At 36.1% G+C, this 144,179-nt stretch overlaps 1 protein-coding gene and 1 long non-coding RNA gene across 3 annotated transcripts; one reads left to right on the top strand and one right to left on the bottom strand.

Annotated features, from left to right (window-relative positions):
* Positions 1-12,468: 12,468 nt before the first annotated feature.
* Positions 12,469-15,253, bottom strand: LOC101976788 (uncharacterized protein C12orf71 homolog). The gene is made up of 3 exons (XM_040281948.2): positions 15,140-15,253; positions 13,272-13,947; positions 12,469-12,831 (listed from the first exon to the last, which is right to left on the bottom strand). The coding sequence occupies exons 2-3, from the start codon at positions 13,698-13,700 to the stop codon at positions 12,829-12,831; spliced, it is 432 nt and encodes a 143-aa protein (XP_040137882.1). The 5' UTR covers positions 13,701-13,947; positions 15,140-15,253; the 3' UTR covers positions 12,469-12,828.
* A 17,088-nt stretch (positions 15,254-32,341) lies between these two features.
* LOC120888331 (uncharacterized) lies at positions 32,342-110,667 on the top strand. Of its 2 annotated transcripts, XR_013423002.1 has the most exons (6): positions 32,342-34,477; positions 35,207-35,271; positions 38,995-39,089; positions 51,059-51,187; positions 66,628-66,710; positions 108,981-110,667. It is a non-coding gene; the product is annotated as an uncharacterized LOC120888331 (long non-coding RNA). The 2 variants fall into 2 exon arrangements; XR_013423003.1 differs by lacking the exon at positions 66,628-66,710.
* The last annotated feature ends 33,512 nt before the right edge of the window (positions 110,668-144,179 follow it).

The following is a 144,179-nucleotide window of genomic DNA, read 5'->3' as shown; positions in this document are numbered from 1 at the left end:
TTCTTGCTTGATAGGCTTTTGATGGAGTCTTCTATTTCATTGCTCGAAATAGATTTGTTTAAATTGTGTATGTCTTCCTGATTCATCAGGTGTTATTTTTTGAGATATAATGTTGAGTATGATGATATAACTTTCTTTCTTTATTAAAATAATTAGCCTTTTGCTTCAATATCATTTATTGAATGCTCTATTCCGATTTTAAATTTTCTTGTAATTTAACTTTTATATATATATTCTTTTATTCCAATAAATACTCCTGCAAAATCACAGACTTATATTAATTTGGGTAGCTTTAAAATATATTTTCATCTCTTGAGGGGCAGTGTTTCCCCCTCTTAGTCTTTTCAGCATTATATTAGCTATTTTATGGTTTCTTTTGAATTCTCAATTTTACCTTAGTATTTTATCATATAATATTTTAGAATTTTGATTGGGATTATGTAAATTTATAGATTAATCTTCTTTATATCTATAACATTTTATCTGAAATGTAGTAGAGTTCTGCTATGTCTTTAGTAAGGTTTTAATTTTATCTTAATCTTTTGTCAGTTTTTGTCAATTTCAGGTTAGTACTGGTCAAGGTAAGTTATGCTAGCTACTGTAACAGCTACAATGTGTTTTCTCACATCATAGAACAGTGTGGGTTAGGTTGAGTGCTGTTCTGCTTTGCTCAGTCATTCTGGGAACTTTGACAGATTTTCTGATATCAATAGGAGGCTCTGGGTCTTGTCATCCACAAACTAGTAGAAAAGACAGAGCATAAGAATAATTCAGGAGATTTTGTGACCAGGCTTGGACGTGAAATATGTGACTGTTATCCACTTTCAGAACTTGCCTCGTGTTGCTGGAAGTGAAGCAAGGAAGATAGTTTTCATAGTAGTCTAGGAGGAAAATAGAATTATTTTGGTGAGCTCATAAAATTGTCTTCCCTACCTAATATAATTTCCAAGAGAATCAGCTGAAAGAGTATTCAAACTCATAAGAGTTTGGTAAAGTAATTAGAATTCAGATTATCTTACCCAAAGAAATCATCTTCTTACATATTTTTAATGACCAATAAGAAAATATAACAGCTTATATGACAGATAATTTTTTGTTTATATTGTAATCTTTTATGTATATTGTCTCCGAATAGTGAAAGTTTTATCTTTGCCTTTTGAGTTTTCTTTATTATTTGTTCTATTTTAAATACTAGACTGGCTTCATGATATTGAATTGAATGGGATACTTTTGTTTGGAAAAAAATAAAATTACAGCTGGTAAAGAAAACAATTTCCAGGAATGCTGCTGGCTGGATTTCTGAAATGTTTGTCTTGATGGAACCTATTTCTTCATAATGAAAGACATGGTTTTGAGATCATTCTCTTGATAATGAGACTCTACTTGTGTGGCTCCAAGCTTTCTTTATCCAAGAGACAATTTTCTTATTGTTGAAATGAATTCAATGAGTGTTTATGCCTAAAGGTTTCAAGAAGTTTTCTTTTTATGTTAGGTTTTTAAAATAGCAGTTGAATGAAAGTGTTAGTGATAGTTGAAATACAGACTGCTTAATTTAACAGTTCCATTGGAATTGTTTCTGCATTTTAATTGCTCACATGACCTCTAGGCTACCAATCTATGTTGTAGACGTTATTAATGTTGAAATCATTTGGTATTGTTGGTAGAAACAATGGAATATGTAGGCAGGGGACTCAGGGTTCAATCATTTCTTTCACTGTTTATTATTTATTGTGCCAGCCCCTTACCTTTTCATGCTTTGACTTGCTTTTCAAAGAACAAAACCCAGCATTCTTGACTGATTGATATAAACTGGCAACAATATCTTTCTGTACATTTTTTATGGTAAACTCAATTAATCCTGTATTTTTCATTACCATCTTTAATAGTGATGATTTCCCATACTATTCTTCTTGTACCAATCTCACTACAAAGTTGCAATTCAGATTTTCAAATCTCCATTGGAATCACCATTTAAGTGAAAGACATTCCACCTCTTCAACCACTTCACCATCAGGTGATGTCAGATGCCTCACTTCTCACTGGATCTGCTGCCAAAGCTCTTACTTGACGTCCCTGAGTTACCCCTTACATTTATCTTTACAGCTGCTAGCATCCTCATGCTATCTAACTAAGTCTATAGAACTAATCAGGCCATCTGCATAAAGCTTTTGGGTTGCTCCATTATTTCCATATTAAAGGCATTTGTACCTTTATTCAGCAATATTGAGCACCTAGTGTATAACTGGTATCATATCATGGGCTCCCGCTTTCCTCTCCTTTGCATGTAAAACTTCCGATAATCTGATCCGTTTCTGAGGGATCTCTTGCCATTGCTCTCTGCCTTTTTCCCCACATCCTCATCAACAATTATTGTTACTTCTATTCTTTATATTTGCCATTCTGACTGGAGTGAGATGGAATCTCAGTGTAGTTTTAATTTGTATTTCTTTATTTGCTAGAGATGTTGAACATTTTTTTCATGTATTTTTTGACTATTCTTATTTCTTCTTCTGTCAAGTGGCCTGTTCAGTTCATTTGCCCATTTAATTGGTTGGGTTATTTTTATGTTAAGTTTCTTGAATTCTCTGTATACTCTGGAGATTAATACTCTATCTGAGGTGCAGGTGGTAAAGATTTTTTCCCATTCTGTAGATTCTTTGTTCATGTTCTTGATTGTTTCTTTTGCTGTGAAGAAGCTTCTTAGTTTGATTCCATCCCATTTATTGATTTTTGATTTTATTCCTTGAGCTTTAGGAATCTCATTGAGGAAGTTGGTTCCTAAGTAGAATGGTAGAGAGCTGGGCCTACTTTTTCTTTTAGTAGGTGCAATGTCTCTGGCTTAATGCTTAGGTCCTTGATCCACTTTGAGTTGAGTTTTGTGCAAGGTGAGAGATAGGTGTCCAATTTCATTCTACTTTTCTTGGATTTCTAGTTTTCCCAGCACCATTTGTTAAAGAGGCTATCTTTTCACCAATGTATGTTTGTGGCTTCTTTGTCTAGTATGAGATAACTATTTATGTGGGTATGTCTCTTATGTCTTCTATTCTGTTCCATTGGTCTTCATGTCTGTTTTTGTGCCAACACCATGCTATTTTTGTTACTATAGCTCTGTAGCGTAATTTAAAGTCTGGAATTGTGCTGTCATGTGCGTCACTTTTCTCTCTAATATTGCTTTGGATATTCTGGGCCTCTTAATTTTTTCAAATGAATTTCATGTCTTATTTTTCAATTTTTGAGCAAATTTGAGCAATTTTAACAAAAACAATTTTCAGAAGGTGCAGAATTTCCGTTTACACTCTTATCTCTCTCACATTTCTCCTACTATCTTGCACTAATGTAATATATTAATTACAGTTGATGAACCAATGTTGATAAGTTATTATTGATTGAAGAGTCCACATTAGGGTTCACCTAATAAGGGGTTTTGATAAGTGGATAGTGATATATGTCCACCATTATAATAGCATATAAAGTTGTTTCATTACCTTAAAATTCACTGTACTATTCCTCTTCTCTTTCTCTCTCTAAATCTCTGTTAGTCCCTGATCTTTTTACTCTCTATATTTTTAGATTTTTGGAATGTCATATAAAAAATTATACAGTTTGTAATCTTCTCTGATTGGTCTCTTTTACTTAATATTATACATTTAGATCCTCCATGTCTTTTCATGGTTTGAAAACACATTTCCTTTTTACTGAATAATGTCCAACTTTATGGATAAACCAGACTTTGTTTATTCATTCATATGTTGGAGGATATTTAGTTTGCTTCCAAGTTTAGGCAACTATGTAGAAAGCTTTTCTAAGATTCACATGTAGACCTTTTGGTGGAACTTTTGTGTTTTCCATGCCTTTGTGCTTTGAATCTTCCTTCTGCCTGAAATGTCTTCCCAACTCTTATCTGCTTGGTTATTTCATTTTCATAAATTAATTTTCATGAATTCAATATAGCAAACATTTATAGAATAAATTGTACATGTTAGGTTGTCTATTATATCCTTAGGAAACAGTTGGGAACTCAATGGGAACTCAACATTTGGGAACTCTATTTGCAGATGTGGGCAATTAGAATGTGGTTATGATGAAGTGCTACTAGTATGATGCAATTAGAACTTAAAAGGTATCCCTAACCCAGTCTGAAGATGGAGGGAGAGTTTTCAAAAGAAATCTCACTCATCCTTCAGGGCCCGAATGTCTGTTTCTGAATGAAATATCAGACTTGCCCTTGCCCTCTGCTTCCATGCAGAGGGTATTCTTCTTTGTGTTCCAATTGCATGTAGTTTGTAACTCTTTTAAGATACTTATTACAATACACACCTTTTTCTTTTCTGTTCAGGGATATATGGAATTTCCTTACCCTACTGGCAATTTGCTAGATACATAGATACTTATTCTTTCTTGCATTTCTAGACTTAGACAGTGTAAGCATAAAAGGCAGTAATATTTTTTAAATTTAAATTGAGTGTAATTGAGCTTATTTAATTTTCTCCCCTCTGAGACACATGATAGTTGTCATGAGCATAAGGGTTTTGTTCTCTCAAGACGCCTGTGGAGTCCTAGCTCTCCCAGTCCTCTGGTGTAAAACCTCAACATATGAAGCCTTGCATGTAAAACAGTGAAGGTAGCTGTGAAGATGAAATGAGATGGTGCCTGTCAGAGTCTGTTGCTGCCTGTCAGTCTGTTGAAATGAGCTATTCCAATCTTTTTATGAGTCCTGTATGTCCTAACGTAAGACCCCACTCTAGATTCTTGACTTCTGATAAATAAATGATACTGTGGGTTTGAAATATATTTTTATCTCTCAAGTAAGTAGTTCTACTCTATGTCAAAGCTGTTTTTAAACCTTTTCTTAATATTATTTGTGTGAGTTTTCTCCTGAAACTGACTCTCAATCTTCTTGACTTATAAGTTGTGAAAGTAAGCCCTTCTGTCTTTGAATCAGTGGGCCAGAAATACGATCCATTAATTCTGAACTAGAAAAAATTTTGATCATCTTAGTCCAAAATTTCTGTTTAACAGTTTTATCTCCTATAAAATGACTTTTGTCCTAGATACAACACTCATCTATCTACCTCACATAATTTTTCTCTTCCCATTCTATTTTCTCTTCATAGGTGATACTTTCTATTCCTAAAATTCAATTACCAAGTATTTTACAAAGTGTCCCAAATTAATTCTCCAGTCTGGATTGCTCTCTGACCTGTAGACCAGCATGACCAAATGTTCACTGGACACTCTTGGATGTTTGACAGGTATACAAAGCAGGAGTCATTATTCCTCCTTCTCTATTTGCTCAGATGTTAAAGCCAAGAGCTTTCTTGGCAATCTTGACCCTTTTGATAATCAATTCCCTGTTTAAATCAAGTTCTAGTGATCTTTGTTTTTACTACCTCTTGAATCTGGCCCTTCTCTCTGTCCCTACTAGTATCACATTGATTTAGGCCATTTTCTTCTCTTTCCCACATTGTGGCAATAGTCCATTTGCTTTCCTTGCCTTTGGTAGGATTCACCTAAGTCCTGTCTCCAACCATGTCTTCAACCAGAATAATCTTTCTAAAGCCCACATCTGATCAGGTAATTTCCATGTTCAAAATCTCCAATCTGTACCATGGCTTATAAGAGACTTCCTGTTGTATCATTGGCTTATCTCCAAGGCCACATCTTCCATCACTCATCTTCTACATTTTACTAGGAATCATTTCATGTCTCAAGATATTGTGCCCTTTTTCATTTCTGGACCTTTGCAAGGCTGCTTCCTCTGCCTAGGACAGCTTTCCTAACCTCTCTCCTGTCATCACTTACATTTTAAAAATTTCTTTTCAATTTCAGTTCCACTGACCAGTTCTTTTTTACTCTCAATTCCAAGATTTGATATGTTTTCCCACTCATTGTTCTAAACAATCTTACTTAATCTGTATCTCAGTATGTATCTCACTATAATGTCACAAACTATGAAGACAGTGCTGTAGTTTGTAGTTGAATATCCCCAAAGACTCATGATCCCCTACTTGGTGCTATAGGAAAGTAGTGGAAACTTTAGGAGGTGTGGCCAGTCTACTGAAATTCTTTATGTCACTGAGGGTATGACCCTCAGGGAATTATGGGACCCTAATCCTTCCCTGCCTCTTCTCTTTCACTTCCTGTCCAGGAGGTGAGTAGTTTTATTCGGTCACATGCTCCTACTTTGATGTGTGCCTCACTGCAGGTCAAAAAAGCAATAGAGCCAAGCAGTCATAGACTAAAACATCTAAAACTGTGAGCCTCAAGAAAATCTTTTTTCTTTATAAGTTAATTGTCTTAGGTACTTGCTATAGTGATGGAAAGTTAACACATTGTAAAATTGTCTGTCTCCTTTTATTGTGCTATAAGGGTCCTGAGAACAAGGAAGAATTTTATTTTTCTCATTTTATGTCCCAAGTCTGGGACTTAGCCTGGGACATAGTGTTTGTTAACTATTTACAAATTTAAAAAAATTAATAAAAATCACCAAAAACATTTGGAAAATACCAAATAGTATTTGAAAATATTTCTAGCAGTGGAAATAAAGAATACTTTTTTTGTTAAAAAAACATAAAATTTTTCTTTATTATATATGCTACTCCTGCCTGAGTTTAAAATAAAACTGGGAAAGAACTTTTCTTTTAGAGTTTTTTTTACAAACACTGAATTTCATGAATTGTTCTCTTAAAGGAAATTTATATGCCTTGAATTCCAACCAAATATAAGAGTTAGAGAGAGGTTCAAAGTAAAAAGGAGTCCAGCATCTGTGCCTGTCAGGTACCTGTGTTTGTCACAATTTTGTCCACAAAAAGATCTTTGAGAGCTAGCAGTTAAGGCTTCACTTCTACCTACAAAATCTTGTCCAAGTTGTTCTTTTTGCCAACCTGGAACTATAGAGAAAAAATGAATTCTGGGAAACAGTTCACAGATTAACCAAGTTAAAATAAAGCAATCCAACATAGGTATAACCAAGTTAATAATAGAACATCCAATATACAAGTTAAAAAAGCAGATAAAGAAAAAATATCCTAGATAACTGTTTTAGTCAGCTTTTCATTGCTGTGACCAAAATATTTGACTAGAACAACTTAAAGTTTATTTGGGGCTCACAGTTTCAAGGTCTCAGTCTATAGTTAGCCATTGCTCTGGCCCAAGGTGAGGCAGTACAACATGGGAGAAGGGCCCAGTAAGGGAGGTTGCTCAGCTAATGGCAGGGTCAGGAAGAAAAAAGGGTTGGGGGCAGGAGCCACAAGGAAGATGTACCCTTCCAGGTCACATCCTCCAACCATGCCCTACCTGTCTACACTTATAATCCAGTCAACCATGCATCATCCTCTCAGCAATAGCCCATGGGGTCTGACTCTGCTAAACTTTTCTTGACCTCTCAGGCTTTTCTTTGACATATTGGTGGAAGCCTCCATGATCATTTAACCCAAGCATCCTTCTTTCTTACAGAACCAGGACCATGTGGATGACACCAAGATCTGCTGCCAGGTTGTGCAATAACTCGTCATGTAGAACACAATTGCAGTGGCTTCTCAATGCCTATGTGGCTCAGCATGGTGAAGTAACTTCTTAGGCTCCCCAGTGCAAGCAGGGCACCACCAAGATCTCTTCTCAAAAGAATGTCCTCTTCTGGAATATCCTTGGAGCCTGTGGTGGTGTGGTCTTGCACATCACGAGGAAAGGGCCCAGCAGAGAGTGACTCAGCTGATGATGGGGTCCAGAAGCAGAGAGAGGAAGGGGACACTGGAGGAAGAACCCATTCAGTGTATACTTCCAGGGACCTACCTCCTCTAGCCTCATTCTACCTTCCTGCAGTTATCACTGTCAGTCCGTTCAAACTAGGATGGACTGATTAGATTACAGGTCTCATAATCTATTCCTTTAAATTCTAAATATCCTTACATTAACAGAATTTGGGGGAGGAGGTATGTAAACTAGTCCTTGACTATTTTCTTCTCCCCACATTTTTACATATCTCATTCTGTTTAGTATGGTATCTTTTTTTGGGAGACACTTTATAATCAAACTTTATCACCCTTCCTTCCAGAGTATTAGATATACATATCATTGAGGCCTGGAGAGTATAATCATAGTGGAGGGAAGGATTTATACCATGATGGATTACTTCCCTCTGGTCACGTGTGTGTCTAAGATAGTTCCTGTTCTTAGAGAATTGAGAGCCTATTTGGTAAATGGAAAGCAAGCACCTATTATAGGACAGGGTGGTATATTCCACAAAAGAACTTAAAAAGTAATTTCATGGGAGCACACAGAAGGGCACTTCACAAAGCCATTCTTAGAATGTGGGTGGCTATACTAGGAAAATCCTCCAAAGACAGATGGTTTCTGACATGACAAGTTCTGGAGGAGTGGAAATTACTAAGGTAAAAAAGAGTTATGGATGTGGAAAGAGTGCACAGGGTAAGCAAGGGTGAGCAGATAAGAAATAGCCTGTTTGGGGAAACCATGTACAATGAGAAATATGGGTGTCAGTGCAGACATGAAGGCTTTCCACCTCTGCTAAGCGGGTGACTCAGCTGATGATGGGGTCCAGCTGAGTCACCTGGACTTTATCCACTCAGTAGGGATGGTGATATTCATTTGTCATGTATCCTTCTATTGTATTAAAAATATATTGAAATATTTGACATGCTTTAAAACAATACTTCAGTTGAGTTGATTGCATGAATGTTAATGGTTGGTTTAATGAAAATGGAATCAGAGGATTTGTAGGACAGATTTATGGCTTAAATATTAGGTGTTTCCCAAAAGCTCATGTGTGAGAAATGCAAGAAAGCTTTGAAGTGAAATTATTGAGTTTTGAGAACCTTAACTTAATCAGTGCATTAATTGTCTGATAGGGATTAAGTGGGTGGTAATTATAGGCAGGTGGGGTGTAGCTAGAGGAGGGGTGGGTTCATGGGGGTGTGCATTTGGGGTAATTTTTTGTTTTTGTTGAGCAGAACTTTCTCTGTCTGCTTCCTTGAGCCATGTCCAGAGCTGCTTTCCTCCAATATAACTTTTCCAATATGATTTGCTACTTACCTAGGGCAAAGCAATGGAGCTGGCTGTCTGTGGACTGAGACCTCTGAGTACCAAATAAACTTTTCCTCTTCTAAAAATCATTCTTCTCAGGAATGTTGTGCATAGAAATGACAAAGCTGAATGAAATAGACAGGAAGTAGACTTACCAGGGTTGAAGAACCAATGGAGAAAAGCAAGTGGTAACAGTCCATGAGCTGTTGAGGAATGTCAAGGTCAGAAAGAGGGGAGGAAGAGGCTGTGGAGTATGAGTGTCCCTACCTCCTCCTCCAAATGAAGGAGAGCTTTGGAAATAGTAGTGGGGGAAGAAGTTTAAAATGGGATTTTGAGTATGGCCTGTGGAAGGGGTTAATGTAAGGGTGGGACCCATGGCAAACGTGGGAAGGTGTGTCGTAATAAAAGAAGCGTGTCATCCCTTGATGTCAGAAGGAACAAAGTGGCATTGGGTGTGAAATATTTGGAGGAGTGTGCTGTACAAGACCTCTTGCTCTGTCTGTGTGTTTTCTAGCTAAGCTTCTGCCTTAGTTTTGAGGTTGTAGCCATGTTTTTTAGACTGTTTGTGTTCACCCGGTCTCTGCCCTTATTGTCCTTGTTGCATTGTGCCCATGGGTTGCCTGTCTTGAGAGTGGCATAAGTCCTTTGAGGTGTGCAGATCCTTGTGTAAGCAGAGCTTTGCTTTTGCTTGGGTGCACCAGGGCTGTCTGCCCACTTCCTTGGTTCTACATCAGGGGCTACTGATTATTTGACTATTGTCCTGCTCACTTCCCTTGTTGATGGCATTACAGAATGATATGATATATGACCGACTGACTCATGGCTCCCCAGTGTCCCATTCTGGCCCCTTTGCCAACCCTTTGCCATCTGGCCCCTTGACACTGTTTGAATCATTCAACACAATTGAGATAATTAAAACATCTACCACCTTGCATGGTTACATTTTATCTGTGAATCCTGTGTGCATAGTGTGAACATGTGACATTGAGAAGGATAGTCACTGTACTCTATGCCAGCTCTCCCGAACATAGTACCCAAGGGTACCATTTGGAAGATTTCAGAGAACTGAGCCGGAGCTCCCCTCGGGAGTGGAACTATCCATACACACTACTCACATCTCTTTGTGAGTACCACTTTGTCAATAAAAACTCATCCGTACCAGGTATTATGCTAAATTATGTCACTTTGGTGTTCCTGGTAGATGAACATACTGTTGTTGATTTTATTTTCTTATTATGTGAGATTTTGATTGATCCTTCATGTGCTGCTTACTACACCAGGGTAAGGGTTCAAAACAATTATCAATCCTATCTCACAACTAATCACAGTGAAGTCCTTTTAAAAACTGTCTCTGAATAGATTTTCCCCAGCATTCAGACTTTAAAGCAACTATTTCTTCTAGGCATTGCTGGTATCAACCTCATTTTAGCTTTGTTGAATTCCCCAAGTTCTGTGGCCAAGCTAGTGCAGGATGGAGGCAGTTCCTCCATTATTTCTTTGATGAGAATTAAATGCCAATCATTTAAATAGTTGCCAAACATGTACAATATGTAGCCTTTCTTATTTGAGTTCAGGCTCAACAAGAATACCACTTGTCATAGTAACTCTCATAATACCAAATCCAGGCAACCTTTCGTACTCTTCCATTTCATGTATTTTCTGCATCTTTCAAAACCAGTTGAAGAAAAATTGCATGGAGTGAGCGCCTGTTAAGTTCCAGGCCCCATAATCATGCTACTTCTAGCAACAGTAAATACATTTCTAACCCGAGTTTGCTTCGTGTGTGCAATAGAGATAATGGAGTCTTCCTTGCAGAGTGTTTGGGACTCCAGATGTTGGTGAAGTCATGAAGCAAACAGATGGGGAGGAGGGTGGTCTAGTGAACCTGTGAAATGGGATGGCATTCTTAGAAAGTTGGAGAAGTCAAAGGCCCCTGTTCTTTTATTTCTTTTAAACTTTGAAAATCAATCTTCCTTGTGCTGTGTTATTCTTTTCTACCGCAGGGTACTCAGACTCACAATGTTTTATAGTCACACATTTACATGCTTTTAAGTCTTAAACAAACAAAAATAAAACCCCCCAAAGACCCAGACATCTTGTTTTTTTATATATTTTTAAATTGTCAATGGACTTTTATTATATTTATTTATATGTGGTGCTGAGAATTGAACCAGGGCCTCATACATGCTAGGCAAGTGTTCTACCACTGAACCAAATCCCAGCCCCAGACTTCTTGTTTTGGTATGTTAAGCTCGTGAGGTATCTGGCATTCTAGTGTGCCCAGGGTTTGTGGAAGTAAGGAAGGAAGGAAGGGACGAAGGAGCTAAGGAAGTTGTAATTGAGGGAAGGCAGGCCTTTGAGAGTGAACACTTTTGTGCTTTTCATATGAAGGGTCATGCAGAGTGGTAGCAGAAGCTGGAGGAGGAGGACCTTTGAGGAAACCTGTGGTAAGCGAGGCAGATGACAGGGGCCACAGGAGGTGAATTAGTAACACAGGGAGAGTGAACAAGAAGAGCAATATTCATGACACATGCAAAGGGATTTTAGAGAGAATCTTGCAGTGGGTTGAGAGAGGACTTGGTTTAAATCAAGTTCTGCTGAAAGAAACCTAACCTTTGGTAAAATGGCTTCAGTGAGAAAAATAGCTCAAGGAGAGTGGACTCCAATCTCTCCCTTCGATACTCTCTGTGCCAGAAGGAAGCAGAACACCTGTCGAGACTCCCACTCTCCTTTTGATACTCTGTGAATCAAATCTTCTGAAGAGATCTTCAGGTACGTGACCACCACTACCAACAAGAGTATATCTGGAGTGCTTGCTTTATCTTATTCATTGTCCCAAGAACCCTATAAAGTCTGTGGTACCATCTCCCTCATCTCATGAATGAAGAAAGCCAAGCTTTAAGGTGGTTAAGCAGCATTCCCAGCCCTCACCTTTGTCTTCCATGGGTCACACATGCTGGCCATGTTGCTAGAACCAGCCAACATGCCAGAATGTGTCAAAACCACTTGCCAGAACCAGTCTGGTTGACCAGGATCATCAGAAGTACTTTCTGTGTGTCCAAAACACTGTGAATTGGACTGAGCATTCCCTGTGCCTCACTGTCTGCTGCCATTTTCTCAGGATCCAGAAGTTCCTCCCAAACCATCCTGGCACGTGGGAGTCTTGACAGGTGTCCTGCTTCCTTTTGGCAGTGGAGAGATTTGTTAATGATAAAAGAGGACAAAACACATGCAATAAGAAACTACATAACATGGGCGGGGGCAGGGGGGGATATTGTAAGAAGGGATGGAGTGGGAGAGAAACACAGTGCCTTTGGTGTAGGAAGCATACTACTGCCTAAGATATTCTGAGAATGCCTAGAACTCTTCTGGACAAGATGAATGTATAATTTCAACCTGGGCTCACATTATAGGGTGGAAGAGGAGGAAGACGTAACAACATTTTTTATTGGGGAAAAAACAAAACCATGAGTACTATTGAGTAGAGGTTGTGAAAAAATTTAAAATTGGGGATATATAGGGTTTCCTAACTTGTGGGATTACGAGTTTGGGTTCTCTTGCCTCTAAGCAAACCTTGTTTCTTTGATTCCAGAAGACTGGGGTCCTTGTGGGCCGTGTCAGGGCGCTTTCTTCGTGGCAGGGAGAAAACCACTCGCTTCCTGAGCCAGTGGATGATGAACCTGATGTTCAGACAGGATGTGGTTCCCGAATGGGAAGGGGAGTCTTCCTCCTTTGGCTGCCCTGCTGAGACTGAGAGGCTGTCTGCAGTGCCAGTCTCCTGGCTTATCACTGGCAAGAGAAAGAGAATGAGTAAGATACATATAATAGCAGCAGCAGCAATGAAGTCAATATTTGTTCATTTATGGTAATTTAATTTCTTTTCTTACCAAAAAGAGCCCAACTGTGTGCTCATTAAACATTAAACACACCCATAGAGAGACACACAGAAACAACATTCACCCCCGCTGCTGCCCTTTTTTTTTGAATGATCATTAGTCCTTCTCTTTGTTCTCCACCTTTCTTGGGTCTCTGAGTGTTCCTTGGCACTTTCCTTATACCTCTTCTCCAGCTCCTTTCATGCTGTCATTGTTCTCTCATTGCTCATCTCAATGTCTACCTGGGGTCTACCCCTGTTTCATAGCAGGGAGAATGAGTGACTCCATGCTGTGTAACCTGCCTCCCCCATTGGGCCTGTGGCTTGCTCTGAAATCAAGCAGCTGCATGCTCACCTCAACAAGTTCATCTTCTTCCAGGCTGGGTGAAATTTCTGGAAATAAGCTGATGTCTTCATTTTCTGATGGATTGCACTTGAGCAGGGCCTGACAAGCTTCACATTCTTGACAACAGACCTGATACATGTCGGGAGAGGTGCTACTGGACTGCTGGAGATCCTCGTCCTGAGGAGAACCAGAGAACACAAGATCATCGTCTTTGTCATCTTTCTGATCGTCTAGAAGTTCCTTAAGGTTTTTCACTAGATCGTGAAGTTTCCCGAGATTCTGGTTTATCCTCTCTGTTCTCTGGTAGTCTCTATTTAGATCCAGAGTAGCTCTTGAGTCTTCATAGTGGGAGCCCGGATCAATATCCACTGCCTGGATGATGGGTTTACAAAGCTGCTCTGGGTCGTCCTGAATTTGTTCTTGTCTCCCAGTGGGCATCCTTCCACTTTGAGTCACCCATGACTCTTGGTCAGGAGGAAGGAAGTGGCAGGAAGAACACTCAGAAGTTGAGTCTTCAGAAGATGTAATGTCCTTCCTGTCAATGGTGTTCTCATAGGGGAAATAGCCTATAGAGAGGCTCAGGTTTGATTGAGATTTGGAAATGCAGTCCTCTTTGTCAGTAAGTGCTGCTGTGGACTGACTCTTTCATGGTGCTCCAATCCCAGTTTGTCCTCAAGTGAGGAATCTTCAAAAGAAAAGAACCTTGATGTAAGGTATTGGCACGAGAGTTGTGCACTTTAGCCATAATTCCCATCCCTTTTCCCTTTCAGAACTCCTGCTCTCTGTCAGAAGCACACTGTCTTCCCCCAGTTTGCATCCCCCAGTCAAAGGCAGAATAGGCAGACCTTTCTCTATTATAGTGCCTAATAACTCTGTGACTGAATATCTCCACATGGTACCTCTCATGCTATGTCTTATTTTGGCGAAAGAATGACCTGTTGTTCAAGAGAGTGGAAGCAAATTTGAAAAGTGCAGGAGAAGGTGAAGTTGACATTGAATGCTGCCCTGATGCCACGATCCAGAGGAAATGAGTACCATTCCAGAAAGGATTTGGTTGATTTCCTCATTACCTTTCCGTTTTAGTCATACATACAGAAATAGTTGTATGAATGTATAATGTACATATATACACACACCCATGTAAGTGTATTAGGAGTTAAAGGTTGTCATATCAAATAGAGAGACCATGATATAGGATAGGAGAGCCAGCAAGAAACATATGTGTGACTATTCTGTAATTCTTAACCCTATTCTTAAAGGATACTTCAGGTATCACTTCTTAATGACCACAAGGGTAAGTACTCATGACCCTGAGTTTCCTACGACTGGTATTATTGTTTTAAACATATTTTTTTCAGTTATAGATGGACACAATTTCTTTATTTCATTTATTTATTTGCTTTTCTGTGGTGCTGAGGAACCAGTGCCTCAAAGGTGCTTTGCAAATGCTCTGCTGCTGAGCTACAGCCCTAGCCCCTAACGGTTGTCTTATTAGTATCAGTCAATACCTCTTTATTTTTCTCTGTCTTGCCCTTCATGTTCCTATTTGCTGGATCATTGGACCAAAGGTCACCCATATGTTAAAGCCTGAGGATAGTTGCTACTCAAATTCTTTATAGATAAAGTGTAGCTTTGAGATGACGCCCATTCTCCCATCATCTGACGGCATTTTTATTCCAGTGTTTTCCATTATACCCTTGCAAGTGAATGGGGAAAAGCATAGGCACACTATCTCCCTCTTCCTCCTTCCCTCTCTCCCTGTCTGTCTCTTGCTCTCGCTCTCTCTCACATACATGTGCACACCCACACAGAAACACAAGGAAGCACACAGGCACACATACAGAAATAGAGAGCAGTGCACAGAAACAGACACTCACACTTTGAGGATTAGTCATGCTGAGCTCTGACTGCTGTCCATACGAAGAGATGCTGTTAAAGCCAGTGGCATAAGCGGTATATGCGAAGTCCTTCAGCTCCTCCATCGCAGTGGCTAAAACATGCAACTGTTAGAAGTCTGTGTTCTGAGACTGTTGGCTACCATGGCAACAGAGGAACATATAGGCCTAAGTGTATTAGGAGTTAAAGGTATAGAAACCCAAGGTCCCTACACCTTTATTTTCAGTCAATTTTTGCTTTGCTGTGAATTAAGCGCATGATGAGAACAAGTTAGACATGGGACAGTTTATTTGGTACTCATGTATTCAGAGGTCTCAGTGTATGCCAACTTCTTTGCTCTACATTCATATTGAAGCAGCACATCATGGGGATAGGACCTTGAGTGGGAGAGGTATTCTACCAATGGTGGAGTTAGGAAGCTGATGGAGAGGAAGGGGCCACCGAAAGAATAGCACTTTTAGGACACACCTTCAGTGACCCACCACCTTCAGCTACGTTGCACCTTGCCTAGAGTAACCACTCAGTTGGGATGAGGTTATAGCTCTCATATTCTTCTCCTTTTCCTGTGAATAGTATTGCCTTAGCTTGAGCTTCCAGGGAACACTTCATATTCAAACCCTAACATCCTGCTCCTGGTCCCTAATAGCTACTGTCCATCTCACAGTATAAGATTTATTTATTTATTTTCTTCTCAAGAGTCCCAAAGTCTTAGCAGATCCAGCACTGTCCCCAAATCCTGTTCAAATCCAGAGTCTCCTCTGAGACTCCAGGCAAGGTCTTGATAGTGAGCACCTATAAAATCAAAAGCAGTTTTCCTATATGCAATAGTGAATGGCAGAAAATAAATATTCCCTTTCAAATAGGGAGGAATATGGTTGTGGCAAAATGAATACCCAAACCTGGTGTTTAAAACTTGTCCCCTGTTTCTGAGACAATCATCTTGGACACATGGTTGTGAGATGTTATTTCCAAAGGGCTTTGTCAGCCCTGCCCCTTTAACCTGGCTGGGTGCATGCACCTGGGCTCTAGTTATACTGTATCTCTCTGCAACCTCCAGGTTTTCTCAGCAGACAGTCATGTGATTGGCATCTCTTACTTCCTGGAGTCTCCTTCCTAGCATGAGCCTCACCCTTTCAGCTTCATACCTGGGCTGCTTGGATGCAATCTTCAGGGCCTTGGTTCTGCTATGCTTTGTCTACCCTCCCAGACCTTTCATTTGAAATCCTGATAGAATGTCCATCGCCTCCTAACTCCAGCATTCTGCCTTGCAGTAGAACCTTCTCCTCTTAGATGATGCCACGTTCTGCTACCTCAGGTACCTGGGATAAGGGCCATTGCATGCTCTGAAGTCTTGGTCAGCTAAACATGGTGAAAACAACTTCAGATTCCCCCCACCCCAATTTGAGGCAGGTCCCTCATGTAGGCTGGACTCTAAGGAATTTGCTGTCCTATACTGTGGATCTGTGGTAGGAGTGGTCTTGCACATTCCTGCAATGGCCTGCAAGCTTCCTTCCCATTGTTCCTCTATATAGTATTTAGCATCTCTTCAAGACCTATTTTCTCTTCAGTAAACATGTCTCCTTATCCTCAGTGTTATACACAAGGGTTTGGCCAAATGTCAGTTTTAAAGTATGTGCTTTCTGCTCCTGACTCTCACAGTATACCAGGCTGGAAACTGCCTGCACTGTCCATGCCACCAACTGAATGTCATGCTGTCTTGAAATTCTCTTTGACAGATTAGTCCATTTCTAGTGAAATCAGCCTCCCAGAGTTCTTAGGACACGGGCGAAATAACTAAGCTTTCTGACAGAATGTACCACAGGTGGCCTGTATTTCAATTCCCAAGCAAGCCCTCATTTCTTTCTGAAACCTCGTGAGCACAGTACCTGTTCCTATTGGCATTCTGGTCTTCTGAGCTCACTAGAATCACTCATGAAGCTTCATGTACAGTGTTCTGAAGCTCTTTCAGGTTTCCTCTCTCAGCTTTTCAAACTTGCTCCCGCAAACCACTTCCACAGGCTTCTGAAGCACATGGTCAAGTCAGTCATAGAAGTAATCTTACGTGTTGTCACTAATTTCAGTTTCAGTCACCTTTTGTGTGCCATGACCAAAATACCTGGAAAACACCTTTGAGGGAGAGGAGTAATTTCTGGTTCAGGGTTTGGGAGGTCATAGTATGTAGATGGCTGAATTTGACCCTCTGTCCCCAAAGCGAGGCAGTACAGCATGGGGTTGGGCCAGTGGAGGAGAGCTGCGCAAGTGATGGTGGGATCAGGAAGCACAGAGAGAGGAAAGATCAGTAGGAAGAAAAAAATCTTCCAGGCCACCCCCCTTACCCACTGTGATCTTCTATGTTTAGCCTTGTTTCAGTTTTATGCAGTTATCCCAATCACTCCCTGCTGATTATGTTGGAGTCCTCAAAGTCTACAGCTTTCACCTGTGAACATTCTTGTGTTAATAGGAGTTTTGGGGAGACCTCTCCTGTTCAAACATACCATTTTGCTCCATTAATATGCTGTAATCATACCATGGAGGCAGAAGACACCGCCTCCCTTAAGGAGAGAAGAAGAAATGTCATGATGTAGTACTTCTGTCTTGTCCTGCCTGTGTCTAAGATGGTTCCTGTCCTTAGGGAAGTGGGAGCCTGTTTGGTAAGAGCAAGAGCACCACTTAGTATTGGACAGGTGACCTGCTTAAGAAAAGAACTTTAATGTACTGCCACGGAAGGTCAAAGAATGGCCTCTCATGTTATCATGCTGGGAGTATGGTGGGGCATCAGGAAAGGTGACAAGGTTAGATGGTTTCCAACCTGAGAATTTCTATAAGTTTTAAGTTACTGAGGTAGGGATGTGGGGAGAATGCACAGGGTAGCAAAGATGAGGAGATGAGAAATGACCTCCTGTTTGGGAAGACCATATGCAGTGTGGTATGTGGATGGGCATCATTGAGGACATGAAGGCCTTCTTCCACAACCAAGCACCCTTGATTTGTTCTTTCAGTCTGTAAGGAGGTGGAATTCAGTTATCATGTATCCTCCCAAGGTATTGAAAATATATTGGAGTTTCCAGTTGGACATGCTTTAAAAGATGACTTCAATTATTTGTATGAATGTTCATGGTTGTTTTAATGCAAATAGAAATAAAGGAGCCAGGCTGCAGGGGGTTGTAGAACCAATGGAGGAAAGCAACTAGCAGCAGTCAGTGTGCTGCTGAGGAATGAGTTTCCCTACCTCCTCTTTGAAATGAAGGAATTTTTTAATTAGTAGAGGGGGAAGAAGTTCAAAATGGGATGGTGAGTGTGGCCTGTTGAGGGGGTTGAATATGAGGATGGGACCCATGGCAAAAGTGGGAAAGTGTGTTGTAGTAAAAGAAGCATATCATTCCTTCATTTCAGAGGGAACAAAGTGGTGTTGGGTATGAAATGTTTGGAGGGGTGTGCTGTTCAAGACCTTTTACTCCTTCTGCGTGTTTCCTGGGTGGGCTTCTCTTGTAATTTTGAGTTTGCATCCATGTTTTTTAGACCATTTGTGTTTACCTAGTATCTTCCCTTGTTGTCCTTATTCCCTTGTGCCTATATGTGGCCTCTTGACAGAGGTTTCAGTTTCTTGTGGTGTCCAGGTCCTTGTGGAATCAGTTTTGCCTTTGCATACTTTTTTGGAAATCTGTTCAGTTCCTTTGTCTTATATTATAGGCTATTGGTCCTAACCACTCACTTGCCAGTTTCCCTTTCTGATTGCATCACAGGATGATATTGAGATTGACTGACTCATAGGTCTCCAGTACCCTGGTGTGGCCTGTTGCCTTCCCCGCTCCAGTACACTCATCGTGTTCTTCCTTCGTGTAGTTAGTAAATCTGTTATCTGTTTGAAATGTTAAATTTAGAGTACAGATTAGATCTTATTAAATTTGTACTTTCATTTTTTCCAGGCATAAACCAGAAAAAATGGAAAAATATAACAAAAACAATGATCTTTTCCAAGGAACTAATCATTTTCTTTGGCAAATGTACTTATAGGGTTGGCTTTTGCCTTGGTGTTAGAATTATTGCCTATCACATGTGTTTGATCCTGAGCATCATATAAAAATAAATAAAATAATGGCATTGTGGCTATCCACAACTAAAAAAAATATTTCAAAATATAGTTATAGAACTCTGGTCCAATTTATACTATTGCATGGAATATTGTTTCTAGGTCCAGTCAGCTTTTCTCAGGATTGAAGTTCAGGGAATCACTTCAGATCTAGTTTGGCTTAAGTGTAGTTTGAGAATGCATTATTCCAAACTTACATTGTTTAAATAGCTTTTAAAAGTTTAGCTTATTAATTTATCTATTTATTCATTCATTTATCTGTGTGTGTGTGTGTGTGTGTGTGTGTGTGTGTGTGTGTGTGTTGCCTTGGTTTTAACCCAGGGCTTTGAGCATGGTATGTAGTCATTGCCCCACTGAGCTACACCCTAGCCCTTAGTTTGGTGCTTTTTCCTACTTGTTTATATTTTGAATTTCAGGTAGCTCTAAAAGAATACAATTCTTATATTATCAAAAAGAGGCATGGGTTTATACATATCTTAGCAAATGTACACGTGCATACACACACCCACATATACACACACACATAGAACAAAGCCATGAAATAATAATCTCACCTACAAGAATCTCAGTTCATTGCAATCTGTCAGTTTCTTAAAATCTCCAAATATTTTTTTTGGAATTAAAATTCTATAACACTATACTTAAATATTTACGTTACACTCTCAGATTTTTCCCAGTTGACCTGGCTTTAATTTCTAGCTTCTGTTCAATAAGATTGTTGTAGATAAAGTAAATCTATTCCAGAGTTTTGGTGGCATGATACAAGGAATGATCGGAGTTTGAGTTGGGGAAAATTGCTTTCTATTATCTAAGAGATCTGCTTAGCAAGTGCCCGCAGGCTGCTCTAGCTGCCATGAGTGATCACCTATCTCCTGTAGTATATGCAGGGTCTTGTGCTCATTTCCACATGCCCACTTTCCACATGTTAGTTTCTTTCTGCTTGCCCCATTTAACAGAAGAACATATGATGTGAGCAGATAGGTAACTGGCTCATATTCCCAGAGGATTATATGATTAATATTTGTCCCAGAAGCCCAATAAAGCAATTGCCTTCCTTAGTGTGGGTGGGCCTCATCCATATTCATTGGAAGTCTGAATATAACAGAATACTGCTCTTCCCAACTGTCTTGGAGCTGGGATATCAGGCTTCTACTCTTGGACTTGGACTTGAACTTGTCCATCAGCTCTCCTGCTTCTTGAGCCTTAAGACTCAAACTGGAACATAGCATTGGCTCTCTTGGGTCTTCAGTTGGCATTGACTGGTTTCAGGACTTTTCAACTTCCATAACTGAATGAGCTGATTTTTCATAATACCTCTTTATTTTTATTTATAAATTCTCCTATTGATTTTATTTCTGTAGAGATTCAAGATTACTTACTTTAATCTAACTGCCTCCTTTATTTTTCACTTCCTTCCCTCCCCCCCCTGCCTATCTTTCTTTACAGTGCTGTGGATCAAATATAGGGCCTTGTACATGCTAAGTAAATGCTTTACCACAGAGATGCATCCCTAGCCCTTTTAACATTTCATTTGATACAGTTCTCATAAGTTGTCCAAGCTAGCCTTGAAGTTGTTATCCTCTTGCCTTTAACCTCACGAATTAGTTGTGATTACAGGACATGGATCATAGGACATGGCTTGCTCTTTTGAAATTGTGAAATATTTTAAAAGTATAAAAAAGATATCCTGAATCTGTAATATGATGCATGAAGGAAGAACAAAGCTTCTGGACATTCTTGCCAATGTGCATCGTCTTACTTCAATTATGGGATAATGTCAGACAACTTCAAATGTAGGACATTTGACAAAAATAAGTGATAATTGTCAGGTCACAAAAAGTAAGGGAAAACTGAGGACCTATCCCAGACTGCTGGTGAGTAAGGAGAAAGTAAAATTAAGTGCACCTTGTGTTTCTGATGAGACTGTAGAGTAGGAAAAGGACCTTAGTGGAAGAACTGGGGCAGATCCAGTACTGCCTTTGTGTTAGATAATGGTATTGCACCAAAGTGCACATCCTTGTCTGCTCATTGGCTTTGGAGCAGTGGACTTAGAGATATATGGATGTCTGTCAGTATGCTTTCAACTCCTCTGGAAGTGTAAACTGAGGTCAAGATAAAAAGGTAAAAGAAAAATACATCAAAGTATGGAAAAATGATATAACAAACACTTATGTATTAAAACTCAGTTTGTCAGGTCTTAACATTTTTCCATATTTGATTCATTATTTTTTTAAAAAGGAAAATATTGCAGATGAAACTTAGCTTCCCTTTGCCATTTTGCCCCTTTGCCGGTCCCCACATTTCCCACTTCCCCCATGAGTACTATTCTCAATTTGATATTTCCTTTATATAGGTTTTAAGACTATTGCATGTTTTTTTGTGGGGGGAGTAGCAGGGATTGAACTCAGGGGCACTTGACCACTGAACCACATCCCCAGCCCTATTTTGTATTTTATTTAGAAACAGGGTCTCATTGAGTTGCTAAACGCTAAACTCCTTGCCATTTCTGAGGCTGGCTTTGAACTCACTATCTTCCTTTCTCAGCCTCTTGAGCCACTGGGATTACAGGCATGCACCACCATGCTTGGCAAGGCTGTTTCATTTTAATGTAGTGCTTTACCTATAGGGACATAACCAATGTAAATATAGATTTCCTTAATAGTTCTGATTTGTGCCCTTAAAAATGGGGAATGTGTTTGATTTTTGTATATTTCACCAAGATAAAAAATGCAGGAAAAAATAATATATGTAAATGGACTATACATGATGCTTTTTAGAAAAAGCAAAGTCTCCTTATTCCCAATGTTTATTTTGTTGTTTAAGGATTATTGTGCCAATGACCTTCCAAACCAAATTCTTTGATGCAATATTTGTAGTGTTTATTTTGGGGATGGGGTGGGAAAAGAAATGTGCATTTTCCTAGGCTCTATTTATGTGTTCACTCCCAAACAGACAGGAGGGGGGCTTAAATAAAGCCTTTTGGTATAGGCACAGTTGAATGTTACCAAGCCTGTACTAAATGCTACACACTCTGCTACATGATTTTCCATGTTTGTTCATTTAACTTCATGAAAAAATTAAGTTGTAAAACTAGAAGAACCCAGAACCTGGAGGCTCTCTAAGGTCATTTGCTGCTACTCAAGAGAGCTGGCCTCAGCTGACCTCTTTATGTATCGTTGGTCACTGTCTGTTGCCACTTGCTCAAGGCCCAGAAGTTCCACCAAAACCATCCTACTGGAGTCTTGACAGTTGTCCTGCTGCCTTCTGGCAGCAGGGAGATAAGCTAATGATAAAAGAGGAAATAATAAAATGGGATAAAATACAGTAAGCTGATCTAAGGGGAGAGAAAAAATACCTTCTATTTAGGAAGTGAAATACTACCTAAAATTTTCTGAGAATGAATTTCTGCCTTCTAGACAACATACATAATTTTTGTCTGAGCCCAGGTGTTAGAGTGGAAGAGGAGGAAGATGTGAATGACAAGAACATTTGTGTTTTTTTTTAAATTGGGAAATTTTAAAACCATGGGACTCTACAATTGGACTTATCAAAAAGTTTAAAAATCTGGATACATAGGGTGTTCTGACTCAAGAGATTCCTCAGGTTGGATTCTCTCACCTCCAAGAAAATGGCTTTTCTGATATTCCTGCTCATCGGGGCTTTTATTGACCTTCTCAGGGTGCTTTCTCCCTTGTAGGGAGGAGAAGAACCACTTCCTGAACAGTGGAAGATGAACCCTATGTTCAGACAGGATGTGGTTTCTGAGTGGGAATGTGTGTCCCCCTCCTTTGGCTGCCTTGCTGAGACTGAGGAGGTCTCTGCTGTGCCAGTCATCTGGCTTATCATCTGCCAAGAAAACGAGGATGAGTTAGATATGTGTAATGTCAGCAGCAATGAAATCAATATTTGCTCATTTATGGAAATCTAATTTTTTTATTACCATAAATAGACCAACTCTAAATGTAAATTTTTAAGACTCATTAACATTTAAACACACACACACACACACTGTTTTTTGTTTGTTGGTTTTTGTCTTTTTAATCATTAGTCCTTCTCTTTGCTCTTCCCTCTTGTCTCTGTCATTGCTCCTTGGCATTTTCCTTATAACCCCTCCCCAACCCCAAATCCTTTCCTTTCTGTGGTCCTTCTCCCAATAATCATCTCCTCTGACACAGGGTCCACCCCTGCTTCACAGCAGGTAGTTAGGATCCATGCTGTCCAACCTAGGCCTATCCCTTGCTCTGTACTGAGGCACCTCTTTGCTCACCTCAGCAAGTTCATCTTCTTCTAGCCATGGTGACATTTCTAGAAACTGGCTGATGTCTTCAATTTCTGGTGGTTCACAGTTGGGCAAGGCCTGACAAGTTTCATGTTTTTGATTGTTGACCTGATACATGTGGGGAGAGATGGTGCTGGACAGCTGAAGATCCTCATCCAGAGGAGAATCAGAGAACACAGAGTCATTGTCATCTTTCTGATGGTTTAGAAATGCCTTAAGATTTTTCATTAGATCATCCAGTTCCCAGAGAGTCTGATTTGTCCTTTCCAGTGGGAACTTATCCATTCACTGGTTGTCTCCTGTTAGATCCAAAGTAGCTAGTGAGTCTTCATTTTAAGAGCCTAGATAGGCATCCAAGACCCGGGTGATGGGTAATTCACAAAGCTTCTCTGGGTCATCCTGAATTTGTTTCTGTTTCCTCATGGGCATCCTTCCACTTTCAGTCGCCCATGACTCTTTGACAGGAAGGAGGAAGTGGCAGGAAGAACCCTCAGAAGTCTTCTCTTCAGAGTTGTTAGTGTCCTTCCAGGCAATGCTGTTCTCACAGGAGAAGTAGCCTATAGAGAGGCTCAGGTTGGACTGAAATTCGGAAACGCAGTCTTCTTTGTCAGTGCAGTTGCTGCTGCTGGAGAATGAGTCTTCCATGGTGTCAAAGTTCTCAAATACCAGTTCTCCCTCAACTTAGGAAACTTCAAAAGAAAAACATGATATGAGATATTGGAAATAGAGTCATGTATTTTGGCAATAATTTCCATTTCTAATATTTCATTTGGTTAAAAGCACATCCTGCGTTTGCACTCTGTAGTCAAAGGCAGAAGAGGCAGTACTTTCTCTTTCTAAACTTAATTTATTATATAATAAACCTCTATACTGAGCATCTGCACCTGATATCTCTTATACTTTGTCTTATGACAGTTGAAAGAACTGTTATTACAAAAATATAGTTGAATAAAATTTACAAAAATATATGTAGGTATAAAGTTGAGAATAATTTTTTATAATGCTACCATCTAGAAATAATAACCATCATTAAAAATTTTGGTGAATTTCCTTTTAATCTTTTTTCTTTACATATACACATATGTATGAATATGTATTGTTCATATGCTTACATTCATATATATGTGGAGTCACATCTACAGAAATTGATATTAAATTTTATAGCACAGCCTTCAAGAAACACATATAAGGCTATTCTGTAATTATTAACCACTTTCTTGTTAATGACTCTTTGGTTATCACCTATTATTGAACCTTAGTTTAGTTTAATGACCCTGAGATTATCAAAACTGTGAACATGATCTTATTAATGACAGTAAATTCCCTTTGTGAATCAGTCTCTGGCTGTCTTGTTCTTCATAGTTGTATAGTTTAGATCATTTGACCAAAAATTACAAATACATTAAGGTCTCATAAAAATTGATACTAGGGTTTGTGGCTCAGTGGAAGAGCGCTCACCTAGCACATGCTATGTCCTGGGTTCCATTCTCGGCACAACATAAAAATAAATAAAATAAGGTATTGTGGCTAGCTACAACTAAAAAATATATAAATATTAAAAAAAATACTTTCTGGAAGAAGCATAGCTCCTTAAATGCCTACCTTCCCATCATCTGATGGCATCTTTAGTCCAGCTTTTTCCATTATGTCCTGGCAAATAACAAATAAGTGGGGAAAATACATGCACTCAATATCTCTCTCTGTCTAACACACACATGCATATGGGTACACACACACTGCATACTCTGTTATGCCGAGCTCTGATAGCTGCCCACATAAAAGAAATGCTGCCAGCTCCTGCAGGATAAAGGGGGCATCTGAAGTCTTTCAGATCCTTTGTCCCAGAGGCTGAAAACTCCAACTGTCAGAAGTCTGTGTTCTGAGACTCTTGGGTACCATGGCAACAGAGGAACCAAATTATAGCCATAAGTTTGGAAGGAGTAAAAGGGGATAGAAAACCAAAGGACCCATCTCGTTTGTTTTAGTCATTTTTGTGTCACTCTGACCAAAATACACAAGAACAACTTAGAAGAGGGAAAGTTTATTTAGGATTCATGTTTTCATGGATGTGAGTGCATAGAAGGCCAACTTTCTTATTCTGGGACCAAAATGAGGCAGCATATCATAGAGGAAGGGCACAGTATAGGAAAACTGCTCAGCTGTGACAGGTGAGAAAGGAGAAAAGGAGAAAGGGACCACAGGATAACCTTTCCTTTAGCCATGTCCCATCTGCCTATAGGCAATCCATTCAGACTAGAATGGACTGAGGTTACAGTTCTCATAATCTAATAATGTTGCCTCTGAGTATTCTTGAATTAACAGGAGCTTTTCGGGGGATACCTTACATCCAAACCATAACAATTACTATTAACATCAGGAGAGGAAACGTTTTTTTAGTTGAGCATGGACATAATACATTTGTTTTACTAATTTATTTATTTTATGTGGTACTGAGGATCGAACCCAGTGCCTCACGTGTGCAAGGCAAGAGCTCTACTATTGAGCCACAACCCTAGCCCCCAGCCTCAGAGAAAACTATTATAGAAGAAAAAAGATATAATCATAGGATTTCACAAAGCTCATCACTGAATAATAGTTATATAATCACCATAAAATATCTGACATATAAATGCAACCACAGAGCAAGGAAACAGCTTAAAAATTTGAGGTGGTTTTTTTGGAGTGATGAGAGATAGATACAAGGTTAATTTTCGTTTGTTCTCATAAGGCTTACAGAATCATTTGACTATATGTACGTAACACTGTAATAAGTAAATTGAACATTTCATTAAAATAAGAACATATTTGGACACATTGACAACTTTGAATTTTTGTTTGAGAACTTTGAAGATTATATGTTATAAAGATGTGAACTCTTAAATTCCACCTTTAATTAAAGATAAAATAGTGAGTTAATGTGTATGTAAGGGATCAGAGGAAGATAGCAAGACACAGGAAGAGGAAGAAAATAAATGTAAATTTGGAGAGAACTAGATAATTCAAAGTTAGAGAAAGAAAAAAATAGGCAGTTGACTCTAAAAGGTTTCTAGTTTCTTGTCATAATTTAAGAAACTAGTTCTTATTTTTTGCCCTTGAATTCTATAGATAATTTAAATATCTTTCCAATTATAACCTACCTCAGGAACACCCCAGTGATTGATGATCTCTCCTTGTCTGTAACTGTTTAGTTTTAGCACTAAAACTTTTGCATTCTGTGAATCCCTTCAGTCCCAGACAAATTGTGAGTGTATTTTTCTAATCCATGTGTATTTTTCTCGTAAGCTAATGTGAGATGTTGGGTATAGGAACTGCTAACCAGGAAAACTTAGATTAAGGCAGACATTTTTAAGTCACATGCAACTGAAGAATGTTATTGCATCCAAAGCCTCTGTTAATACATCTTACCTTCTTCCTGGTTCTAATATTTGTAACTCAATACATTATGAGACTGTGGACAGTAGAGTTGTCATAAGCAGAGATGGGGTAATTCTAAGTAAATAGAGCAGTTACTTCAGACTAGGATGATTCATGTTGAAAGGAATTATTCTCAAAGGTATAATACTTATAATATGCTGCAATTTTTAGTCTACTTATGTATATCATTTGGTCACAGAGTTGTTTTGAATGCACATTTGATCAAGCAATTCATTGTACTGAGATAACATTCTTTCCTTTCACATGCTCATAATAATTTAAATGTTTTGCCCTCAGTGTGTATACCTGCCTAATTAGGGAAAGTACCGCTTGGTAAATAGTTTTTCTGTCTTTACCATTATTTGACTATCGTAATTGCAGCTAATATATTTTAGTTTAATAATTGTATGATCTATAAGAGGTCAAGCACAAAGGAAGTTAATATCCTAGAAAAGACAGGAGATAATTACTTAAGACATGATAGGAGCAATAGTCTGAAGAGCAGCACACAGACCACCCAATGGACACCCCTGCCCATACCCAATGGAGAAGAGAAATGCTGACAGTCTAGTTAAGAAGCACACTAAAATAGCTGTCAGCAGCTTGGCAGTTTGGCTTAGAAAAACCCCTTAACCTAGAAAACATCTATCTTACCACAAAGAGCCCTAGTGTCTACATCTTTATTAGGGCCATCAGTAAATGAGGAGCAGTGGGAGTCTGAAAAAAATGATTGAAGTGGGTATCATATATCCTTGAGGCCAGGGTGCAAAAGGACACTCAGTGTAGGAATGAATGATTGGGTCAGGAAGATGGGGCCAATTCAAAAGGAGGTAAAATGCTAATACAGAGTACTCCCCTTGCCCAACCTGTTTCTAAGGTTACCTGCCTCTGGTAAAATTCTGGGGATTTTTTCCACCTTGCAAGAAGTTTTTAATGAATACCCCTTGGGATGCTTCCTTCCTGCTTGTACCCCTGGCAGGTTCCTTCCCACATTTTGGCTACACAGGCAAGATAAGGGGAGGAGGGGCATGAGAACAAAGGAAATCTGAAATCTATGGAAGAGGCTCTACACTCTCACTCCCTTGGACCCCCTCTGTGGAGGAGTTTCTCTCTCTCACTCTTTCTCTCTCTCTCTCTCTCTCTCTCTCTCTCTCTCTCTCTCTCTCTCTCTGTGTGTGTGTGTGTGTGTGTGTGTGTGTGCGTGCGCGTGTGTTCCATCCTTTAAATAAAACTTTTTGTGCTTACCTCAGTGTTTCTTGGGTGTTGTACCTTCAACACCAGGGGAATAGGACTGGAACCTGATCTCAACACTAATATAATCTCTGGAGGTTCCACCAAGATTGTCAGGAAGGTAATATAAGCTCTTTTGCATGTACCCCACATCTTTTTGAAGTACATCTTTCTCTTTCTTTCTGGAGGACAATAATGGGCATCTGTAGGCTAATGCAGTTAGTGCAAGCCACCATTTTATAATACTTGGGTGACAGGATTCATGGCATAGGTGGCTCCTAATCACCTGTCCTGTGTGTCAGACATATTGGATTCTGCCAAAGTCATTTCTCACTATTCTTTCCAGGCTCAGAGTGCATTTGGCATGAGTATGCAGTGTCTATAATCCCAGTTTGCCTTTGAATGTGTGGAGACAGACAAAGGGTTAGAACAATTTCAAGGTTCTGGCTGGAGCCACACCCCAGTGAACCTTAAAGGTTTCTCTTTTGACTCTTTTTCCAACTGAAAAATCAGTATCCTGGGGCAACTGATTGATCAAGCAGTACTGGAAAAGCCCCGAGAACACATGTACCTCCAAATGAACCATACTGCACTTTACCACACTCACTTCACCCAAGCACTCCCCTCCCTTTGGCAATCTGACTCTAGCTTTTCAGACTCTAGGGTTGAGATGGGGACAAGAAGTGGTTCCTATGGAAATGTCTGGGTTCCCTCTATTCACATAGTAAGCCTTTACCAGCCATACAATGGATTCCCATTGTTGTTTCTGTGTTCCTGTGTGCTCTGCTTTCTTCTTTGACTACAAAAAGGGAGATTTATACCCACAGCCCTCTGAAGATTCCTTTGGCCCACACCAACTGTAAATTCTTTACCTCTAGTGTTCTTCTGCTGCCAAATATGGTCTCAATACCAACTATTTCATAGAGAATGATGGCCATCAGAGAGAGGTATAAATTTTAATACCATTCTACAGCTCAGCTTGTTTTGTAAAAAGGAATGAAATAGTCCAAGGTTCCTGGGTGAAGGCCTAAGGACTTCTCAGACTTTATTTAAAAAATCCAAATTGTGCCAAAAATGTAAATTAGACACAGCTATCATCCTCCATTCTTAGGCCAACCCCCCACCTGCAAAGTTCATTAACTAATGTGAAGCTTAACACAGATCAAGATTCATTTTAAAAAGTGATCCCATGTTCTCCTAGGAAATTACAAGCTACACGGTAAGTGTCCATAATCTGGAGGCTTGCATCTTTATCATGGCCACCCATGAAAAAGCACATGGGTTGTGTTCAGACTGGTATGGCAGCAGTTAAATCCAGAGGTCATGTATACAAGGAGGAGCAGAAACTGTAGACCACTAGAGACTCCAGGAGTTAGAGGCTCCAATATTTGGGGAGATGTACCTTAGCTAGAGATAGTTCCTCAGTGCTTCTGTCCTCTTCATGTTGTTTATTTTCATGTTGTTGTTCAAAGGGGAGCCTCATCCTCAAAAATTTTGATGGGAAATGGTGTCTCATAATTTTCTGCATCTAAACTTGGCATGATTACCAATTGGGGAATTGAAAAAAATGGTTAAAGTGCCCTATGCATGAGTTTTTGTTTAAAACAGCAGCTTTACTTACTTAGCTTCTGCCAAATCTCTGTCTCTTCAAAGCTTGCATTTGAAATGTAAGTTCAAAGGCTTACATGCAGAGGCTTACGGAGCTTGTAGGGCTTGCAAGGCTTGCAGAGAACCTATTTGGGACTTATGAAAAAAAAGTGCCACTTTTAAATTCAAACCACTGTGGGACCCAATGACTAGCTATCTTACCACCCTGCTTTCTTAACAAGTTTCTCAGTAAATGCACAGGTAGGGAAAATATATACACTCTTCTTTACCTTGAGAATCTTTATCTGAGGATTTCAGGACTTTGACATTTTTTGCCTCAAATATGAGCCCAAAGTGTACTCTGATCTGATAATGTTCTGCATATTCCTTTACTAGAGTAAATACTGCCATGTCATGTTTTTAGACTCTTTGTTTTTTAAAATTCTATATTTTTGAGCTCATGGTTTTAGGGTGAATTCACATCTGATCCTGCATGCCTAAATTAAAATATTTTTCTGATCAGTCTTATGGAGGTTTTTACACTGTGTTTTTGTTCAGAGGCTGACTTTTCAAGGGTTACCTCTCAAATACCTTGGAAAAAAATTCTTTTACAAAACTCAAAGACATGATGATGTTGGGAATAAATCTGATAGCCATTGAGGACAAGTGGCTACTGAACCTTTGATTTCAATGTCTACTTTGGCTATTATACTTTATACCTAGCATTTCCAAATATACAGGCCTTCCCTGTGTTTAAATCATAATGTAAAAGTCAGATAGGCCTATTATAATTTTTAACAGGTTAGATCTAAGAAGCTTTAATAAATATCTATAGTGTTGCCTCCTTGTGGAGGAGAAGGCAACAGAAAAAGCTATAAAATCTTTGTTTCTTGTCTGTTTTGTGTATGTGTGCACACCTCTGTACTGTATTGTTGTGTCTACATATGTGCTTATGTCCATATATCATGTACATGGTATTAAAATTGACCTATAAATAAATGAGTGCTCATAAATCAAATTTGTAAAAAATGGATCCAAATAACTTTTAGTTCAGGTGACTTAAAAAGGTTCAACTTAAATTAGGTAAACAGATGAGAGTAAAGATATCTTTAAAATTACTGACAAGTTCTTCAAGGTGGTCATATAATTAACAGAGTGTTGGTTTCTATAAAATGTCTAGAATGTAATTATTCATCGTTTCTAAGATTTTTCTTCAGTTGGGAAGAGATGGCTAATATTATTAACATTTGTCTGGTATCTTGGTTTTTACAGTTAAAAATCATAAATTAGATTTAACATTAATGAGATTGATCATAAATACATTTATTAGTGACATCTGATTAATTTACAAAATTAAAGTGCTGAAACATCAACTACTAAATATAAAATCAAGTACTCTTAACTTCTTAAATTCCATGAGGTAATATGGAATAATATTTAAACATTATGTGTGTTTTCATAAATGGGTAAATTAAAAATGGTTTGAGATTGATTTGTTTGTGTCTTCACTAAAAATAAGGTTACTAAGAATTAAAATTCTATCAAGTAAACCAAGTGCAGGTGTGCATGCCTGTAATACCAACAGCGCAGCAGGAGGCTGAAGGATTTCAAGTTCAAAGCCAGCCTCAACAAGGAGGTGCTAAGCAAGTCAGTGAGAATCTGTCTCTAAATAAGATACAAAATAAGGCTGAGGGTATGGCTCAGTGGTTGAGTGCTCCTGAGTTCAATCTCTGGGACCCCCCAACCCAAAAAGAGAGAGAGAGAGAGAGATTATATCAGATGTATTTCTATAAAATGTTTCAATTAGGTTTCAATTAAAGTACCATAAAAACAAAGTATTTCATCCTTTTATTAAAGTGGAATAATTTGTCTAAATTCAGAAATTTCATAAGGACAGTTTCAGAATATAAATTTTAAAAAGAGGTTAACAGCTAAGAAAGAGATATAAGAGGGTGATAGTTATGGAAATATATCTTAATATGGAAAGTAGAATGAAAGAGAAATGATTCTGGATTATAAAGTTTGTTATGTGGTAAAGAAAAAGGTTGTAAAATATTTAGGTAAATTGCAAAAGGATTGTGGAGGGTAAATTTCAAAAAGTGTGTGTAATTAAATTGGTTATATATAATTAGCATAATCAGTTAAAATAATATAAGGTTTTTCCTTAAGTCAAATGTTAATGTACTGATATAAAGTAAAGTTTAATCACCTGTGGGTTGAAGTAACAAAGATTTCTTAAAACATTAATCTGCTCCCATATATTAAGATAATCTCTTGTATCTTTTTTTTAATTTAGAGAAACTAGTCTTAAAGGAATTATGGTTTGTACAACTCTGATTGAAAATAATCAGAATATTTTAGAGTATTATATTACATTACAGAGCCTAAATTTTTCTTTAAAAGCCAAACTTGATTAATATAAGAACACCAATGTAATCATGTTACTGTTACTGACTTATTTGTCATATTTTCCACTTGTATAAATCTTTAAAATATAGGTTTTAAAAGAACATTTTACCATGATGATATTCTTTGAACTAAAGTTTAAAGTAAAGATTTGGAATTATAAAAAATTATGTTTCTTAGTTCATAGCTATTATAAAAACTAAATATGTTTTTATTCTTCTTAATTCATTTGGTATTTTCCTTGTATACTTTATAACTATTATTTGTTAGTGACTTACAAAAGTATAACTTCTAATAAAACAACCTGAGTTAATTTGACATCATAGGATAGATGAGATATAAGGCTGATTTTCAGAACTAATATTGAACCCAATTAAATAAAGTTATAGACATTAAAAGTGAGACTCTGTAATATTACTTTAAGATGGTAAAACTGGCTTGCTGAATGTTTAAGACCAACACATGGAGATTAAAGTTAAGGAAGTAAAAGGACCAAGAAAGAAAAGAGCCAATATTTGGCTCTTACCCTGTGAGTCAGCTTGAACCAAAGGAATAGGGGAGTTGTATAAGGGCTTTGCAACAATGGGCCACATGACGTTCCCATCATGGGGATCTATGAGACCCTGAAGAACAGAAAGCGAGCCAGTGCATATGCTATAAAGAGGAGGGTCATTGGAGAAGGAGCAATCCCTGATGCATCCAAGGGAAGCCATGTGGTCAGTGAGAACTTGACCCATCCTGGAAGATAGCACTAAAGGAACTAAAAATTTGCTCTCGAGTTCCCAAGAGTGACCCACTAAGGAAACTCAGTTGACTCTTAATAATATATAGGAATAAGGTCAATTTGACCAACTTGGTCTTAAACACCTAGCAAAACAAGTTATTATCAAAAGAGCCATACCTGGACATTTTAAAGGAAAGATAATAGTTCTTTTAATATAACTTAAGATACATACTTGTGTTAGTCTCACCAAGAGTAAGTAAGACTGCAGGCTACAAAAAAGGGATTCTTATATAGGAGTGCCTGCTAACTATCAAAAGAGACTGTTAGTCAGTAGTCAATTTAAGGACTATAAATCTTCTTAACCGATACACAGGTAGGCTTTGTCTGTGTTTGCTAGTAGGATTTTTTAGCCCTAATTAACAGAAATAAAAAGATCTCTATTAAACACAGAGATTATGCCAATAAAAAAGTATTTTATGAAAATTAGATGACATCAGATAATTACATTTTATGGGGCCATCTGTGACATTATTAAAACTAAGTGTTGTGTTTACATTCTTTAACTCTAGCAATGTAATTAATATCCTTAAAAGTTTACATTCCCAAATAGAGGCCATGTCCTCACTGGCCTTGTCATGAGAACAACTTCTTAGCTCTTATACCTCCTGGTAAGAGATTACTGGTTTCTATCATCATTGTGATATTCATGACATATTCTAAATGCTACAACATTTATTTTGTATTAATCTCATTCTAGTAGTCATGTCTTTTTGTTTTTCTCATAGAAGCACCCGCCTACCAGATGATTTTACAACCTCATGCTTCCAAACCAGACTTTTACCACGGACCCCTCAACTGACCCAAACATTCCTAAAAGGGAAACCCAAACTGCTTGCCCCACATCGCCCCCCTTCAGCTTGAAGCAGCCAGAGCGGTCATCGTCCATTTTCCCTTACAGCAGTAAGGGTTCCCTTCTCAGAGGAGGGATTGAGGCTGGGGGTGGGGGGGGGGGCAAAAGGATGGTCAGTGTAGGTAATGAATGATTGGGTCAGGAAGATGGGGGACATTCAAAAAGAAATAAAATGCTTCCTTCTACAAGCTGTTGCCAAGGTTACCTGCTTCCAGGAACTTATTCCCCCCTGCAAGGAGTTGTTAATGAAAGCCCTCTGGGCCACTACCTTCCTGCCTGTATCCTGGAAGGTTCCTTTCTCACCTTTTGGCCACATAGGCAAGATAAGGGGAGGAGGGAGTATAAAACAAAGAAGTCTGAAATCTATAGAAGGGGCAGGACACTACCCCTACTTCCTCGGGCACCAACTTGGACCCCCTTCTTTGTGGAGGAGTCTGACTCTCTCTGTTCTATCCTTTAAACAAAATTTTTCACACTTGCCTCAGTGTTCGTAGGGTGTTCAATCTTCAGCACCAGGGAAATGTGACTCAAACCTAATTCTCAACACTGATATCATCCTGATAGTTCTTTCATAAACATTTTATTTTATCCTCTCAACGAACTGTTGGAAAGGTGGTGGAATTACAATCCTTCTGTTTTGTGCATCAGAAATCAAGACAACTCTGGTCTTGCTCAGCTGGTTAGTATATACTTTTATTATAATTGACTAATATTTATTGAGTGATTGTTTATTAGGCACTATATGGATATTCGCATTTACCTGCACAGAATCACTTTGGTGTAGATAATATTATTGTTTTATTACTCAGTATTTTTTAATGTCTACTGCCTGAATTATTTTGTATTTTTGGAATTTTGGTACCAATTTATCTAGTTTTATACTGTTGTCCTATGAGTATATGCCATAAAGTTCATGCCAAAAATGTTTGAAAATTTATTTAACAAATATTTATTGAGCACTTAGTATTGTGCCAGGCACTGTTAATAGATGTTGAGAAAGCATTTATTTATGAAACAGACCACCAGTGTGTTATAGGATTACATATATAGAAAGAAGTTTATTATAAGGAATTAGTTCACACTGTTATGGGAATGGAAGGTCAAAATCTGTAGTTTGGACCAGTAGACTGGAGAATCAGGACAGCTGATTGTGAAGATGAAGTCCAAAGTCTGTCTGCTGGAGAAATCCCTGTGGCTCAGGGAAATTAGTCTCTTTGTTGTATTCAGACCATCAACTATCCGATTGGATGACAGACATCCACATTATGGAAGGCCAATTGCTTTATTCAGAGTCCACTGGTTTAAATGTTATTTTCATCTAAAATACTAGTAAAAGACCCTTCAGAAAGCAAATGTTGAGAGAATGCATTGCCATGGGTAATATTTTTTTTTCTTTTTCTTTTTTTAGGTGGACACAGTATCTTTATATTTATGTGGTGCTGAGGAGTGAACCCAGTGCCTCATGCATACTAGGTGAGCACTCTACCACTGAGCCACAACTCCAGCCCCAGCTATGGGTAATCTTAATGGAAGGTTTTTAGGAAGTAAAATGGTAATATAGAGATACTTAGACCTAAAGATAGCATGGATAGTTCAAAAATGGTAAATATATAGGTAAATATTTTTTTTCACTTTAAAGCATATTTTATGGTTTAAAGTAAAAGTAGTAACAATATATTGAGATGGCATATATAAAAGTAAAATGAATGGCAACAACAACAGGAAGTCCAGGAGGGAAAATTTAAGAATAGTGTTGTAAAAATTTCTATACTCTGTGTAAAAGGGGCATGATATTTTTCAAATTAGGTAAGTTAAATAAGGTGAATTAAATATACACACACACAAACACACACATATATATAAACAAACAATGTATATGGTTAAATATTTATATATGAGTAAATATATTGGTTAACCTATATACATAAATATACACATATATATATATATATCTTTAACTTACATCATGATAAATCTATCATATATATCTATGGATATAGATATCTTTTTAACTTATCTATCATAAATATATCTATGGATATGTAGACATATATCTCTTTAACTCATATATATGTGTGTGTGTGTGTATGTGTGTGTGTGTGTGTGTATGTATATGAATGCTATGTGCTTTCTGTAATAAACATACTGTAAGTAGGAAGACACACTTCAAGGAATAAGCAAATATAGTCCATGCACAAAGGAATCCAATGAGAGCTTGGGATGGTTGTATTAATGGATGTCAATGTAGACTTCAAATAAGGAGTATTATCACAAATGAACAGAAATACCTCACAGGGATAAATCAATAAATTTACCATAAATACATACTAATCATAAAGATTCATGCTACTAATAATTGCAAAATACATGAAGCAAATTCACATTGATAGTTGAAGATTGTAATATTCTTCTCTCAATAATTCCTATACCAAGCAGACAGAAAACTATGTGTATAGAAGACTTAAGGAGCAGTATCAATAATACTGGACACAGAAGCTACAGAATAAAAATTGTTTATAAATACATATAGACTCTATTTTATGGTATAAAATTCACCTTAATAAATTTAGGATGATTGAAATCATACTGTTAACAATGGAGGTAAACTAGAAATCTGTATTAGAAAAATACATGGACAATCCTAAGTCAAATTTTATAGGATATAGCCAAAGCAGTGCTTACAGGTAAATTTTTCAGTCCGTTTGGGCTGCTCTAACAAGGATATCATAGACTGGAAACTTAAATGACAACATCTATTTCTGATAAATCACAGAGTGCTGGGAAATCCAAGGTTAAGGTATCAGCCAATTTGGTGTCTGATACAGCTCCTCTAACTGGTTTACAGAGTGTCATCTTGTTATATCTGCATATGGCAGGAGTGAGATGAGGAGGGAGAGGAAAAGGGGAACAGAGTGCTCTCATGATGATTCTTATAAATTCACCAATCCCATGCATGAGGAATCCCCCAATACCATTCCCACATTTCTTAATACCTTTACATTAGGGGTTAGAATTTCAACATATGAATTTTTGATGAACACAATCAATCAGTCTGTAACAGGAAATACTGCTTGTAGTAGAGAGAAGTAAAGTCTCAGATCATAAAGTGGTTCAAGTCTCCATTACTATAAATGGAACGTTAAAAAAAAAGATGAACAAAAAATTAAACCTAAAGTACACATTAGGAATGAAGAAATAAAGTTATAATTTTTAATAAAATTAAAAACAAAATAGAAATCAATAGGACCAAAAGCTAATTATTTGAATAAATTAAATAAACATATATAAATCTGTAGTCAGTTTGATCAAAAAGAAAAAGGTGAGATGATATGAATTGCAAATTTCCAAAAATAAAACCCCAGGACCTACAGACATTAAAATTATATGAATAAATCTATGCCTATAGATTTCACAACTTAGAGCAGGGTTTCTATGTTGTATTTGCCAGGAGTGCTTTTAGCTGTGAGTGATAGAAAACATAACTGACAGGAACTGAAACTGTGTATTTTTTACCTTTGAAAGGCACCTAATGGTAGGCTGTTTCAGTGACAACAAGGCTAGGCCTCTAAGATTGAATCTCCCCCTTCACTGATCTTTTTTTCATTGTCACAGGTATCAATCATATCTGTACTCAAAGCTCATAGATGGGGCTATGAGCAAGACTAGCCTTGTCTGTCTTTTTTAAGGAAAGCAAAAGCATTCCTATAACCTGCCCACACCAAGCAGATTTCCTGACACTTCACTGGGCAACTAGGTTATAAACCCTTTCTGAAGTTCAGGGGGTTGGAAAATCTAGTGAAAGTTACTTAAAATGGAGATCAGGCATGGAAAATCCCCAAGCAGATCAAACTAGTTAGGCCTTGAAAGTAAACTTCACCTCTTTTGAATTTGCGAACATAAACAAAACTTGTGTATTAAAGAAAAGCAACATTTAAGCTCCATCAATCAGAAGCTGCCAACTAACTTGTATAATTAGGGACTTTCCAGAAGGACAGACCAAATAAAGCTATGTACAGCTGTCACCAGTTAAATGCCATCTTTGCTTTATATCCACATTCTCCCTATGAAAGTCTGTCTCTGTGCTTCAATGGAGCCTGAAGCCTTTTTTCAGTTGTATGGTTCCTAAGTCATGAATTGCTGTTGGCTCAGATAAACACCTTATAATTTTTATTTCATCTTGTTGTATTTTTCAACATATCTATCAAAGGACAGCAGGTTTTTCAGTGTTTTGCCTTGTGTTATCCTCTAAATTTCAGCCATTATTTTTCTCAAATGTTTCTTCTATCCCCCTTTTAGGGGGATTCCAATTGCATGTATTTTAGGCTACTTGAAATTATCTTGCAGCTCACTTATACTTACTCACTTTTAAAAGTTATCTTCTCCCTCTGCTTTTGAAAAGGGAAGTTTTTGTTGTTATATATTCAATATATATTATGTTTTTATATATTTTCTTTGGCAATCCTCATCTTCATTAACCCTATCCACTATATATTTCATCTCAGACATGGTTGGTTTTGACTGTGGAAGTTTAAGGATCTTTTTATCTTCCATTCTACTTAATTTTATCAACATGTTAAATTCAATTATAACCATTTTTATGTTCTTGCTTGTTACTTATAACATCTGTGTCCATTCTGGATCACTGATAATTGATTTTTTTTTCTGTTTAGTTATTTCCCTACTTCTTCAACTGTCTGGTAGATTTTTACAATTTTATTTTATTTTTTATTAATTTTTTAATTTATATATGATAGCAGAATGCATTACAATTCTTATTACACATATAGAGCACAATTTTTTCATATCTCTGGTTGTATACAAAGTATATTCACACCAATTTGTGTCTTTATACATGTACTTTGGATAATGATGGCCATCACATTCCACTATCATTTCTAATCCCATAACTTCTCTCTTCCCCTCCCATCCCTCTTCCCTATCTAGAGTTCGTCTATTTACAGTTTTATTTTGTTTTACATAAATTATCTAGGAAATTCTAGGAAAGTTCGAGATTTGCAGAAAAATTGTGATGATAGTACAGAGTTAACAAACCTCACCACACATTTGTCCTATTATTGGCATCTTACATTGGTTTAGTGTATTACTATAAATGAACCAGTATTGATACATTATTACTAGCCAAATTCCATAATTTTTTCAGATTTACTTAGTTTTTATCTAATGTATTTGTTCCAGGATTCCATCCAGAACTCTACATTACATTCAGCAGACAAACCTTATGACACAGTTAGACTTCTGTTTCTGATGACCTACAGTTTTGAGAACTACTGGTAAGATATTTTGTAGACTGTACCTTGATTGATATTTTTATCATGATTAAGCTGAGATTATGTGTTTTGAGAGGAAAAGTTTCCTTATCATATCAAGGATAGATATTAACATGATTTGTCACTCCTGATGTTAACTTTGATCACCTGGCTGAGAAGTGTCTATCAGATTTCTTCACTGTAAGGTTATCTCCACCTTTCAACACTGTACTTTTTGAAAAAAAAGTCACTATGCACAGTTCATGTATAAACTGTTCTCTCCCTCCTTGGAGGTGGAATATCTACATGAGGGATAAGGAAGACAGAATTGTTTCAAAGCCCCTTCCCCCTCTCCCTGGCTCCTGCTCTCAACATTTTTCTGAAGGAAAAATAGTATAATTTTGCACGTCTAAATATATGTCTTGATATTTTGTGAATTCTGTTGGAAGGCAATTTAACTATCAGTTTGAAGGAATTAAGAAGAAAGATCCATAGGTCATAATTCTAATTTTCCTATCAGTACCTTATGGTGATTTGCCTCATTTTCTTATTTATGAGAGTAAATTTGGCATGTTTCTTCTGATTCACTAATGATACCTGGGGTAAGGGCAACATGTGGTTTCAATTTTTCAGAGTGCTGGCTTAGTCGTGTAAATTTCACCATTAGCTTTAAAGATAGGAGGAAATTTTTTGTTTGACTATTCCTGGACTTGGCATTTATTACTCAAGGTTTTACTTACTTGGAAATGTATTCCTGTGATCTTGAGATAGATGTATATTCAAGGTAAAGGCTAATGTGAAAAAAGTCTGATTTTATTTTGTAAAATGTAATATGATACATCGTCTCACCTTGGTAATATGAATAACCTTGAGGTCTTGAGTTCTTTGAGCTGAAAGACACTAGAATTAGGCCACTTGGGCATCTGTAATTAAATGCTATTGATGTTCAACATACATCATATGCTTTCATTGACTTGGTTAGGACTGGCTCCTAGCTTGATGGGAAGAAAGTTTCCTTGTACAGAATGTTCTCTGCCTCCATTCAAAGAGGGGGGCCAGCCAGAGGAATTGGTTGTTTATTTTTGAGCCCATGTAAAAGGAGCTGCTGAGCAGATACCTCCTGCTGTAGGCCAAGACTGGCAAAGAGGTCATCTTTGTTGCAAGTGGTTGAGGAATTGCCTCCCCTGCTGATGATTGGGGATATTTTTAGCAACAAGCTATAACTTCTCATTCTTGAAATTGTTTTCATTTCCACTCAAAGAGGCAAACTGCATGAGTCGGGGGAAAAAAATAAAATAGGAGGCATAAGCACTAATAGGAGCCGTGTGTCCATGTAAAAAGAAACCTGATGAAATTGCTTCCCCTGGTGCTGACAGCTTAGTCCTGGCACTGGGGTAGTTCTAATAGCTGTAGGCTAAAAGAATCATTTCCATAGTGCAGCTTATAATGATAATGTAAATTTCACTTAAGTATACATGATTATAGAAAATTGTGCAGAATTGCAACTGACTTTGTGCTGTACTGTTTATGGAGCAATATAGACTTACCATTTTTTTCCTCCAAATTCTATGGAAGACAACTGCTTTGACTCCAGGAATCAATAAAGATTCTGCAGCATTGTGTTAACATGTATTTTATTTGAACTCAGGCTTGTCACATACCATGAGTGCTGACAGTGTGGGAGAAGGGGGAATTCTAAATTTGCCAACCTGCAGAGCCCAACCTTGAATGAAGTATTTTATGGAGAGACAGAAAGTGCTACATGTGTGTTTGTGACAGATGGAAACTCTTCAGAGACACTCATAGTTGAAGAGTTGTGTGAAGATAAACTTTATAATGTCTTGTTTTTTACTTCCTTGCCCTGTAACATATCACTGTGGTTGTGTACAAATTGAACATCTCTCCCATTTTGTATGTTTCAAAAGGGCAAGTAGTATGTTTCCTCATTTGGCTCAAGCTGAGTATCTTGTCCCTGGCAGGTCTTCAATCATTATTTGTGGAATTAAATTGAACAGGAGTGGGATAATTTTGAGAAATGTTGAGGTGTAGGTTTTTGGACTTATAGATCTGAAGAATGAGATGTATGAACAATGGAGGGTTAGAGCAAAGTAACTGAATTTATGTTTTGAAACAAACAAAGTGGAGCTCCCAAGAGAGAGTCACTGCTGAGTTGCTAATGTCTAGGTGTTATGTGATGTTTCTGATCTTTAAAGCTATTGGCTAATGCTTTTAGGGAACCTAGTTTTTGCATCCACTCAGAGTGAGACACTTGGTGATCCCTGTTTAATTGTTGATCAAGTGCTGTCTGACTCACCAGATTCTTTGTACTATGAAGTTGGGCATGCATAAGAAACATATGGAATTGCTGCAACTGAAGTCTCTGCCCTGTCTAGCATATTATATTTCTGGCTCTTGCTCTCAATATCTAAAACAAGGCAAAACCTGTGGCATGAAATAATATTGAAGTCATTAATAAGATCTTATTGGAATCTTACAATGGCAGAGTGATCTGTCAATTGTGGCAAAAAAGAGGTGTCAGGCAATATAATGTGTGTTTGGAGTATTTTGACAGAAGTGACAGGGAACTCACCTGAAGAGAATCACCTCATCAAAAGTGATTATTACCAGTTCACTCATTTATTCCTCACAACAAATCTCATAGGTAGATGCTTTCTTTTAATTTTACACATGAAAAAACTGACATTTAGAAGTGCTAAATACCACATTTCCCAAGTTAATGCAGCTAGAATGTCACCCTACTCTAAGTCCCAGTCCTTAGATTTTTCTCCCATGTGTCCTGTCTTCTAAATAAAAAGAATATCATATTCATGAAACTACAATTTACTTCAAAATGCCATTGACCAAGTAAGTCACCTTCAGAAAGACTGGTAAGAGACAGAACTAATGATATCTGCCAATAATTCAAGAAGAATCCTGTTGACTTCTCTCCATATATTGATGATTTGTGATTGACTCATAGGAATTTCTTGAGAGTCAGAGTGGCATGTAGCTCAAATCCAGTTGACTATTGCACTTTTCTGTGTGTTTTCTGGGATACAAGTGCTGCTTCTTGGTTGTAGTGAATAATGGCATTCCTCAGAGGTGACAGTGGAGGCAGGAGTTGTGAAGCCGGCTTTATCTGGAGGGCTGAAGTTTCTTGGTGGCTTTGGTAGGATGAAATAGTTAGGGAGAAATAGATGATGTAGATGTAAGCAGATTATGCACAAGATTCCACTGTAATAGAAATAGTTGCCTCTCCTTGTCACGAGCTGTATTTGGGGGGAAAATGGAATGCAAATGGAATAACTTATCTCACATAAGTTTTTTGCTGACCAAAATATTTAGTAGTTTGCATGTTCCAAGTACAAAAACAAAAGACCCCATGGAATTAGTCCATAATTACTTGGTAATTACTGTGTCATAAGAGAATATTCTTAAATGTTTCTAGACTTTCCAGCTATCTGGAAATTAGACCTGGAATTCTTTGAAAATGCATTCCAATAGTATTTGTTACTGGTGCCATACAAAGGAGAGTGTGATTGAAGTGCCTTATGACTTTTGCAGCATTTTGGCTTTTGGGCATCATTTCTCAGATATGAGTGTTGCTAACAAATAATTCTGTGTAGTTTTAACTAAGGTCACTAATGCTATGTATTGATTTTTCAAATAAGTAGTAATTTTGGATGTAAATATACGATCCATATATTTCTTGTTCATAATCATGGTAGATACCTCACTATCTCCAACATGGGTAAAGAACCAGTGTAGGTGACCAAACACAGAAGAGAAGAAAGGAGTCATGCAGGCTTGTCAATGACATGGAAGGAACCCGGTGTTCCTTTATGAATTACTCCCTCTGAGGTTTTCCCTCACTTCAAACTGAAGGTTTCAAGTGTGGAACAATCATTTTGGAAAATTGTAATGTAATAGTCAAATGAATTTATATTCAAATCCTGATCAGGAAAAAGTTTAAGTGTAAAGTAAAGATCATTTCCATAAATACTCTCTACTACCCATTGTACAGTCTTGCAATCTTGTGGTTTGTGCCTCTATAACTTTTAACATGTTGCTCAGTTGAGAATAGTTGCTCAATAAATAGTTTTGGAATGGACAAAGAAAGGGAGGAAATGAGAAAGTCCAAATAAACAGCATTACTTATGGTAAGAGACTTATAGTCTGAAACTCAGTAGCTCAAGTTTTTCTAATTTACAAATCATGGTTGAAAGCCAAAACTTACTTGCAAAATTCATGAAATGTCAAAAAAGGGGAAGTGATCTCTAAACCCTTTCTTTTTGGGGGGGGTACTGGGGATTGAACTCAGGGGCACTCCATTACTAAGCCACATCCCCATCCTATTTTGTATTTCATTTAGACACAGGGGTCTCTCTGAGTTGCTTAGTACCTCACTTTTGCTGAGGCTGGCTTTGAACTTGCAATACTCCAGCATCAGCCTGTTGAGCCACTGGGTTTTCAGGCAGGTGCCACCTTGCCTGGCTGTAAACCCTTTTCATAAGAGTAGAGAGGTAAGGAAGGGTTCATGAACTTTCCTGGAACACCATATTACTTTTCCTTAAAGGTGGGTGTCTTATGTCATGTGTATTTGGTATTTTAAAGCATTAGTAATAAGATCTTGAATTAAATGAGATAGTGAACAGCATTTGATGCATTGCAATTACATTCTTATTGTACCTTTCAACTTTTGAAGTTGTTTACTGTTTTTGACCAATAATCTATAAGCTAATAATTCCCAATTGCAAGTTCCATGAAAAGTTGAAACTGTCTCCTCATTTCTCTACAGCAAAAGTTCTCTATCTCTTTTTATTTCAGGACCTGTTTTACACTCTTAAAATTTTTGAGGACCCTCAAATATTTTTTATTTATCTGGGCTATATTGATGACTATTTAACATATTGAAAACTAAAATTGAGAAAGTTAATACATTCATTTATTAATATATTTAAATAGAAATAAGTCCATTACATATTAATATAACATGTCTTAGAATAAAAAACTTTTTTTCAAACCAAAAACCAGCAGTGCAAAGTTTGGCATTTTTACTGGGTGACAAATTTTTTAAAATCCTGGCTTGATAGAGGACACCTAGATTCTCATATTGGCATTTATGTTTAATCTGTTGTGCTTTTTTGAGTTGAATTATATGAAATTTGTAAAATGAGGAGCATTTTTTAGTTGAATTATATGAAATCTGTAAAGTGAGGAGCACTTTTAAGCTTTTCAGCTTGTGTTGATTATGGATATAGTTTTATACTATACTCATCAAATGATAGTTTCTTGAATTTTAGTCACAAGGTAGAATCTGGAACCAAATCAATGAACTGTCATACTCTGTGATATCAAAATCAGCTGGTAAATCTTGGATTTTTTTTAACATATTCATGATTTTGTATCATCATTACTGGACTTTTGGAAAAGACTGAGTTATATTGATCTTCCAAATATTGATACATTTTATTACATAGTTTAAAAACTCATATTTTTTAATAACTTCACCTACTCTATTAGAAAAATAGTCAAGTATGGGGGAGATGTTAAGCTATCATTGCTAGAAAAAGTTCATTGGCAAGAAAATTTCTTTTTGTGACTGGTTCTTTTGGTCTTCAAGGAACTTGCCACTTAAGAAGTTTTTCTGGGTACTGAGGTTTGTAGCTTAGTGGTAAAGTACCTGCCAGCGAGCATGAAGTTCTTTCTGTTGAGCTATGTTCTAACTTAGAGCCATATTACTTTAAAAGCATCTTAATTATCTTAAACAGGGGCTGGGGTTGTGGCTCAGTGGTAGGGTGCTTGCCTAGCATGCGTGAGGCACTGGGTTTGATTCTCGGAACCACATACAAATAAATAAAATAAAGGTCCATCAACAACTTAAAAATATTTTTAAAAAAGTTCATTGGAAACAAAACTTTCTTTTCTGTGACAGGTTCTCTTGGTCTTCAAGGAACTTGCCACTTAAGATGTTTTTCTGGGTGCTGAGGTTTGTAGCTCAGTGGTAAAGTACCTGCCAAACATGCATGAAGTTCTTTCTGTTGAGCTTTGTTCTAATTTAGAGTCACATTACTTTAAAAGCATCTTAATTATCTTAAACAGTATTTTTTGACTGAATGAAATTATATTCAGTGAAACAAAATGGGAACACAAATATTTAGTTAATGCAGTTTTTGTGATACTTACAATTTTGGTGATGTGGTAAATAGCTCCAACAAATAAGTCTTAAAAGGGCCCCATACCACATGCCTGTGCCTTCAGGGGAGAAATTCTTAGTGATATCTGGAGTAACTGACCTTTCTAGAAAAGGTTCTTCCCAGAGGAAAGAAGGCTGCCTCTGCCAACCAAATACTGTACCAGAATGTCTTAAATTATCTCTCCTGGCTCTCCGCATTGCATCCCCTCCCTTGCCTCACTCCAACCTCTGTTTTAGCTGTAATTCATTCTTTGTCTCAGCAATGAAAAGATTAATGTATTTCTTCCTTTCTCAATAACCTAATCTTATGCATATACATGCATCAGACAAAAGAAGTGGAATTGAGCTTCCAGAACTGTATTAAATTCCATTACAACCTTTCAACACAATACTTTTAGAAAACATTTCTGTTTCTGTGTTCTTGTAGTACCACTGAATAGCTGTGGGGCTATGGGACAGTTATTAACAATAACAAAAAAGGTCATCATTTGATTCTTCCTATTCCAATTTTTTAATAAAAATGTAAAACATGTTGATTTTATCTGTCAAAAGATAAATTATTTTTCTGTCAGAAAAATCTTTATTTCAAGTTGTGATTATTTGAGATGCTTACCAAAACATTAATATAAAAATATTTGGTTTTATATAATTCTCAGGTTTGTTTCTTTATTAACTTTGATTTTGACACCTTCCATGTAAATGCAGGAATATTTAGAAACTACTGTGGATCAATTCTGATAAACTTCCTGCATACATACACAAACACACACCACACAGCTACACAAAGATATATGTACACATACACACACACACACATGCACATGCATTTGAATGAAAATTATTTGGGAAATTACAATGTGAAGCATAAGATATTAATACTTTGTCTGATTTTTAAGGAGGAAGTTGTCAGTTTCATAAACTCATCAATATAACTGAGTTATGTTACAGCCAAGTTCCTCAAGGAAGTCAATTGTTTAAGAGGCTCAAGTGTCCTTCACCTCTAATGTTTTGTATCTGGTTAGTTTTGAGTTATACATGGGTAGAAGCATTCCCTTTGTTGTTTCATATCTGCTTTCCATTCTGAACAGGAGGCTTTTAAGATTCTGTTACTCTACCAGCCTTTAGTGTCCTAAATAAAAAAAATATACATCTATTTTCACAATAGAGGCAGCCGGTGGACTGCAATAAGATGAGACAGTCTTTTTGTTCTTTATTTATACATTGATATTCTCTACACAACTTTCTTTCTCAAGGGACTGGTAAGGATCATTCATAGAAAAACAAGATTTTGATTGTTGAGTTTGGCTTATTCTACTATTTAGAAGGTGCGACAATTTTATTCCTAAAATGAAAGAGACAGATTTTGTAAGCCAGAACACACAAGGGAAATCCACTTTCCTTGAAAAGTCTGGCATCTTTTTAACCTGGCACTTAAGACGGTTCTACAAGAGGTCTGCTTTCCATTTCCACACAGAGGCAGAGAAATTGTAAAGCTAATTCAGAGTCACATTGTACAGAATGGAGCTGAGGCCTTAATGAAGTGAAGAGTCTATATCCAACTCATCTACTGCTCAGTTGTCTTTAGGAAATTTCTCTGCTTTTGTAATCCTTCCCTCTTGTGTTTTATGTGATACTAAGATACCATATATTTCTGAAACAACTCCAAAACATACTAGAGGCCTTTTTGCTTGGCATAATAACCAGAGACAATTGGCTGATAATCCTGCTTACTCACATCAACATTCCCCCAACTCTAGAAAATTATACCCCTTACTATTATTCAGCATGAAACTGCCATGGGTTTTCCCAAACTTAATTTAGTATATTATTATAATATACTAAAAAACATGATCATAGATGCTAATAATCTACCTTACATTTTTAGTACATCAAAGATTATTGAAATATTCTCATATATTAAATCATAAGAAATATCTCAGAACATAACTAAAATTTTATCAGCAGCTACACTGAAAATGTTGGCAATAGTTGGTAAAAATAAACTCCATAGCTATCCAGTCAAATATTTTGAGATACAAAAAAAGTTGTATTTCAAACAAGTTATTACATATGTTACAAAATAATGTTCAAAGGGATCCCCCACTTGAAGACATAAAAACTAAAATATTAATACCAAAACATGCATAAATATCTAGCACTTCAATATTTTGGGACTAAAACCAAAGTTGAAGTATGCGAAATGTAAAGAACAAAATAAATTCAGTGGGCTTTTATACTGAGAAGCTAATATTTGTTGGATAACTGATACAATCATTCTTATTTGCATCCTTTTACCAAGTATTAAAACTCAAGATTCAAATTTTACATGGTTTATTATATTTAAAAATCCATAATGTGTAGATGTTTTGGTGTGATAGTGTCTAAGTGACAACCATGCACCTGGTTGAAGAAATGAGCATTCAGAACCAAGCAACAGGTTTGATGGACATTCTTTAACTGAATGGACTCACTTTGCTTGTTGTTTGGCTAGCTTCTTTTTTGTGTAGACACAGGCTAAGAGAAAAATAGCTCCATTTATTTCCTTTGGCGTTTGTTAGGCAAATAGGTTCCTGTAGTCAAGTTATTCTCCAGTTATAGAACAGCTAATAAATCTAGCCTGAAAACTCTTCTCAGGCTACCAATTATTCCTGAATATTGGAATCTTGTTTGTGTTCACTCACAGTTTATATAAAACTTGGCTTTTCTACCATCCATAAATTCCTACTCTTTTTCTGATCTTGGCTGTATATGGATAGAATTTGGTGCTCACCTTTTGTCTCAAAACGTAGAATAGAATGTTAAGAATTTGAAAACTCATTATCCTGATGGTTTTATCAGTTGCTTTTAAAATCTCATTTGCCCTCCTTCATGGTATAGGTAAAATTCTCCTCATCTTCCTGATCTACTCATTAACCAATCAGATCAATGAAGCAGCAAACTTTTGGCTCTTAACAATAGTGTTAGCAGAGTAATCTGTCTTTTATTTTGATGTTCCCAAAGAACAAATTGGCAAATTCAGACTGGACCAAATTCATCTCATTAGAGTCATATTGTGTGTGTGTGTGTCTAATATATATATTATTATATATTAGACACTCTCATCTACACTGGAATTTCTTGGTTTTGTGGTGTCTCAAGCAGAGTATTTTGTGGAAAGAAGGGAAATTGTGAAAGAGTTAGGAGAGGAAATTGCTGTTATTATGCAGACGTCTCAGATCTCTGTATTCTTTTCTCATATCACAATTATCTATTTTAACCTGACTTCAAACAGTGATTTTCCCATTTCATGGTAATATTTAGATAGAATAATAATGAAAGGCACCAATTGTTCGTTGAATTATGTCCTCCTACCCCTACATTATATATATTGCATAATACATATTATGCAATATAGATAATGCAATATATATATAATGCAATATATATTTTATATATTAGGATATGTAGCTAACCAATCAAACATCTTTGTATTTTGTCCTGAAAAATACAGTATTTTAATTCATAGGCCTCTTTCACTTTTACTACTGTCATGTCCTGCAAACTATAATCACAGCAATAATGCTATAGAATATCCTCTTGACATAATGATGAAAGTAATTCCCTTTCTCCTTACATTAGAGAAGAATTCCATATGTAAGCTGACCAGTTATTTCAATGGAAAGGCCAAGTGGTTTGGATAAAACAAGATCTTAGTTGAACCTTTGCCTTAAACTGAAATTGAACCTAAATCATGTTTGAAGTTCAAAAAGTTGAGTTAACTTTTCCCCCTTTCTTTTAATTTTTGTGCATCTCTGCACTTCCTGGTTTTGGTTGGGAGTAGAAACCAAAATACCGCAAGAAAAGCTATTCTTGTTGCATTTCCAGCTCTTCAAAGCCAAAAAGCACTAGAAATCTCATGAAAAAAACAGTTCCCACCTAATTTCTAGCCCCGAAAGGTTCAGATAAGTTTGAATAAACTTTGGATAATGTTGCATCTATTACTTGGAGAATATCTAAGATAGGTAGTGGTTTAAAAAAAGAATAGAGGGAAGGAAGTAAGTGATAACAAATTGGACATTTCTGCAAATTAAACTAAGGACACTCTCATAATCAAACCAGGTGTTTGCTTCATGCAAAAAAGCTAACATAAAAATTTTGGATGAGAGCTTTGAACTCAGCTTTTAACTTCTGAAGTGTTGCAATTTATGAAATATTCTTCATATTTTGATTATTAATTTTATATGATCACCAAAAGCCATTTTATGTGTCTTTTACTATTCTTCTTCTTTTTTTTCTGGTACTAGGGATTGAACCCCAGGGCACTTACGTCTTGATAAAGTTACCTAGAGCTTTGCTAAGATGCTAAGGCTGGTTTTGAACCTGTGATCTTCCTGCCTCAGCCTCTTGAATTGCTGGGATTGCAGGCATACATCACCATGCCACGAAGCCAAATTCCATTTTAAAATAACTTCACTTGTTATCAAGTTAGGGAACTGTGGTAATAAATCCTTATGGATATAATGGTGTTGTTTCTTAAGCTTAAGTAACTGTCCATTGGTGTGATGGTATGTAAGTGACACCCATGCAGCTGATCTAAAAATGAGCATTCAGTACCAAGCAGTAGGTTGTTTAATGCTGCACAAAAAGCAAGTTGTTTATTCAACAAGTGCTTATTATTTGATATGTGAAGTGCAGCATAAAAAGCTAGGGAGCCAGCAATAGTACTCTCCCTCAAGCCTTATACTCTGGAGGAGGGGACAGTCACGTCAATGAGTGGAATCTAACAGAGTTTGCTAAGAGCCATAACAGGGTCAGGCCAGGAGGATTAAGGAACAAGTAAGGAGGTCCCTAAGCCAGCTTGGATACTCAAATAAGATCTCCTGAAAGTGCAATGGTCTCAGAGAGGAATAAGAGTGAGCAAGATGTAAAGCCCCTTTTCTGGGTCAAAACCTTTTCTTGTTGCCTTCGTTTTTCAAAGGTAACTTGAAAGGATCAAGACTTTACAACAGAAGAGTTCAAATGGGAATGAAGAGACCATGTAGGCAAAAGGATTACTCAAAACTGCAGACAGGAGATTGCAAAGGCAAGGGTCAAGAAGCACAGAGTTAGGATCACTTGATGAATAGCAGCCAAATGTGCAGTAGGGCAAACGAAGGAGAAAAGTGGGGTCTGGGTGAAAGAAGACTGACCCACAGAAACCAGGTTTTAGGAACATAGGTCCAGCCTCCCTTTGAACACTTGAGAGTCAAGATTTTATTTTTATTGATATTATCATTTAATGCAGTTTGATATTTAAAAAAACACAGTCTTTGAAGTTAGCCAAATGGAATTTTAATTCCTGGTTCCACATCTTATAAATTCTATGTCTTTGGATTATTTAACTTTACTTAGGCTCTAAACAATAGAATTGTATCCCTACAGTAGGGTTTATGTGAGAATCAAATGAGTTCCATTATGCAAGTATGCCTACCATATTCCTAGTACATAGAGATGCTCAGTAAAAGGTACTTTCCTTCCTCTAGCTTTGAATACTGCCATTTTACCTCCTAGACAAAATTTCCCTCAGAGCAGCAGAATGCCCACACTACCTACTCTCCAGCTGTCTTAAGAATAGCATTTTCTCTCCTTCCACACCACAGCTCTTGGGGTTTTGTAGTTGTTGTTATTTCCCCAAATATGGATAGTAGTCATCTTATTTTAGAAATAAAAAAAACTGGATCAGACAGGTGAAAGAATTTGTCTAAGGGTGCAACTGATAAATGATGCCTTTTGATTTGAATCTGAGCCTCTGTAAATCCAAATTTTGTTTTCTTTCCAGTCATGCACACCATGTGCTGAATAACATATAAGAGGAACACCTTCTGGGAAACTGATTTTGTAGTTTGGAGTCTGTACAGCAAAGCAGTTTCCAGAAACATTCACATTGAGAGGTTCCAGTTTGGGAGAGGTTTGTATACATTTTCTTATTCTACCAATGAATTGAAAACAGGATAAAGAAAATCTTCATAATCTTCACTAACAACTGGGAGGGGTTGAAAGAGAAGCTGTCCTCTACTCTTTTATCTGGTCAAGTGAGTACTTCTTTCTCTGAAGATAAATAAATGCATATCTGTTTAAAGATATTCTATATAAACTGGTTCAAGTATTAAAAATATGCAAGGCAAATAATTCAACAGTCAGTATTCTTGCCAAAAAAAAGAAGGAAAAAAAAGCCTTTACCCTGAATACAGACAGCTCATATGTTGACCACCAGGGCAGATGTGAAATTTAAATCTGTCTGAATTCATTGCATGAATTTGCAGCTTTTACCCTGGATTTCTCAGCTCGTTTATAGAGAAGGAGGCTATTTATCATCAATAGCACCAGGATTTTGCCATTTTCCTTTCACAGTGGTGGGTGCTTTGTCTAAGGATCAACATTTTAATTCTCTATGATTGTATGACTAAGAGATTGTCACAATAGACAGACATATTCATAAACTTACGGTATGACATATAACTTTGGTTTTCTCTATATATTAGGATTGCCTAGAACTTTTAAATGCCCTTTCTCCTATGAAAGAAGTCATTCACTCTTCCTAAGGAAAACCTTTAAGTAAAGACATACTTGTAGCTGTCTGTTTGCCAGAAACTGTAGTTTTAGGTTTCTCCAGGGGAGGATGACCACAAATGCCACTCACTGGCCTAAATTAAAGTACTCATCTATAGCTGGTGTTTGAGGTTGAGCCATATACAAATAGAATTAGGGCCAGCCTTTACCAAGATGACTCAAGAGAAGTGCCCTAAGTTCTGCTTTGGGCAGGGACTCTCATCTACACTGGACTTTCTTGGTTTTGTGGTGTCTCAAGCAGAGTATTTTGTGGAAAAAAGGGAAATTATGAAAGAGGAGAGGAAATTGCTGTTCTTATGCAGACATCTCAGATCTCTGTATTCTTTTCTCATATCACAGTTACCTATTTTGACCTGACTTCAAACAGCAATTTTCCCATTTTATGGTAATATTTAGATAGAATAATAACGAAAGGCACCAGTTGTTCATTGAATTATATCCTCCTACCCCCAAATATGTTGAATTCTTAAACTCTAGTCCCTTAAAGTGTGATCTTTTTGGAGATGGGGTATTTATAGAAATAATCAAATTGAAAGAGGTCATTAGGGTGGTCCCTAATCCCATAGGTCTTGTACCTTGGGAAACTGGGACCCAGAGATATGCATAGGGAGAAGGCCATGTGAAGACATGGAGAAGATGCTTGCTGTCTTTTGATTCAATTATGTTTACTGTTGATATTGACATAGTTACATTTACATCTGCTATTTACTGTTTATATTCTACATGTCACATGTCCTTTTGGTTCCACTGTCACTCACAGATTTCTTTTTTTTGGAATTAAAAATTTCTAAACTAATATTTACCACATTATATTGTTTTTTAATGATTTTTTTGTTGCTCTAAGACTTGCAGTACATAGATATAAATATCTACTCAGTATCTTCTTAAAATTTATGCCAACTTAATTTCAATTTGATGTACAAATGTTCCTATCTTAGTACTCTGTTCCCTTACCATTCTTGTGCTATTAATTCTATCCTAACTATGTTTCTATACTAAATACTTAACACCACATTATTACAATTATTACTTTATGGAATTATTTTATATCTTTAAAAGAGGTGAGAAGAAAGGAGTGCAAATGCATGTTTATAATTTGTTGTATTAGCCTTATTTTTCACTACTACTAGTTACCTTCAATGGATCCGATGGATTCATGTCTCTGATGTCATTGCTTTACTCCAACTCCTTTGCTTTCGTTCTACTCCTTTATACTCTTATTGTCAAGCATGTTACATTTCTATATATTACAGTCACAACAGTGTAATTATATACATATTGTTTCAAACAGTTACTTTTAAATTAGAGGAAAGAAGAAATATGCAACTTTACTCTTATAAAATTTTCCTCATAATTTATTTACCAGCATGATTTATTTCTTCATGTAGATTTTAATTATTGTCTGCTATCAGGTAATTATACTTTGAAAACCTTTCTTTAGGATTTCTTCTACATCAGCTTTTGCTGGTAACCAATTATCTCAGTTTTTCATGTTTCTTGGAATGTCTCTAGTTCACCTTCATCTTTGAAAGATAAGTTCATTCGATATTAAATTTTTAGTTGACAGTTTTGTTTCAGCACTTTAAACATATTATGTCACTGTCTTCTTGTATCCACTGTTTCTAATGAGAACTCAACTGTTAATAGTAATACAATTTACTACTATGTGATCAGTTTTTTCTTTCTTGCTGCTTTCAAGGTTTTCTCTTTGTCTTCCAATATTTTGATTATAATGTATATGGACATGGTTCTTTTTGTATTTATTCTATTTAGAGATTGTTGAACTTTTTGAACATTAAGATTTTTAATTAAATATGGAAAATTTTTAGTCATCATGTCCTTTCTGTTTCAAATATTTTATTAAAGAAGAATCATTTTATAATGCTGTTTAATTTAATTTTAAAATGTGACATGACTCATTTAAATTATTCATTTTAGCATATATAAAGTTAATAGTATATTTTTTATTCACATAATACTTCCTAATTTGAAATGTTTTTTAAGTTGGTACATTATAATTGTACATAATAATGCAATTCATTATGCCACATTCACATAGGCACATAATTAATCAGTCTCATCCCCTAGTATGTGCCTTTTCCTTCCGTCTCCCTCCCCTAACCCCTTGCTCTATTCTATTCTACTGGTCTCCCTTCTATTATTATTATTGTTTTTAAGTTAGTTTATTATATGTAATTATGCATAAAAGTGTAATTCATTTTGGTATATTTGTACATGGACAAATAGCATAATTTGGTAGCTCTCATTCTCCATTACTTCCCTATACCCTTCACTAGACTCTCACTCTCAACCTCAGTCCTTTTACTTTGTTAGTTTCTCTTCTTTTTTTGAGGTTCCTTTTTTATTTCCCTTTTCTCTCTAGTTTCTACATATGTGAGAACACATGCAACCCTTGACTTTCTAAGTCAGTTTTATATTACTTAGTATGATGTACTCCAGTTCCATCCATTTACAGTCAATGACACATTTTCATTCTTCTTTAAAACTGCGTAAAACTCCATTTTGTGTATACACCACATTTTCTTTATTCATTCATTTGTTGACAAACAACTAGGCTAACTCCATAATTTGACTATTGTGAATTGTGCTGCTGTAAACATTGGTATGCATATATCACTACAATATGCTGCTTTTATTTTTATTTTGGATAAATACCAAGAGGTGAGATAAATGGGTCCTACAGTGATTCTTTTCTAGTCTTTGAGGATCTCTATATTGCTTTCCAAAGTTGTACTAATTTGCAGCCCCACTGATAATGTGTAAGTCTACCTTTCCTCTCACATCCTCATGAGCAAATATTATTACTTGTATTCTTGATCATGATGTATAATCTTCTTTTTTAATTTTTATTATTGGTTGTTCAAAGCATTACATAGTTCTTGACATATCATATTTCATACATTTGATTCAAGTGGGTTACGAACTTGTGTTTTTGAATGCAGATTGCTTTCAAAAATTTTTGCGTCTGTGTTCATAAGGGACATTGTCTGTAATTTTGTTTCCTTGATGTTGTTCTTATCTTCTTTTGGTATTGGATGATATTGGCTTCATAGAATAAATTTAGGAATGTTCCCTCCTTTTTTATATTTCATGGAATAATTTGAGGAGCATTGGTATTAGGTCTTTTTTAAAGGACTGGTAGCATACAGCTGAGAATTCATCTGATTCTGGGCTTTTTTTGTTAGAAGGCTTTTTATTACTGCTTTAAAGACATTATTTGATATTGTTCTGTTTAGGTTTTCTATATCCTATTGGCTCAATTTGAGTAAGTCATATTTGTCTAGAAATTTGTCAGTATTTTCTAGATTTTCAAATTCATTGGAATATAAATAGATCCCAATGATCCTTTGGATTTCAGAAATTTCAGAATTGTCTGTGATATCTCTTTCCTTCATCTTTTTTGATTTTAGTCTTCTCTCTCTTTTAATTACTTTGGCTAAGGGTTTGTTAATCTTGTTTATCTTTTCAAAGAACCAAATTTTTCTTTACACTGATTTTTTTGTATTTTTAATTATGTTTCATTAATGTTGGCTCTGATCTTAATTATTTCATTTGTTCTATTTGCTTTGGAATTAATACGTTCCTGCTTTTTTAGGGCCTTAAGATGTACCTTAAACAGTTTATTGGATTTCTTTCTTTTCTTTTCCTTCCTTCCCTCCCTCCCTCTGTCTTTCCTTCCTTCCTTCCTTCCTTCCTTCCTTCCTTCCTTCCTTCCTTCCTTCCTTCCTTCCTTCCTTCGTTCCTTCCTTCATTCCTTCTATTTTCCCCTTTCTTTCCTTTCTTTTGTAGACACTTAATGCTGTATACTTTCCTCTTAGAACTGTCTTCATAGTGTCCCAGAGATTTATGTACATGGTATCACTATTCTCATTTGATTGTAGGAATTTTTAATTTCTTCCCTCATTTCTTTCATGATCCATTTCTCATTCAAAAATATATCTTTCAATACTTATGGGTTTGTGTGCATCTTATAATTTTTCTTGCTGTAGATTTCTAATTTTATTCCATTATCAGATATTTGTCAAGGATCAGATGCCTTCATCTATGTGGATTTGTCTGAGTCTTCTATTCTGTTCCATTGGTATATATGTCTCTCTTTATGCCAATACTATGCTGTTTTTGTTACTGTATCTCTGTAGTATAATTTGAGATAGTGTGTTGTGATGCCTCCAGCATTGCCTTTATTACTCTGAATATTCTGTGTCTTTTATTTTTCCATGTGAATTTTAGTACTGTTTTTTTTTCTAGTTCTGTGAAGAAAGTCATTGATATTTTGATGGACATTGCTGTATGTCTTTTATTTTTGCAATATGGCCATTTTGACAAAATTAATTAATTTTGCCTATTGAAGAACATTGGTGGTCTTTCCATCTTCTAAGTTCTTTAATTTTTTTCTTCAGTGTTCTATAGTTTTCATTTTACGGGTCTTTCACCTCCTTGGTTATAATTATTTCTAGGTTATATTGATTTTTTTTTGTATTTGGTAAGAATTGGTGAAATATGGTCTGTTTTGGAAAATGTTCAATAAATAGTTGTGAAGAAAGTGATTTAGCTATTTTTAGATAAATATGTCTCAGGTTCATCTTATAGTAATTTTTAGGTACAAAGTATCTTTGTTGATTTTATGTTGAAGACCTTTATATTGGTGATAGAGATATGTTTAAATTACACTGTAATGTATTGGAGTCTATCTGAATCTATATGTCCAGAGAGTTTGTTTTATATAACTAAGTACACCAACATTTGGAGTATAAATATCTGCCATTCTTACATTTATTTTGTAATTGTTCCCTTTACTAGTATGAAGTGACATTATTTTGTAATTGTTCCCTTTTACTAGTATGAAGTGACATTATTTTTCTCTTCTGATTATTTTTGCTTGAAATCTGCTTTGTTTGATGTGAGAATAGCTACTTCTGCTTGTTTTCAGACTCAATTTGCATGGAATATCTTTTTCCATCCTTTTACTTTGTGCCTGTGGATGTCTTTGCCTATAAGGGTCTTTAAACAAACATAATTTGATCTTGATTTTTAATCCAATCTATCAGTCTGTGTCTTTTAATTGGAGAGTTGAGACCATTTACATTCTGAGTTATTATGGAGAGATGTTCTTTATCTCCTGCTATTTTGGTTTGTTTTTTATATTTAATTTGATCTTAATTCTCTAGTATCTATATTTACTTAACTACTTAACTACTCTTCTCCTGAGCATCATCCGTTTGCAAGCTCTGGGGTTTGTTTTTAAGTTCTACATGTAGTGTGCCATTTAGTATTTTCTGTAATGGTAGTTTAATTTTATTCTTATCTTAGGAAGTTTTTATTTTTTTCTTTGGTTCTGAAGAATATCTTTCCTGGACATAAAAATTTTGGTTGGCAATTATTTTCTTTTAGAGCTTGGATTATATCATTCTAAGCCCTCCTATATTTTAAATCTGAGAAGTTTAGAATTAATTCTTATTGGTTTACCCCTATATGTGACCTGATGTTTTTTCTTGAGTCTTTTAATATTCTATTTTTAGTCTCTATGTTAGGCATTTTGATTATGATGTGTCTTGGAGAGATTATTTTATTATCTTTTATTTGGGATTCTTTATGAATTTTGTACATGGATATCCATATCGTTCTAAGGAAATTTTTTTCTCTTACTTCACTGAAAAGTTTATGATTATCATTATTCTTGTATCTCTCTTTTTCTTTATTTGTTTCTTTATTTGTTATTAAGTGTTCAAGTTATCTTACCATGTCTGTGAAGTCTGGAGTTCTGTTTTCTATGTAATCTTATTCTGTTGGTGAGACTTTCAAATTAATTTTTATTTGTTTTACTATGTCTTTCATTTCTAGGAGTTTTGCTTGGTTCTTTTCAGAATCTCTATCTTGTTATTGAAATGATCTTTTACCTCTTGCATTTTCTCTCTTAATTTGTTCCTGAGATCTTCTTTTAGTTCATTAATCAATTTAATAATCAAGTTTTTGTAATCTTTCTCTGTAATTTTATCTTCTCATTTTATAGGTTCCTTTATTGGGGGTGGGGCTTGTAAGTTCTGGAGGGTATCTTGTTGGACTATTTCCCCATGTCTTCAGAGGTCCAAGATTTGCACATCTGTTGAGATGGATTCTTCCTCTTCTTTTATGTTGGGGTCCTTTGGCAAATAGTTATCTCTTTATAATTAGTCCTGTGATCACACTAAATATTAACTTCAATACATAGGCTCACTTATATTTAACTATTAATTTTAAACTTCCAGTGCCTCTTTGAAAGGACAGAATGTTACAAGTAACAGAGGTAATTTGAAAGTAAACCATATATCACAACATACTTTGAATGTAATTACTAATGATCTCTTAAGCTCTATTAACCCAGGAGGAATGTGGGGGAGAAGTAATATGGAATATGCTTCCAACTGCATTTTAAGATGGGATGAAAATATATAGAGAAAAGAATAAAGATGGAAAGAGGGATGGGAGACAGAGGTTAAAATGAGAAGAGTGAAGTAGGTGCCCACAAGGAAGCTGAAGTTAAATTGTATATAGGAGACATAGTATATTAGTTATTATCAATCAGTCAGTGCATCTTATCCAATAGAGTTTCAGATAACTTTTTTCTTTAGTGATGGATGGACACAATACTTTTATTTTATTTATTTATTTTATGTGGTGCTGAGGTTTGAACCCAGGACCTTGCATGTGCAAGGCGAGCACTCTACTGCTGAGCCACAACACCAGCCCTGAGGTTCAGATTACTTTTAATTTAAGATTTTGGAATAGAGCAAATAGAAACTCCTTTTACGGAGTTTCTGCTCTGCCCCAATTGGCCAATTCATTAGGTGAGTCTGTATGAAGATTTAGACTTTTTCTTTTTCTGGCCATCTCTGCTAGAGGGGATGGGGATAAATTGCTTTTCACTCTCTTAATGACTTTGTTGTTGAGTTTGGGAGTGAGAGTATGTCTGACAAGCTCTGTCACCTGCGTTGTCTGTAGATGTATCTGGCTTGAATTGCAACTCCGGTTCTAAGAATTTCTATTCAAGTCCTATGGAAAGGTATGTGGAAGCATCAGTCTGTTTTCTAGCCATTTCTGGGTTTGGAGAAGATGGGACTTTCTATCAGACTCTGTTCAGCTCCAGTTTCCCAGGCCCTGTCAGCCACACTCTTTATCCCACCAATAAGACTGTCAATTTGAAATGAAAATATTCTTGTTCTTCACTCTGCTGAATCCCAGCAGGATTACAATCTTTCTTCAATACTTGGAGTAGCTCTCAGTAAGGGAATCCACCAATGTAGTGAAAAGTAAAGCCTAAATGGCTGTTTGGGTTTAGATATTCATAAAGGAAATATACCAAGTGCGGGGGGTGGGGGGATAAATGAAGAAAAAAAGAAAGAAGTGATTTCTGTGAAACAGAGGTAAGCTTCAGTAATTCCAAGTCTGCTCACTTGGGAAGTCTGATGGGAAGTCCCTTCAAGTTTTTGGTTCCATTCCCCCCAACATTAACCTCTTCTTCCAAGGAGATTCTAATACCCTGTTGAAATTACTAGTTTTCTCTACAACTGGAGAGCACCAGGACTTTCTTCCACACCCCAGATTTTCTAAGTTTATTTTCTGATCCAATACAGGAATTCTGATTATCATCTTTCTTCAGTTCAATGGGAGGATATCTTGTTGGAGGAGTGCTTTTCCTCTCTCACTAAGCCAGAACATGCCTGACACTGTTACCATCTGTTGTCTTTATTAATTTTATTTCTACTCTAGAAACCAATATTTCTGGTTTTTTTCCTGGATACTGACTCACTGAATTGCCTCCCGGTTCCCTCCCTGCCCTGGTTTCCCTACTTCAGCTTGCCAATGCAAAAGTAATTTTATTCATTCTTAGGAGCTGCTACAACACTGTGGATTCTTCGAAACCAACATCTTTCCCACTTTAACCATCATTTCTCTGAATATTTTTCTTTTTCCTTTTCACTCTCCTCTCTTTCTGGTACTCTCATTACAAATATACTGGTCCACTTAATGATGCTCCATATTTCTTTGAGATTATCTTCATGTTTCTTCATCTTTTTTTTCTTCAGATTGCATAATCATTCAGTCTGTTTCCTTCAAGTACACTGGTGACATTTTTGTGTGGCACAAATTTCTAGGGAATTTCTTATTTTAGTTTTACATTTTTCCACTACCAAATTTCCTTTTTAAAAGTCTTTTCTTTCTTTGTATTGCTGTGTCCTTTGAGACATTTTCATATCATACCTTATTTTACTTCTTTTAGGATATCTTCAATTACTTCTTTGAACATATTTACAAAAGCTACTGCTAATTCTGAACTGTCTAGGTAATATTGGTAATATTTTGTAGTAACTCTAGAAGCCAATTTCTGTACCCCTGCCCCCACTGGGCCTTGACTTGTTTTTAACTCAATTTAATTTTGTTCAGTATCTTGGGTGGATTATTTCAGTGTAGTCTATTTTCATAATAATTTGCACCCCCAGATAATGCTCATCAGAGAGCATAGTCTTGGACACATGCATGTTTAATCATTCTCCCCTGAGTTGATGGTGGTTTTCACAAGGCTATCTTTTACTCTTTCTTTCTCTAAGGTTTCTAGATATTCTACATCTGTAGACATCACACCCAGCTATAATGCTCCCCTAATTTCTAGATAATTGCTCTATTGTTTTTGACAAACCCTTGGGCACAAATTGGTCTCCAAGCAAATTCTGGCCCCTTTGCAGGTGTGGTCCTGGAAGGGAGTCTTTGAAGTATGCTGTTATCACAAGAGCTTTCTTTCTTTCTTTTTAATTTTTTTTTAGCTATAGATGGACACAATACTGTTATTTTATTTGTTTATTTTGTATGTGGTGCCGGGGATCGAACCCAATGCCTCACACATGCTAGGCAAGCGCTCTACCACTGAGTCACAACATTGGCCCCACAACAGCTTTCTTCTTAGCTGCCTTTCAATCCTGTTTTTCTTGATTAAACAAAGTGATCAACTGTTTTATTTTGTTGTTGCCATGGAGATATGAGTCTTTTCTCAATTGTTTACCACCAAAATCTCCATCTTTTAAATAGCACTTTCTTTCTATATTCTTTTCCAGGTAACATCAATTCCTTTAATCACAGATATAGAGTATTCTGATCTGATGATCTGCCTCTCCCTTGCAGATGAATATTTGTCCCACTCTTCTGAGTTGTTGGTGGGAACAGTGGCTCACTTCTTTTATTGGTGTGTCTTTACCATCTCTATAAGCTGAGGGATATGTCAGTTGATAGTCTCTGGTCTTTTTGGTTCACCTGTCTTACTATGCAATCTCTTCTCTACAATTGAGGTGGGGCAACAACAATTAGGGTCCATTATTGCATTTGGGATAGAGTTTCCACCATACAAATGGCGTTTGGGTGGGAGAAGAAAGCCATAGATTTCTTATCTGCACTTGTGGAAATGGAGCTTCTTCATAGTTATCAGAGCCTCTGATAGTTATCAGAGGTAGAACAGATTAGAAATACTGGCAGCATGCTTCTCTTTAGGATAACTATAGCTCTAGACTAGGATCTAGAAGAGGTACCCTGTATTCTTGATTTTACCTGGGTAGAGTACAGCTCCTGTCAAACTGAGTTGAAGGTAGGATGATAAACAGTTCTAACCATATAAATGTTAATAACCTGAGAACTTTTAAAAAGATATTTATTATTATGTTTTTATTCTAATCATCCTATTTACTTGTAGCTTATTAAAACTTCTTGTTTTCTAGAACAGTTATGAATTTATGAATTTTATAAAGCATCTCTGAGCTTTCTTTTTTAATGGATTTAATATTTATAGACATATAATATTTATATATATTAATGGGGTACCATGCACTAGGTTGAAATACTTCTGTGCTCTTTCTAGAGATTAAAGATGGGGGAGTAGCTAGGCATAGGCTTGATCTATTGCCCTTTACATTTATATAGCATGCTCATGTGCACTATATGAATTACTTCCACATACATAATTTCATCTGATTCTCATATATATCTGTAAATCATGAATTGTTCTTGTATTTCAACTGAAAAATGTATGACTCTTAGAGATTAAGTGGGTTGTCAAGGAGGTAAAAGATCTCTACAATGAAAATTATAGAACACTGATGAAGAAATTAAAGAAGAAAGTAGAGTATGGAAAGACATCCTTGTTCTTGGATAGATAGAAGTAATATAGTTAAAATGGCCTTATTACCAAAAGCAATATACAGATTTAATACAATCACCATCAATACACCAATGACATTCTTCACAGAACTGGGAGAAACAGACCTAAAATTCATGTGAAAGAGTAAAAAACCCAGAATAGCCAAAGCAATTGTATAAGCCAAAAAAGTAATGCTGGTAGCATCACAATATTTAACCTCAAATTATACTACAGAGATCATACTGGCATAAAAATAGATATATAGGGCTGGGGATGTGGCTCAAGCGGTAACTCGCTCACCTGGCATGCGTGGGGCGCTGGGTTTGATCCTCAGCGCCACATAAAAATAAATAAAGATGTTGTGTCCACTGAAAACTGAAAAATAAATATTAAAAGATTCTCTCTCTCTCCTCCCTCCCTCCCTCCTCCCCCTTTAAAAAAATAGACATATAGACAAACTGAACAGGATAGAAGACCGAAGTGTAGACGCACACAAATATAGTTATCTGTTCCTTGAAAAATGTGCCAAAAACATGTTGGAGAAAAGACAACATTTTCAACAAATAGTTCTGGGGAAACTAGTTATCCATATATAGAAGAATGAAACTAGATCCGTATTTCTCACTGCACAAAAGTTAACTAATTTAAAATGGATCAAATATCTAGGAATTAGACCAGAGACTTGGAAACTCCTTGAAATAAATGAAGGGTTAACACTCCAATATATAGGTTCAGGCAATAACTTCCTAAAGTTCAGGAAATAATACCAAGAATTAGTAAATACATAAAATTTAAAAAAAACTACACAGTAAAGGAAGCAATTAAAAATATGAAGAGAGAACCTATAGAATGGTAGAAAATCTTTGCTATCTATTCTTCTAATGGAAGGCAAATATTCAGAATATATAAGTAACTCAAAAAACTTGCCATCAAAAAATAATTGAATCAATAAATAGGGAAATGAACTAAACAGACACTTCTCAAAAGAATACATAAAAATGGCTAACAAATTTATGAAAAAAAATGTTCAACATCTTTAGCAATTAGGAAAATACAAATCAAAACTGCACAGATTTTCTCTCACTCCAGTTAGAATGCCAGTCATCAAGAATACAAACAATAGTAAATGCTGGAGATGTTGTGGGGAAAAAGGAACACTTTTACACTATTGTTGGAGTTGTAAATTAATGCAACCACTATGGAAATCAGTATGGAGTTTTCTCAAAAGACTAGGATTGCAACCACCATATGACCCAGGTATTCCACTCCTTCGTATTTATCCTAAAGAATTAAAATCAGCATATTATAGTGACACATGCATACCCATGTTTATAGCAACATAATTCACAGTTGACAAATGGAACTATCCTAGGTGTCTATCAAAAGATGAATGGATAAAGAAAATGTGGTAAGCATACACAATGGAGTTATAAAGAAGAATGCAATTGTCATTTGCAGGAAAATGAATGGCACTTGAGAGCTCTAAGTTATTAAAATGAAGTAAGCCAGATTCAGAAAGTCAAGTCAATGTTTTATCTTGTATGTGGAAGCTAGAGAGGAAAAAGGAAAAGAAAGGTAGGAGGTTGGGTTCTCATGAAAATATAAGGGAAACTAATAGAGGAAAGAGACCTTTGTGAGAGAAGAGGGGAGGGAAAGGAGAAATATCAGGGAATGATATTGACCAAAGTTTGTTGCTATATCATGTGCATGTATGAATAAGTAAAAATAAATATCATTATTATGTATCATTTTAATATACCAATAAAAATATGGAAAGATTAAGAAAAGGTGGGTTGTATGTCCATCAGCTTTTTGTCACTATGACCAAAATACATGACAATAACAACTTAGAGGAGGAAAAGTTGATTTTAGGTTCACAGTTTCAGAAGTTTAGTCTTTGGTCAGTATACTCCATTATTCTGGGCCTGAGATAAGGCAGAACATCATGGTGAAAGGGCATGGTGAGGGGGAGAGGGAGAGAAGGAAAGAGAAATAAGCCAGAGATTAATAATCCCGAAGGGCACAACCCTAGTGACCTACTTCCTCCAGCCATGTCCCACCTGCCTACCACCCAGGAATCCATTAAAATTAGTATTCCATCAAATAGGTTAATCTTCTGATTAAGTTATAGCTTTTATTTCTAATCATTTAACCTCTGAGCATTAATTGCCTCTGGTTCCACTGTTAACTGGTGACGTGATAGACTGGAGTTGATATTACTGCAATAATGCCACACAGCCTTATGAATATTTTTAGATCATTTATATTTTTTACAAAATTTTGAATGACTCATGGATTCCTTTTTGTTTTCCCTTTAAAAAACCCCGAACAGGGTGATATGGCTGCTAGTTACTCTAATATTTAGTTTCATACAGGTAGGGTAGTTTGATTCCTATTTTTTTTAGTGAAAAAATGGAATCAATAAATGACTAGAATTTCATTCAATTTTAAGAACAAACAGCAGAAGAATTCTACATTTAAGAGAAAACATCCTTAGGAGTGTGATAATATACCCATCCATTTGAATATACAGTGACCATTACTCTTATCTGGTTGATTAGAGAAATAAAACAAGCAGGTAAACACATGTGGAAAGGTAGGTCTTCAAGTGAGAAGAGATGGGGATTATTTTATACAATTAAAAAATGTCTTCTTTCTTGGAAGGGAAGGAGAAAACTGAAAGGCTAGCCAACCTGGGAGAGGAGGACCACAGTCTGGCTTCCCACAGACAGTGCAGTTGTTACTTTTGAAATTCAAACTCTCCCTTAGAGTTAGTGTTTAAAGGGCAATGGATGAACTTAAAAACAACTTTGGTTAAAAACAAGTGGTGATTCAGTTTAAATTCTGAACAGAATTCAACTTCAACTCTTTGGAGACCAAACTTAGGCTGTGAGACAATTTGGATATATTAGAAACCTGATCAATGTCTCCAGTCTTTACCAAAAGAGAAAAGTTTGAGTTCAACTCTGTTTACTTCATTCTATCCCTAGGCAAAAGCAAGGGTTGGGGACAAAAAAAAAAAAAAGGAAAGTTGTGTTAGATCTTTATGGCAAATAAAAGTTCAAACAGGTTTGAAAGGTTTTTATAAAAGCTTAGATTCTGTTCTGTTTATCAAGATCTTGAAAAATATTTGCCTTTTTGTTAATACCTTAAGAAATTAAAATATAGAATGATATTCAGAATCTGTCAGGGGAAAAATGTAGTGGGTAGAAATTTCCTTTGACCTTCCATATCATACAATTATATATTATATAGTTAACCGTATATACAATCATGACCACTCAACATAAAAACACCTCTTGAAAGCCTATATTCATCCAGACACAAAGATAAAATAGGGCTAAGTATTTAGAAAAAATGAGACTGGTCTTTGGTATGGTTAACTAAGTTTTTTGTTCCAACTGCTCTGTGTGCTTAAAAACTCTCCAGTTATCCAACTAGATCTGTGTTCCATCCTTTTCCATATTTCTCTATACCTGGGTTCTTGATCTATCTGGAATTCATCAACTAGACTACTTCCTTGCTCTCTGACTTTTACTTGCATTTGGCCGTTGAGAGCATTGGCAAGAGGTTAGATCTAGGAGGAGATCTGGAGTATTTTCTCTGCGGCCAACTTCTATCCTGGCCAGGGGTTAGTAGTGGCTGTGTTCCTCTAATGAAGGCACTGTTTCTGTCAGTGGCCCTCTTCTATAGCCTTAACTATAGACACAGGTCTATCTGGAATTCCCTTATACTTTCAGGGTTACAAACACTTGCAATTGCTAGCCTCTCAATGTTTCTCTTTCTCATTCTTTTCTGCAGTCCTGACCTCATCCCTCTAAATAGCCCTTTAAGTAAACTCTGCCCAAGAAGCACTTTCTGGATGTACCATCTATTTCCTTTCAGTATTTGATTGATATACTACCAAGATGGTATCTCCTTCTACAGATAAAAAGAGAGTCATCACTGGTTGAACACAGAGTAATCCACCATCTATTATTCAAAACTGGCATATAGGTAGAATGGTTTTAGAATAATTAAACCATTCTCCCAGAGGAAACAACTTTACTAACAAAAGTATGCTTGCTTATGCACAATTTTTTTTTGCCTTTAGTCTTACAATCTTTACTTATTTCCATAAGAAGCTAAGAGCTAAGTAACTGAACTTGTTACTTTTAACTAATTCTTTAAAATTTTATTTTATTCAAGAACTCTACAGGTGCCAACTGTAAGTCAGGCATGGAGTTTATAGTCTAGTGGGAGAAACCAAGACACCTAGCCATTACTTTGTGACTAATTCATTCCCCAAAACTTTGCCATTAGGTACAAAACTGGAAATGAAGAAATGATTTCCATGTATTTTAATGGAAAAGTTATGATTTGTTCCATTTTAATTCAAAGCACATAATTTTCACAGAAAAACATACCAGTTGAACAATTTAAGCAATTTTATATAAGTAATAAAACTTAGTTGAACAAAATAAGTTTATGTATGAAATGTAATATGAAGATTTGTTGTTCTTTCTATAATTTTGTATGAATAGTAAAACTTTGTAAGCTAAAAAATAAAGTTTAGATATAAAAGGTAATGTTATAAAGATTTGTTGTCCTTTCCAAAGTAAGAAGAAAAGGCTAGATCCAACTTGATGACCGGAAGGGAGGAATATGAGGAGCTGCTCTCTGGAAGACAACATGGAGTCAGGTGACCCTCTATCAAACATAATGACTATTAATTGACTATTTAAAGACTTTATTCATTTGATCTTTAGCAGCATTTTTCTTACAGAGGTCTCAACTTTTGAATACTTATGATTTTCTTATATTCAAATAATGTTTGCCAATGTAAAATTCAAGAACAGAGACAATCTTTAGGGAAAAACAAAGATAAAACATGGCAATATGGCAAACACAAAGTAATAATACTCTTTCATACAACATACTGAAGAGCCCTAGAAGATGTTACTTCTCTGATCTTTTAAAGTGTTCATCTGTCTGTTTATCCATCAATCTGTTGATAGACATTTGGGCTGTTGCCATCTTTGACTATTATAGTTAATGCTGCTCTTCAAGTGCATATCGTGATTTGTTTGAGTACTTTATGTTTAAATATTTAATATACCGCCAAATTGTTTTTCAGTGGTGGAACTGATAAAGACATGGTGAAGCCTCCCCACAACTGTTTTTTGTTGGGGAGGGTACCAGGTATTAAACCTAGGGGTGCTTAACCACTGAACTGCTTCCCCAGTGCTTTTTTATTTTTTGTTTTGACAAAGGGTCTCTAAATTTCTTAGGATCTCATTAAATTGCTGACGTTGGCTTTGAACTTGAAACCCTCCTGTCTCAAGTTGTGCTCCACTGTACCCAGCTTTCCCTTGTTCTTTTTTTTTTAAGTCAGTGCATTAAGAAGTCTTATTCCTACCTATTTTATCTGTTTGCAAAGGTATTCTGCATGCCTGGAGTTGGATACCTTGGAATTTTATGGACAGCACAAGTATGAAAATACACAGAATATGAAGAGAAGGACAGCTAGGGAAATATAAAAACAATATTTCCACTATTTCTGCTTCTCTACATAGGATTAGGGAAGAAAGTGGAGGAAGCATTATTTATAGGGGATTTTTGTGAATAAGTAGAATTTTCAAGATAGGTAAGGGAGGGACTGCATAAGCAAGGGATTGCAGATATGAGTGTTGTTTGGACTCATTAATGTACTATTTGTTTATGCTTCTGATAATTAGATAGTAAGATTGCTGCTCCCAAACCCCATTATAACTTTGAAGCTAACCTCTGATATTATATTATTTTATCCATAAATATTCCCTTATGTAATTCTAAAATTAAGGACAGCTGTCATCCATGGGTGCTAAGAAGTTCCAGCACATCACTGGGATGATCCTTTAATGATAAGGAGTTGTCATGTCAAACATTTTCCTTATTGGGATAAATTAGGACATTAGAATGTTGTGGCAAATATTTTCTAATTGTTCACTCCAGCCTTCCCTTCTCTCCCTGGCACTTAGATGTTTTCATAGCTTCCTGTGCCCATTCCCTTAAGTGTGGCCCAAGACCAGGAAATGTGGGCAGGAAATATAGTCACTTCTAAGATTGGCCTATAAAGAAACCTCCTATCAGATCCTTCATGTTCTTTCTTTCATCTTCCTCCTGCTGAATGCAGAGGGTCAGCAGAGAACTCTGAGGCTTTAGAGAATGGAAAGCCCATAAGATGGCAGAGTACTTGTCCCTGAAATATGTTTGCATAGTTAATAACACTCGATTAGACTTGATGTAACTGGGATATAAATAACCATTTATCTGCAAATGCCATATTTCATTCTCCTTTAAAGCTGAGTAATGTTTCTCATATATATATATATATATATATATATATATATAATATTTTCTTTTTTATTTTTCTTTTTAAATTTTTAAATTGAGTTTAAAAAAATAAATGACAGCAGAATGCATTACAATTCTTATTACATGTATACAACACAGTTTTTCATCTCTGATTGTATATAAAGTATGTAGACACCAATTCATGTCTTCATACATGTACTTTGGATCCATCACATTCCATCATTCTTGTTAACCCCCTGTCCCCTCCCTTCCCCTCCCATCTAGAGTTCATCTATTCCTCCCATGCGCCCCTCCCTACCCCACTATGAATCAGTCTTCTTATATCAGAAAAAAACATTTGTTTTTTTTCGAATTGGCTAACTTCTCTTACCATTATCTTCTCCAAGGCCATCTATTTACCTGCAAAAGTCATGATTCTATTCTCTTTTATTGCTGAATAAAATTCCATTGTGTATATATACACCACATTTTTTTAATTCATTAATCTACTGAAGGGCATCTAGGTTGCTTCCACAGTTTAGCTATTGTGAATTGTGCTACTATAAGCATGGATGTGGCTGTGTCCCTGTAGTATGCTGTTTTTAAGTCTTTTGGGTATAAAATGAGGAGAGGGATAGCTGGGTCAAACGATGGTTCCATTCCCAGATTTCCAAGGAATCTCCATACTGCTTCCCATATTGGCTGTACCAATTTGCAGTCCCACCAGCAATGTATCAGTGTACCTTTTTCCCCACATTCTTGCCAATGCTTATTGTTGTTTGCCTTCATAATAGCTGCCATTCTGACTGGAGTGAGATGATATCTTAGAGTAGTTTTGATTTGCATTTCTCTAATTGCTAGAGATGATGAACATTTTTTTCATATATTTGTTGATTGATTGTATAGCCTCTTCTGAGAAGTATCTGTTCAGGTCCTTGGCCCATTTGTTGGTTGGGTTATTTGTTGTTTTGGTGTTTAGCTTTTTGAGTTCTTTATATACACTAGAGATTAGTGCTCTATCTGATGTGTGAGGGGTAAAAATTTGCTCCCAGGATGTAGGTTCTCTGTTCACCTCACAGATTGTTTCTTTTTCTGAGAAGAAACTTTTTAGTTTGAATCCATCCCATTTATTGATTCTTGGTTTTAATACTTGTGCTATAGGAGTCTTATTAAGGAAGTTGGGGCCTAATCCCACATGATGAAGATTAGGGCCTGTTTTTTCTTCTATGAGACGCAGAGTCTCTGGTTTAATTCCTAGGTCCTTGATCCACTTTGAGTTGAGTTTTGTGCATGGTGAGAGATAGGGGTTAGTTGCATTTTGTTGCATATGGATTTCCAGTTTTCCCAACACCATTTATTGAAGATGCTATCTTTTCACCAATGCATGTTTTTGGTATCTTTGTCTAATGTAAGATAATTGTAATTTTGTGGGTTAGTCTCTGTGTCTTCTATTCTGTACTATTGGTCTACCAGTCTGTTTTGGTGCCAATACTATGCTGTTTTTGTTACTCTTTATCTGTAGTATAGTTTAAGGTTTGGTGCCTGCTTCACTCTTCCTGCTAAGGATGACTTTAGCTATTCTGGGTCTCTTATTTTTTTCAGATGAATTTCATGATTGCTTTATCTATTTCTATAAGAAATGCCATTAGGATTTTGATCGGAATTGCATTAAATCTGTATAGTGATTTTGGTAGTATGGTCATTTTGATAATATTAATTCTGCTTATCCAAGAGCAAAGTAGATCTTTCCATCTTCTAAGGTCTTCTTTGATTTCTTTCTTTAGAGTTCTGTAGTTTTCATTATGTAGATCTTTCATCTATTTTATTAAGTTGATTCCCAATTATTTTTTTTGAGGTTATTATAAATGGGGTAGTTTTCTTCATTACCTTCTAACAGGATTTGTCACTGATATACAGAAATGCCTTTGATTTATTGGTGTTGATTTTATATCCTGCTACTTTGCTGAATTCATTTACTAGTTCTAGAAGTTTTCTGGTGGAGCTTTTGGGGTCTTCTAGGTATAGAATCATATCGTCAGCAAATAGTGCTAATTTAAATTCTTATTTTCCTATACATATCCTTTTAATTTCTTTTGTCTGTCTAATTGCTCTGGAAAGTGTTTCAAGAACTATGTTGAATAAAAGTGGTGAAAGGGGGCATCCCTGTCTTATTCCAGTTTTTAGAGGGAATGTCTTTAATTTTTCTCCATTTAGAATGATGTTGGCCTGAGGTATAGTGTAGATAGCCTTTTGAGATATGTTGAGATATGTTCCTGTTATCTCTAGCTTTTCCAGTGTTTCGAACATGTATAGGTGCTGTATTTTGTCAAATGCTTTTTTTGCATTTATTGAGATGATCATATGATTCTTATTTTTGAGTCTATTGATGTGATGAATTACATTTATTGATTTTCATATGTTGAACCAACCTTGCATCCCTGTGTTGAATCCCACTTGATCATGGTGCCAGGTCTTTTTGATATATCTTTGTATTTGATTTGCCAGAATTTTATTGAGAATTTTTGCATCTATGTTCATTAGAGATATTGGTCTAAAGTTTTCTTTCTTTGATGTATCTTTGCCTGGTTTGGGGGATCTGGGTGATATTGGCCTCATAGAATGAGTTTGGAAGTGCTACCTCTTTTTCTCTTTCCTGAAATAAATTGTAGAGTGTTGGTATTAGTCCTTCTTTAAAGGTCTTGTAAAACTCGACTGTGTAACCATCCAGTCCTGGGCTTTTCTTAGTTGGTAAGCTTCTGATGGCGTCTTCTAGGTATAGAATCATCACTTGATATTGGTTTGTTTAAATTGTGTATGTCTTCCTGATTCAATCTGGCCAAATTGTATGACTTAAGAAATTTGTCAGTGTCTTCAATGTCTTCTATTTTATTGGAGTATAAGTTTTCAAAATAATTTCTAATTATCCTTTGTATTTCTATAGTGTCTGTTGTGATATTACGTTTTTCATCACTTATGCTGGTAATTTGAGTGTTCTCTCTCCTTCTCTTTGTTATTGTAGCTAAGGCTGTGTCAATTTTATTTATTTTTTCAAAGAACCAACTTTTTGTTCTGTCAATTTTTTCAGTTGTTTCTTTTGTTTCGATTTTATTGATTTCAGCTCTAATTTTAATTATTTCTTGCCTTCTACTGCTTTTGATGCTGATTTGTTCTTCTTTTTTCTAGGGCTTTGAGATGTGATATGATGTCATTTATTTGTTGACTTTTTCTTCTTTTAAAAATGAACTCCATACAAATGAACTTTCCTCTTAATACTTCTTTCCTAGTGTCCCAGAGATTTCGATATTTTGTGTCTGTGTTCTCATTTACCTCTAAGAATTTTTTAATCTCCTTCTTGATATCTTCTGCAATCCATTGTTCATTCAGTAACATATTGTTTATTCTCTAGGTGTTGAAGAAATTTATATTTTTTATTTTGTCATTGATTTCCAATTTCATCCCATTATGATCTGATAAAATACATGGTAGTGTGTTGTGCTCGAATTCAGGACCCCCAAAGACCACCAGAGACCCAAGATTGATGTAAGCAGCAAAGAGGTGTTTATTGCGAGCTAGCTCGGTTCGTGTGCACACACAGAAACTGGTGATGCTGAGAGGCCCCGAGTGCAGGGTTTGCAGCATTTTTATACATTCTTTGGAGAGGGCAGGTACTTCACATACATCATAGCAAATCATCATACACTGCGGGAAACTCAAATAACAACTCTAAAACATGATTAGCACATTCACTGGTGGGAACAAGTTGGGTAGGGGTGATTGGTCAGTATTCGTTTGAACTGATTGGTTTAAGCGAAGAGGGGTGTACGTGCTAAACTACATGGTTTCCCAACATGTTATCAACCACCATAAACTGGGAGGGTCATCTGGCATCCCAGGTTATTTCCCTGTCTCATGCTGATTGGTGGCTGCTAGGGGGGTTGCTATGGGTCTCCACCTAGCCTGACTGAGTCAGGAACACCTGGGGCAGCAGATCTCTCCTGTTATTTGTAGATAAATAACTTAGCAGGGTGGGAATGTGCTTAGGAGTGCTCTGTGGGTTTTTCTAAGGACAAAGGTTATGTCCCTTTCTTGGACAGGCTTTGCTCTGAGATAGAGGCTGGTTTTTCAGTGTCTCTACTTTTCTTGTATTTGCTAAGAGTTTCTTTGTGGCATATTATATGGTCTATTTTAGAGAAGGATCCATGTGCTGCTAAGAAAGTGTATTCACTTGATGCAGGTTGAAATATTCTATATGTGTTAGTTAAGTCTAAGTTATTGATTGTATTATTGAGTTCTATAGTTTGTTTATTCAACTTTTGTTTGGAATATCTATCCAGTGGTGACAGAGGTGTGTTAAAGTCACCCAAGATTATTGTGTTGTGGTCAATTTGACTCTGGACCTTGAGAAGAATTTGTTTGATGAACATAACTGCACCATTGTTTGGGACATATATATTTATGATTGTTATGTCTTGTTGGTGCATGGTTCCCTTGATCAGTATGTAATGTCCATCTTTATCCCTTTTGATTAACTTTGGCTTGAAATCTACTTTATTTGATAAAAGGATGGAAACCCCTGCTTGCTTCCGCAGTCCATGTAAGTGGTATGATTTTTCCCAACCTTCTATCTTCAGTCTTTATGTCATTTGTAGGTAAATAAGATGGCATTGGAGAAGATAATGCTAAGTGAAGTTTGCCAGTCTGTTGAGAGCCACAGCCCAGTCAGAATGATGCCTGGCATTTGCCAGGGGAATAGTTGAAAGGTGACACCAGGGAACCATTGAGATGATGATTTGAGTTAAGCTATATATAATTGCTGTGATGCTGGATTGATTGTATTGTATATTTGACCTGTTGGGCAATAGGGCAGCTCTTGCTGCCTTGGGCACCTGCTACTTGGGAGTGAGCTCTTGAGGGGGTTCGGGGAGAGGGGAGAGGGGACGGAGCCCGGTGGAGGGAGTGTGTTCCCGTGTGGTGTGTGCAGTGCTGGTTAGAGTTGGGGAATAAAGAGTTGCTGTTTGAATCTACAAGGCTTTGAGGTGGCTTGGTTATTTGTGCCCAGCCAGACTGCGACACCAATCCCCAAAAAACAAATTCTGCATGTTTTCTCTGATATAAGGAGGCTGATTCATAGTCGGGTAGGGAGGGGGAGCATGGAAGGAATAGCTGAACTCTAGATAGGGCAGAGGGGTGGGAGGGAAAGGGAGAGGGCAGGGGATTAGCAAGGATGGGGAATGTGATAGACATCATTATCCAAAGTACATGTGTGAAGACACGAATTGGTGTCAACATACTTTATATACAACCAGAGATATGAAAAATTGTGCTGTATACATGTAATAAGAATTGTAATGCATTCCACTGTCATTTATTTTTAAAAATCAATTTAAAAAAGATTTTTGAGTTCTTTTTATACCTTAGAAATTAGTGCTCTATCTGATGTGCAGGTAGTAAAAATTTGGTCCCATTCTGTAGGATCTCTATTCACCTCACTGATTGTTTCTTTTTTTGAGAAGAAACTCCTCAGATTGAATCCATCCCATCTATTGATTCTTGATTTTATTTCTTACACGTTAGGAGTCTTGCTAAGGAAGTCAGGGCCTAATCTGACATGATGAAGATTTGGGCTTACTTTTTCTTCTATTAGGTATAGTAATACGGGTTTAATTCCTAGGTTCATGATGCACTTTGAGTTGAGTTTTGTGCATGGTAAGAGATAGGGGCTTAATTTCATTTTGTTGCATATGGATTTCCAGTTTTCCCAGCATCATTTGTTGAAGAGGCTATCTTTTCTCAATATATATTTTTGGTGCCTTTGTCTAGTATGAGATAACCAGCAGACCCACGCCAGAACCCAGACCTACCCCACTTTCACTTTGGGACCTTGCAGCCATCGCCATACCTCTCTCTCTGCAGGAGCCTCCACCTTGGGACAACATATAGGTCCTGGAGACCAGTGCATGTTGGAACAGGCAGCCTAAAACCATTGTGAGGCCCACCCTTTCAGCCCCATCTCTGAAAGTGGTTGCATCCATCTTAGGAAATCCCCATTGCTATCTTGAGTTATCTCTGCTATTTCCACCACTACCTTTAATTGCAATTGCATTTATTGTAGGACACTGATGGAGTCTAGAAGCCCAACACCAAGGTGAGGTACAGGTAATCTGCAGGGACACTGTAAGATTATACATAGAAACTATAATACCACAGATTCTCACCGCAAGAAAGGAAGACATAGACACAATGAAAAATCAAGGGAGGAAAGTTGCCCCAAACAAACCAAGATACTACAGTAATAGAATCCATGGACAGCACAGTTGATGAAATGTTAGAGAAGGAGTTCAGAATGTGCATGATTAAAATGACCGATGAATTAAAAATGACTTAAGTGAGCAAATACAGGAAAAAAATTACCACTCCAACAAAGAAATGATGGAACAAATACAGGCAACCATTGATTACACCAAAAAAGAGATAAGGGAACAAATACAAGTAGCAAAAGACTACTTCCAGAAAGAGATATTCTTAAAAATAAAACATAATGAAATAGCAACAACAACAACAAAAGAAAATCAGAAATCCTTGAAATGAAGGAAACAATAAACCAAATATAAAACTCAATTGCAAGCATCACCAAAAGACTAGATCACTTGGAAGACAGAAAATCAGATAATGAAGACAAAATATACAATCTTGAAAATAAAGTTGACTACACAGTGAAGATGGTAAGAAACCATGAACAAAACATCCAAGAATTATGGGATAACATTAAAAGACTAAATCTAAGGTTTAGTGGGATAGAGGAAGGTACAGAGATTCAAACCAAAGGAATATACAATCTCTTCAATGAAATAATATCAGAAAATTTCCCAAGCATGAAGATTGAATCAAATATAAGAAGCTTACTAGACACCAAATGTACAAAATTACAACAGAGCTATACCAAGACACATTACAATGAAAATGCCTAGCATACAGGATAAGGATAGAATTTTAAAAGCCACAAGAGAAAGGAATCAGATCACATATAGGGGGAACCACTTAGGATCTTTGTAGATTTTTCAACCCAGACACTGAAAGCTAGAAGATCCTGGAACAACATATACCAAGCTCTGAAAGAAAATGAATACCAATCAAGAATTTTTTATCCAGCTAAGTTAAGCTGTAGATTTGATGATGAAATAAAAGCCTTCCATGATAACAAAAAGTTAAAAAAGAATTTACAAATAGAAAGTCGGCACTATAGAACATTCTCAGCAAAATATTCCATGAGGAGGAAATGAAAAACAACAATGAAAATCAGCAAAGGGAGGTATTACACTGCAGGAAAAATCAATCAAAAGAAACCAAGTCAAGTTAAATACCAAAAATAAACAAAAATCGCCAGGAATACAAATTATTTCTCAATAATAACCCTGAATGTTAATGGCCTAAACTCACCAATCAAAAGACATAGACAAGCAGATTCGATTTGAAAAAAAGACCCAACAATATGTTGCCATCAAGAGAGTCATCTCATAGGAAAAGACATTCACAGACTGAAGGTGAAAGGTTGGGAAAAAAACATACCACTCACATGGACTGCAGAAACAAACAGAGGTTTCCATCCTCATATCAAATAAAGTAGACTTCAAGCCAAAGCTAATAAAAAGGGATTAAGGAGGGCATTTTATACTTCTTAGGGGAAGTATACATACATCAACAAGACATAATAATTATAAATATATAGGAGAATGGAGAATGAGAGAATCTATGTTCACCAAACTCTTCTCATGTTCAAGAGTCAAATAGACCACAGCACAATAATTCTGGGTTACTTTAACACACCTCTTTCACCACTGGATAGATCTTGCAAACAAAAGTTAAACAAAGAAACTATAGAACTCAATAATAAAATCAATAAGTTAGACTTAACAGACATATATAGAATATTTAATCCATCAATGAGTGAATGAATACACTTTCTTCTCAGCAGCACATAAATCCTTCTCTAAAATAGACCATATATCATGCCACAAAGCAATTCTCAGCAAATACAAAAATGTAGATATTACTACCCTGCATTCTATCAGATTATAATGGAATGAAATTAGAAACCAATGATAAAATTTAAAAAATTAGAAGCTACTCCAACACCTGGAGACTAAGTAATATGCTGTTGAATGAACAATGGGTCACAAAAGACATCAAAGAGGAGATTAAAAAATTCTTAGAGGTAAATGAGAACACTGATGCAAAATATTGAAATCTGACACTATGAAGGCAGTACTAAGAAGAAAGTTCATTGCATGGAGTTCATTCCTTAAAAGAAGAAAAAGTTGGGCTGGGGATGAGTGATAACGCACTTGCCTGGCATGCTCAGGGCGCTAGGTTTGAACCTCAGCACCACATAAAAATAAAATAAAGATGTTGTGTCCACCAAAAACTGAAAAATAAATATTTAAAAAATTCTCTCTCTTTCTTCTCTTCTCCCTCCCTCCCCCCCCTCTCTTTAAAAAAAAAAGAAGAAAAAGTAAACAAATAAATGACCTAACAGTACGTTTCAAAACTCAAGAAGAGCAAATCAACACCAAAAGCAGCAGAAGACAGGAAAAAATTAAAATTTGAGCTGAATTCAATAAAATTGAAACAAAAGAAACAATTGAAAAAATTGACAAAACAAAAGTTGGTTCTTTGAAAAAAAATAAATAAAATAGATAAACCCTTAGCCATCCATGCTAACAAAGAGAAGGAGAGAGAAAACTCAAATTACTAACATTTTGATAAAAAAGGAAATATCACAACAGACACTACAGAAATACAGAAGAAAATTAGAAACAATTTTGAAAATTTGTACTCCAGTATAATAGAAAATATCCAAGGCAGAAACAAATTTCTAGACTCGTATGATTTGCCCAAACTGAATCAGGATGATATATAGAAGTTATTAACAAATCAATTTCAAGCAGTGAAATAGAAGATGCCATCAGAAGCCTATAAACCAAGAAAAGCCCGGGACCACATGGATACACAGCTGAGTTATACAAGACCTTCAAAGAAAAACTAATACCAATACTCCTCAAATTATTTAATAAAATAAAAACTCTTATTATTTACATGGAAGTTTGGTCTTATTCTTACCATAGAGGCCATTCTCAAAGAGGCCTTTCTTGTTTCACATTTAGTAACTTCTCCTCTGCCCAAATACTATGCATTTAATTTATTTTCCTCATTTTACTTTTAAACGCTAATAATTTTTTGCCTATGTTATTATTTACTTGATAGTATCTGCTCACTCATTAGAATAAAGCACAAATTAGTTGGAATCAAACATGTTATTTATTCTTGTTTCTCCAATATTTATTAGAGTGTCTGACATGTAATAGATGCCTAATAACTAAAATTTATTTAGTATTACTACAATATGTTCTTTAATAATTAACTCAGTATTCTGGAAATCTCTTAAATTTATGTACCAGTTTACTAATCAGATACAGATTTTCATTTGCTATAGAAATTGGTGTTTCATCCTATTCTATTCAGAGTTTTTTAGACCATCAGGCAGGTGCTTCTGATGCAAATGTTATTTACATAGTTATTCTTTATGGATCCTGATCCAGATTCTTAGTATGTAATTTTATGTCACAATGAAGATGTCCTGTAATTTTTGTTTGTTTCTCCTAGAAGGTTATTTTCAGGTGTGTTCTCTTCTAGGTCATTGTTCTTAACCAAAGATGGTCTCCTCCAGTGTTTGAGGTACTTGGCAATATCCAAATACAATTTTTATTATCACACCTTGAATGAGAAATGTTGGCATCTTGTGAGTAGGAGCCTGGGATGCTTTTCAACATCCTATAATGCACAGTGTAGCTCCCCTATATCAAACAATTTTCTGGTCTAAAATGTCAATAGTGTCAAGGTTTAGAAATTCAGTTCTAGGTAATACAGGGGAGATTTTTTTTGGGGGGGGGAATAAATTAAATGACTGTAGAAATAGTTAGAAAAATCCAGAAAAATGGTAAATTCAACAGCTAAAACAAATAAATTGCAAGAAAAAAGAAACAAGGGAAGAGAAGAAAGTAAGGAGTTAGAGAGGGATACTGCATCTATAGAAACTTAACAGACATATCAATGTTCAATGCACATGCCTCATTTGGATCCTGATTTGAAATAACACATTATACAAAAAAGTTGCAGACAATTAGGGAAACTATAACACTGAATATTTGATGATATTAAAGTTTTTTTATTATTTAGGTATAATTATAGCATGTAATTATGTTTCACAAAAGAGCACTTATATTTTAGAGACACTGAAATGTTAATGGATGAAATAAATTTATATCTAAAATTTCCTTCTAAATAATCTAGTGGGCATGCAGAAAGTGAGTATGTGGTATAGTTAAAGCAGAGTTATTCATGCATTGTGGTCAAATCTTATTTAATAATATTATCTGTAATAGTTTTCTACTGCTCTATAGCAATGTTACTACAACTTTAATGGCTTAGAACAACACACATTTTTTCATGTGTCAGGGGAGTAAGTATAGTTAAGATGAATTCCTCTTTTTATATCTTATGAGGCTGCAATCAAAATGTCACCAAAGTTTGTGCTTTCATTTGAGACTCAGCTAAGGGAAGGTCTGCTTCCATGCTTATTCAAGCCATTGGCAAAATTCTGTTCCTTGTGATTTTAGGATTAAGGGCTTCAGTTTCTTGCTAATTGTTAGTTAGGGAGCACCATTAGTTTTATTTGCTATGTACACACAGTTCCTCTCCGTTTTCAGGGAGAGGAGGAGGAAGTGAGGGAAAGAGCATGGCATGGGGTGAGAGGGAGAAAGAGATAAAGGAGGGGATTGAGAATAAGAGGAGGCTCTTGGCCCCATGAATTTTCTTGACAGGAAGTAGGCTAATAAAACCAATTTGATGGGACTCTACACTACCTTTAATGGAAAAGCAAGGATGACTCAGAAGGCATAAAGAGCCCAGAGGAAGGAGCCAAGAAGTAACCAAGCCAAGGAACATCAGAAGAAGGAGACCTAGGCCTTAAAACTTAATCAATAAACTCAATAGTTGCCTGGCTGATTTCAGAATTGCTATGGAGCAATGACTCCTTTATTTCTTCTTTTCACCCTATTGAATGAGAATGTCTATAAACCTTACTTTAATCCTGTTCAGCCCTTAAATGTTGAGGGTTTGGGCCATAGGTAATTTATCTGTTGCATTTTATAGATCCATATCAGGAAGCATTATACCAAGCAATGTTATTCATACTTGAACCTGATTTAGAATCTGAGATTCTGGAATTTGAGCAGATGTTGTATGAGATCAGACTTTGGAGATATTGGAAAAAGGTGAAACTTTGCAGGTGACAATCGTATGAACCAGTGAGAGCCAGAGAGGAGATTACAACAGAGGTTTCTCCATCATCTTTACCTCTAATGTTCATGCCTTTGTGCAGTTCATCCCTTGAATGACAGAAACTATAACTTATTTCTAAAAAGTTATGGTAAAGGTTAATGATGCATTTGACTATGTATACATGATAATGTTACATAAGATCATAGCTGTTAAAAGCTAAGGTGGCCTTTGGCCAAGAGAGCAAATATGTGAAACCCTAAGAGTTATGACTGCAAAAAAATTAATTCTGCCACTGACTTGAGTGAGTGCAGAAATGAATCCTTCCCCAGCTGAGCTGTAGATGAGAGCACAACCTTAATTGATAATTGTATTGCAATCTCTGACTGATATCTTTATGGTAGCTTTGCAGGGTATAACAGAAGGGCCCACCTAAGATGTACCTGGACTTTTGATCCACAGATATTGTAAGATAAAAATATGTGTTGGTTTAATCCTTTAAATTTTAGGTAATATAGTTACAAACCTATAAATAACTGGTACACTTTGAACTTTTATTTATTTTGAAATATTTATAGTAAAATGTTTTAAAAATATTTTCCCTTAGTTTTAAGGATTTTCTTCTACCTTATATTATTGTCTTTTCATATGCTTTACTTATTTTTAAAATTTTGTTGACCTTAGTTTTTGTTAAGGTCAAATTAATGTTAACCTTTACCATAACTTGTTAGAAACAAGTTATAGTTTCTGTCATTCAAGGGAGGAATTGCACAAAGGCATGAACATTGTTAAGGTCAAATTTTGTTAAGGAAAATCAGAGTAGACTGATGCTTTAAACAAGTTCTCTGTTCCTATCATTCCCATGCCTGCTTATCTCCTGATTTTTAAGATTGGCTTTTGCCACCTGCTCAGTGTGATGCCCAGTGAGTTTTCATGTACTATGATTTTGCAGGTATTAGACAGAAGTCTTCTCTTGCTCCAATTGTCTGTGGCTAAACCAGAGATTCAGATGCAGTTGACAGTGCTCCTTTAAATAATAATACACATGAAAAACTCTACCCCTAGTAGTTGCTACCTGCTATGCATTCCATTTATTCTCCTTCTTGCAATACTTTTCCTTAGATGATTAAACTATCCTAAGATACCAACATTCTATACTTGTGGACTCCACTGTACTTGTAGAATAATATCCAGGGGTTTTAGTTTCTAAATGGAAGTAAGAGAAAAAGCTTGTTGATTTGGAAGAAAGTTGAATGGGATGGGAGAGCAGAGAACAGTGAAGACTTTGCTTGACACATGGGATTGTTATTTAAGGATTGTTGAATGGGCTTCTGTCTTCCTGAGTAACAACCACACACCCCTGACCCTTGGGTTGAGGCAAAGTTTTTCTTACCTTCTTTGGGACCGTCTGTCCAGTTGTGATTCAGAGGGTGGAGCATATGTTGTGTAATACAAGAACATGCATTTCATTCCATTCTCACGAATGATTCATTCAGTGGAAATTCTCCCTGTACTTTGGCCTATGGTATTTTCTTATTTTTTATTTACAGTACTATCATTATTTTGCTTTTTTAAAATTTTGGTTCATAGATATTTTAATTTATTAGGGAATTTAGAAAAGCTGTATTATATTTGGTACCTGCTACAGTTGTAACTTGTAAATCTTAGTCTCTTTTTCTGGTTTTAATAAAAGACTGTGGGATTGGGAAAGGACACTGACCTTTTGGACACATTCTGCACATAATTCATATTTGTGTCTATCGATATTTTATTATAAGAAAGATGTGAAGGAAATAGCACTTAGTGGATTCTGAGTATCTTGTATACACTAGATATAGCACAAGGTATTTTCACACAATTTTGTAGTCAGTCTTGACAAAAAGCCTGTGAGTAGGTATTTTCTCATTTAAACAAAGAAATTAAGTTTAAGACAATATAAAACTTCTTTCATATATGTGTGTGTGTTTAAATCTGCATTTTAAATTATACTCTTTTAGCTTCAAGTGTCATAGTCAGGAACTCTAATGCCCTAGTTCTGTGGACAACCCTGGGTTATTTCATATGCTCTCATATAGATCAGGTAGAGTTATAATCTTATCCTCCATTGAGTAGGGCTCCTGAGTCTCTAGATCGTTGAACTGTGATTTTACAAATGGAGTGGGCTTAACAGAGCTGCAGAACCACATCTCTGGATCAGAATGGCAGCACATAGATGAGCTCCCTGTAACCTGGAGAGTGGCCTATGGTTCCTCCTCCATTTGGACACAGAAAGTTGTTGGCCAAGTTATCTATCTTGGTGTAGATATAGTTTGGCATATTAAGAACAGCTTGGCTTGATCAGTTGGAGGCATCCTACTTACCCTCCCATGTCTGAAAGGGCTCCGCTTCCTCCCTTTGCAGCATGTGTGTTTCTGCTTTCATTTGCCCTACCACCTCTTCTTAGCCACAACTGCTTTACCTTCTGAGGCTGCTACCTGGAGTCCTTCGGGATTTTCATATTTTTCTCCTTTAAAAAGTTTTTTTTTCTCTTTTAGGTTTCTTTGGGCCACTTTCCTTACCAGGAATTATTAAAACCTTCCTCTCCTTTTCCAGCCACATTTTAAAAAGTATTTACATTGAATGACCTTAGCTATTTATTGACTGCCATTTTTAGAGGGAAAAAAATTCTTAAAATACCAAAATCTAATATTTAACCCTTCCTGTATATCTCTGTCTTCTAAGGCAGAGGCATCTCATGTATATCAACTTTCACAGTTTGGGGACCTTTATTTTCAGGAGGATTTCAGTAAGCTTTCCCTCTACTCCTATCCAATACAGGTTCTATCTTCAGAATATATGGCAGGCCCCTTCATTTCATGTTATTTGTTTCATTAAAAAGTTGTCTAGTTTTCTGAAGAAAGCTTCAGTATAGATCTCCCAAACTCACAAATGTTATTATCATCTGGAGGATCCAAGGCATCAATTTCTGGATCAATGCTGCCTTGTCCCAGAATAAGGTCAACACTACAAATTCCAAGGCTAAAACTTCCCAGTGTCCTAAAGGTTTAACTGTGAAACAGGGCATTAGACTAGTCAAAGTATTAATGCATTAATTAATGCGTGAATTGGTAAAATATTCTTGTAAAGGGCCAGATAGTAAATATTTGGGGCTGGTGGAACATGTGGTCTCTGACACAAGTAATCAGCTCTGCTGCAATATCATGGAAACATTGTACACTATATACACATAAATAAATAGACTCCACTGTGATTAAAGTGGAGACAGGACCTGAAAAGTCCCTGAGCAGATAAAGCCAGTTAGGCCTCATAAGTGACCTTAACCTTGCTGAATTTGCAAGCGTGAGTGAAACTTAACTTGAGCTTGTAAAGGCCTATATTAAAGAAAAACAGAATCAAGCTCAACCAATTGGAAGCAGCCAACAAACTTATAGTTATGTAACTAGCAACTTTATAGTGGGATAGACCAAATAAAGCAACTTTATAACTGTAACCAGATATTTTCTTTGTATTACTTCCACATTCACTTTATAAAAATTTGCTCCTTATGCTTCTTCAGTGGAGTCCCCAAACCACTTAAAGTTGGAGTTGCCCAATTCATGAATCATTCTTTGTTCAAATAAACTCTTTAAAACTTTTATTGTGCCTCAGTTTACCTTTAGCAGCTGTGTTTTAATAAATCTTTTTTTTTTTTTAAAAAAACAGACTGTAGACCATATTTGACTCATATGGCATGGTTACCAAATGCTGCACCTTGCACTAATGCCTGGACACTTAGAACATGAGTGCTGTTCCTTAGTGGGCCTAAGAACTAAAGCAGATAGCCAAGGTCAAAGATTTGTGTGCCCTACATTAAAGCCCAAGGTTCATACTATGCAGGCTGGCCCTATCAAATGCCCCTACACATAGTTTTGTTTACTTTTCTTATACAAATCCCATTTCCTTTTTCTAGAAATTCATAGTCCATTACACTGGATATGGAGATCAAAGGAGGAGGAACTACTGATAACATCTATTTTTTTGGATGGGTCCAAAGTCTAATCCAATTGAAAATCAAACAAAGTTGGCATGTGGAAACCAACATTTTACTCTTATTACTCTGAAAAGTCATATTGGAGACTGTGGCGTATAACTGTAGGCAAGTAGGCTTCTCAATATTGAGTCCCAAATTAGGCATACTTATCAATAAATTTCAGGATCCCTTCAGGAAGTTTGCATTCAAGAGACCCAAAGAAGACAGGGTTCTACTTACTTTTTCTGTCCACATTCACTTTCCAGGTTAGTAGTAACATTGGACAGAAGTGAAGCAAGAAGCCAAGAATGTCCAGGAAACCTATGCCAGTTGGAATTTTCTCCAAAGGAGAAAGAATTACACTCCATGTACAATGTCAACTCAAGCCATGAGTTTGAAAGGACCATTTTGTGTAGAGGTGAATAAGGCAACTGAGAATACTATAACAGATGGAAGAGGCCTGCAGGGTTTCTAGGCTGAATGACATCCATGATAGTAGTTAAAATCTCTAGTGATCCTGCTTTGTTGCTCTCCAGAGGATGTGAAAAAGTCAACAACAGTCTCAAAATAATTCAATGAAGTTCCAGGGTTTTTATCTTTATAATAATTTCTGATACAACAACCAAAACCTCGATAGCAATTCTTATGGGTCTGCAGCATCAGGACTAACAAATCTTTCTTTTTTTCTCTTGGCCAGCTCCTAATATAGTAATAGTCAACTAGAATTCCTCCATATTGTGTAGACAAATGAATAAACACAGCCTTTCCTAGGTCTTGATTTTCAATCCTCACCAACATGTCTAAGTAGTTAGCAATAAGTCCCTCTGCAAAGTATCTTCCAGTTTCTTCCAGGGCCCTACTCTTTAACTCATAGACATTTGGATTCATCACACAATCTTTCTTCTTAAATTTATTGCTGTTGAGGAAAAAAAATAGCAAATACCAATATCCAAAGCATAGCATATATAGCCAGATGTGATGGCATAACTTAAAAATGACAATAACTATTGTAATAAAGAGCCATCTGCTAATTTGTTGCTAATTTTTATTTGAAAGTATTGTTTTTGAGACCTTAACAAGGTCAGGAAATATAAAGTCTCTTTAAAAAGGAAAAATGAAATAGAAAAAATAAGTTTCATATTTTCCTTGGTCTCTTGCCTAAGAAGGTTACTGTAGGAAATGTAAATAGACCACAGGAAGCTTTAGAACCTCAGCTCCTTGATTGGAAAAATGGAAATTCTGTTTTTTACGGAAATAAAGTAATTCAATGAAAATAAAAAATGCAGTTGGTTATCATTTAAAAAGGGTTAGTCTTTTGGATTATGGTTTCTTTGATATAGTACAACTCTGGCACAGGCTGTTCCAAGTGTATTTCTGAAAGCAAAATAAATGGAAAACTGTTTTCTCTCTTCATTAATGTCTTGCTCTGTTCTATTTGTGGAATGCCAAGAGAAGAAGCATGAAGAGTTTCCCTGGATCCTGTTCAGAGAGGGAAGGATGAGTGGGATGAGGGAGTTGACCCCAAAAGAAAGGAATCACTTAACATGAAGAATAATGCTTCTCCTAGGCTTGGCAAACATTGGAGCATTCATTTTGAGAAATAACACCTTTCCTGAATCTCTGATACCAGCTTTTTTAAATGAAAAGGAGCCAAAAGAATGTAGATAATAGAAAAGATTTGTTTACTAACTGTAAAGATCCCATGACCATACCACACTTGTAAATTTTTTTATTGTTCTTTGGTTCTTCCCCACCTTCTCTCTCTCTCTCTCTCTCTCTCTCTCTCTCTCTCTCTCTCTCTCTCTCTCTCTCTCTCACACACACACACACACACACACACACACACACACACAACTTCCCTTTCTTTATTTCTATTTACCTTGAGCATTGTATCATCTCTTGCTTAAATTCAGTTTAACTCATTTTCTCCCCTTGAACAAATTTTAGTATGAAAATCATAACATTGTGAAGAGCAGCTTTTTAGTGAACATTTTTTGATTAGTGACTATATACCAGATCCTGGAGACATAGTGGAGAGTAAGCTAGACACAATCTCTTTTCCCATGGGGCCTATTGTTTTCTGGAAGAGCTAGAGTAGGAATCAGCACACTGAAGTCCATGGGCAAACTTGTCCTGTCACCTGATTCACATTCATTTTTTTATAGATCATCTACTGCCTCTGTGCTATAATAGAAGAATTGAGACTATTGGGCCAGAAAGGCTTAATGTATTTACCACGTGGTCCTTCCCAAAAGTCTTGCCAACTGCTGCTCAGGAAGGAACACTAGTTCCTATGATAAACAGAGCTAGACAGAGATAGCCAGTGAAGGATTTCTGTAGAAGGACATGTCAAAAATAGATATCAGTTGGACCTGATATCTATTCTGCCCTTATTTCTTAGAAAAAAAGACCTAATTTTAAATTAGGAGTATAGTCTACATTTCCCACTTTTTTTACTAATAGAATTTAAGCCTAAGTATTATGTGCATCTATCTGTAAGTTTCCATAAAGGAGTGGATGAGCCCTTGTTCAGGACCCCTTTCTTATTCTAGGTGGTTGTAGTAGAGCTTGGGACATAACATGCTGGGATAGAAAAACACCAAGAGGAACATAGGAATTGTCTTTTTTGAATTTCATCTACACAAAGGAGAAATTTACTTTTTGTGGTGAAACTGTTTCTATTGCCTTTGCTGTTAAATGCAACTGAACCCTATAAGCATTCCTAATATCTATTTTTGCTCCCCTTATTTGGGGTAAACCTTTTATACTTGTAGCAACCTTTTTTTAAGTGTAATACGTATGTAGAGAAATGCATGGGCCATACACATGTAGTTAAATGATTTTTTACAAATTGAACACAGCAGCACAACCAGTAGCCAAAGAAGAAAAAGAATATTACTAATACTCCAAAATGTCCCAGTCTCTTCCAACAGCTACCCCCAACTCAAGATAACTACTGTTCTGACTCCTAATAATACTGATTACCTTCTCCCCATTTTGCTTTTCATACAAATAGAATTATAGAGCATGTGCTTCTTTATGTGTGTTTCTTTTGTTCAACATTGTATGTTAATTTTATCCATACTGGAAAATATTTTTGTGATAGTACTTCTACCACCATATAATAATCCATAGTGTGAATCTATCAGAAATTATTCATTCCACTCTTAATGGACATTTGAGGACCTCCCAACCCTTTGACTATAACAAATAGTTCTACTATAAACGTTTTAGTACATTCCTGGGGTGAACACATACACACAGTTCTGTTTGTTATATATCTAAGTGGAACTGCTAGTCATAGGGTGTACATAGGTTCACCTGTAATAGGTACTAAAAACAGTTTTCAAAGTGACTAAACCAGCAATGTATGGAAGTTTTGATTACTCTAAATTCATGTTTACACCTGGGATTTTCAGTAATGTTAATGTTATGTGTACTGGTGTTGCATTAAGTTTATATTTGCCACTTCTTCATGACTAATTGTATCAGTTATTTATTGCTACAATAGTGCTGCATAATAATGTGTAGCATTATACAGTGAGCATGTACTGATCTCAAGTAGGGTGTGAACTGCAGCGATTTGGAAGCTCTGTTATTAACAGAGATTTCTCAAATGACTGAGGATGTCTACTCAATGTCAGATGATCCAGGCTAGCTGCACTTGGAGTGACTGAGGTTACTCATTTTTGTTCTAAAAGTCTCTTCCCTTAGCATTCTCGTAAATGGCACAGGTGCAAAAGCAAACAAACCCACAGTAAAAGTGCTTTGCAAATCTTGTTTGCATGACATTTGTTAACATCCCTTTGGTTAAAGTGAGTCATACAACCTAACTAAGATTGAGAATCAGTCAGTTGTACAAAGTTACACAGCAAAGGGTGTGAAGACAGGGATGGAAGTAGTGAGACATTTTGCGATCCAAGGTGCTAATGAACTTAAATACCTTTTATATGTTTATTGCCATTTAGATATCGTCTTCTGTGAAGACTGCTCAAGTCTTTCTTATTTTCTTCTTGGAGTGTCATTTTTTTCCTATGAATTCATTGATCTTTTTTTTAATATATTTTTATTCTTTTGGGGTATAATAAAACTAGGATACACCTTGATGTAATCACAAATCTTGGAATCTAGCTGGTTCCCATCCAGTTGCCATCACTCTAACCCCACCCTGCTCCCATTCCTCAGATCCTTCTTCAGTCCATTTACAGTTTACTTTTTCTTTTCTTTATTTCTTTTTTTTATTACTGTCCTGTTGTATACCTAATGCAGGACCCGCCATTGCCACATCTATGCATACACATAGGAAATTTCAGTCAAATTCATTCCACTGCTCTTCCTTTTTCCCATCTCTTCTTTTTTTCTCCTCATCTACTCTACCTTTCTTTCTTCTATTTTGATTAAATTCCCTCTCCCTTATTTTTTCTTTTTTTTCTTCATTTTTCTTTCTTGTTTTTTTTCAACCCCCCATGCCCTATTTTGTATTAGCTTTCTTATATGAGAGAAAATGTTTGACCTTTGATTTGGGGGGACTGGCTTATTTCACTTAGCATTGTAGTCTCTAGTTCCATCCATTTACTGGATAATGCCATAATATTGTTGTTCTTTGTGGCTGAGTAACACTCCATTGTGTGTATATACTATATTTTCTTTGTTCATTCATCTGTTGAAGGGCAGTAGGTTTGTTCCATAGATTGAATATTGTGAATTGTGCTTCTATAAACACTGATGGGGCTACAAAACTGTAGTATGCTGATTTTAAATCTTTTGGATATATACTGAGAAATGGGATAGCTAGGTTATATGGTAGTTCTATTCCAGATTTTCTGAGGAATCTTCATACTGCTATCCAGAGTGGTTGTACTAATTTGCAGTTCCACAAACAATGTATGATAGCACCTTTTCCCCCATATCTTCCCAGTATTTATCGTTATTTGTATTATTGATAATTGTCACTCTGCCTGGAGTGAGATGAAATCTCAATGTAGTTTTAATTTGCATTTCCTAATTGCTAGAGACGTTGAAGATTTTTTTATATATGTTGACCATTTGTATATCTTCTTTTGACAAGTGTCTGTTTAGTTATTTTGCCCATTTACTGATTGGGTTATTTGTTTTATTTAAAGAAGACTGGAAAAACTTACCAGATGACATCTAGAGCTCATAAATGAATTCAGCAAAGTAGCAGGATACAACGTCAATCAATACTCATAAATCAATAGCATTCCAAAACTCAAATGATGAATCTGCTGAAAAAGAAATTAGAAAAACTATCCCATTTACAATAGCCTCAAAAAAAATAAAAAAGAAAGAAAAAAAAGTAGTAATACTTGGGAATCAATCTAACAAAAGATGATGAAAACTACAGAACACTAAAAAAAGAGACAGATTGAAGAAAACCTTAAAAGAAAGACCTCCCATGTTCTCGGATAGAAATTATATGGCCATTTTGACAATATTAATAGGCAGAATTAATATTGTCAAAATGGCCATACTACCAAAAGCACTATATAGATTCAACACAATTCCCATCAAAATTCCAATGAAATTCTTCATTGAACTAGAAAAAACTGTTATGGCATTCATTTGGAAGAGTAAGAGACCCAGAAAAGCCAAAGCAATCTGGTTTTGCTTTTTTCTTTCCCTTGATGCTGGGGATTGGTACAGGGATGCTCAACCACTGAGCCACATCTCCAGCCCTTTTTTGTATTTTATTTAGAGATAGGATCCAGCTAAGTTGCTTAGGGCCTCTCTAAGTTTCTGAGCTTATGAACTTGGAATCCTCCTGCCTCAGCTGCCCAAGCCTCTGGGATTGTAGCACCATATCTGGCTAGCCAAAGCAATTTTTAGCAAGAAAAGTAAAACAGGACTTCAAATCATCAAATTATCAATACTTGACTTCAGATTATACTATAGTAACAAAAACAACATCATACTGACACCAAAACAATATTCACTGATCTTAATAGTTAGAGAAGAGTCTTCCTTGGAGATCGGTCCATCTGTCTGTCTGTCTGTCTATCTATCTATCTATCTATCTATGATTCTCCCCTCTGTGGGCTGCCTATTTATTTCTCAATGATGACTTTTGTAAAAAACTTTAATTTTAATAAAACCAATTTATCTAATTTTCCTAATGCTTACTACTTTTTATGTCTCTGTAAAATTCTTGTCTACTCCAAGGTCATAAAGATCTCTATTTATATCTTGTCTTTAAAAATCTATATCATTTTATCTTCATAGGTAGATCATGGTTTCTTTAGACTTGATATTTTTGAATAGTTGACATAGGAGGCAAACCATTTTCTTTATGATTATCCAACAAACCAAGTAGTGTTTATTGAAAAGATCACACTTTCCCTACTACATTACAGTGTCACCTTTGTAATAAATAAGTTGGCACATATGTTTGAATCTCTTTGAACAATCCATAATAAATGTTATAACCTGTTTTTTGCTGTCCTTGGAAGGTGATATGCAGACCCACATCTATACATGGAGAAATGGGCTAAAGATTAAGTTGGATGGACAGACAGCGTCTCACCTGAAGTGAATTTTTATTTGTAAACTGAATTTGAAATCTCACAAAAGTTTATTTCATGCTACTTATTGACTGACTAAGAATTAAAATAGATATATCATGAGTAAACCTTTTTTTCTTGTTCAGTATTTTGGACAAACTATTTTTGAAGTATTTATAGATCAAACTTTTGCTTTCAGTTGAATTCCCAAAGATTTAGTTAGTTATTACAGCTATTCCTAGAGTCATATCTTATGTCTATTATCTATTTTGATCATTTTGATAATTTTAATATCAGGACTTAGGTAGATACCAGCATGTAAAAAATCAGTTGCTTTTATTCTGCCCAAGAAGAATTACATAATAGGATAATTACTATTTTGTAAAATGTAGACACTTTCTGATTTATAGAGTACTAACAAATGTGGTCTCTAAAATTCCAGATGGCAACTAGGGAGAGAGAATGGCACTTCAAGTTTTTCAGACCATTTTGAATTATAGCCAAATGGACCAGAAAGAAAAGTTTTCATCATGATATGCCTGAGTTAATCTTATTCCCATTCAGATCAGAATATAAACGGTTTAGTTACTTAATGTTGTGTGCCAGAAATGGCTATTAAACAGAGATGATATAACATAAATATAGAATAAAGCCATTTTTAAAATCTGATCAGCTACTTGAGGCTATTTTATTTGTGAAAGAATGCTTGAAAATGCAGGTGGCTGACTTATAACTGCAAAGGAGTAAATAAATATTTCAGCAGGAAGAATTGAGACAGTCTGCAGCAGTCTCATTCATCTGTGAAATGTTTTCCTTGCTAATATTCTTTGGATAGGTTTCCTCTGTTATTTTTTTTAACTATGAGAATGATATGTTTTAAAATACTTCAACAAATGCAGAAAGACAGATTTAATTTAAATTGCTTCTGTTGCAGGTGACGAACTGTGCAACCTATGAAAAAGAGGCACAGAAAGAGCCTTTGTTCAAGGCTGAATACAACTTAGAATATGATTAAGGGCATTTTATTCACTTAATTTTCTCTTTGTGCCTCTTTCAGGGAAAGAGAGGGAAAGGCTAGGGTATTAATCTACTTGCTCAGTGTCCTTTTTATTCATAAAAGAAGAGACATTTTCTTTGTTGCCATATACTCGGTTGGTGTTTAATTGTCATTGTCAATGATGAATGAATAAACCCTGTATAAGAGTTACCCTGTGTAAGATCACATCTCACAACTTTATATGTTGCATCTCTCTAAATTGATTTTCAGTTTTCAAAGATAGAAACCACATCTTAGAGCATAATACCCTCCATAAATCATAAGTATGTGAGAAGAAAGATGTGTTAATTAGCTTGATTTAAGTTCCATAATGTATACCTCATTGCACTGAAGAACACAGATATATAAAATTATTATTTGTGAATTATTTTTCAATTTGTTTCTACATTTAGCATGCTACTGAGAAATATATACTTTCAATAATTAGAGAGTTAAAAAATTAAAGTGTTCTTTTCTATTTTTCAAACTGCATGTAGGTTCTAGTAACTAGAGAAGAGAAGTATAGTATATGGTAAAAATTATGAAGACTTAGGTCAGGGTTGTAGGAAGCATCCTAATGAATAGAAGAGGTCTGATAGTTATTAGAGGAGGAGACTGAGCATAAAAGAGCATGAAAGAGAGTAGAAAAAGAGCAGTTTAGAGTCCAAGGAAGAAGAGTGTTTCAGAAAGAACAGATAGATAGCCAGTGATGTTGGTGTCCCAGAGATGTCAGGTTGAGGGTCACTTGAAATAGATGGATAGATCAAAGAGCAGGCCTAGGGAGATATGAGAAAAGTCATTCTTTTGGGAAGTTTTAAGTGTTTCAAAGAACAATTAGTATTATAGGAGTTCAGAGAAGGGAAAGAACAGGAAACTACATGGGGAAGGTGTGGTGAGAAGAAGGGTAATTCATGACTCATTGGGGGAAAAGCATAAATCATAGTTTAAATAGCACATATAGACATACACATAACAATCAGGAAAGTCAAGGAGGGGAAGGATATTAGAAACTCATGGAATTAGAAGCAATACAACATAATAACTATTCAATGTAGGCAGGTTGGAGGTGGATGGTTTTAAAATTTCAAGCTTAAGTGATTAGGAATACCTGAAATGCCATGAACAGAAATAGGACAGTTGAAAGAAACAGTTGATGTTAAACTATTGAATATGAGATGAATATGAGATGCAGATGGAACCTCCTGGAGTGGATGCCAGGATGAGACTTGTAGGCAGAGAATTGATATCATACCATCTGTTTCACCATATCCTCTGATTTGAAGCACACACTCTTTCATTTATATTGTAGCATCTTTCTTGTTGCTAGTGTTTATCAACCAATTCTGAAGCACCTTTTCCAGCCTATATCACTAATAGACCTTTTTGGTAGTTTCTATCGTAGTCATTTATGACCTCTTGTCTTATGGCATAATGCATGAAAAGCACTTGACACCATGCGTAGACCACACTTGATCAAACAAATGTCCCCTGATTTTAAGACCCTAACTAGCCTCTTTTGCTGGTGAAATTCTACCTACCTTCTTTTTAGTTCCCTTTGCTTCTGTCACAAATTGCTACAAATTTAGTGGCTTTAAACAACACTGATTTATTCTCTTATAGTTCCAAAAGTCAGAAATCTGAAATGGTCTCACTGGAATAAAATCAAAGGGTCCGTTAATACCAGACTTATGTTCCTTTCTGGAGAAAAGAATTTGTTTTCTTGCATTTACAGCTTCTAGCAGCTTTCTGTGTTTCTTGGCTTTTGGTTCTTTTTCATCTTTAAAGTCAGCAGCTGGAGTTTTTCTCACATGGAATCACAGTGACAATCATTCTTCTGCTTCCTTCCACTTTCAAGGATCCTTGTGATTACATGTGAACCCACTCAGATAACCCAGTATACTCTCCCCATCTCAAGGCCAACTGATAAGCCATCTTAATTTTATCTTCAGCTTTAATTTTCCTTTTCCAAGTGACATAGCATATTTACAGGTTCTGGAGATTAAGGTGTGACATTTTAGGGAGGCCATTATTCCATTTACCACACCTGTAAGAGTCACAGGTGTTACCTCTTCTGTGAAGCATATGATGAATCCCCAAGATAAAGTGAAGCATGTTCTTTGAAGCATTTCTTCCACATATAGTGGCTTCCCTTTATTTCAGCTCTTAGAAAATTGTGCTACAATCATTGTGTAGTAGTATAACACTTTTATACTATGTTGTTGGGAACCACACCTTGTCTTATTTATTCTTGTCTTCACTCTTCTTCCCCTATTTGCTTTAAATTTCATCAAAGTATCTGGGAAATAACAAGCTTTTAACTTAAAAAAAAGATTGAACTAACAAATTGAGGAGGTAGATAGGATACAAGTAGGTTCTATTAGCAGGGAAAAGGATTTATAATGGGTTAGTGAACTTCAGGGCAAATTGGTCATAGGATGGGGTATATGAATGAAAGTCTGATAAATCCCTGTATTTATAGACAGGTTGAGAAGTCACTTTCAATCAAATGGGCACAAGCAGCTAATAACAGGTAATGGCTGGAATTTACATATTTTTTTCAGATTTTCCAGCAATTTAGAAATAGCTTATTTATAAAATCTTATATCTTTAGAAAGAGAGCCTAAAATGGAAAGAAGGCTGAATATAATAACATGTCATATGAGAGTTCGTAAGTACACAAAGTCTAAAACCCAATAAGTGGTGTGTGTGTGTGTGTGTGTGTGTGTGTGTGTGTGTGTGTGTGTGTGTTTAAGTGTAGGAAATTAAAACAAATGAATAGGTAAAGGAGTGTCCCTTTTTATCCATCATTCTCCAGGGATGTTGGTGCTTGATTCAGATGATAAGGATAGCTCTATATCCTTCTTAGTTTTGAGCTATCCCTTGGGTGGAGAAGGTCAACACTAACTGTATGAGTATGACTCATATTTCCTTCAGGCAACAATTGATTTCCTTTTTCCGATTCTTTTCTCCTACACACCCTCTGATAAATAGTCTGGTCTCCTGAGGGAAACCACTCACCAGGAAGGGAGTGCCTGTCTCAGATCTGACCAGTTCTGTTCCCAGGCCTGGTGGTGGTTGGCCTACTGAAAATTAATAAATCTGCACCCTGGTTTATCACTATCTTTATATGTTATTAGAATGAATCAGTTTCCCAGAGTCTACTCTTCTGCACAGTCCAATAAAGAGAATGCACCTAAAAACATGGAATCAAAGGCCAGTCTTTTGATCACACTGAGCCCACTCTTTCCGAGATCTACTGTACTTATGACTCTGCATGTGCTACTGTGATGGTTAATTGTTTGAACAGCATTGTTACACCACTTAGCTATTAGGTGCTTTCATTTGGCAGGCAATGGGTAGCCATTTAATTTCTAAAGTCCTAGGGAAGTAAGATGATGCAAGTGGAGCTATAGAGAGATTTTTCAGATATTGCAGTACACAAAGGATTAAAGAGTTGTGAAAGATAATATGTAATTAGTAAGAAGGCTATGAAAATGCTGCCCAGGTGGGAGAGGGCTAGGCAGAGAGGGAATGATGTCAAGACATTACATACAAAGAAACTGTTATATAAAAAATGATATGAGGAGAATCAACAGTCTAAAACAATTCTTGGATTTTGATTATAGACACCAGAATGAGACTAATCTGACATAATCTATACTTACTTGAAAATTTAATAAAGCTGTTAGTAGGCCCTGAATTAATGTTGTGAAATAATTTCAACGTGATTTTCCTTTTTGAAAGTGAAAATAAGTCATATGATCAACAACATCAACTCTTGTCAAAGATTAATATCCAGGCAGGCTTGTGAACTGTGATCACTTATTTTCGCTGTTTTCATACCTAAACTCTCATCTGCTTTTTCATTAATTAGTAGTAGCTGATAAATTACTTTTAGAAGCAAGTATCATGCCAAAAATAGTCTCTCAAGTATGATACACAAATTAGTAGGAAATAATAATGGCATTTAAAACAATTCAGTTACATGTCAGAAAAGACCAACTTTAGATGAGGGATACATACCCAAGTATTTTCCTAAATTATTCTGCCTGTAATCATGCAAGAAACATTTGGCAAAACCACCTGGTATCTGAACAAATCCCTGGGAAACATGACCTGTAGGTGAAATCTCAACAGGTTTCTAGTGCCCTCGATGGTACTAAACTATGTAGCATCTTTGGGAGACTTCCATTTCGTTTACAATCAAGGTCACACTGAATTTCATGTAAACACTCTTTGGCTGGGTTCCATATCCAATGCTCTTTTCAAAAGTCAAATGAACACAAAAGCCAAGTTAAAATAAATAAATAAAATTTATAAAGAACAAGAGTGTCATTGTCTGGCTTGGCAAATTTACCTGAAGCTGTTCTCTCTTTCACATACACACACTTTTTTTTTTTTTAAATCCTTAATTGAAAAATTGAGCCTCTAGCAGCCAAAACATACACTGCAAAGCTAAAGACGTTTGGGCATTGGCATCTCTAAGAACCTGGCACTTGTGACTGCTGTAGCTAGTTTTCACACTGTGAGGCTGCTTTTGATTTATTGCTGTCATAAAAGGGGAATAGGTGTAGCGTTATGATGATTTGTGATTTGTTCCTAACTCAAAAGGCTCTGGTGGCCTCTTAAACTTATTATAACAACTCATATTAGGAAAATGGAACTAACTTGACAGATTCATTCCTTCAGGTTACATGGAAATAGTGGGGGTTTTCCCTCCTATGTGTGGGGTTTGAGCTAAGGGGGAAAATAGAGAGATGGAGTGAAGAGATGAGAGGAGAATGTAGCCCAGCCCCCTGATGCCCTTACTCTTAAACGGCCACCTTAGGGGTATAGAGGTAGACTCCTGGTTATTTAGGCCTCTTTATATGCATTAAAAGCAATTCTATAAAAATCATTTATATTGCCATTTTATTTGCACCTCTTCACATTTTTTCACTCTGCTGTGAGGGTTCCAGTGGGGCAGCTTTCCTGCCAATACTTGACAACAATAACCATGCTGGCTCACAGCAGCTTGATGGGGCATCGGGGAGAGGAGGACTCAAACAGGCCGCCCAAGACCTCAGCATGAGTGAGTAATTGTAAAAGGCTCTCCACCATGTGTGTTAATACTTAGAAATACAGAACTAAATGTCAACACTTTGCCTCTCCTGAGAGCACTCACATCTGAGCACAGAGGCTGAGGGATAACAGCACACCAGCCTGGAGTTTAGAAAAGAAAATCTATATTATCTATTTTAAATCATTTGTCAAAAATGAGTTTTCCTTGTGTTTTCTTTTTTTTTCCTATGGGAGAAAAAAAATATAGAAAAGCCTTTGGCATGAGCTTCCTTGACTTGGCACTGAGTAGTAGCCAGGAACATGGAAAAAGGACACCCCAAACCAGAATGGCTAATGCATCTATCATCACTCAGAAACAAAATGTGAAGACAAAGACTTTGGATGGCATATTCATTCTGCTGTTCTGATCTTCAGGAAGCCTCAGAAGTTCTCCAAATTTTAGTTATCTCACTGATGAAAGAAGTATAATCTTTGGCTGCAGAACAGATTTGCTATAATGAACAGTGCTTCTTGTTTTTGTTTATTTTCAGCACCCCCACCCCCACCCCCACATGTGATGTGTATTGGGAATGGAAAGGTACTTTTTGCATTGTGCAAAAAGTTTTAGTTGAATTGGAAAGATATACCATACCCGTGGCAGATCTGAACCAATACCACTGATAAAATCTATCTTTTGTCATCTGAAGAGGGAGAAGCATTGAATTCTTTGGCAACATCATCGTAACAATAGCTGAGGGTCTAACCCCACAGATTCTCTGCAAAAGAGAGATTAAACTGCAAGAATGAGAGGGCTGCAGTGGTTCTATTGTACTTGTCAAAGTCCTTCTACCAGTACGCTGAAAAAAAGGATAACATTGTTGGCAAGCCATAATAATAATCCTGGCTTGTCTGACTCTTCAGTGTGCACCTTGGTGGTTATTTCCATTATGGGATATACAAAAACCTCTATCTGAGTTTGGTCAATTTGGATCAACCTTTCTTCCTACTAGTCCCAAGATAAAGTGTCTTGTGGAAGTTTAGTTTAATGAAAATAGCTCTGTTTCAGGAACTGAGATAATCCAGTTCTAGTCCTGACTCTGAAACTAACTCGGAGAAAATCACTTAACCTTGGATCTAAGCCTTAGTTTCTCAGTAAAGTAAGTGTGTGTGTGTGTGTGTGTGTGTGTGTGTGTGTGTGTGTGTCCCCGCACCAAAGTAGGGGACTGGGTGACTGAGTAGACTAAGTCTTTTAGCTTCTTCTCAGTTCATACATTCCTGATGATGATGTCCTGATGCAAAGATGGTACAATAGATAGTTTAGCATGCTTAGTCTGGTAGATGATGAATAGTAGAAACAGCTCTCTACCAATCATGTGTAAGAACCTTTCCTGAGAAATTCACATGTATTTTTTCATTTTATTCTTAAAGACAAACTTATGAAATAGTTGATATTAGACAGACTGGGGGTCAGAAGCAATCATGTTTCTCATCAAAAAGACTGTGGCAGGTTATATATGCCTCTCCTTAAGATCAATAACTTCAATATATACTCTTCCACTTTCATTTCTTTTGTTTATGTCTCTAGAATTTCATAAATCTTTGAGGGGCAACACAAAGTAATTCCTCTGCAGAAAAAAAGATGGCCAATGCAAGCGAACAGTGGGATTCAGGTTAGATTTCCCAAGTGGCAGAAAGGAATTTGGAATCATGGAAGTGTCTCTTGGACATTGTAGCTTCTTTGTAGTTCCACATGATTTAGATTTACATATGGAGAAAGAATATATCTTGACTATCCCAAGTTAGTTTGGATATTTTCTTGGCTGGTAGAAGGATACACTTCTTACATTGTCCATAAATAGAACAGAACTTGAATCATGGTAGAGATTAAGCCTAAATATAATCTTGGATCTGCTGTCATTTTGGCATACATGTAAATATATATGGAGAACACGAATGTATTTTAGACACACATTTGCAAAAAGAAAATCACAACTATTGGCCAACAAGAGCTGAGATTCGATTAGTTACATAAAATGTTAAGGATTTTTTTCCCCCAGATAATACTTACAAGGCTAAAAAATATGACTTATGTAAACTAAATACATTAGAACTTTGTTTTGGTAGTCATCCATCTTTTTCTTCAGTTTATTTCTCTATCTTTCTCTCGTTTTTCTCCCCCCAGAGTACCTGGTTCAGAACTCTTATTTATATTAACTATATTGTATTATTTATGTGCATATTTCCTCTAATAAGACCCAGTTTCTGAAGGGCAGGACCTGTTTCTAATTCATTTGAATATCCCCAGGGTCCAGCACAATGTCTAACACAATATCAACAATTATTATGAAAATGTTCCATAACAAACCACACCAAAACTCAGTGTCATATAAAAAAAATTGGCATCTATATGGCAGAGCATACTTTTAGTAGATGACTGGATCAGCAGATGTAGGCTAGTCTCAGTTGGGAAGTTATCCTTCAGGCTATGCAGAATGTTATGCAGTTATGTTATGTAATTGGCTTGGCTTTTTGTTGGAGACGGCTCAGCTCTGTTCGTAGGACCCAGGATGAAGGGAAAGCAGCTAATTAGAATTTTTCTCAAGGCAGGAACATTGGTATTTTATTGGCCAGAGTGAATCACATGAACAGAATCAAAAGTAATAGGGTGGGGAAATATATTCCATGCATAGTAAAAGCATTGCAAAACCACATGGCAAAAATCATGCATTTAGAGTAAAAATATAATAATGCAGTCTATCATGAGAGTTACTCAATGAAGGCTTATACAATTAAAGAGTTCATGTACCCACCCTGTCTCTCATGCCATTTCAAGTTCTTGACTTAAGATGACATTAAATGCTGTGGTTATCTTTTTATAATATTATTAGTGGTTGGTAGATACTAAATAATTTAAGCCTAGAAATTATTCCATGTTACCTTCACCAGAGAGATTTAGCAAAATGGATTTAGAAGCTCTAAAAGTATTCTTTTGGTAGTAATAGCATTTCTTTTCATGATCCATACCTGAGTAAAGAAGAAAGAAAACAAATTCAAAATGGAAGATTTACAGAAATACCTCCTAGTATTGCGCTCATAAACAGATGAAGTCTGTTGTTTTGGTTCTTCATTTAAGATGAATGGTTTGAACCAGTTGGTTTAACTTGCCTATTTTTCATTCCAGACATAATTAATAGATTTTTCTTTCAAGATAGTGGCTGCCTGTGATATGCCAACCTGATTCTCCAACAGCCAAAGGCCCTCCTAAAAGTTGTGGCTCTGTCGAGACCCTAACCTTTCCAAAAGCACTGAACAACTTCTGCCACATTGCTATGTGGCTGACACACCTGCTTTGAATAACAATCTACCCGTGCCGCTGGATTTCCAGGTGGTGATTTTTATTGCTTTCCAAAAGCATGAAATTTGAACTTGAGTTTTCCCTGATGTCAGATTAGCAAAAGCACCTTAACAGTAAGCTTTTTAAATAAAGCAACTATTTCTGGTGGTTACCTCATGTTTTAAGAGCCCATTAGAACTATATAGAGAGTTTTCTAAAAAGCAGGGAGAAGAGTGTCAAGACATTTAAAATTTCAACTGGTCATCTCTCTATTAAAATATTAGGTGTAGACTGGCTTACATACATTTTTATGTTACAAACCATACACCTGATGATAGAATAATACCTCCTTAGGCCAGAAATGTAGCTTCCCTGTCTACTTTTCAAAGAAACCTGGATCTTTTATGTTGGAGGAGGGGGAGAAAACAGTTCTAGATGGCACAGGGACCCAGCTAGTTACTATAGTGTGAGGTCATTTTTTACTGTGTCATAGAGCATAACATGATCTTTATAAACTCATAACCTGTTTTAGCGAATGAGTAATTACAAACAAAACACCACACAGGTTGAGATTTTACTTGGTACCTCATTTTACTGAGGCTGAAATGTAAAACAAATATAATAAAACTGCTCTACTTGCCCCCACAAACTGGTTGCCTGGGGTATAATTATCTGATTAGTCCTGACAAACTCTTGCTCATAATGTGCAAATTTGGTTTAGAGGCTTCTCATCTCGGATAGCTAACTACTTTGTTATAAACACTGCTTCTATTACACAAAATTCAATGCTGAGATTAGGTTTGAAAATCTGCTGTGATCATACTGTATAGAAAAAAATGACTTCTGGGAATAAATGATGCATCCAAAAGCATACAAATAACTCCTATTGCCCACTTCTGTACTAGGAAAGCATGCATTTGAGCCATTATTATAGTTCTAATCTGTTATAAAACCATTTATTTATTTATTTATTTATTTGTACTGGGGACTTAAGCCAGGGGTATTTTACCACTGATCCACATCTCCAGCTCTTTTTATCTTTTATTTTGTGACAGGTTGCATAGGGCCTCACCAAATTGCTGAGGCTGGCCTTGAAATTATTGGTCTCCTATTCCAGCCTTCTGAGTTGCCAGGATTATAAAACCATTCTTGCAGAACATCAAAAGCATTTTTGGCACTTCCTTCAAGTTTTATCTTAAATCAGTAGATTTGAAAAATTTTTATTTCTATCTCTGTGAAACAAGAATACTTTAAAAATGTTTTAATACTTCGAACAATAGTTTCAAGTGAGTTATGAATTCCCATTTTTACCCCAAATACAGATTGCAGAATCACATAGGTTACACATTCACATTTTTACATAATGCCATACTAGTGACTGATGTATTCTGCTACCTTTCTTGAGCTTTGTAATGTTGTGAACAACCAATAAAAAAAAAAAGCAAAAAAAAAGTTTTAATAATGTCTTATTATTAGGAAGACAGTGTAAAACATTATGACCAGTAAGGTTCAATAATCTGTTGAGTTCAGCCGTTTCAGTTTGCAGCCAAAAAAAGTAAAATTCAGAAAATCCAGAGTCTGTTCAGGTAACAAAGCAGCCAGGCTAAATTATAGATCAGCATCCCCTGTCACTCACTCTCCAGGACTGCCTCTTGCAGTAAAACCATAGTGCAATTTATTTTTTATTCTAATTCGTTAGATATGTCAGCAGAATGTATTAACAATTCATATTACACATATGGAGCACATTTTTTCATATCTATGATTGTATATAAAGTATATTCACACCATTTGCGTCTTCATACATGTACTTAGGGTAATGATTTCCATCTCATTCCACCATCTTTTTTACCCCCATTCCCCCGCCTTTCCCCTCCCACCCCTTTGCCTTATATAGAGTTCATCTAATCCTCCCATGCTTCCCCTCCCAATTCCACTATCATTCGGCATTTGGTTTTTGGGGATCGGCTAACTTCACTTAGCATTACATTCTCCAACTCCATTCATTTACCTGCAAATGCCATGATTTTATTCTCTTTTATTGCTAAGTAATATTCCATTATATGTGTGTGTATATATATATATATATATATATACATACACATACACTACATTCTTTTCATACCCTTTTTATACTACATTTTATTTATCCATTTATCTATTGAAGGGCATTTAGGTTAAGCCATAGCGCAATTTGTATGGGATTTTATTGATCTGCAAACTGAAATTGAGAATTATATAATGGATATTACTAGAAATATGGACTAGGAATGTGGGCTTCTTATTCTTTATTCAATCAGTTCCTGTCAATTTTTTTCTTTTTATAAGAATTAAAATTAATTAATTAAAGAGAGAAAAGAAAGTTTGTAAGTTAGTTATACATGAACATTTTAGCTATACTCCAAAGCCGTACTATCCGATTCAGTTGTCACCAGTCATATGAAATTATTTAAATCTAAATTTTAAAAAATTATAAATTCAGTCCCTCTGTCACATTTTGTCACATTTCAAATGCTCAGTAGCTATATTTGGCTAGTGGTGACCCTACTGGCATCACAGGAAATACAACATTTCCATCATGGTGGAAAGTTCTATTAGACTGACCTTCTCTACCATCAGGAAGTGAGGTTTCATTATGTTCATTCTCTGTCTAGGCCATTCTTGGGAATGTTTTTCAGAGTTAGTGGTAGCCTGAAAAATCCATCCCTGAGAAAGTCCTGGTTTCTGTCTCTGTGTTACAACCTCAATACCATTTGCTTGTGAGGTGTATTCATGTGTGCAGGACTTTTCTGGTTCATATCAATATTTCTGTCTCACAAAAACAAACAGTCACACTTTCATTGTGTCATATTTCTGAGGAGAAACTTGGTACTACACTTGATTGGAAACACTATAAGATGAAATGAAAATTCATCATTTTCATTTTCCCTTCTAGTAAAAAATAATCATTGTATTTAAACATGAGGCATTTTAAGGGTTTTCAAATCGAGCTTACTATTTCTATTCATGGCGGGTTCCAAGAAACTAAATTTTTATGTCAAATATAATGATGAAATAAACACTATCAAACTAGGAGGTCTAATGAGAGCACTTGGTCATCAATATTGCATATTATAAATATCAGATGTCCCCAAATGCATCGTGTATTGACACTTCTAGGTTAAAAAAATGCTTAAAATATTTGCTTTCCGAACTGTATGGTTGTTGCAATGATTTGATTTACTTCTCTGACAAGTTGAAATGTGTTTGATCTGTCAGGTTTAAGAGGAGAAAATAATTCCCTTGTGCTATGATCTACTAAAGTAAGAGTCTTTTGTAAGGTAAGGGAAATTAAAATAGTGACAAAAATAACAAGAGAACTGCCAGGACTCTGGAGCATAAGAAAAACATAAAAATAATTAAATATAGTTATTTGGTGGAGGAAATGATGAAAAATTTCCTACTTGGAGGCAGTATGCATAGTGATTAAGAGGGAAGGCTTCAAAGCCAGCCTATTGCCTAGATATTCCAAAAGTCTGTTCTTCAGTTTTCTAAATATGTGACTTTGAGGAATTCAGTTAGCCTCCCTGAGGCAAGTCTAGAGTAGCCCTTATAAAAAGAATGCCACTGCCAATGGCCATTCTTCTGAAATAATTCTGCTAGGGACTGAAATGTGTCTTTCATAAAAATTTGTATATTGAAGTCCTAACCCCTGTGTGACTGTATTTGGAGTTAGGGATGTTATGGAGTAAAATTACAGTTGATTGAGGTCATAAGGGAAGGACTCTAATCCAGTGGAATTAGTGTCCTTATGAGAAGAGGAACAAGCACCAGGTCCCTCCCACCCCAGTTCCCCCCTCTCTGCCACCTCCATTGTTTCATTTCTGTGCACACAACGAAGACACCTCTTAGGACAAATTGAGTAGGTGGCCATCTACAAGTCAGGAAGAGACCTCTTTGGGTATCAACAAACCTAATAGCATCTTGATCTTGGACTTGCAGCCTCCAGAACTGTGAAAGTACATGTTTGTTGTTGTAGCATGCAGTCCTGATATTTTGTTATGGCAACAAGAGCTAATACACATCCCCGAACCAGTTTCACATTCATCAGAGCCTCCTCATGCTTCTTGGTCTCTAGTTTTTACCCTTGCTTCATTTTCCTGGTTCTTTCCGTTCCATCCATCCAACTTATCACACATAAAGCAGCTTCTTCTTCTTGTGGGTCTGGATTGTGTGTGTTATATGTAATGCAGAACTGCCCAACTGAATTCCAGCCCTCCAGTGTTATTTCCCTGGGCAGCAACTAAATTTTTGTCCTTCTGTCTGACAGAATATCTTGAATGGCTGTCTTGATAAAATGGACCTGTTTGCCACAGCTCAGACAAGTCACACATTTTCATGCACTGCTGCAGGGTAGTCCTGATTGGACAGGTACCAGCCTCAACATCCTGTTTCGATCTCTTTCTTCCAAGACCCTGAGAACTAGGAGGGACTTTGCCTGATCCAAACAAAGATGCAATAAATCTTAACTAACACAAAGATGTTCAAAATAGACTGGTTTATTCTACCTTAAAGACAAACTTATTCTGGGTATTCTCGAGACTAGAAACCGTTTAAGACATGATTCTTCCAATAAGGAACTTAAAACTTATTTAGGAAAGTCAGACATGCAATTGAAAAACATGTTGCAATAATAAATATGTTTCTGAATTTCATAGGCCAGGTTCCAAAAATTGGCCTTATGAATTTTCCACTAGCATGGTAGGGGGGAATATCTCCACCCATGGCACTAAAACTTGTTTACATGTTTATGGCTATGGGAGATTCAGGTCCAGCCCAGGAGAAGTTCTGGTTCCCAGGAGATAAGCTGAGTTTATGATCATAAGGAAGGGAGTGAATGTAGCCAGTCTTCCTGGCACCAGAGGAGTGAAGATTGAGAAACAAAGATATTCTTATTAGTGCCACTGGAGCTATATAAAGCACCAGAGATGACTGGTTTTAAATTGATAATATCAATTATCATTTATTAAAGTTGTCATACATTAAAATTTATAATTTATCAAAGTAAATGGCTTTTCTTTGTAATTTCTAGATGGCCAATGTGGTTAATGCTTTTTAGTGGAGAAGGTCACTGAATTCGTTTTGAATTCCTGACTGCTGAGACTGATTCCAAGAAATGATTCTATTGTGCTGGAAGCTCATGAGCCACCCAAATTGGCTAAAACAATGTATGTAAATAGATGTAAAGAGGCAGTCTATTATTGGAATAGACAGTGAATTGTTAAGCACAATGGTAGGTAGGCAAAGATTCAGGCCTTAGAAGATGGCATTATGCTTTATAATTAAATAAATTTTATATAAAATCAAAGGGAAACAAACGAAAACCAAATATATGTTACTTAAAACTTCACATTACAAGGTCTAGATTTTCTTATTATCTTACCACAGCTAACATTCTTATCAACTTTCCAGGTCCTTTTAAGTTCCAGATTCAGCCTGGGAACTCTCTGGCCTTATTTCTTTCTCTTCCCCTCCCATCCACTGGAGTCCTCTTGGTCACCAGAAAGAATGGGAGAGAGGTGGGGGGAAAGGTGATATCATCACATATGTGAAAATTTATGTGATTGCTATAGTATTTTCTGGACTGTATTTTCCATAGCAGTTTCCTTAATGTCAGAAGACAGTTAAGATACAAGTTTTACATATAGACTGTCCTTGCATTATATGGCCACAGTAGGTTCAGTCAGCTAAGACTGAGCAGTTGATACTGAACCAGATTTAGAATGAAAAGATTAAAGCACTGTTCTTGGGTGCAAACTAAATGGGGTGCCAGAAAATTCTGAAATTAAGATAACTAACATTTAAAAATGTAATACAATATTTAAAAAACAAAATGCAGAAATTCATGAGGCACAAGATGGTAACATTTTAAGTAAAGAGAGGATGGTGTTGTTTGTTTTATGGCCTGTGTTTTCAAGCAATGAAAAAGAGCCATTTTGGACCCTTAGCTTTTGTGTCCCTCACTGTGTCCTCACTGGTAAATTTATGTGGTTGACAATGAGGTGGGAACAGATGGTACAAAGCAGAGCTTTATATGAAGTCATGTTTTTTCACTTCGAAGTTTGTATTATCTTTTCTAACTTGGCTTAAAATATGGAAAGGTATTTTGGTAAGAATATTTAAGGACACAGTCTTCCTTTTGCCCTCAGGCTTCAGCACTGATATTAAATAATCCACTCACCTTCTTAAGAGGGCAGTGAGTAGGGAAGGAAACCTCCTGTAGAAAAGGCTGAGTGTGGAACAAGCAATGGCAGATATCTTTGTGTTTTCTTTTTGTTATTGTTGTCGTTTGAACTCAGGATACTTTACCACTGAGCTACATCACCAATCCTTTTTAGTTTTCATTTTGAGACAAAGCTTGCTAAGTTACTGAGGCTGGCCTTGAACTTGTGATCCTCCTGCCTCAACCTCCTGAGTAGTTGGGACCGGGATTACAAACTCACTACACCACACCAGCTAATGACAAACATTGTTAGACTATTGCTCATAGGGCAGGGGATCTGTAACCCACTAGGATTAACAAGATGGTGACAGAAATTATCCTTGTGATTCAGATGGTGAATTGAAGGTGAAATTTGGAGGGACAGTATCAAGTCCCATGGTAAGATCATTCCTCTGTATTTGAAAATTCCTCTTCCAATGTTAATTTATCAAAAAAGTACATTGTGATATTGAAGATATTACAGGACCATAGAAGATTGTGAATTGATGTTAAATGTCTGGAATGTAGGAAGAGATCTGAGGCAAACAGCACAGTGAACTACCGCTTAGAAAATTGTAATAAAATATTGATGAAAATTATTAAAGAATATTTAAAGACTGAGGATGTAACTCAGTTGTTAGAGCACATGTCTAGCATGTGCAAGTAGGTTTTGTGTCCTGAGGTTGTTGCCCACTTGGGACTTCACTTGTTTTCTAGGAAGTTAATGTTTGTCATCTCTATTCCTTTCTCATAGTCATTCTGATCCTTCTAACCACCACAATTACCACCAACACACACCAAGAGTTATTCCCTATAAACAGAACCTTCTAAGAAAAACACTTATATATGTATAATCTCCATTGGTTCTGTTTCTCTGGAGAACTCCATGGCTAATGTTTTGCTGTTTCTTGGATTATTATGCCTAGTGTGTGAGTAATGGTAGTGACTTGGGATTTTAAATATCATAATACACACACACACACACACACACACACACACACATACATACATACATACATATTTTTCTCCATGTTTTGTTTTCACTTAATGTATTACATCATGTTTTTTTCTATATCATAGAGTTGTTGGTAAACAATTTTGAAATGTTGGGTAATAGTTTATAATATGGATATGCTATTTCCTTATTAATGGACTTCTGGTTATTTTCAGGTCTTTTTGCTGCCATACAAAAAGCTGCTATTAACATTTTTGAATGTCAAGTTTGTCCTGATTTCTAATTATTTTCTTGGGGTAGATTCTTAGAGAATTACTTGGTCTGGTTCATGCTCTGGCCAACAGTACCTGGGAGTATCTGGGCCACTTGGGCAATTTTGCATTCTCTAGCCTTGTGACAGCATTTCAGATAGTGAGGATGATTAAGGTGCAGAGAAGTGATTTAAGCAAGTATGCTTATCTGCCCCTCCCATCATCAGAATCTCCCTAATGAGGCTCAGGTCTTTATAAGACTTTCATAGGAATTTCAATGGTCATTCATGGCTGCCAACCACTTGAGAGCCTCACATATACTTTTGAAGGCTGAACACTATGCATTTTTAAACTCTTCTCCCAAGTACAACCATCTAGGAAAAAAACATGTATTCTTCAGTGACCCCCCCCCCAATGGATTTTGTCTGTTTTCCATCTTATGTTCACTTTTGTGTCAATCATGTTTGTTCTTCTGGGTCCTCCCATAATCATGCTTTTGGTAGTATTTTTATGCTATTTCAATTGGTCTATTGATGGTCCAGTGTCAGGAAAAGGAAAAATATCCTCTATCTAAATGTCTGTGGGCCCACACTCCTCCTCCCAAGCACTCACCTAGAGGCTGAATCCTTCTGCCTTGAAGACAGGCTCTGAGTTGGTCTTCTTTCAAGAACTGGTTTGCTTATCCTCTTTCCTGTGATTTTTCTCTTCTGAGATCATTGAACCATATGAAACTACTCCAGACCCTCTTTTGATCACTGTCATTCCTAAGAACCTCTGGACCCTTCTCTTTATCATTCTTATTAAAGCAACTCATGGACAGTAACCTTCTAGAGTCTGGGTTGGTATTGTGACTTTTGCTATTCAACAATAAATATTGATGAAAATAATAGTTATTCACTTTCTCTGTGTAGGATTATTTTGCTTTTAAGTGAAAGGTTACTAAGAAATAGATTTTAAACCTAAAGAAACAAATTTTCACAGATGGTATTTTGCAAATGGGGTTCTATTCTGGTAGGGAATTTTGAAGACATTGGTCAGGCTAACTTGTGAAATGAATCAAAGAAATGAAAACTTGATACATTAATTAAAATGGAACTCTTGAATTATAGATAAAAGTTCATGTTTATAGCTACCTTCAAATACTTAAAAGACTTGTACTTTTTATGAGGTATGAAATTTACAATTTAACAACTCTGTTTTAGCTTTCTGTTGCTGTGACTAAAATACCTGACACAAACAACTTAAAAAAGAAAGGGTTTATTTGGCTCATGGTTTTAGTTGATGGTTGACAAGCTCCACTGCTCTGGGCCTGAGGTGAGGCAGACCATTATGGGAGAAGGGCATGTTGGAGGAAAGCTGCTCTTCAACTCATGGCAATAGGGAAGTGGGGTGGGGGTGGATGCGTAAGGCAGGGACAAAGAAAAAGATAAAATCCCCAAGGACTTGCCCCCAGTGACCTACTAGCTCCTACAAGGCCCTACTTCTAAATTTTTATCACCTCCTCATAATGTCATCAAATTATTAATCCATCAGTGTATTATTCCATTGACCCAATCGCTTCCCTAAAGCCTCACCTATGAGTATTATTGCATTGAGGACCAAATCTATAACATATGAATATTTGGGAGACACTTCATATTTAAATCACAACACTAATACAAGACATTAATAATGGGGGAAACTGGGGGAAACTGAGGGAAATGGGAAAAGAAGTGTATAAGAACTCTGTCTAGTTTCTATTTGATTTTTCTATAAATGTAAAATTGCCCTAAATACAAATTCTATTACTTTTTAAAAGTTCAACAACTCTATGAGGTTGGCATTTTCATTTTGTAAAGGAAAAATCAGAGCCTCAGAGCAAAGCTGAATGTAGACTGTGATGATTTATGACCTCTACTATTCTTTTCTGTCCTTACAGAAGGAGAATCCTAAGCTGGCTTATTTGCTTCACATTCATCTTCAAGGGCTTTGGACAAATTTGTCCCCGAGTTAGGAAGAAAAAAAAGCAACAAGTTTCAGCAAAGAGTCAGCAGAGGAGTTGTACAAACTGAGAGAACTCAAATCTTCTTGTCTTTATTTTTCTTTTCAATCATGAGAGCATAACAATGGTTTAGCGTCTTTCAGCACTCCAAGTTAGTACTAAACAACTGAACCTAAGTGGCTCTACTTTTGTATGTGGAGATTTCCCTGTGCGAAGAATAAAGAAAATCATTCTTCTCAGACCTAGGAAAGACTCCAGCAGCTCCATCAAAAAAGTCACCATTCCTTTGTGTGATGGCTCAGGAGGCAGGAAAATAATCTGAGAGCCTGCAATACTTTTAGCAGGCATCTGGCATCTGAAGCAAGACCATGTCTCCAGAAAACTGCCTTCTCTTTCAGCCTGGTAACTATGGACACTAGCCAGAGTGATTTTGGCCCATATTCGTCCTTTCTGAATTCCTCTAAAGAGTAAGGGAGGGAAAGAAGGAGAGGTGTTTTTTTTTTCTTTTTGGTAAATTAAAATAAATAAAAATATCTACTTTTGTAGGTTAAAAACCCTTGGATAAGTAAAAAGCTCTGATTGTATGCATCGAAAGCCAACTATTTGGTAAATGTAAAAACACACAATCTTTTTTTACTCTTTAAGATGGGTTGAGACTTCATGGTTCTGAAGCCAGGGCACACAGATTCTAGCTTACCTTCTCTGGTCTGGCACCTTTCTACTGCTGGCAATAAGCATGGCTTTTACAGTGAGATTTTGAAGAGAGGTCTGAGTTTGATTAACTGTGCCTTTATGAATAACATCCTCAGAGAATTGAAGGCCGTGTTCAGATTCTTGACTGCAGCAGCCATGGAGACTTGCTGTACAGCTGAGCTGCTCCTTGCAGCAGAGGATTCTCACAGGTCATAACTCTCTCGACCTGTACCAGTCATCACCTTTTTTTTTTTTTTTTTTACAGGGTGATGGTACTAAAATTTTCATTTTGCTCACTGCTTAACTGATTTGCCTGTTTACTGAGAAGCATCAAGTCCATTTTGATATGTAATTCATTTCCTACTGGGAAGTAGCTGATCAGACATAGACTTGAGATGTTCTCAGAGCATGAAAATGTAGCTAATTAGAGGTTAAGGTAAATGAAGAGAAGAGGAAATTTTGTAATAATTATTTTCATCTCATGTACTTCTTACTACTTCAGTCTTCGACTCTCCCTCAGAGAGGTACTGCTGGTGGAGTATTCGAATCATGGAGAATCAGCCTTGGTAACATGTTCAGGCCACACCCATCACCATGGGCAAATCCAGCTACTGGATGGAGGAACTTTCCCAGTTGGTCTGTCTGCCAGTTTGCGAATGCAATTGAGTGGAAAATCAAATGGCAGTTCATGTTTTTTCCTTCTCAACAGAGACCACCAAAGGGGGAAAAAAGCCATTAATCTTTCCTGTGTTAATTGAGAACACTGGATACCATTATGAAACCATTTCCCTTAGAGTCATTTGAATCTTAGTTCAAGTTTGTTGAACTTGTAATTGTAGTAGGCGTAATCATGTCACATTGTACTGCATTACAGTGTAATTGCTTTTCATTCTACATGGTTCATAAAGCAAAATAAATTTTGAATAACCAATAGTGTGGATTATAATTAGTGTATGAATATGTTTTCAGAAGAAGAAAATATTCCAATTGCAATACAAGTCATTGGTAATTCAGTAAGTTTTCTTTTCACTGTACTATTAAAGATGCAAGACATTCACACTATGCTATGATAGGCTATCCCCTTCCTGCAGAAGAGAAATAATCTCAGCACTATCATATATGTATGTGTTTGGGGGGGGGGTAAAAAGAGTGATTTCTTGATTTTTTTAAATCAGCAATTTATCTATGAGAATAATTTCTAGAAGAAAAGTCAACTTTATGGAGTTCAACATAGTGGGGAAATACAGATTGGTTAAGCCAAATTGTCAAGAAGATTTTTCTCTGCAGTTCTTATCCAATGTTCTTTTAGGAACTTCTCTCCTCCTACCCTAGGTACCAAACACAATACCCTAATATCTACTCTAGTACAATACCCTGTCAGGTTTGTTACACAATACCTCTTGCTCTGGATCTTCTTGATATCTGCTATCTCCTCACCTTCTTCATTCAACTGTATTATCTATTCTTTTAGAAACATTTGTCAAAGAGCTATTAACAGTGTTTCATTGAGTTCCAGACTTCTCATGAGCACCAATAAAGAAAGATATTCAGACTTCTATAGATACTTAATTTCAACTCAGAAGTCCACATTTAACCAATGTATTACTAAAATGGAAGGCCATAATGAAAATTTTCTTCACAAAGGCAAATCAAGAACACTGGATATTTAACTACCTAGACCCTTTCTTAGAAAATTACTTTGGTATGTCCCCAGTAAAACAAGAGAGTAATCAAGAAAAGAAAAACATAGTTTTTAGGAACTATTGGATTAAGAAGGAAAACAGTGGCATCTTGTCCTAGAGTCATTAACTTGCTATAGTCCTAGAAAATCCAGATTTGGGAACAGAGGAATGGAGCCCTCCAACTCTGAGTAAAAAAAATTTGAAGTTATGATGAAGACAAAATACAAATTGTAAGAACAAAGAAAATCTATTCCAACTTGACTGTGGGATCATTTTTCTTTAATTATTGTAGGAGTTATGATATTGGATTATGACACCTATATGACATGTAACAAAAAAATGTAAATATAGCATACTATTGAATAATTTTTACATAGGCACAATGTAAAGATTATTTGTTTTCTTTCATCTTCTAATTAAATCATAAAGCACAGAAGATAATTATCATTCTAGAATAGAATATAAATATTTTTATCTTTGAAGAAGGGAGGAGATATGGAAGCAAGTATTGATGCACTAATGTTGTCATTTTACAAAGTTTGAAGTTGAAATATACTTTGTTCTTGATGGAAGCAGGCAACCTTCAAGAGTGTGGTTTAAATTTGTAACATGACCAGTGGAGAATTGGACAGCAACAGCATATTGTATCAAGATTAGGCAGTATGTTAGTCAGGATTCCTGATTGTAAGCAACAGAAACCAACTCTGGCTCATTTAAGAAGTAAAAGTAGGGGCTGGGATTATCAATCACTGGTAGAACACTTGCCTAGCATGCGTGAGGCATTCGATTTGATCCTCAGCACCACATAAAAATAAAGGTATTGTGTCCAAATGACATGGAGTACTGGGGAATCTGTGGCTTTGTAGTCAGGAGTAAATTTAAAATACACACAGCATAATTAGCCTAATAGCAGAATTCACTTTATCATTATGCATAAGGCAGTACAGATTATATTATACATGTAGCTTGCCCAGGAGGCTGGATTCTTCAGTTAGCATTGCTGCCACCACTACTCAAAAACACAATTTTACCACAATTGTGCCTCTGGGTCTTCACTCTACTATCTACTGATTCCATGTCTGGGGTGGAAAGTTGGCTCTGTAGAGCCTACTTCACATGCATGAACCCAGGTGCAAAGAAGTCTTGATAAAGGGACTATCTGGTGTTTTCAATTGCTTTGGCAAGAAGCTACCTTTGCATCTCATCTCATCAAAAGAGGCATTCCCCAAATAGTAATAATGTTCAAATATTGGGAAATTAAATAAGAAATGAAAAAATAAAAAACAAACATACAAACAAAGCAAACAGATGTCCATTAAAGGTTGGGAAGACAAAGTAAGTATTGGTTTAAAGGAGCTAAATTTTCATCTATCGTAATAGGAATCAATGAAATTTTTCTCTAGATGATACACTTAAAAAGTGTTACAAGTATTATTTAGGCATATAGGGATAATCATTCAAATGATATAAGATAAAAAGTAAAAGTGGTTGTTTTAGGAGAAGTGAGACTTGGAGAATGATAGGAGAAATTAGGAAAAGTGTTGATTTTCACTAGCAGTCTTTCTCCAACATGGTGAATTTATTACCATATATAAATATTACTGAGAAAGAAAAATGCTTCAGTTCAAAAAGAAAATTTAAAGTGAATTTTGGTTGTGTATAATAAATGAATGACAAGAAAACAACTTTGAGATTAATAATACTCCTGAAAAAGTAAAATTCTATGACTCTTTGCTGATTTTATCATACATTTTTATCCCTAACATCCTAAATTGCAGAAGATACAACTAGATAATTATTTACTGAGTGGAAAAATGAGTGTAAGGAAGTAGTACTTTATATCTAATAATAATATCAAGAATATGAACTTAATTATGTCATGAGGTTCTATTTGTGAGACTACCTAGAGAGTTAGACTTAGGAACCATCAAATGATTCCTCTCTGCAGCCCTGTTCTTAAAGGCAAATGAAACTCTTTGAGGAATTTAAGCACCAGTTGACCTTTGACCAATCTTATCCACCTGGAGAAAAAGCATATGGAGGTTTGATAATAGAATGTCAACTTCATAAAAACAAACACTTGATAAGGATTTACAGTTAAACTCAAGTTCAGCCTTTATTGCTTAAACTAGCCCTCCATGTATCCTTCCCATAATTAAAAAAAATGCTTTCAGAGTTAAAAGAATGGAGATATATATAAGCATTTATCAATGGATCAATAAATATTTGTTGAATAAATCCAATTTGTAGAGAAGTAAATGAATGCAGTTAAAACATATAAAAGAGAATTAAATAGAAGTAAAAGGAATTAATAGGGATAGAATTAGAATGAAAAATAATACTGAAAATTCTAGAATAAATTTATGTCATTCCTATAGGAATTCTAAAAATACTAAATTGTGCCATTTTTTGGGGGGGCAGAAATGTTCCTATCCAAATGAACTCATGAGAATTGTGAAGAATAGGGAAGATTCATAGTGCATTCTTTGATCAGGAAGTTGAGACCTGGACAGGTAAAGATAGGGGAGGGAATAAGAGTAGGGGGTAAAGATGTTGGAAAATCTATGTGGCCCCAGTGTTACATGAAAAAATGAGTAGTGTCCAGGCTATCTGTCAGCCTCTCTTGATCCTATAGTCTGGTAGGGGGTATGATGGAGGGGGGGCGCGATGAGGAGATAGGAGAGCTAGATGACAGCAATGATTAGATAGAAATGAGCTTTCTTTTGGAGGAGAAAAAGTCACTTCCGTGCTAAATTTCATTTTTTTTTTCAGAAGGGAAATACCAAAGTTAAAGAGAATTTGTAGCCATTAATTAGAGAACATAAAAGCATAAACTATTTTTCCCCCTAAGAACAAAAAAGGTTTGGGCTTCAGAACACTCATGTTTTATTTCACCGTTCACAGTGGAGGGCCATCTGGTACAGTCCCGGTCCGTCCCAGTGCTGGACTGGCTGGGTGTGGCAGGTGAAGTCATCCCTGTCTTCATAGAGCTATGGGTCTGGAGGTGGAGGAGGCTGCCTGCACTAAGCTTCTCCTATTCCACATCCCAGTCTGGGGTTTGAACTCAGGAACCAGTCACTAGGGAACTCTTCTCTCTCTGGTATTCACTGTAGGGAGAGTGTGGCCTGGGAGTGGAAGGTGCAGACTTTCCTCATCAGGGCCAGGATTATGTAAGCTACAGCTTTTTTATCACCACAAGGGTGTGTCTCCTGAAGTTGGCAAGGAACACAATAATAGCTTTCAAGTGTTTCATTTTAAAATTTCAATAAATACATTTAATAATATTTTTTGGTTAGGCTTTTGAGATTTTATTAATTTTTTAAAATTTTGTGTAGCCTAGGAGCATAACATATTAACCCCATCAACACCAGAAGTCGAGAAAACATCTTGAACAAGCTCTCTAGAACACAAATTTGTTTAGCTATAAAATTGTTTTGCTCTTTTCTAAGGCTCTTTTCATTTAACATTCTTTGATTCTATTAATTCGCAAATCCATTTTATTTTCTTTGTATTATTTACAATTTTATCTCTAATGAGAGACATTGCTAACGATTTCAAGTTTTAAGCCAAAGTAAAAATTCAACTCCTATCATTCACTCTCCCTCCCCAATGAAAAATTCCTTGATTACATACACATATAGGTCTGGGAGATGGATACAAATAAATCATTTTGTGTGTTTTTTACTTAAAAATAAATATTCACATTACAGAGCCAGAAGTGCAACAACCTAAATGTCTATGAACTTATGGATGAATAAATTAAATGTAGTATACTCATGCAGTGTAACAGTATTTAGTAATAAAAAGAAACAGAGAGTGATGCATTCTACAACTACCATGAATGTGGAAAACATCCTAAATGAAAGAATAGCAGATCAGTCACAGCAGACCACATGTTGTATGATTCCATTTACACAAAATGTTCAGGCTAGGCAAATCCATAGGGACCAAAGTAGATTAGGGGTTGCCTATATAGGAAAAGGAAAAAAAAGTCTTTGTACCATAGCTGGGGCTATGGTACAAAGACAGATTAGCGAGAGGAAAACATACAGATTTACTTCATATAAGTTTTACATGACATAGGAGCCTTTGTAAGAAAATAAAATGTGGAAGAACCCATAAATTTGAGTGTTTTTATAACTGGATTTGATGAATGTGGAAAATGATGGCAAAATGTGATGGGATAAATCAGTACAAGCTTAGGGTTGTAAACTGGGGCAAGCTTGGCAGGGCCTGTTTGTTCAGATTCCTCTTGGGTCCCTTCTTCTTTGGAGATAAGGATGCCAAGGAGAGGTACTCCAGTATAGGGAGGACTCCTCGCACATGAAAGTCTTGTGACCTGCTACAGGGTAGGGTCACAGATTCCTTCCTGCATCTGTCATTTCTCAAATTCCTTGAGCTTAAACTATTCAGTACATCAAGGCATCATTTGTGGCACAACATGTCCTGAACCCTGTTATCTAGGACTGGGGTTTCATAGGGGTTGGGGGAGTTGACTGCTAATGTATTCAGTGGGCTTTTTTGAAGCGATGAAGACGTTCTAAAATTCATTATGTTGATTATAGTTGCGTAATTGTGAATAAGCTAAAGCTCATTGAATTGTTTATTTAAAAAATCTCTAGCCCTTCAACAAAAGGTTGACTGCTGGGGAGGAAAGTGTTGGTATTTCAGGGTTATGAGTTTGGGGCTGCACAATTGCCCACTGTCGTCTGTTTGCATTCATTAAGTAGCAGCAGATGTAAATTCTAGGAGTTCTGAGAGTGGTAACCTTTAGGGATCAAATTCATCTGACAGTGAAACTATATCACCAAAAATAATATGGAGGGGTCCCCTGCCTAGAGAAGCTCTACTGGGGCCCCACAGAAAACACAGCTGGGCAGGTGGGTCAGCAGCTTCCCATGCTAGCTTGGAACAGCTGGTTTCACCTTGCCTCTGCCACAGAGGCACCTCCCCCACCGTGTTCCTAAGCAGATTTGTGTGCCTTGGAGACACACAAAATTCCTACTGAGTTCAGTGACACTAGGACTTTTGTTCTTGAAGAAAGGACACAATAAGGCCAAAGTTCCCTTAACACTGTGGCCTTTATCTGGTCACATTTCACTATCCAACATAACTCATTAGAACAATTTCTACTGGTCAGTACCCTGGGCAAAAGGATGGGATCTGGTGGTCTTCCTTTCTGAACACTCATAAACTACTCAGAGCTCCCAAGCTGGACAAAGAGGGAGACTTGAAAGATGATAGCTGGACTGTGGACATGGTTGTTCTTACTGGAATGGGGGGTGTTGAGCCCTGCACTCTGGGGGCTACTTGGAGCATTCTGTTTATACTATAAAGTAGAGGAAGGAAGTCTTCAGCTCAGCATCCTCATATTCAGTCATTTGTCTAGTTAACATTAATTGAACACTTAACATATTCTATTGGATTCTCAAGGGGTCAGAAAGAAAAGATGCTTCACATATCAAGGCCACTCTGGTTAGGAATGCATGTAAATGTTACAGTGCAAGGTGGAATCTGGTGCATTCTGGTTGAAGGATAAAGAGACAAGTTATATTAATCTCACAGTTTTGGAGTATCTGTCCATGATCTGTTGACCCCAGTGCTTTTAGGCCTGTGGTGAGGTGGTATATCACAATGGTAATGTGTGACACAAAAGAGAGAAGAAGAAGAAGTGGAATGTGGTCCTACTATCCCTTTTAAGGGCATGCCTCAGTGACTCCATGTCTTCCCACTAGGAACACTCTCTCAAAGTTTCCACCAACTCCCAAGTGCCAATTGGGAACTAAGCTTTTCATACCTGGGTCTTTGGGAGACATTTAAGATCCAAACAATAGAACCAATTTAGATAAAGTAATCATTAAAGCTCTCATTTAAATAACAAAATGACACAAAGAGCTTCTATAAAGTATCAATGACAGAATGTGAGGTCCCAGATGATAGAATTTTACAAAATCTTTACAGTTGTTTTAATATGCAACTTGAATTGAAAAGACATGCTTTTAACATATTTAAAAGTGGAAGAATAATACAGCTATAATCACTATATGTTCTGAAAGCAAATTTGGGCTATGTGGTTTAGCAACAAATTGCTTTCTGATTTGTGCTTTTATTTATTAAAAAAAAAAAAAGTACTTGGCATGCCTGTAATCCCAGTGGCTCAGGAAGCTGAGGCAGGAGATTGCAAGTTCATAGCCAGCCTCAGTAATTTAGTGAGGCCCAAAGCAAACCTTTCTCAAAATGAAAAAATAATAAGGGTTGGGCATGTAGCTTAGTGGTTAAGCAACCCCTGGGTTCAATTCATGGTACCAAATAAATAAATAAAATAAAGAAAGAAAAGAATTTCCAGGGAATTGATTTAAGTCAATAGTTCTCACTCAGCCTTTTTGGACTCAGATTCTATTATATTCGTATTGTATTTTCTATATTAGAAATAAAAATGGAGTAAGCGAAATTTTTAAATATTCATTTAGTTAAAAATAGCACCAGAAATCACATTTACATGTTAATCTCAACTGCATGGTTTTATACATAGTAGCTATATAATCAGTCCTCTATATCCATGAGTTTCAAAGATAGAAAATATTTGGAAAAAAACCTTGCATCTGTACTGAATATGTCATTATTCCCTAACTTGTACATTATAATAACTATTTACATAGCATTTATGTTGTATTAGATATTAGAAATAATCTAGAAATAATTTAAAGTATGAGAAGGTATACATATGTTATAAAGAAATATAGTGCCATTTTATATAAGGGACCGGAATGGAACTGCCTCAGATTTTGGTATCTGAGTGGGTTCTAGAAAAATCCCTCATAGACACTAAGAAACAACTCTATTTTCAAAAACAAAACAATTCAGTGAGAGGAGAGGCACTTTCACATTCTTGTAAATCTCTTTAGTGTCTAACTTAATTGGAGACAGCTGGATTTTCATGTCTGCTCTGTGATATCTCACATGATGTAGCCTCTGACAGACTCCACTGGACCCTCATGAGAAAATGAGAGTGAACCAAACAAACAATATCTTAGAATTGTTATGAAAACAGTTTTAATGTCAGCACTTAACTGAGAGCCTCAGAGATCCCCACTATTTACATCTTTACCTTTATTCCATAGCAATCCTGTCATTTCAAACAAATGAGGAAACTGAGGCCTGGGAAGAGAAGAAACTTGCCCAGGGTCCTTCATGGTGGGGAGCAGGGCTGGGATTGTTCCCAGGTGCTTGGCTTCAAAGGAGGAACTCTGCCACTGCACATGTCCTCTCTCAACAGTTCATACAATACTTAATAGTTATTTGATTTCTCTACTCATCTACTGCCGATGTTGATAGAATATTGTTCCCTTTAGACTTGTTTGAAGAATTTAACAAACTCAAGAGTAGTTATTCTTAATTTTCTTCAAATGTCTCAAGGCAACAGTTGTCTGACTAATTCTTTTGGATTAATAAGAGGCTTAAGAGTTTCAACAGTTATCAAATGACTTTTCTCATCCCCACAAATTATAAATCATTGAAAAAGATCATAATACTGGCAATCAAGACTTAATTTAAAACATTTTTTAGTTTTGAAAATAGTCTTTTTTACTCTAAATTAATATTTGATTTCCTAATAAACTTTTTTTTTATTGTTGGTCGTTCAAAACATTACACAGTTCTTAATACATCATATTTCACAGTTTGATTCAAGCTAAACTTTGTTTTTCTAAAAAACAAAGCAAAACAAAAGTCATTGTTTCTATGTAGTACAATGGGGTTAAGACCTTCAGATTCGCAGTAAAATTATAATTTTTTATTTAGGAAGTTTAATAAAATTTTCTTAAACCCCAAGAAAAATAATTAGAAAAGCTGTTGCTTTTACTCTGAGCAAAATCAGGCTCGGATTATAGCCTTTCTACCTATAGGAGTGGTATCTTTTCCTATTAGCAATCAGCACTAATCAGTGCTTCTACCATGTTCTTAACACTTTACCTAAAAATCCCAAACAGCTAAATTGCAAGAAGATTTTTGTTAATGTATTATTGTGTTTATTTTTATTTTCATTACACCCAGTATCATTAGAAGAATTCTCAAATCCCTATTATATTACAGCTAAGAGAATGCCTTAAATAATTTAATCTCTAAGTTATGATTATTCATGTGATAAGAACTCAAAATAGAAGAAATGAACATTTTAGTGTTCTTGCACAAACAGAAAAAAACATTAAGATATATTCAAGTACTTTTGATTTACATATACTTTCTTTTCAGTCATTTTAAGCAAGTAATTAATAAAGCAGTGAAAAGATAAAAATAAAGCTGTGAATACAAATTTATTTCCAAGATAAATGCAGAAAAATAATGAAAAGTTCACTTAAAAATTTCCACTTTTTCCCAAGAGTTTCCCACTTAATCTTTTATTATTCCCTTATGGATTTTAGAATAACTGATAAAGACAATCAAGATATTCTCTCAAATTTTAAAACTGGATCAAGAAGATAGTTTATAGACCACAGTCTACGGATGATAATGATCAAGTTGTTGTTTATATATCATTGGAATATTTATCCTTATTCTTTTCCATAAGTTTCAAAATTTTTTTTCTCTTATTAAGTTAGGTACAAAATTACCATTTCTTGTAGACTTCCCATTCTGATATTGTATTGTTATTTGAAGGTAACCCCACAAAAGAGATTGATAACACTGTAAGAGCTGGAAGGAAAGTTCTGACATACTATCTTCAAAATGATGGTGCTATGACTTGAATATATCCTCCAAATTCCATGGGTAGGAAACTTTATTCCCAGTGCAACATCTTGGGAGGTAGGGCCTCAGGACGTGGTTAGGGCATGAGGGGTTCTGACTTCATGAATGGAATACCTGTTACCCTGGGAGTAGGTTAGCATAAGAAGAGTACACTTGTGTGAAACAATGTCCAGCTCCCTCTTGCTGTCATTTGTTCTTGTGCTTTTTTGCCCTTCTTCCTCTGCCATGAGATGATGCAGTTCAAAGGTCCTGAACTCCCCAGCCTCCAGAACTGGGATCCCAATAAACTTCTGTTTGGTTCCTAAATTACTCAGTCTCAAATATGCTTTTGTAGCACCAGACAATGGACTAAGACAGAGGGTATTTTCAACTTCAAAATAAATAAGCCTATAAAGAATTTAGTCATTATTAATTTCCTCTTAAGAGTGATCAGGTTTCTTAGAAATCCTGTTAGGGACTAAATTACCAGCATTTTGCTTGAATAAATTGGTAATTAATTTAATGTCTCATTTGTATAAAATGTTTTGTAAATATAAAGTATTTTCTCATCTAATAAAATCACAAATCAATTTAGAAATATATACAATCTAGTTCTCCAGAACCTTTATATATATTTCTTTGTATTCAGCATTTTTGGTGGATATATTGATGATCTTATCAACAGGTCTGCTGCTTCTAAGATCACAGGAAAACAATTTTTATCCTGGCAGGGTATCACAGAATTCCACAACTTTTATGAAAATCTTATGAAATTAAAAAAAATCTCATTTATATATGTAAATTAATCTAATAAGATAGTAAAATATGCAGTTTTCCCAACCCATTTTGCTAAATTATTAGAACTTCTATAACATATAACAGAATGATTTCATTTTTCTCTTGTTTAAGCAATATGAAATTTCCAGTAAAAGTAGAAATATATATTTACAGAGTAATCCATAGATTTGATGTGGTAACTAGGCTAAATGGCAAGATGTGTAATTTTGGTTTCCTTCGCCACCACATATCTTTTAGTAGAATTAAATTTTAGAATAAACTTCTTTATTGAAACTTTGATATAAAAGGACGAAAAGCAAACCATATTTATTAGATATTACATGCAAAATCTAGTAGATTTCAGCCCTAGGGAGCTAAAGTTGTCTCCTTTTTTGGAGGCAAATGTCACCTAAAAGCTGTTACCTTTCTTTTTTAAAGGCACTTCTTTTTCATAGTCTCATTTAAAGGAGATTTAAATATCCCTTTGTGTTTGCCACTAAAATAGAACTTTATTGTTAATTTTAGATATATAGTAATGTAGCACATAAAGATGCTTCAGTTAACAATAGACTGTATGTACAATGGGCTTGTTTCATAAGTTTACATCACTATGATATCATAGTTGTATTTGTGTAAGAACCCTCTACGATGTTTGAACAAAGACGGGATTGCCTAGCAATGAATTTCTCAGAATGCATCCCATCATTAAATCATACATGATGATTCAAAATATTATAAACAGGCAAAAATTTGTCTCAATTAGCACCTAGAATTATTTCTTTGTCTCTTTTGCCATCCCTTGGGTTTGCCTTTTTACAGTTGTCAATGTATTTATTTTGATGTAGTATTCCAGACCCATTATTTTTGGAGGGTAGGGGGAGAAGTCACCACTAAAATGCTTATAAGAATTCATTCTATTTTTTAATATACCTGTGTTTTGTGAGCAGTAATGCTATTTCATGGGTTTCAGCTTTTGGGGTGTTCATAACATTGGAATGGAGGGGATCATGAAATGATAATTCTCTGTTCTTCTAAACTAGTTGAGAACCAATCCATCAATTGGAAACCATATATTGCATTGATTTTTTTGTAAAGGTGATACTGGAAAATTGAGCTTTTCTCCATAAGGAAGTAAACTTTTATTACTCAGCTCCAAAACGTCAAAATTAGTCATCCAGACTCAGCCCATCTTGGAGAATCATAGGTCTTTCTACCAGTGTGGAGGAATAGAACTCAGTGCAACTTTCCTACAGGTAACAAGCTCCCAGGAGGAAGATGTGTTCAAGGTCTAGGATGTATCTTTTCAAAATGTGGTTTCAGCATCAGCATCAACATCATTTGGGAGTTTAACTAATAGAAGAGAAGTACCATGTTCTCCTAATAAGGAGATAATAATTTTACATATCAGCTGTTCAAGACTAAAAAGAATGGTAACACTCAGGGTTGGTATGAATGTGAGTAAATAGGCATAAACTCACACTGCTGAGAGTAAATTGATACTGCTATCTAGAAGGCAGGTTGGTAATATATGACAAAATTACTGCATAAGTATGAACATTTCACCTAGAAATCACAATTCTAAGACAAAGAACTGAAGATGCAGACGAAGTCGTATGTATTGGAATGTTTGTCTTGACATAGGAATCAAAAATTCAATTACTTACTAGGGCAGAAAGATCACAGAGATTAGTGAAGACACAGAAGGGGAAAAATTTGGCATAGCAAATAGTGGGGACAACAGCAAACAACTGTATCTAAAGATATTCAGATTTAAAATCACCATTAAGGACCAAACTAAGCATCAGTTTTCCATGCTGGTTTAAAATGTTCAAAACTTAGAAACAATATAAGTACCAAAAATAGATGAAAACATTAATCAAGTTATAGTCCAACCACCAATGAACACTCCTTGTATGTAACCTGGGAATACTATGCCCTGAAGCTGTAAGGTTCCATGAGCACGTTGTGCCTGTATAACCTGGCAGATGGTAGTGTCAGTAAGTATTAGGTTTTCTTCCTTAAGTACACACACTCATAGTACACACCCTCCTGGAGAGGTACATTAGTCAGAACTCTTCAGATTTCAAATGTGGCTGAATTCAGACCTTCAAGCAATACAGTTTCTCTCTCAACTCTGTTTCTTTCTGTTGGCTTCATTTTCAGGGAGGACTTACCACACTGTGAAAAGATATCCTACCAATTATGCAATCTCCTATGAAATCTACTGCCTCTTCTTCAATATTTCTACAAAAATCCTAGATGTGACTCTAAATTGGCTCAGCATTTGGTAACATACTTACCCTTAACCAATCAGGTCCACTTAGGTTGGTCAGCCTTGGATTAGAAAACCAAACCTAGATTCAGGGGTCTGTGAAAGAAACATCAGAATCAAAGTGGAATCACTGCCTCCACCCTGTCAAAAAGAAGTGAGTAAAGCTGGTATATTATGAAGGCAGGGTTCTTACACATGATTGTCTAATGGTAACTACCACAGAAGACTACCAGAATCATAGGCTTGCACAGAGACCACTGCAACATTATGCAAAAAAGGTACTTGTGCAAGAACCTCTGCCCAGCAACTGTTTATTCAACCTCAGAATTATGGCACTTTTATTATTAATCATTATGACAAAGAATTATTATTTCAAAATAGCTGATATAATCCTCATTTTTCCCCCAAAACTTCCCATTTGCCTCAACCTCTTCAAACATGCCCATAATTTTCTATGACATTTGTATTTCCATTGCAATGCTCTGCTATTCTCAAACATCAGCATTTGTTGGTGAGTCCACCTCTCTGATTTGTTGTTTTTTTTTGGTGTTTTAATTTAGGGTGAAAAATTCTAACACCCAACCCCTGAGAGTGTGGGAGACGTTGGCCACTGAAAGCAAAAACAAGATGTTATAGTCAGAAGAAGGAGACTGGATTCTGGGCAATAATAGCAGTTGTTCACTGTAGTAGACATCATGCCATATCTGTACCTGTCTGAGAGCCTAGTGTATTATTGTGCCCATATGCACATAGTAGGGTCTCAATGAGGAGCTCTTGCACTCATGTTTTTGTACTTCTGCACTTACCTGCAGAAGTGAGCCTCACTTTTTTTCCTCTCTCTGTAGGTGGGTGTCATTAATACAGGTGTGCAAACCAAGTGTTTACAGTAATCCCATCTTGGCTCCCTTGTTTATCCCTACAGCACTATTGCAAATTACTGCCGTGAGAGCATAAGTGTTCTTTCAGGTATATTATTATCACCAACACCTGCTTGTTGCGCAATATGTAATAATAAACGCCATCACAATGGAAGTCACAGAGTGTAGTGTGTGCTTACAGCAGCCCATCTAAGTAGATGTAAACAGTTAAAGATGAAAACATATTTGTACATGAGCGTATTTAAATCAGATTACGGAATCTTCTTTCAACAAAGACAGGGCAAATGCTTGCATCCATCCAACTAATTGCTAGGCTGACTTAACTACATATATGTATAAAACCATAAAGGAAAATAATATTCCTGTATATAGAGTGCTCCAGGCAATACATTTTTCTTTTTCTTTTTCTTTCTTTCTTTCTTTCTTTTTTTTTTTTTTTGGAACATAACTTCATTTTGTGGTGTATTTTTCTAGTAGTATAATGAGCCAATTTTAGAGGAGATGAAAGCAGAGAGAATGACAAGATTGGCTCTGAGGACTTCATTCTTGCAGATTTCCATCACTTCTACCATGGCATCCCCTTTGTTAACCTCAAAAATCAAGCATGATCCAGTTTGGGGGTGGCTATTTTGCTCCATTGCATTTTCTACATAATGAGCCATTTGTGTCATGAATGTCTCATCCAATCCTCCTACCCAGTATGATTTCATGTCTCCTTTAGGCCCTAACCTTAGCAACCCTGACTGAGAGCAGGAGGAAAGAATACCCCTTTCTGGTATTTACTAAGTTGGAGTCTGTCAGGTCTTAGACACTGGGTTCTGCCTTTTGGAAACAAAACGCAAATGAACACATGCACAAACAAAGCCCCAACAATACCCACAGCAACATTCTAAAGACTAAAAGTTCCTATGAGCCTCCTACATACTGGCCCAGACACCCCTGTCATGAAAAAAGTGTATCTTTCATTTTCTGTGGAAGAAATTTTCCTGAGCAAACATTTAATTATTATTTTTTAATTTTTTTAGTCAGTTCAGTTCCTTGAAAAAAGGTTGTTTCCCAGTTGTTCTCCTTCAGGGCTCGAATGTGGGAAAATCCCTGCTCTAGCTTTCTCCTCCCTGAGTATTCATAAAGCACATTGTGTGCAATGTAAGGGGATGGGGACCAGTAACTTGGAAAAAGTCTGGAACGTGGCAGTGAGGAGTGATTTCTTACTTTCTCCTTTTGGGAATGTGGGAGCACAGAATTCATCCTCCTACCCAGAGCTATGGATGCTCACTAGAGGAAAGAGTGTGCACTTAGACAACCTCTGAGACACTGGTCTTCACTCTTTCATTCATTTACTTGCTCACTCACTCATTTCTTAAAAAGAAGCTCCAGCTAACCTATGACTGGGCAATAGACTTAGCATCTCCCTGTCTCAATTAAATGGAGATAATAATACTGTTCACTTTACACAGCTGTAATGAGGTATGAATAATAAATGTGGAGCCTTCAGCACAGAACCTAGCCACCCAGCGCTGCGTAGAGCCTGTGAGCAGATGTGTTTTCGTCACTGGAGAAATTGACTCTTCCTTCCAATTTCCAAGTCATTCAGACAGAAGATGATCACTCTGGAGAATTCTGTTTATTTGGGAGAAGAAAGGAAAATATGATTGAAAAAAAAAACAAACAAAGGAGGCAAAAATTTGTGCTGTATATTCTTTTTGCCCTCTCTAATAATGTAGCCACTAGCCACACGTGGCTATGTGTATTTAAATTTAAATTAAATTAAAACTAGTTAAAAACATTTCTCAGTCACATGTCAAGTGCTCAGTAGGCCACTTGTGTCTTAGTGCCTACCCAAATGAGTGCAGATGTAGAACATTTCCATCATCACAGGAACTTACTGGGCAGTGCTATTCAAGCTGTGTGCTCCAGAGTGGACTACATACACTTCTCTTGCTTTACTTTTCTTCATAAAATACTCATTGATCATAAAGCACTGTGTTACATTCAGAGGGAACACAAAGGTAAATTTTTTCTGCCCTTAAGAGACCTCAAGGTTACCAGGAGGAGAGCTCAAACATGCTCATAATTGATGACAACACACACAGTAGATAAGGGCTCAATATTTATTGCTACACACAGTATACAAGGCTAATAATGATGGAGCTGTATAAGACTGATGGGTCTGTACAAGAAAGAAACCTCTGTTAAAAATAAAAGCTGTAGGACTTCCTGAATTCTAGGATGGAAGTAGAAAGCAGCTTGTGTGGGAGCAAGGTGGGTGGGAAGTTCCTGAATTCTGAAAAGGATCATTTTAGGAAACTTTATAATTATACAGCCTTAGACTAAGAATCCATTTTTATTTTCTGTAGCACAAGATCCATGTTTAAGTGTATCACTGCCAAGATTATCAAAACATCTACAGATTTTTTTTGTTCCCTAGTATGGGAAGCTGAATACTAGCCAAGAGATTAAGGATCTAGACTGAGAAAGGAGATCAAAAGAATTCTTGTCATAGGAGCTATATAGCTATACTCTATGATGACAACATAGAAGGTGCTGAAGGGAGAAGCAATTATCCAAATTCTTGGGGATAATTATGGCTGGTGGGAGAAGTGATGGCTATTCACCAATGTTTAGTTTCTTCTTCCCTACTGTGATTTCTTCATGTCATTGTAAAAGTAACATGTTAATGAGTGAAACTGACCAACACAATCACCCAATGTGTGCTGTGTTTTCGTGAAAAATGTGAGGGATGCATGTCAGTCTTAAAGAGAGAGCTAAGATACTACAACAGTCTGAGACTCAGTTACAAGAAAGCTTGCAGTGATGTGGGAAATATTTGAGTAGCACTTAGAGTTCACCTTTCAGATTACCTTTTTAATTGTAACTCTGAAAATGGCATTTTACCTTCCATATTTACTATATAGATTTCTGAGAATGTGTTTTTCCTTGGCCATAGTCAGATCACCTGCAAATCAGGAACTAAGGCCATGCCCTATGGAAATCTCAACAGATACTGTGATCTGATGGAGACCATTTTTGAAATTTCTGGGATAAGTTAGATTTTTAATAGGATATCCTCATCTTTCCAATTGTGTAAGAAAACAGAGTTGGAGGAATAGAATTTTTATTGGATTTCCTGGGAAGAATTTTGTAGGGAGTTTCATATTTGATATTAAAATCCATTCACAAGTGGTCTTTTTTTTTTAAAGAGAGAGTGAGAGAGGAGAGAGAGAGAGAGAGAGAGAGAGAGAGAGAGAGAGAGAATTTTTTTTTAATATTTATTTTCTAGTTCTCGGTGGACACAACATCTTTGTTGGTATGTGGTGCTGAGGATCGAACCCGGGCCGCAAGCATGCCAGGAGAGCGCGCTATCGCTTGAGCCACATCCCCAGCCCCACAAGTGGTCTTACCTTTTGCTTATTTCAAAAGATTAGACTCTTATTTAGATAGGGAGGATACAGAGATCCTCTTGCAGAATCTCATAGTTTAGTTAGAGTCATAGGGTGTTAGATGATTCTGATGTTACATCTTCTTTTCTATAATAATACAAGTTCCACTTTTAGCTAGACACATCATCACCTGTAACGATCAGTCTTTTTATCAGTACTTCATTTGCAGTTAGTTGTGGCCTTGTGCATAAGTTCCAGGCATAAAACATGAGAACATTAAGTATATGCAACATCTGTCCTTATTGACACCTCCCTTTTGCTTCATCTCTCCCCTGCCCACTGGCATAATGATGATTTGGTGGGGAGCCATTTGGACTGTGCAGAGAGGGAAATATCCCAGGAATAATGGAACAAGAAGCTCAAAGAATCTTGGATCCCGAAAAAATTACCAAATAGAATTTTTTAATCTGTCTGGATTTATATATGGAAAGAGAATTAAATACAAATCTTTTTCAAACCATGTTATTAGGGGTCCTAACTCCAATCAGCCCAATAATCACATAATAAAATCTATCACTAGAAAAGGAGCTGACATATATTAAGCACTCACTATTATTATTATTATTATTAAAATACTAGTGAAATGCACAATAATCAGCATATTTACTTGTCAAATAATACTTAAAAACAAGAATAAAGTTTAATTGGAAATATATAGCTACTTAAAATTCCTGCAACACTTAGTCTAGTAAAACTCTTAAAAGTCTACACTAAAGTTACATGGTGCACTTTTCTTTAAATTTTGCCAAATTCAGTATATCTAAATTTATTCAGAAAGATCACTGCCTCACCATTTTAAGGCAAAAATTAAACAACACTGAAAAAGGAACATGCTTATCCATATTACACAGATGTCAGTTTGGGTCACCTTGCCCCTGAGATGTCTGATGCCTTCACAAGATTTCTCTCAAATCCAAGGTGTTTATTTTTCTTGAGGTTACATCTGGTGCTAATTTTTGGCATCTGTATATGTTGTCCAATCTACAACTTGCAGCTGGTTGTTATCTCTTCCCCCTCTTTGATTTTGTCCCTCCCAAACATAATTTTCATGTGACATTTCTGTATGCTGATTGGAGATTCAGTGGAAATGGTAAAAGGGTGTGGAGAAATCCAGTTCTTGATTTCAAACTGTATCAGACTTCTCTGTTCTTCAAAAGCCTTTTGGCCATTTTCACTAACATGGGTTCCAACCATCCACCGCTTTCTCAGGCCTCTGCTTCCTTCTTTTCTTTGTTCTCCCCAACATGACTTAAACTTAATTTCTTGGACGAAGTTTAGTTTTTCATTGTTGGGAGTATCTGGTTCATGTCCTCAGGGTCACACTTTCTTTCCCTAAACATTTAATCATTTTATTTTCCTAAAAATGACCATTGTTTCCCTAAAATGAACTCTGGTGCCTTCTGACTACATTTGGACCCATCAGCTATTCTCACAGGGGAAATGAAATTGAATCTCTCCTATTTTGTGGTTAAGTAGTAACTTTTTTGGTATACAACTTCATAGCTTAAGGTTTAGGAAAATGTTATGATGTTCTAACATCAAAAAAAAAATTAGGCTGGGACCCAATTTAGTATATTCAAATCTCAAGCTGTTATTGCACTGTCTCATTATTTTTGCCTTTTCTCCAAATATGATAATACCCATCTTATCTCCTTCTACAATCTACACTCCTGAAAGAATCACTTCCATGAGGATAATAGATGATTTTCAAGATCCTGACCTTATAACTCTAGCATGAGACTTCTCACATGTCTCCTGTCCCCAAGAATTGCTCTTTATACATTAGCTGATTACTACTTTCTAACCCTCCCTTTTTTTCCATTTTATTATGCCCATGTCACTTATTTTCTTACTAAACTTGGACTCCATACCCTATTTGAATGCAGATGTTACCACCACAAAATTCCCTGCTCCTTTAATCATTTTGGAGATATATTCTACATCTTGCTTCCATGTCCCTTTTAGCCTCCAGTACAAAATACTCTTCAATAAATATGTTATATTAAGAAGAATATAAGAAGTTCTAGTTGTTTAAAAATATGCTTAAAGGGTTGGGGTCATAGTTCAGTGGGAGATTACTATCCTCGCATGTGGAAGGAACTGGGTTCAATCCTCAGCATCACAAAAAAATAAAATAAAATAAAATTAAGGTATTGTGTCCATCTGCAGCTAAAAAAATATTTAAAAACATATGCTTAAAGTATCCATTCTTCAACACATGGGAGAATCCAGGTTTTTTTTTTTAATACTAGCAAAGTTCTGAGAATTCAAGGCCAGATACAGAGATCTTTTGATTATATTAGAGTTCTCTAGAAACAAAGAACCAAGGAGATAGATAGATTCATGATAGATAAGTGGGGGTTTATTAGGGAATTTGTTCACACAATTTGGAGATGAAGTCCCACAACTGACTTTCTGCAAGTCAGAGAACCAGAGAAGTTGATAGTGTCACTAAGTCCCAGTTGAAAGACCTGAGATCCAAGGAAGACAGTGGTATAATTTTAAGTTATAAGTCTGAGAGCCCAGGGTTTGGCTGGTCCAAGATCCAGAGTCCAAATGCTGAAGAAAGTGGAATTTTGATGTCCAGTGTGGAAGAAAAGGATGTTTGCTCCAGAAATAATAAAGAACTCATTTTCTACTTTTTTTGTTCCCTCTGGGCCCCTAGCCAACAGGAGGATACCTTTCCACTGAGAGAAGATCTTCTCTGCTCAAATACCATTGTCTTCTGGAGATGACTGCACAGACATAGGTAGAAACAGTGCTTCATCTGCCATGTGGGCATCCCTCCATCTAGTCAGGTTGATACCTAAAATTAACTACAACACTTACAGAATCCTATCCTTGCTATTATCCTTTTTTCCCTTTTAATCAAATTTAGATGTTTATATAAGTAGTACAGGTTTTTCTTCTATGTTACACTTAACACACAGGAGGAAACATTCAGGCCTACCCTCCCCTCAGTGATCTGTAGGACCATTGGCTCCTGTGTTCCTTCTTGGTTTTTGACATTTTATATTTAGGTTTTTAAAAACCAGAGAATTTTAGAGGGTAGATTTTTATTTTCAATGTTCTAGTGTTTGCCAGATTTTTAAATGTCCTCATTAAGATTTTACAAATGGGTTACTTATATTAAGTACTTAATTGGTAATGGATGTTATTCACTTATTTTCTTTTCAGGGTAAGTACTAAATGAGAAAGAGTTTTGTCAAGTCCTTTGCCAGTCAAACTCCATATGGTACCTTTGATGGCTAGTGTTTATTCCATCCTGGCCATTGTCACTGAAACCTGTTTGGTCAGCCAGTACTCAGATCATGAATAACACAGTGGTACGCCAAAGCTATTCAAGTAAAGGCTAAGGAATTACCACTCAGCGTGTTTCATGAATATGTGCTCATTTTTAACCTTGCTTTCCAGCCAGGAATAGCACAATTCCATTGCATACTGAGCCTTCCCAGGAAGGTCTTTGAGTGTCAAACCCTTGGCAATAGCTCAGGTTACTTTATCCTTCTTCCTCGAGTCTTTTCTGAGAAACTTAGCTGGCACCAGATTCATATTTTTTTTTCTGAAATTCTATAATTATTTTAGTCTATCACATAATTTAAATCTCAATTATATGCCTTTTCATGTTAACATTATTGTAATTATACAGTGTTCTGAGTTTTCATGACAGTGAACAGAAAAGCTTATGTTTGAATGTTGAGCTATCATTTACTCTCTCTTTGGCTTTGCCTAATTTACATTCTGTCTGAATCTGTTTCTCATGTGAAAAATGGGAACAATGGTCTAGGGATATGACTCAATGGTAGAATGGTTGCCTAGCATGCATGGGGCCGTGGGGTTCTATGCCCAACATTGGAAAAAACAGAACAAAACAAAACAAAAATTGAGACTTATTTATAACTATTTTGATGGCTTTTGGTATAATTTTTTGTAAAAGTACCTTTTGTAGAATATTCCCTGAACAAATATTAACTATTATATAAGTTACTGTACATTTTATTTTTATCTCCTCTTACATAAATGTAAATAGTACATTCAGCAAGTATGAATCAAAAATTGTGAAGGTTCTGAGATTACATCCCTCTTGTCAGCCAACAAATTTAGTTTATCACTCTTTTCATGGATACAATTAGGAGATATAGCACTCCTGGATCAAAGACAAAAGAAAATTTATTACTGACATCAAAGACAATAGAATACTACCATTTTTGCCCCAGATCTTCAGCCCCAATTTCAACAGTTAAAGGGCTATAAGAAGTCTAAATAGAGTGAGTTGTTTCATAGGACAGGAGCCCTGAGTTTCAGGAACACAAATCTTTTAAAAGAGAATTATGCCTGCCACTGCTCCGGAGAGAAATAAATGCTTTCTCAATCTTTCAAGGCTATAAGAAAACCTTCTTTTTGTTCTGAGGAACACTGTTGCTATCTTTCAAAACTATTTACAATACAAACATGAAGAGGTAGAGGGGAACAAAGGCAAGCAGTGTTTTGCTTACAAGACATGCAGAAATGTAAGAAACATATGGAAAATTGGCTTCTGGCACTATGATTTATGCAATATAACCAAAAGACAATGTTAAGGTATAATTAATGAGTGTTGTCCATAACAAAACAACTGGGATTGGGCTTATTATTTTATAGTAACTAAATAACTGGAAAAATACATGTGACAATGATTTTCATATATCGGACAACAAATAACAGAGGACTTTGAATCCTGAGGGAAATGGAATAAAGTGAGCCTATTAGTAGTAAAATGAAATAAAACATGTCACTGGAGTTCACACAGGGAAACACTTAACTTCTAAATACCTTGAGTTAAGAGATCTTCTGTAGTACCTGAGCCATCAGTGGAAACCCCAGATAAATCATGCCTTAGTACCAGAGCTAAGCAGTCTTTATTTTTTCTCTTCTTTTGATTGAAAGGGAGGAAGGAAGGATGGGCCTGGAGAAGTACTGAGGAATGAAATCTACCAAATTGTGCTGTGTCCATGTATAAATCCAATGAATCCTGCTTGTATATATAATTATAAGAGTAATTAATAATAATAATTAAATTATTAAAGTTAAATAATTTTTTGATTAAAATAGTAATAATAATAATAGAAGATCAGTAGAGTAGAGCAAGCAGATCAATGGGATGGTTGGGGGAGAGAAAGGGAAGGTACTGGGGAACAAGTTTGATCAAATTATGTTATGTGCATGTGTGAATATGGCATAATGAATCCCACTATTGTGTATAATTATAAGCACCAATAAATATAAATTTTTAAAAGTTTGAAAATAAGGATCAAAAGGATAAAGTTGGCTACAAATAACTTAATTACCAGCTAAAACAAAAAACACTGCTCTCTAAAGGAATAATATAAAATCCAGCACTTAAAATATAAAACTCACAATCTAATAAAAGATTTCCACATATACAAATAAGCAGGAAAATGTCACACATTAAAAAAAATAGATACAATATATCACATGACCTATCAACAGAAACTTACCCAGAAAAGACAGGATGTAATTAGCATTAAAGTACTTTTGAAAAATATGCTCAGGAACATTAAAAAAAATGATCATAATAAATAGAAAAAAATCCAAATGAGTATTTAATAGAAATGGAATCATATGGCTTTTTGTGATTGGCTTTTTTTCTGATTAGCATAATGTTTTCAAGTTCCATTCATTTAGCAGGATATATTGTTTTATTCCTCCTTGGAGCTGAATAATATCTATTCTGTGTATATGCTACATTTTTTATTCATGTATTAGTTGATGGACATTTATTCTGTTCCTGCTTTTCAGCTGTTTTGAATAATGCTGCTAAAATATGCATGTGCAAATTTGTGTATGAATATGTTTTCAGTGTATGCCCAGGAGTGGAATATTCGTTGGATCACATTATAATTATAGGTTTATCTTTTTGAGAAACTGACAAAAATTCTTTTCCACAGTATTTGCATCATTTATTAATATTTCTATCAACAGTGAATGAGGGTACCAATTCTGTGCATCCTCAACAATATTACCAGAGTAAAATTGACTTCATAGAGTAAGTTAAGAAGCATTTTCCTTTTGGAAAAGTTTGTGAAGTATTGACATTATTCTTCTTAAAGTATTAGGTAGAATTCACTGGTGAAGTTGTTTAATCCCAAGATTTTCTTTGTTGGGAAATTTCTTTTATTGCTAAGTCAATCCATTTGCTTGTTATAGGGCTATTCTGATTTCCTATTTCTTTTAGAATCCTTTTTGATAGTTTTACCTTTCCACGACTTTGTTCATTTCACCATTGTTATCTAATTTCTGGGCATACAGTGGTTCATTTGTACTTTATGTTTCTAGAGTCAAGAGAAAGCCATGTCCCTCTTAGAATTATGATTTTAGTAACCTTGAGTTTTCTCAAATGGTTTTCCTTTTTTAACTCATGAGATACTCTCTTAGTTCTCCTATTTTTGTTCATTTCTTGTAAGTATATTTTGGTGACTTTTTTATGCTTTTAAATAATTGTCTTGGACTCTGGCTAGACTCTTTTCTGTTCTCATTCTTACAAGCCTTCCCATCTCAGTATCTGCTGCCATGATGTAAAATAATACATGTATATGAACAACTCTCAATGCTTCATTTCTGAATCTTACTTCTCAGCTCGAGATAATTCCTGTACTTGGAATCTCCATCATAATGTGCCAAATTCACCCCAACATGTTCCAAGTTAAAGATATCTACATCTCCTCGTGCTAAACTTGTTATGTCTGTGTTACCGAATTCAGTGAATGTGTAAACATTAATCTAAGTATCCAAGCCACAAATCTAAGTTTTGTATCACTTCCCAAGTCATCCAGTGATCAAGACCTAAAAACAATACTTCTCCGTTTCTCAAATTTTGTCTCTTCCATTTATCTCCACTGTTTTGGTTTCCATACAAACCTTCATCACAGTCACATGGATGTAATCAATAGTGCATTAATCTTTTTGCATCAGGTTTCTTGTGACTTTGATTCATACTCCAACCTGCAGCCATATTGCTCTTTCTACAACACAAATCTGTTCAAATTATTGATCTTACAACCGTGGGACAAATATTTAACTATTTCCTTTGGTTCTTCTACATCCTCCAGCCATTTATCTTAACTGCCTTATTCCATTATCATAAATACTCTCAAGACATCAATCTTCATACTGAGCTGTTTCCTATTTCAATGTCTTTGTTCTTACTGCTCCTAATGTATTTTTGCCTAAATTTTTCTTGTTCTATCTTCCCCAAAGTCCATTTGATAAACACATTTAGTTTTGGATGCAACTCCTCCTCATTTAAAAAAAATCTTTTATTTTCCAATCTCTCTGATGGGGTTAATTGCATTGCCTCCTTATTTCATCCCATGTGTTACTTTAACCTCATCTCATACCCTATAACACTTTATTGGATATATTAATTAGCATGTCTCTAAATTTCTTCTATATTGCCATTGCTTTATCATCTGAAATGCATGTGTGAAAGGGTGAATGGACAAATGAACATGATATTGCTAGACTGCAGTCCTTTTGAACCAGTGAGTAGTATGGAGAGTTGGGAGGGAAACATTTTAAGTCTGAGGAAAGAAACAGTACAAAAGCCCAAAGAAATAAAACTCATGGAGTATGGTAGAAACCAAAAATTTAGAAAATTGATGATGGAAAGGAAATGAATTACAGCATGGTGAAGTGTGCCATACTGAGGTTTTGAACTCTATTCTAGAAGCAGTGGAGACTTGTCTCAAAGAATTGCATCTGAAACTTTCTCAGCTCCTCTAAATATTTCCTGGAGAGTTCTACTATCTTATACCCTAATCACTAAAACCATTCCTTTCTTTGAAAGCTATTATTTGCTTATTATACCAACCAAGATTTACTAACCATAAAATTCCTGAAGCAGAGGGTTACTATTCCAAAAATATATTATTTCAGTTGTGGTACAAATAGACATCACTTCTCATTGTCAGTTGAGTCCTATAAACAAGAAATAGATGTGGAGCAGAACATATCTGTTTTTCTTCTTTTTTTTCATGAACACCAACTTTTCCACAGATGCATATGATTTCAGAACTTAATTTCCAGTGGTTCCTTACGAATTCACACCTTCTTTCACAAGAATATCCCTGTAACCTCAAACTCATCATTAAAATACTGCTGTTTGTCTATGAAACATTATTTTGAAAGTAATGCTTCTGGAGTCATAAATTGTTTACAGTTGCTAGGATATACAATACATACATCGATCCTTTTCTCCCCTCCTTTTTGTGTCTTGGAAACATTCTCTGTCTGCCTGTCATCCTATCTGTCTATCTACCTACCTACCTACCTACCTACATATTTATTAATTCAGACATTCTTTTATAGGGGAAATAATTCATCTAGAATAATCTGGTTGCCTGGGGAAGGATGTCAGCTTGAAAAAAATTTAAATGACTACCTATGTACTCTCAGGACATCACTAAACAATAGAGGAAGAACCCTATATAGTAACATCTTTCACATTTAGACAAACCGAGCAACAAAGAAGTAAGACTTTTTTTTTTCCAGGGAAAAACAGCCAATTTGGAGGAGAGGTGAGACTGGGAGGCTGTTTTCCTTTTCCATAGCTATTTTCATTTCAGTGAGACATAGTAGGATGATTTTAATTGCATTATGTCCCATTTCAAACTCTATATTTTCTGAACAGTTCCAAAAGAAACTCAGAATGAAGCAAATAAAAAGCAATCTATAAAGGTATAATTTAAAAGGATCAAATTATTTCTTCTAAATTTTAGATTATTAAGTTTGGGTCAATTATCTAACGCTTTTAGTACATGGAAGACAATTTAAGACAGAATAAGTAAGCAGCTCCCTGGCATCTCAACCATGTTTAGAGAAAGAAGAAATAAACTTCTAGACTGCAAATGAAGAACTAACTCCAAGAGTTGGAGAAAATACTAAATTCTATGAGTAAGACCATAAAATCTTCTCTTGGAGATTTTTAAAATAATAGAATAAACCACCCTATCATGAACATGTAGCTCTATGCAGAAGACTGAGTTTGGATGAAATTTCAAAATTTCTGATTTTATTATTCTGTAACATTCCTAGTAGAAAAGAATAAATTTCCATGTGGCAACTGACAACAGCTGAGCTATGACTAAAGCTATGAAATATTGCCAGCAGATTATAACCCATCTTATTAATAATTTTTGTTGTTATTTTAATTTAAACACTTTTTACAAAGAGAATAATTATCAGCATTGAATGGGTGATATATATATATGTGTGTGTGTGTATATGTATATATGTATATATATATTATATATTATGTAATATAAATTCTAATCTCTCTTTTGACCTTTAACTTTTGTGTATTTTATGACTCCACATTCCCCAAATGTTTATATCCTATGTGATTTAATGGTTCTGCAAGACGGATACTTCTAACTAGTTGAGTGATCCTTGAAATTTAAAACTAATTTTATGTGTTTGAAATATGATATAAGTTCAATTAAATCTAGCAAAATTCTTTTTGGATACTTTACCAGATGAAAGACACTGGAGAAATAAAAACAGAAAAAAAATATGATGCCTGCTTTTAAGAAATGGATTCTGTGGGATGGAAAAGAGATGCATCTGTACTGTTAGTGCATTTATGGCAAGGATAAAATACTATGGCACAATCGTGGGGGAGACAGATCATTCCAAGTGGGAAGTGATTTTTAGAGAAGCCAAAATGGCTGACCAAAGGACACTGTTTCTTCCCAGTCTGTGGATGCTGGGCCTAATTGTGGAGCGGCCATGAGGGTAGGGTGGATTCTGTGGCAGGCAGATATCTCAGTAACTTCTTCTCTCTTTCTGCTTGACCTTATTCAGGACCATCTCAGGTCAACTAATATATTTTAACTACTTTGAACTTCAAAGGAAGAAGTTTCAGTTTTTTTCTCCTTAGAATGCTTCTATCGTCTTAGTAAATTAACTTACCTACCCCTCTTAACTTTCAAACACTATATAAAGTAGATGTGTCAGAATTAGGGTAGAGAGATCATTCACTTAAGTGTCCTTTTATGCATTAAAGAGCTTATTTCTTTTGATCTCTAGTGAGCTCTAAGTTCTTTCAAAAATAACTTTTTCTTTAGAAATTTTTTGTGTGAGTGTGTGTGTGTGTGTGTGTGTGTGTGTGTGTGTGTGTATCCTACCCTGCCCCACACGCGCATGTATATGTGTGTTAAATTTAGTGCTCAAAAGGAGCAAGAAGTTCAGCTCTGGGTGCTTGTTCTGGCTGCATCACTAAATGCTGTTGACTTTGGATAACTCACATAAAAATCCCTGTGCCTCACTTCCCTCATGTAAAAAAAGGGAGGGGTGGAGCTACATAGTTTCCCAGTTGCTTTCAGGTCTAGATAATTCTATAATTCTTTTCTATGATTTAAATTTAATTTGTAGGCAATTACACCCTTGTGGGTTGTTCCGGAAGCTTCATTCCTGACTATTAGGTTCATTTTTGGTCATCAGCTTCATTTAGCCAACTCTGGATTACCACTCTCAGATACTTGTGGATCACTGATAGGTGGTCCAGATCTTTGTAAGCAATTGTTTGGACAGGGGGCTTCCACAGAGCCCACCATAGACCATATTTATTCCAATAGAGAGCCCAAACTAAACTAACCCTCACAGGTTGGTGGACTCCAAGGCAAGGTACCCCCGCTCCTCTTCAGAATGTTCTTGTCAAACTGCTTAACAGTTTGTTCATAAACACAAATTCCTATGGCAACCTAATAAAAAGGAATTGAAGGAAGAGGGAAAACTTCACAAAATTCCTCTAGGCTCCCCACAGGGGCTACTTTGTGAGACTATCATAAGACCTAATGCAAGGGTGTAGCCCTTTCATGAAATTACCCTACACTGTGTTTTTCTGATGTATGGTGTTCACATCAAATCAGAAATGACTCCAAGCCTTTACCCTCAGACACAACACAAATGTTTTGGGAGGTTCCAAACAACTTCGGTTTGTTTTTAAATTTTAATAAGTTCAGTACTTCCTGGGTTTGGCCAGGCCAGATACACCACAGGACGTTTCCAGCCTGAAACCAAAAAGCGTGCAGGCACTCACAGAAGAGACTGATGCAGTGAGCTTTCCATCCCTCTTGCCAGACCTGAAAACATCTCATGTGGTTAGCTGACTTGTGGTTATACCTACCCAGAGCACATAATATACGAAGGGAGATTTTTATATATTGGCTGCCTCTAGTGCGTGCCCTATGCATGCACTAGCCCACATATATAAGCTTCTCCTCATAATATTTCTAGGAAGGAAGGAAGACTGGCCTTTTCATTAAAAAGATGAATGGGAATGTTTCTTGACAGCAAGGACAATGTTTCCATGTTCGATTTACTCTTAAAAGAACTCCCATAGTAATTGCTGTTGATGAGGAGGAAATTGAGGCACTGACATTTTGAATAATCCAGTTCAGTGTTGAGTCACCCATCCACAGTATTCAATTCAAAAAAGAAAATTTAATTGAATGCTACTGCCTGACTACCAGTATAATTATAGACCCTGTGGAGGATTAGAAACTTGTAAAATTTTAGAGCTTTGAAAACCAAGTGGTCATCCAGGAAACCACGACATAGTATCTGCCCTCAAAGAGGTTGCACTTGGTTTAGGAGACATTATTAACCCCCACAAATCTCATGGCAAATTAAAGGGGGAGGGCAGGTGTCTTCTTTAGCCACTGTTCTACCTGTCTATTTCTCTTTACAGCTAAGCTTGTTACAGTGGCATTTGCGCTGATAGTCTCTACTTTCTTACTTCCCAGCTTCTTGGAAGAGGGTTCAAACTTTCTAATATTAAGTCCAAATAGGCTCATTTTAGTGTGCATCTGATGAGTCTTTCCTCAGGGGGTTTAATCACAAGTTCTTCCATTTATTCATGTTTATGTTTAATCAGTCAGAAAATCTTGTAGAATTTTCTTTATTAACCTCATATATGTTCCTTTCTTTGGTTCTAACATCATTATCTGGGATCAAGACCTTATATATTACCTATTCTCTTGAAGAATATATTCTAGTAGGCTCTTGACTTTGGATTTACCGTCAATCTATTTGTGTTACCTCCACGAATGCAATCAACCTACTTCTTTATTTTAAATACTTCATTGGCTTCACTTTATTGTAGGAGAGACTTGAAGTCCTTAACATGATATGCAAGACACTTCATGGTCTGGATATTCTTCATATCTTCACTTTTCCCTTCATTCTAGTCACTGTCAACCATTTGTAGTTCTGGAACAGCATGAATGATGTTCCTTACCTCTGTGCCTTTATTCATACTTGAGTAAGTTCATTTCCCTGAATTCATTCAAGAACCTTCTCCTTTCATCCTAATCTACTTTGTCCATACTCTATTGTAGCACTTACCAAGCTGTGCAACTTTTATAAAGGCAATAATTAAAAAATAAACAAACAATTAACCAGTAAGGCATATTTGGAAAAGTAACAATTTCATTTGGCTGAACTGAGGATCTTGGTGGCCCTCAAAGGCATATGCTATTGTTTTGATCTTGAACATTTTCCAAGGTCCATGTTTTGAACGTTTGGTCCTCAGGGTGGTGTTACTGGAAAGTGATAGAACTATTAGGAGGTGGGGCCTAGTGGGAGGAAGTTAGGTCATTGGTGGCATACCTTAAAGGGGATTTCAGGACCTAGTTCCTTCCTCAGTCTCTTTTGCTTCCTGCACTCCAAGAGGCAAGTGACTTCCTCCTTCATGTTCTCCTGCCATGAAGTACTCTATGACTACAGGCTCAGAGCAATAGTTTATAAGACAATGATTGAAACCTGCAAAACCATGGACCAAACTAAACCTTTCCTCCTTATAACTTGATTATTTTAAGTATTTTGTCACAAATGGAATGATAACCAATAAAGCATGGAAGATGAAATGGGTAGTCATTTATAAATTTTAACTGGAGAAGTTACTTGATCAGATTTGCATTTTAGAACCTTACTTCAGTTGTGAAATGCAATAAAATGGATTGGAAAAAAAAGTATAATAGGGCTTCAATGAGGGCTGGCAATGTGGTTACAAAAGCAAGAGAAATTTATTTACAGAGATATTTATTGAAGTCTTTGAATTTGATTAAATGAAGTGGAGAATTTATCCACTGAGTCAATGCTTAAGTATTAGGAATTGATGTAGGTCCTAGAAATGCAAAAGATTAAGACAGTGTGTTTGCTCCTATAGAAACTTCTAATAATACAATACAAATTCCAGAAGTAGACTCAAAAGTAGAAAAACAATTTAATAAATAATAAAGATTAGATTATTTAACATGTATTTTTAGGACTATTAGCTAGTAATTTGGGGAAAACTCATAAAATTATATTTTTCAAAATACATTCATCCAAACAAATTGAATTATAAAATATAACAAAAACAATAGAAGGCACATAATTAGTCTATATGTGTACTTATGGCACTTGTTATCTTTAAACAGAGCACTAACGATATAAACCATAGGAATAAGACCAATGAACTTCTCAAAATCGTACTGAAGATCTGTTTATCACAACAATACAGAATATAGAAATAGGTGCATCATAAAAGAAAGATTAATAGCTAATATGACAAAGAAACTTGTGCTACAACATCATACACTTGTTTTTCCACTTGACTTCTTCCAAAGGCTCTCAGGAGAAAAGCCTGAATATGATGGTTGAGGATCTGTGTGATGAACATTTAGGTAAAGGATGACCATGAATCTATACTTGCTTTTATGAGGATGTTAACTGACTTTCAGAATAATGGTGATGGTTTTGTACCAGAGAACTCCAGAAATTCAAGTGCCAGAGGCTGAGATAGGAGTTCTCCATTTTATGCTTTCTTTTTGGAAAGAAAAATGTTACTTGAGCCTACTCAATCGTTCCTTCTCTGAATTTCCCACTGCCATACTTTTGATTCCTGATACTTAGATCCAGGAACCAAATAAGTTTTATCCTTCCACTAATGATAACCTGTTTATGTTGTATTGCACTGTACTAGATATTGTCATTTACTCAGTCCCCATAATTATATTCCTCAAAGATGAGTAAAACAATGCCCTTGGCATCAAGAATGTCTTGGACAACATTTAAAGAAGAAATAATATTTACAATGCAATCTATATTTTACTGGCTTGAATATGTTTCTTTATTCTATGATGCTGACCTTGATGGGTTAATTGCTTTGTGAAGAATACTGGACAGAGAAAATTTAATAGATACAACACAAATTGTCTTTCAGTAAAATGGCAACCCTGTTTGTGGAACATCAGCACAACACTCTCTAAAAATATCACATTTCCATTCACTAGTGTTTAAGAGGTAAAGGAAAGTAGATTGAGAGGAGGAAAAAAGTGATGCTTATTTGAACGAGGCCATTGGAGTCACTGTGTGGGATCCCTAAAGTAATAGAACAGGGCTCACTACATGCTCATGTATACAAACATATTCATGTGAAAATGACTGCAAAGAGTCAAACTAAAACATGAATCAACATATAAATGTTTTAATATTTTCCTCGAATGTTTTGCTTTTCTGTGATAGACCTAGAGACTTCTGAATTTTGACTTGAGTACATTAAACATATATTATGGCATGAAGCCTACTAACATCTTCACCTGAGTGTCTTATTGCCACCCAAAACTTCATATACCTGAGCTCAAGCTCATTAGCCCATCCAAACTCTGCCACCTTCTTGGTTCCGTTTGCTGATTTGTCCCCTGGCTTCTGCTTCTTTATCTCTGATTTCCACAGATCCTGCTCAGCCTTCCCCCACTATTATCAAGACTTACTTGAGACTAAAGGGATTTTATGTGCTGCTTTTAGTCCCAGGTTCCTGCAGCCTCTACTGCCTGCCCTCCTCACTCACCCTCCCACTCCCACTCCCACTCTACCACATGATATCAGACCCTATTCTGAAATCCCTCACTTCTTCCCTTTTGTTCAAAATTTCTCTGTAGATTTCTCTCTTCCCAAGATTAATTAATAAAGCAAAACAAAGATAAATAAAAAAACCAGTCATTCCAGGTCCTACTGAAAATCTATCAAAGTAGGAAAAAGGTCTCCATCTCCCTCCTTAATTGGCTTCATGGTTAAGTGCTGTTCAGAAATCTCTAAATAGTAATTAGGAATACATCCCATACTTCCTCTCCTGCTATCTCCTTAACCCCTCCAAATCTGAGGTACACTAATGACACAGATTCCAGGATGCTTGTGGTTTCTTTCGGAACCCCAGCAATTATTAAATTATTAAGTTGCATATTTGGGTTAGAGACTTTTCTCCTTGCATTGATTAAGTGATGTACCATATGATTTTCATTGATTAAGTGATGTACCATATGATTTTCATGCAACTTCAACTTCCTTACATTTTTTAACATATATCTGTTATTTTTTTCTGCAAAAAAGGGGAAGGAGTATTCAATAAGAAGATATTCTCCTTTTTGTCTTCCTTTAAGATTTGGTAAATACTTAGAACAAATACTAAGCAAGATATTGTTCTGAGATACCAGTACCTCTGTATGTAAGCAAAGGGAAACTATCTTTTTATAGCAAAATCATCTTATGTCCACTCTTCTAGGGAATTAGGCAGAGTTTTCTGGCTTGCATGTGCTTACTGACCTGTAAGAAAGGGGAAAGAAGGAATATGGGGGCTGGGAGGGAGAGAGAAAAAGGAAGAGAAATAGAGGAAAAGGGGCAGGGGAGGAGGAAGACATAAGGAATAGTAGTGTATCAAGCAAGGCTGAGGTAGTCTCACCTGGCATTTGGGCCCTTGGGTTGCAAAAGTGGTTAATTTTCTATAACTGCAGGCTACAATGTAGCTTCACATTTAGTACTTCTGCATTTGCAATAAAAATGATGCTAAATATTTTTCTATTAAATTACAAAACAAAATATATAAAAATAAAAGACACAGCTAGAACTTTTTTGTTTTCTTTTTAGAATAGTTCATTTGTATGATTCCCAGCACAATTTAAAGTGGCTTAGTTTCAAAGGGATAAATGTTCAAATGAGCATGTCCAATTTAAAATATTCTGAAAAATATACAGATCTGATTGTAAGAAATGGACCTCCTCAAGGTGGTATATTTTGTTTGAACACAGAAACAAAATTGATCATGGCTTCACTGTGTCAGCTTTGTTTTTCTGAGGTTATTGAAGAAAAGAGAGCGTTGCCAAAACTAAACAAGACACAGAAACATTTCTTTGAACCTGAGAACTCTCCAATGCCCAAATATGATTAAAAACCATCTTGGTTAAGCCCTTTTGATCAGTGTGCGTGTCATAAAACCTGTACTGAGTTCCTGGCAATTTTACGGTCTTATCTGTGTGGTCCTTTTCTCTAGAAAACATTTGGCATGATGTCCTGGTGGAGCTCAGCAAAGTGCATGTGGAAGGTGTGATACACAAGAGTTTAATGCCCATCAAAAATAATGCCACCAATGCACCCATATGTCACAGCAAACCCCAGCAATTGTGTTTTCTCATCTCTCCACAAATGAGGAGAAAGAGGGAAAGAATTGGAAAGAAACTAAGTGATTAACTAACTTAAGGAATATAAAGAAATACATGGACAAATGCTTGGCATTTGTTGGGCTTCTTTATTAAAGGCTCTAATTGAATTTCATTGACTGAAGCCTAGAGCAC

This window comes from Ictidomys tridecemlineatus, chromosome 6 (genome assembly GCF_052094955.1).
Source record: "Ictidomys tridecemlineatus isolate mIctTri1 chromosome 6, mIctTri1.hap1, whole genome shotgun sequence".
Classification (NCBI taxonomy): domain Eukaryota; kingdom Metazoa; phylum Chordata; class Mammalia; order Rodentia; family Sciuridae; genus Ictidomys; species Ictidomys tridecemlineatus.
The sequence above is the reverse complement of the archived record's forward strand: the minus strand, read 5'-3'. Positions and strand labels throughout refer to the sequence as shown.

What these genes read in the sequence shown, in the direction of transcription:
- LOC101976788 (XM_040281948.2), bottom strand. Translation starts at nt 13,700, where the DNA reads ATGCCCACTGGGAGACAAGAACAAATTCAGGACGACCCAGAGCAGCTT.